This window comes from Talpa europaea, assembly GCF_964194135.1.
Source record: "Talpa europaea genome assembly, chromosome: 16".
Classification (NCBI taxonomy): domain Eukaryota; kingdom Metazoa; phylum Chordata; class Mammalia; order Eulipotyphla; family Talpidae; genus Talpa; species Talpa europaea.
Window position 1 is genome coordinate 50,112,549 of NC_140084.1, and position 136,825 is coordinate 50,249,373.

Below are 136,825 nucleotides of genomic sequence, written 5' to 3' on the forward strand. Positions count from 1 at the left end.
AATACTTGTCTCTGCAAGTTGGAGATGTGAGTCCCAACTCAGCCCCATCCCAGCTGACCAATCTGCCACCTTCTCCATCTGGGTAATAATCTGTGCTTCCTGCCAAATGTTGCTAGAATCTCTTAAGTAATGGGAGACAGGTAAATGGAGGCACAGCAAGGCCTTCTCAAAGACAAAGGAGAGGCAGGAGCAGGAATTGGACCTGGGCTCTGTCTCAAAAGCCCATTCCTGGGGCCTCCCTGGTGGCACAGGGGTTAAGTTTCAGCTCTGTCAAGCTATCACCAGCCACTGTGGCCTGAGTTTGATCCCTGGCCAGGAAGCTGGCCCACATGGTACAGCAAACCATTCCTGTCTCCCCGCTGCTACCCTCAGCAGTGTGTTTCAGTAGATCTGCCTGTTTTGCTCCCCACTCTCTCTCTGGTGGATCCTCTCACCCCCGCACCTCCGGCCTACATTCCAGATCTTGTATGCATAAATAAATAAAATAAATCTTGAAAAAAGAAGGGCCCATTCCCAGAAAATCACCTGAAGCCCTGCCCCCCTCCCCACCCCTGGCCCACAGAGGTGAGGTGTTTCCTGGAGTCAGGCATCATTCTGTGGAAGGAGGCACAAGTCTGAGTGGTTCTGCTGATGATCTGTTGCTGTGAAAATGATATCACACAAACCCAGGATGCAGGTGACACATTTATCACCTCCTAGTCAGAGTGGGCCGGGACCACACACAATCTGACAGGGTGCTCAGGGCTGCAAGCAAGGTGCTCCAGGTTCGGGGTCTAATTCAAAAGCTCAAGTGGTGGTGGCAGCGGGTGGGGGAGCCACTTCTGAGCCGCATCACAATTCCCACAGTAACTGGAGTCAGCGCGGGTTTCAGAGGCTAAGGGCTCTGTGTCCACAAGCCCGCCCCGACTTTGGACATCGGCTGTCAGCTCAGGTGTTCCCGGGTCTCCTGTCCTTCTGACCAACTGCCTAGAAAACTGGAGGTTCCGACTACTACCTCAGCTTCATTCATTTGCCAGGATCACACAATTTTAGAAAATGTGGGATTTTATTGTAAAGGGTACAAATCAGGGCCAACTCAAATGAAGTGACACATACAGTGAGGACTGGGGCTCCCAAGAGTGAAGCGTCCTGTGTTCTCAGGATGAATCACTCTCCCCGGACATCAGCGTCTGCCACCAACCAGGAAGCTCCCCGAGCCTGTGTCCAGAGTGTGCATGAGTGACTCCATCTCTCGCCTCCCACCAGTCCCCAGAGCTCAGGCTGATACAACCTGAGCCAGAGCCCTTAGCTGCTGATCCCATGGTTGGTCTGCAGATGGCCCAGCCCTCCCCCACCAGCTCGCTCACTGGCTTATTGCTCACTGTGAACGACACCTCTCACTTAAACATTCATATGTTTTGAGAAGATTTGAGGAACGGGATCCCTATTACCATAAGCCCCCCCATGAGACCTCTGCCCCATACTCCTTCTCTGGTCAGAAGTTCTTCCTTCCGGGGTCCAGATCTTCCCCTGGCTATGTTTTAAGGGCTGAGTAGACACAGGTTTCCAGAGACGGGTTCATCTGGCTGGAAGGGCACTCCCTTAGGGCTTTGGTGTCCAGCTCAGCGTAAGTCACTCCACAGGGTTCTTCAGCTCGTGACACCTGAGCTCCTTCATCCTGATAGTAAACAGGGAGAAAGGGGTCAAGTGTTCCCAGGAGGAAAATTTGACTGTGCCGTGTTAGCAGCCATAGCAGTGTGGTAGACAGCTCTCTAAGGTATCTTCCATGAGCCTCCTCCTCGTCATGTCTTTGTGACGCCCCCTCCCCTCTTGAGTATTGACTGGACTTGTTTTACCCAATGAATACAGACAAAAAGGGGGTGTCATATCTAAGACTAGGCTATGAAAGGCTATGGCCTTTCCCATCACTTTCTCATACTTCTCTATTTCCTCTTATCTGCTCAAGCTGAGGAAACCAGCTGCCTTGGTAGAATCTACACTCTGGAGAGGCCCATGTGGCTGGCATGGTCTGTGGCTGGTGTGATCACCAGCCGGCAGTCAGCAAGCCGCTGAATCCTACCAACAACCACCTTGAGTGGATGTGGAAGCAAATATTTTAACCAAGCCCTAATCAGCCCTGACAATACCTTGTCACAGCTCTGTGAGACCCCCAGGGGACCCAGCTGAGGCCTGCCCTGCAGGTGCTGTGAGATCGTAAGTGTTGCATGAAGTTCCTACTTTGGGAATGATTTGTTATGCAGAGATGGGTAATTCATCCATCCAGCTATTATTGGGGAGGAAGCTGCTCTTTCTCTACCCTACCCAGTCCATAGACTACAACATAATTTAAAGATTAAATAAAAATAATTGACATAAGAAGTATTAACAAGAGAAAAGACAAACTTTTATCACATGCACATGGAAGTCCCTAGAATGGGAGCCCATTTACTGGTCATTCCAGTAAAGAATTGTGGTCTCTAGGCTGTAAATTTAGGAGAAATTTACAAAGAACTTTGCAATTAAGAGAAAAGGGAATTTTGCAGAATTTATCCACACAGGCGTTGGAAATAGGCTTCGCAAGTGCTAGCCTGGGAGAGGCAGCAACAGTGTCTCCCAACTCCATCAAAGGATGTTGGATGGAAGACGTGTTATATCCACTCCGTGGAATATTATACAGCCACAAGAAAGGATGAAGGCAGCCATTTTCAATAAAATAGAGGGGGTTTAAGAGAACTGTGTGTAGTAAAGCAAGTCAGAATGATCAAAACAAATACTGATCATTTGCATAGCAGACAATTTGACAACGTAAAACACTTCCAAGAATTGTGCACATTAAAAAACATCCTTGCGCCTCCCTGATGGTGCAAGTTTTAAGACATAACCTATGAAGCTGTCCACAGCCACTGCAGCACGAGTTCCATCCCCGGCCAGGGAGCTACCCACATGGTGCAGCAGACCTCTCCTGACTCCCCTGCTGCTCCCCGCAGCAGTGTACTTCAGTCAATCTGCCTGTTCTGCTCCCCACTTCAGGATTCTAGTGAATCCTCTCACCTCCCCATACCTCTGGCCTACACCCCACTTCGTGTATGCATAAATACATAAATCTTTAAAAAAATAAAAATAAAAAACCTCCTGAGGGCTTTGAGTTAAGAGGGAAAGGAACAAAGGGACACAAAGGATGGGGGGGGGTGTTTCTTGTAACAGGAGGACTCTGGTTCATATGCAGACTGAAGTTAGTGGGGAAGATTGGAGGCAGGGAAGTCAACTGCTGGATTTCAGCTGAAATGTTTAAAACCACCTCAGTGAGGGTAGGCTGAGAAGGAGAGAACTTGAAAGAGAAATGTGTTTCGGAACCACATCCAGGCATCTAGAATGACTTTTTGAATAGTTGCGTTACCGAGAGAGGACTAGAGGAGGGATGTGGAAATCAGTCTTGTTTTTTAAAAAAAGTTTCTCGCACCTCCCTCACCAGAGGCTTCCTGTTTTTGACGACATAGATGATTAGGAAATAAATTCATTCTTGAATGTCTCCCAACTTCTTATTCAAAATTATCAACTTGCCACTTAAGCCCCCCGCTACCCTACCCCTCGGGGTCCTGTCTTTGGTCCTGACTCTGGTGTTAATATGTAGTGTCCAGAATAGGCAAATCTGGTGGCATAGAAAGCAGGTTCCTGATGGAGGGGAGTGATGGCTGAAAGGGTGTGAGGGCTCCTCTTGGCTGATGGAGTGTTCTGGAACGAGGTCATTGTTCCAGGGCACGGGGGAGGTCGCAAACGTCACTGAATTGTAAACGTGAAAATGGTGAATCTGTGTTAGGTGTGTCTTGCCAGAATTAAAAAAAAAAAATTGAACTGTAAAGGAAAGACGATTAAGGGTTGCTGTTCATAATAACGGCCGCTCTGCTGGGTCTGGGGTCACTGTTGTCCAGACGAAGAAACTGAGGCTCAGGGTGGGAAACCTCTCGATACCAGTGGTTATAATAATAATAATAATAGTAATATCGTCTCAAGGTACTGAATGCACACACCACATGAGGGATCCTAGAGCTCGCTCTGTGGCTGTCAGCTGCATCTCACCTAGGAGGAAGGGGGTCATCCCCTCTACAACGGGACATGTCCTCAGAAGGACAAGGCCTGGGATGAAGGTCCCACCGCCTGGGAAGGCACAGAAGAACTCAGACCGGGCTGTCCTGAAATGTTGAGGCGCGGCTGGTGTGGGATGAAAACGGGGGTTCACATCATTGACAAAACAAGGTGGGAGATGGAGAATCTGGAAGGAGGAAGGGGCTGCGGGGAAATCCCCACAGTGGAAACTCACCAAGGCCGGAGAGCGACTCTGCCCAGGTATAACTGCATCTGGGAGGGGAGAGAGTGTGTGTGGCTTCACCCCGGGCTCCAGGGGTCAGGTCTACACACGTATACACATACTCAGGCAGGCACACACATGCACATGCGTGCCCACACATTCACACCCATGTGGGCACACGGGAGCACACTAATGCATGCATGCAGCATCCACACGCCCACACATATACACAGATTTGCATGTGAACATGCAAACTGCACACCCTCACACACTCGCCATGCACATGCAAGCACACACCACATGCTCACATTATCACACACACACTGCTATATGCATGCACACGTGTTCACATGCATGCATACAGTCCTGCACACCCACCACACTCAAATACAGACTCGCATGCACACAAACACCTATTTGTGCGTCATATACATGCACAGATCCATGCACACACACGCAGCCACTTTCTTCCCCCGTGATTACTTGTCTCCATTTCTTCAGGTTCCTTCAAAGAGCGGGAGCTGAGGGAGAAGCAGAATGGAGCATTAGGGAAAAAGGAAACCGGAGACAAATCCAAACTGTGTGGATAAGTGGGTGGTGATGGGGCACAAAACAAGGTCCCCTGCAACTAGTCTCTGCCCACTTTCAGCCCATACTCCCCACTCAAGGGGTTCTGTGTTGGAAAAGTCTTGAGAAATGAGGGGGAAGGAAGGGGCGGGGCCATGCGGTGCATGAGGAAAGACTCCAGGGGAAGGACACTGAACTTCTGAGAAGTGAGGATGATGGAGAGAAGTTGGGCTGGTGACTGGAGCTGGTGGGGGACCCCTGAAGGTGGAGGTAAGGAAGATGGAGAAGTAGTGCAGTCAAGGACGGGGGACCAGCTAAGTGTCGGCTGGTGGGATTCTTGTGACTGGGCCTACCTTGTGGTCACCTTGTCAGCTGCCCCTGGGGATGAAAAAGAAGGGAGATGAAATGACCCTGGTGTTAGCATCCGCACCCTATTCCTCCCGTCGCCCCCAAAGACTTAGACCTCGGCTTCCTGAACTCACCACATCGGGTGTGTTTGTAGATGAGGAAGGATGCAAGGAACACGAGGAGCAAAGTGCAGATGGCAATGACGATGAATCCTGTGGGCCCTGGTGGGGAGAGAGCAGGGAAGAGGGACAGACAGGCATGTTCTGATGCCTATAAATCCTACCGCTCATCGCCCTCCTGTGGCACGCTGCAAGTGTCACTACATTTCCCTCCCCCTTACATGTGTCCCGGAAGGGGGATGGCGCAATGCCTGTTAGGGGTGCAGAAGGTGGGGGTGGGGGACAGTAAATGTCTGATGTCCAGTCACACCGTGAATAAGTAGGGGGAGCTGAGACTCTAGTCCTGCCCGCCTTGAAAGATCAAACCAGGCATCTTTTGGTCGTATAGAAGTACAGATAGACACCCCAAGAAGCCACCTGGTGACAGCTCTTGCTGCCTCCCCAGGAAACCTTACCCCATGTTTGAACAACTGGGTGTCCCCAGAAGGTCTGTTCTCTTACCTTGAAAAAAGTTTGGAGGCTCTCCTCCTGTATGTAGAAAGTGCAATTTCTGAGTTAAAAAAATGGAGAACATCTATTGCCCTATAGTTTTGGTTTTTTTTTAAATTGATCACTTTTAATTTTTTTGTTCTTTAAGATTTATTTATTTATTTATACAAGCACTGGGTACAGTCAGAAGTGCGGGAGGGTGAGAGAATTCCCCAGAGCCAGAGCGGGGAGCAGAGCAGGCAGAAGGACCAAAGTACACTGCTGAGGGGAGCAGCGGGCGGCAGGAGGGGTCTGCGCACCATGTGGGACCCTCGCCCAGCGGCTGGGGATCAAACCAGCGTTGCCGAGGCTGCAGGCAGCGTCGCAGCCCAGCGCTCAACCACTGCGCCACCAGGGGAGGCCCTGCCCTATAGTTTTTCAGCACTATTATTTCCCAAGCGAATCTACATAGTGAACAACATGCCCAGATATGCAGACACCAGCCTCAGGGTAGACGTTTCTACTGGGGAGAGGCAGAAAAAAATGCAAATGGGTTTGGCAGAAAAGAGGAACTTCTTTTTATCTTTACTTGTGCAAAAAAGACAACTTGGAGCAAATATGACTAAATGGGAACAAGTAAAATTCTGGGTAGTGGATGCTGTTATTTCTATGAGATGGTCTTTTTCAGGTTTCTCAAAAGAGTGGGAATTCTTATCAGTTTTCTTACTGGCATGTGGAAGGAACGTTTTCTGAGTTTTAGCTCTATCGAGGCAGCAGAATGAAATAAAATGGGGCAGAGAGAAAGAAGACAGTACTCTAAAATGTCCCCAAGTGCCCCAGGACTCTGGAGTTGGCTGGTGGGATGGTTGCTCTTACCTGTCAGCTTGGCTGTGCTCTGGTACCCAGTTGTTGAGTCAGACAGGTTGCTGCTATTTTGCATTTGACTAGTGCTGGAGGCAGTGGACTCTGGGGGAGGCAGGTTACCTTCCTCTGTGGGTCTCATGCAATCAGGTGAAGACCCTAAGCATAAAGAACGGTGTCTGTCTCCACCATGCGGATCAACTCTTGCCTGGGTTTCCAGCCTGCCCTGCAGTTCTCAGGCTCATCGACCCCACATTCATCAGTCAGTACTTGATACCTCTTTCTCAGTGTCTCTCGTGTCTCTAGGCATATGTGATAAGGGTAGAAACACAGACAGACAGCTGTAGATGCATCTGGCAAGGAGATTTTATATGTGTGTGTGCATATATGTATAACTTATTTTTTCCTATTAGTGTTTTTCAAATTTCTCAAAAGAAAGGGAATCTTACATGTAGGGTATAATATTTATTATATACACATATATGGGATATATTTTATATAATTTATATAGTAAAGTCAAGTACATGTGATATATATGTTACATGTAACTTATATATGTATAATTTATATATACACATTCTTGTGCATATATAGATAGAGATCTACATCTAAGCATGTATATTGTATATTATCTGTATGTGTGTGGGTGCAGATATGTGCTTAGATAGACATATATCTCCATCCTACGGGTTATGGTTTTCTGGAGAACCCTGGCTAGTACAACCTGTTGGGAGAATTCTTCTAGAGGAAATATCACTGTGGTTTCCAGGACAAGACAAGTGGAGCCTCTTGGCCATCTTCTCTAGTGCTCGCTGGGACCCACACTAACAGGACACCTAGCCTAACTTGCAGTCACCTGACTAACACAGCACCTACCCTGACCTGCAGTCACCTACACTAACGTGGCTGGAGGGTCTGCTCTTGAACCTGATCTATCATCGTCCCTCGTAGCCACAGACCTGTGTATAACCCTTCTGGTGCAGGGAGGTCAAGAGAGAGCAAAGACAAGGTTGCCTTTACAGATGAACAAACTAAACCTCAAAGGGCTGACACAGGTTGCTCCGATCACCAGGCTCGTGGCAGAGCCGAGGTGGGACCACTGTCAGTTCTGATTTGATGCCCACCACCTCACTCTTCCTTCTGAAGACCCCCTCTCTTCTTGAGCCCGTGCTTCAGAGAAGGTGGCAGTTCAGAGAAGTTCAGAGAAGCGCTTCAGAGAAGTTCTCAGTTCACTCCCCATCACTTCCTTCTTAAAAACATTAGAAAGAGAGCACTACCATATGACCCCTCAATTCTACTTCTGGGTCTGTAACCATTAGGCAAAGTGAAATAAGGCAGTCACAAAAAAGCAGATACTATAATCAAGAGCTGGAAACAACCTAAGTGCCCAGTGACAGATGAGAAGATCAAGAAGATGTGGTTTGGGCCTCCCCGGTGGCGCAGTGGTTGAGCGCTGGCTTGCAAAGCTGCCCCCAGCCTCTGTGGCGCCGGTTTGATCCCTGGCTGCTCCCCGGCCACCGGAGGAGGGTCCCACATGGCGCGCAGACCTCTCCTGCCGCCCGCTGCTCCCCTCAGCAGTGTCCTTCGGTCCTTCTGCCTGCTCTGCTCCCCGCTCTGGCTCTGGTGAATTCTCTCACCCTCCCGCGCTTCTGACTGCACCCAGTGCTTGTATATATAAATAAATAAATAAATCTTAAAAAAAAATATTTGGAAAAAAAGAAGTCACATAAGAATATAAACTAATGGCCAATTAAAAAAAAAAAAAGAAAAGAAAAGGGAACACAGATCTTTCTGGAAGTCACTGCGTCTGTCTGGGAGAGGCATTCCCTGGGAGCATTGTCATTCTCCCTCCTCCTCTGCCTTCTTGCCGGAACCTCCTTTTGTATTCCTAGGAAGTGTCCTTCACACTTTAGCCTAAATGAGTGGCGCCCTGCCTAGGAGATGAGCAACAACTGTGTGGCTACATCTGATCTAACTCGCGGGCATGACACCGCCATCCTGGTACCTCAAAGCACACCTGGTCACTGTGCTGGAAGCCCTCGGCCCAGCTCCTGTGGAGTCTCCACTTCCTGTTCTTTCTTAGTGAAGATCCTCTCTACTATTCCACAGGATCCTGGTCCTAACTTGTTTCTACCAAATGATTTCTTCAGGATCCAGAGCTTTGTGGGAACACAGGGACCCCCCCCCCCGACCCCGGTGCCTCCACTCCCTTGCTCACTGCCCCACAGCTGGAAGTTGTCCACTATATTCTCAAATGATGCAGAGCCTTACCTGTCACCTGGATGGAGACGGACTCACTGGGGCGCGAAGCCCAGAATGGAGCCCTGGTCTGGTGGTACACACAGCTGTAGTTCCCGCTGTCACTGGCTGTCACCTTCGGAAGGAAGAAGTCGGTTCCCCTCTCGTGTGAAGTGGAGACCTGGGTGGGTGGTGCTGACTCTCCTGCCTTCAGTATAACAAAGTGTGTCATCTCAGTCATGTGGCGGGGCCACTGGCACTGCAGGGTCACGTTCTCTCCTGTGGTCACCTCTCTGCTTGGGTGGGCTTGGAGGGAAGGTTTGGGGTAAGAACCTGAAAGACAAGAAGGCTCCAGGGTCACCCCGTGCTCCTGGTGGGGTCTCAGGGAGGAGGAGGTACAGACGCCTGGCCCCAGCCTCGTCCACTCCAGCTCCAGGAAGCACTTCTGCCTCCTGCAGGCCCTGGGTACACGGCGCCAGCAGCTGGGCCCTTGTCTCTCCCCAGCCCCCCAACTGCGCTGCAGGGGCGCCCTTGCCTCCCTCTCTGTCTCTGGTTCCTCCCTCACCCCAACCCCTGAGAAGACCCGGCGTCCTCACCTGTCACCAGGAGTAGAAGGGCCTCACTGAGCGGTGATGTTTCTCGGGGCCTCTCTCTTCTCTGGTAGTCACAGGTGTACTCTCCGGCTTGACTGACTTGTAGACCAGCGAGGTGAAACTTGGCCAGGCCCTCTGTCCAGTCAGTTGGGGGCACTTCCACCACTGTGATTCCTCCCCTTCTGAGATGAAACTTTCCCAGGCCCCTGATGGGCGCGCGGCATGTCAGCGTCACATCAGCATTCTCAGGCACCACCGCGCTGGGCCAGGCTGTGAGGGAGGGCCTGGAAAGGGGCTCTGGAGGAAGCAGAGTTCAGGGCTGGCTTCCAGGCCTCACCTGCTCCCCAGAGGCCCAGTGAGGGAGGGAGGGAAGGCCTGGAGCAGGGTCTGGTAGAGGAAACACTCACCATGGCCTCCTGTGTCTCCTTGGCCCACGCGCAGCCCTGCAGAGGAATTATAGTCCATGAGTCGTGGCCCGCTGGATCCGCCCAGCTCCGCCCTGATGTCAAGTGACCGGGCCAGGGCCTCCCTGAGGACAGGGCCTGGAACTCATGCCTGTCCCCTGGGGTCCTCCTGTCCCCACACTGGACTCTCCCCGCTCAGCGTCTCCCTCCTGGCTCACGGAAAGGCTGCGGCTCCCTCTCCCAAGGCCCCAGCGCCTTTCTGGGTTCCACAAAATCCCACAAACTCTCCTTTTCTCATCTTCTGTCCTGAGCCACCTCAGCCTCACATTCCTAGTAGGTCTGTGTCGGATTGTCTGGATTCCCACAGCCCCACCTGGGGAGGAGGCAAGAACCGTGAGAGAGATTGGGGCGGCGTCAGACACGAGGGTCCCTGGCTCCAAACAGACCTGAGGGTCTCCTCACAGTCTCCATGATAGAAGAGGCCCCACAAGAAGGTCTCCTGTGTCTGGGTGACAGTGTGGAGATAGAGCCGCCAGGGCGTGGAGCCCGCAGTGGGCTTGCCGTTGCTCATGCCCCTCCTGCCACGGCAGACACGGGCCACCACTGGAGCGCCCGGAGGCAGGGGTCTCGGTGCTGCTGGCCTCAGCACCCCGGCGTCCACACAGTTGCGGCACAGTGTAGGACCTCAGCAAGCCACGCTGCTGAGGGCCAAGGTGCCCCACTGGAACATGGTGGAGGATTCGGGGGCACTGGTGATGGGCAGGGGGTGAAAACATGCATTTGCAGAGGTTTGATCCTGTAACCCCCAGAGATACAACCGTGGAAACCATGTTTCCTCCGTAAGCATAATTGGAAAAAATGATTAACAGATGCCCCAGCACCAGCCGGGCTGAGGAGCGGCAGCCTCCTCTCCCCCATCTTCTCTCCATGTCTCCTCCCTTCTAGACCTCTCCATCGCCACCACCAATACTGGGTGAGGAAGGCTGACTCCTGGAGGGGTGAGCCCCGTCCCTGGGAAGCACTGGTTGAGGCCACCTTAGTCTGTAGTTTGAAGGTTCTGCTCCAGCATTTGCAGTTGTCTCTTGTCAGCCTTTCATACTCCCGACAGAACAGAGTCCCTGCGTGTCCTGACACAAGCCTCAGAAAATCCAAGTGGCGATTCCAGGAAAGGGAGCACCTAGAGCCATCCCCTCTCCACATGCAGCTGCCTTTAGCTTTCTCTGACTCGGTTGTTCTCTTTTGTTTTTTGTTTTTTTTTAAAGATTTATTCACTTATGCACATAATAACTTGGGTAAGGCCGGAGGTGTAGGGGGTGAGAGATTCACCAGAGACAGAGTGGGGAATACAACAGGCAGATTGACTGAGTACACTGCTGAGGGGAGCAGGGGTGAGTCAGGAGAGGTCTGCTGCACCATGTGGGTAGCTCCCTGTCCGACCGTGAATCGAACTCATGCTGCAGAGGCTGCGGATTGTTTCATAGTGCTGTGCTTAACCCCTTGCACCACCAGGGAGGCCCTGACTGAGTTGTTCTTAATCATATCTCCACATTGGCTTCCTTTGGGAGGGACTAAATCGCAAAATCATTTAATGACAATCGTTTGGGGTAAGACTCAGGCGCCAAAGTTCCATGCTTCCCAGTGATGCAAATCTACACTGGGTGAGAGAACCTTGTCTCAGTGAATCTGGCAAAACATCCCTGAAACCCACAACACACACACTCCACATCCGTGTGCTGAAAAAGACCCTTCCAAGGGAAAGTGATCTGAACAACACCAATAGTCCCGCCATTAATGCCCCAGTGTGCTAGATGCATTTTGTGTGAGCGCCGAGGTCTCTGTAAAATTACCATCCCCAATTCCGTCCACGCTGGAGGGGATGAAGCTGAGTGAAATAAGTCAGGAGAGAGACAAGTACTGCGTGATTTCACTCAGGTGGGATGTAGAGAAAGAAAACAAGGGAACAAGCTGAACAAAAACAAGTCCTAGAAACTGGCTGTGGAACTGAGGCTTTGAGGGGTCGGGGGAGGTAGGGAGCAAAGGGGAGATGGGACCCCCATGGACTGTAGTGGAGGATTTTGGGGGGTTTTGTGAAAGATGTGGTCTGGCAACTTACATCTGAGGAGCAGTGAACCTGCACTCCTCAGTCATACACAGTGTTATAAACCATGTTACCTCGATAGACAGTGACACAATGTTTAAAATAAAATTCTCATTGTTGGGAAAAATTAAATGAAATGAGCATCATGCCTGTTTATGAACGTGGATGTGAGAGAGACATGGATGTAACTCAAGCGCTGTTGATTAGGTCTTTTTTCAAGGAGATTTCCTCTTTCTCCCCCTCACGGAGCAGGCGGTTTTGTGTTTCAGTGAAAAGGAGACGTTCTCAGGCCTTTGGGCTACAATTGCATGGGCCGGTGAAAAATATGACAGTTTGTGTTTTGAAATATAAAATTCTTAAATGGCCAGAAGGTGAAGAGAAGGTGTGATGAAGAGGATAAACGGATCGACAAAATGTGGTCTAGCCAGAGAGAGGATGTATTCGGCACAAGGAGTGGAATTGTGCTGTGGGCTACGACAGGAAAGGACCTTGACAACATAGTGAGGGAAATTAGCCATCCCGCAAGGACAGAGAGTGCGCCCTCCCACTTAGACCAAGTAACTCGGACAGGCAGGGTCACAGAAGCAGAGTAGAGGTTCCCAGGGTGTGGAGAAAAGAAGCGGGGATAGAGTTTATGTTGGGGTTGATGAGATTTTGGATCATGGTCACACAGCAATACAAATGTAGTTAAGGCTGCTGAACTGAATGTGCATTGACAAATGGTTAAAAGTATAAACACGGCCAGGGGTTGGGGCCTCCATCCCCCAGGCAGTGGAAAACCATGTATATCTCTTTTGACTACTAAAAAACTTTACTCATAGCCTGTGGCTGATCAGAAGCCTGACCAGTAACATGGTCAATTAACACAAATTTTGTGTTTTTGTGCATTATGTGGTGTCGTCTTAGAATAAAGTAAGCTGGAGCCCGTAAACCAGACCTTCTTCACTCTATCCCGACAGCTCCCTCTAAAAACATTACTGGAAACGTCTTCCTAGCACACAGCTCACTGCAGGGATTGCTCCGTGGAATAGCGTAAAGGCTCGGAGTCCGGAAATTATGTTGAGAGGGAAAACCAAGTGCAAAGGACCAAACCAAGGCAAGATCTCCTCTCCTTGTGGATCTCAAGCTTTCCTGGTTTCTGGAAAGACTCATTTCTATTGTGCCGTAGTCCCCCAGCTGGGGAGAGTCTGAACCACTCATCTTTGCTTTCCTGGCTTATTCAGACACACCCAGGATGCTTCCATGTCAAGACCCCATGCGTGTGTCCCATTTCATCTAACATCATGGGTGAGCGGAAGCAACGTTTGTGGAGGGAGGCAGTTCTGGTGAGAGCTTGAAGACCTGTGCAACATGGTCGCCTCATGTCGCAAGCTCAGATCCTAACCTCTAAGAGTGCATCTTATTCTGGCAGTTGTTGTTGTTGTCATTGTTTTGGGAAGGATCAAAGAGTTCGTTCCCAAATGTGGGACACACCCCACTGGTCTTACGTGTGGTGATGTTAGGTGGACGGAAGGTGGTTAAGCTTTGCGTGATGGGTGCACTCTGCACTCTTACGGTGCTGTTGGTTATATCAACCAGAGAGCTGTTTGCAGTGAGTCTTTGATGCCTCTCCCTCCCAGTGACTCACCTTCAGCAGGCTTCAGACTCACGGCTTGAAAGGAGCAGGATATAGTTAAAATATCCTAACATTCACTTTCCTTGCCTTTACGTTACAGTTACCTTCCATTTGACACACCTCACACCATTTTCTGCCACCCTAGGTGCCGTCCCGCGAGACTTGCTGAAAAGAGGAGGAAGAGTAGCTTCAAGATCATAGTGGCTGATCAGCCTGTCTGGGGTGTTTCTTCAGGTTGGGATCCCCAGCAGCGAGGGAAGCTGGGATGGTCACAGGCGCAGCCTCATTTGAGGCTAGAGTGTTGGAACAAATGGCTTTGCTGTGACCTTTCAGGTCCTCCCTTCCGAAGCCAATTTCCGTAACTGTGCTGATTTTGGGATTGCAGCATGTCCTCCGTGCCGATCTGAAATCATTAGACTCGGAAAATCCTTGTCTGTCTCAGTCAAATGTTAGGGATTAGGGAACTAACACACACACACACACACTCTCACACACACACACACACACACACACACACACACCCCACCCCCCTACACCCCCACCTAACGCTTGACCTGACGGATTCCTACTGAGGAGATACTTGGCTGTGGAGGGCCCGGCGGTCATCCCGGTTGCTCCATGTTGTCCATTGGACAAGAACTAGGGACTGTTGCCAGATCGTTCCCTCACTAACTGTGGCAGTCAGTTCCATTATCAAAGAAGACCCATAGGGCCTCCCCGGTGGCGCAGTGGTTGAGCGCTGGGTTGCGAAGCTGCCCGCGGCCTCTGCGGCGCTGGTTCGATCCCCGGCTGCTCCCCGGCCACCAGAGGAGAGTCCCACATGGCGCGCAGACCTCTCCTGCCGCCCGCTGCTCCCCTCAGCAGTGTCCTTCGGTCCTTCTGCCTGCTCTGCTCCCCGCTCTGGCTCTGGTGAATTCTCTCACCCTCCCGCGCTTCTGACTGTACCCAGTGCTTGTATAAACAAAAACAAACAAACAAACAAATAAATAAACATGCCTCTATAAAAAACAAAACAAAACAAAAACAAAGAAGACCCATAGGCCCCCAGAGGGCAATGCTGAGCATCTGCTGAGTGTAGAACAGAGACAGTGGAGTAGTGAGAGCTTGAAGATGAGCAGAAGCATCCCTGGCAAGAAGGATCAGGGGCTCCTCTTTTGAGGGCTGCACGGGTGCGTTTTCCATCTTGGGAGCAAGGAAAGCCCGAATGAATTATTGTTGGGGTTCCTTATTCCTTCAGACCCTGGACTGGTGCACGTGTCGCGGGGGCTGCAGGGTCCCGTGTCGGAGCCTGCTGGTGGCTCAGCTGCAGCAGCCCCTGCGTGTCCTCACCCCCACTTTCCCAAATCAATGCTGACAGGTTGATAGAAGCCCTCCCCCACCAACTTCTGGGGCCCTGGTTCCAAAGCAGTACAGTTCATCAGGGTGTCCGCTTCCCTGACCAGCGGGCCCATTTGTCCCCCCACAAAATAGCTCAGACCAGTTCCCACCAGATCAGCCGTCGATCGTGGTCCTCCAGGAGCTGCCTGGTCTGGGGGCAGCACCAAGTTCTTTGAGTTTTACAGAGTTTTGTGAAGCTGTGGTCTTTACAATCATTTTCAACTCCTGCAAAGTGTGTGTGGGCTCATAGCCCTTACTTGGCCAGCGGGTCCCCCAAAGAAATTATCAGCGTGTCTGAAACTCCAAGTTTCTGTGTCTCTTCATCTACATCCATGTACTGAACCACCCCTGCTGATGTTGCTTTTGTTCAGAAAATATTAGTCTCTGCAGGTTAGAAATGTGAGTCCCAAGTCAGCCCCATCCCAGCTGACCACTCTGCCACCTTCTCCATCTGGGTAATAATCTGTGCTTCCTGCCAGATGTTGCTAGAATCTCTTAAGTAATGGGAGACACGTCAATGGAGGCACAGCCAGGCCTCCTCAAAGACAAAGGAGAGGCAGGAGCAGGAATTGGACCTGGGCTGTGTCTCAAAAGCCCATTCCTGGGGCTTCCCTGGTGGCACAGGGGTTAAGTTTCAGCTCTGTCAAGCTATCACCAGCCACTGTGGCCTGAGTTTGATCCCTGGCCAGGGAGCCGGCCCACATGGTGCAGCAGACCATTCCTGTCTCCCCACTGCTCCCCTCAGGAGTGCATTTCAGTCGATCTGCATGTTTCGCACCCCACTGTCTCTGGGGGATCCTCTCATCCCCACACCTCTCGCCTGTACCCCAGTTCTTGTAGGCATAAATAAATAAATCTTTAAAAAAAAAAAAAACCAAAAGGACAAGGGAGTGGAAATGAAGCAAGATGTTGCAAAGAGAGGACAGCGCAAGTGACGGAGAAAGGAGAATCAGGGTGGCAGAGCAGACACGCTCCTGTCACATCAAAGAAACATCCCCCAAGCGATGCAGAGCCTTACCTGTCACCTGGATGGAGACGGACTCACTGGGGAGTGAGGCCCAGAATGGAGCCCTGGTCACGTGGCTCACACAGCTGTAGTTCCCGCTGTCACTGGCTGTCACCTTCGGAAGGAAGAGGTCAGTTCCCCTCTTGTGTGATGTGGAGACCTGGGTGGGTGGTGCTGACTCTCCTGCCTTCAGTATAACAAAGTGTGTCGGCTCAGTCACGTGGCGGGGCCACTGGCACTGCAGGGTCACATTCTCTCCTGCGGTCACCTCTCCACTTGGGTGGGCTTGGAGGGAAGGTTCATAGAAATAACCTAAAAGACAAGAAGGCTCTGGGGTCACCCTGTGCTCCTGGCGGGGTCTCAGGGAGGAGGAGGTGCAGACCCCTGGCCCCAGCCTCGTCCACTCCAGCTCCAGGAAGCACTTCTGCCTCCTGCAGGTCCTCGGTACACGGTGCCAGCAGCTCTGGCACTGTCTCTCCCCAGCCCCCCAGCTGCGCTGCAGGGGCGCCCTTGCCTCCCTCTCTGTCTCTGGTTCCTCCCTCACCCCCACCCCTGAGAAGACCTGGTGTCCTCACCTGTCACCAGGAGTAGAAGGGTCTCACTGGGCGGTGATTTTTCTCCAGGCCTCTCTCTTATCTGGTAGTCACAGGTGTATTCTCCAGCTTGACTGGCTTTTAGCTGAGTGAGGCTGAACTCGGCCGGGCCCTCTGTCCAGTCAGGTGGGGGCACATCCACCACTGTGTATCCTCCCCTTCTGAGATGAAACTTTCCCAGGCCCCCGATGGGCGCGCGGCATGTCAGCGTCACATCACCACCCTCAGGCACCACCGTGCTGGGCCAGGCCGTGAGGGAGGGCCTGGGAAGGGGCCCTGGAGGAAGCAGAGTTCAGGGCTGGCTTCCAGGTCCTCACCTGCTCCCCGGAGGCCCAGTGAGGGAGGGAGGGGAGGGCTGGAGCAGGGTCTGGTAGAGAAAACACTCACCGTCTTCTCCTGTGTCTCCTTGGCCCACGCGCAACCCTGCAGAGGAATCATCAGCCGTGAGGCAGGGCCCTGCTGGAGTCTGTCACCTGCATCACGTTCTCCTGCCATCCCAGCTCCGCCCCGAACCCACATGACAGCAGAATCTATTGTGCTGTGACCAGTGGCCACAACATGGTGGCTTATCCCAACAGGCTCCCGCTAGTGCGCAGCGCCATAGCTTGAGTTCAGTGACACTGGACTAAAATCCAGCTGCTGGCAGATGCCTTCCTCTGGGCGCTCCAGGGGATGTTTCCTTTTCCTGCCTTTTCCAGCTTCTAGAGACACCCCATTCCTTACCTGGTGGCTCTTCTATCTTCAAAGCCAGCCCTGGTGGGTGAGTTTGACCCCCACCCCTCTGTACTGCTCTGAAGACCTATAGGGTCACCCTGGGACCACCCAGGTAACCCAGGACTGATAGGCCACCGCGGTGCCAACTGACCCGCAGCTGGAATTCCATCTTCCACCTCAGTTCCCTGCTGCCACGGGAAGGAACAGACCCCAGCTCCAGGGAGTCAGGGCGTGGACGTCTGGCGGCCAGCCGCAGTCTCTCATTTCTCACGTTGTCCCCCGTCACCACCCCACATTCCTCTCCCCTCAGCGTCCCCAGGATTCTGTCATTGTGCCCCAGAACCTACCTATTGCTCCCACCATCCATCCTTTATCCATCTTAGTCTTCTAGTGTATCTGGGTTTTATTTAATTGCAGTGCATGTTATTGAGGGGTATCGGCAGTCTCGGTGAAAGGAACTGCAAGTCAGTGAGACGTGCGTTGCCTTTGAACAAGGGAACCTCAGCCCCTGCTGAGTTGCCCACGGCCCTGTTTAAATGGGGAGATGAAATCTGGGACTAAGCTCCCAAGATTCCTGGTGGGCAGGTGGTCTAAATCACTGACCGGTAGCCCCTGCTCTATGTATGTCCAAACATCTTGGCCCACGAGACTGGCCAAAGGCACCAGGCATGGTGTTAAGTTCTGATTAATAATTGTCTTGCGGGCATGGCTGAGATCCACGTATTCCCAGCTGGGCAGTAAGCAGCCTGGGCATGGCCGGGCACAGCCCACCAGAACAAGCTATGGCACCTCTCTCTCCTGCCCACCTCGTGGACCTAACCTTTAAACATCTGTCCTCCCCGCTCCTCTTGCTCTGCTCTTCTAGAACAGCCAAAACACGTCCTCCTTTCCCTGCACCGGCTCCCCCGTGCATATATGCCACCTGCCTTCCTGCTCTAGGGCTAGCGAAAAGGCACCTCTGGCATTGCAGTCACCAGCATGTTTTCCTTGGCGCCCGGAGTAAATGTCAAATGTCAAACATCTAAAATTGGTATCACTTGGAAGGAGGGAGCACACATCCCCCACCTGGGATGGATCAAAATGACGCTGCGAGGTGCGTCGCCAGCCATCCGCGCGGGTGTTCGGGCGCACCTGGCTTATCACAGCCGCTCTGCTGGGAAAGGTTGTCATCCCGAGGGTAATCGGTGGTTTTGTTTTTTTTTTTTTTAAAGCAACTTTCAAGTACATGATATGCTAGTTACCATGCTGTCCGCTAGCCCCCCAGATCTTACTCATCTCATAGCTGGAAGTCTGTGTCTGACCAACATTTCCTCATTCCCACAGCCTCTTCTGCTGAGAAACCACCGCTCTGCTCTGTTTCTATGAGATCCACTGTTAAAGATTCCACACGTAAGCAAAGTCGCACACTATCTGTCTTCCTCCGACTTATCTCACTTGACACAATGCCCACGGAGTTCATCCATGTTGTCGTCAATGGTAGAATTTCATTCTTTCTTGTGGCTGAATAATTCTCTATTGTGCCTCGATGCCGCGTTTTCTTTATCCGTTTACCTGTTGGTGCACTTACATTGTTTCCATTGCTTGGCTGCTGTGAATAATGCTGCATGTGAACATGTGTGTAGGTATTTCTTCCAGAGACTGATTTGTCCTACAGATAATCACCCAGAGCTGGGATGGATGGCTCCTATGGTGGTTCTGTTTTTAAATTTTTGAGAAACCTCCGTGCTGCTTTCTGTAGTGGCTGCACCAATTTACATTCCCACCAACAGTCTATGAGGGTGTCCATCTCTCCACATCCTGGCCCACACTCACTATCTCCTCTTCTTGATGACGGGTAGTCCTACAGATGTTGAGCAGTTGCAGCAGGGACAGCGTGGTCACACAGCCTGCTACCTGGTCTTTACGTAGAAAAACTTTCCGGCCTCTCCTATTGTTGGATTCACCGTTTACACCCCTTCTTGGGGTTTTTCACAGCCATGAATCCATGTATTCATCCTCCCAACATTTCCACCCTAATGACCCCAAATTATGACCTCAGTGTTTGGCTCAGTGGAAAACCTATGGTCTTCGGAACTGTGCAGCCCAGAATCTGCATTCAGCACAGAGTGAGAGGCCTTGTGTCCCCTGGGTCCCGCTTCTCTTAAACTCTGTTTTGTGTCTGTCATTTCCTTATTCCTTGGTTCTTTTGGATTCCTCTCTCAACCCTGTTCACTGGAGCTGGACTCCGGCATACAGGAAATTGAAGTTTCTAGTCTTTGCTTACCCGTCCTCCCCCTTACCTACAATTCTCACCAACTCGGCTGCCTCCACAGCCCAACCACCACCACTTGCAATGACCCTCCTTCCCCCCAAGTCTTACCAGTGAAGAGCAGAGTCAGGAATAGGGGGAGCATGGCAGCCCTCTAACTTCCCCCAAGGATCTCCCTCCTCTTTTACTGTCTCTTGACTCCAGGATATGCAGGAACGGCTTCGCTTTGGCTTTTGACCTTCCGCTCTCACATTTCCACACTTGTCTCCTAGTCACAACCAGGAAGTGATGAGCAGCTATTGCAACAGGCTCGCAACCACATTGCGCAGGCTTACATTAACACAGAGTTCAGACCGGTGGCTTCGAAGGCCTCTTTGAGAGTGTGCCAAGTACTTGAGAAGTCTCTAGGTGAATCTTAACATCTACTGCCTCTTCTACACAGTGACAGAATGTGGCTGGACTCAGGCACTCCAGAATAAAGAGATGTTCCTCTTCCACAGAGAACTGCTATTCTTCTCTGTAGACCAGATGTGAGTGGAAATGACACTCCAGTTATGCCCAGAGAACGGACGTTTGTGGGTTGGAGCAATGACAGAGCTGACTCGAAAAGATGAGATATTGCAGAGATATGGGGAAGTGAGAGTCGAAGAGAGTGAAACAACAGGTTCTTAAAGAACGTAAGAGAAAAGGAATCCTCACTTGGCAGAAGAGACATGTTTGTGAGGGGTTTGTAAGTTGCTGACAGTAATGTGTCTCCTCACCATCTTCCACAAAATCTTCAGTAAAATCAACCTCTTCATCCAGATGTTGGTGGGGAGGGGCTCTTCGGGGGGGCCCAGGAGCCACATTTCACATGTGGCGAGGTGTAGAAGGAATGTAGGCACAATGTAAATGGTGGGTCCCACAGATGGGGAAAGACTGACATGCACATGGAAAAATCTAGAAGGTTCGGTCATCAAGCCCACTTAGAGAGAACAATAAGTATGTAATGCATATCAAAGAAGGCACACCTGCAAAGACAATGTCATCTAGGACTTCACCAGGAAACCCTTTGTAGAGCTCTAGTCTCCATGAGGACCAGGACTGTATGTGTCAAGTTTCCCTCCAAATAACACATGCCCTGCACGGGTCTTGCTATTATTTAGCAAAGTTCAGTATAGCGGAGCCTTCCTCTAATTCATTTTCTCTCATCATTATACCCTGTTTCAGTCTTTCAGTGCCTCTCCACAGTCACCTTGCTTCATCTGCCACAGGTCCTCTGCACATGCTGTTCCCTTTGCCTCTGTACATGCTGTTCCTTTTGCCTGGCCTCCCTTCATCCATGGAGCAGTTAACATCTGCTCCACATTCTGATCTCACATCACTTCTTCAGCCACAGTTTGCTCTGTGGTTAGAACAAACCTTCCTGTTATAGACTTTCAAAGCTCCCCCCTCCTTCTTTTGCTATATTTGTAATGGTGGAGATGATTAATAGTGTCTCAGTACCCCCAAGTTCCCTTCTTCCTTTAAGTAATGTACCCCTCCCCCCATTTTTAGAAGGGGACACACCATAGACCACTTTTTTCCCCAGTCACTTTTACAGCTCGACCTGGCTGGGTGACTAAGTTCTGGGTAACAGAATGTGAACCGAAGAGATGGGTTCAAATTCTCGGTCCTGCTTTGAAAAATTATTGTGTGACCTCAACTCCCCGCCTCTTTTCGTGCTGGCTCAGACCCAGGTGTGATTCTGACCTGCATGTTGGTAAAAGCAACACCGTCTCCCGCTCAACTGTGTACTGGTAAGTGGGAGAAAGAAATGTTTATGTGGATGTTTTCCCATAGGGTAGAGGAGCTCTTTGTCACAACAGCTTAAAGTGCGCCCTCATCGTACAGTGAGTTGTGCTTTGGTTCATGCATTTCTCTGTGAGCTTCACAGCGGCAGACTTTATGGTTTCTGTTACTCCCCGTAGTATCCCCAGCTCCTGGCAGAGTGCCTCGCATCTGGTGGCATTAAATGGCATGTGATACTGGTGCAGCCATTTTGGAGCGCAATCTGGATTCACCTTTAAAAAGGACAAATGGAAACACCCTGTGACCCAGCAATCACTTTTGGGAAACTCCCCAAAAAACACGAAGCCATCAACGCAAAAATTATGTGCTCCACATGTTTATTGCCGCACTATTTACAATAGCTAGGACATGGGAGGGATCTGAGCGCCCACTGTAGAGGCCTGGATGGAAAGATGGGGTCTGTGCATACAGCGAGCTGCCATGCAGCTGTTGCTCACAGCAAAGTGGAAGGAGTTGGAGGGAATTATGCGCAGTAAAGCAGGTCAGAATGACAAAGACAATGAATTTTACACAGGGGACGATAAGACAGCGCAAAGTATTTACAAAACTAATGGACACTAATAAAGAGGTGAGTCTTCTGAGGTTAAGAGAAAGCAGAAGGGAAAAAGGGTCAAAGAGATTTAAGCAGTGGCGGGGCGGAGGGGGGAAATAATATGAGTCAAAGAGAAAAAACAAAAACGATTGTGTGATAAGTGGATGGATGGGGACTCCGGGAGCAGGTACGGGGGCCTAGGGGGAGTCCTAGGGATGCAGATCCTGCACGCAGCTCCTGCGAGGTTGCTGTGGACCGCTGCTCTGTCGTGGCTAACATTTATTGAGCATTCACTATGTTTTAAACTTTCACGTGCATTGTCCACTAACGACAGCAATTCTGAAAAGTGGGTATTCTCAGTGCACCCATTTTTCAGGTCGGGCAAGCAAGTTTTGGGGAGGTCTGTCTCCTAGTAGGCCACAGTGAGTAGAGCAGCACAACGGGATTTGAACTCAGGTCTTCTGTCTAGAAAGACGTAACTGATGACCCAGAAGGAAGATGCACCCATGCACAGCCAGCAGGGTCCATGTGGTTCTTGCTCAGGACGCTGGAGTCTCAGGGCTGCGGAGCCCCTGGCGGTCGGTGCTCCTGGCTGCCACTCTGGGAAATCTCCCCCTGCAGGTGTCTAGATCCAGTCCTGTGGGGCTTCGGGCCGGCTGCGCCAGTCAGCAAGCACCAGGGTGACCAGGGCGATGAGCACCAGGCCGGCCAGCCCCAGGCGCACGAGGTTCCCCCGGGTGTAGTCCAAGGAGTCTGGGGTCCAGCAGGGGAGAGAGACGGTCACTGCAGGGCACCCATCTGCGGCACCCAGTATTCTGGGCCTCTAACCTCCAGAGCAGAGCTGGGGGCCCAACTCCTAGTCTCAAAGCTGAGGGGACGGCTGGAAGGGGGCCTGGGCTCCGGGGGTCTGAGGGAGGAGGCCAGGGGAGGGGGGGGCCTGGACCCCGGGTCTGGGGGGGAAGCCGGCGGCGCGCAGGGCCCTCACCCTCGGAGCGGACGACCAGCGGCGGGCTGCGGGCCGACAGCACGTAGGGCGCGGCCGGCGTGTGGTAGTAGCAGCTGTAGGTGCCGGGCGCCTGGGCCGCGGGCAGCGGGAAGTCGGCCCAGGGCAGCGCCGAGCGGCGGTAGAGCAGCGGCGCCCGCGTGCCCTCGCGGTACAGCGCGAAGCTCATGCCGCCCAGGCGCCCCGCGCAGCGCAGGCTCACGTTGGCCCCCCGCGCCACCACCGGCCCGGGCTGCGCCTCCAGCGACGGGCGCGGCAGCTCGTCTGGGGAGGACGACAGGACGCTGGCCACCCCGGCCTGCCGGCGCCCGCCCCTGCCCGGCCCTCCGTCCGCCCCTCCCCGCCTGCCGGTGCCCCTCGCCCCACTTCACACCCCTTCCCCAAACCGCGCCTAACCTCCCTCTGGGTGTCTTTGATTTGGGCTCCCGTGCATGGGTGTCCCGCGCCCTGGGTCTTTGATTTTCTCTCCTTGTGTTCCTACGTCCCCCCCCAGGGCGTCTGGGGCGGGGAGCGGGGAGCTGAACTGTGTGCTGCAGGTTGCTGGGCAGCATGTCCGGTCTCTACGCACGGGATGCCAGCTCCACCACCCGGTGCCCATTGTGACAAGCAAACATGCCTCCAGATTTACTGCCAAAGAGCCCCTGGGGGACAGCGTCAGTTATGCTGAAGAATCAGTCCTGTTTCTCTGGTTCTCTCTCCCTTCCTGTATCTCTCTGACCCTCCTCTCCGGCCCACATACCACCCCTGTGTGCCTTCTCGTCCCCCACCCCAGGACCTCACCTGTCACCAGCAGCTCCAGGGTATCGCTGGGCTGGGACCAGAGACCATGCCCCCAGCCTGGCCTCTGGTAGCAGCAGTGGTAACGGCCCCCCTGGGCCGGGGTCACCTCCTCCAGGAAGAACTCTGCCACCGTCTGGGACACGTTCTGGTGCACTGTGGTATCTCCAGACTTGAAGAGCGCAAACCTCCAGGCAGGTTGGGGTGCCTGGCACCTCAAGGTCACATTCACCCCTGGGGTCACAACTGCAGCTGGCTGAACCCCCAGCCATGGCTTGGGGTATGAATCTGGGAGGACTGAATAAATGGGTGCTCTGGATTCTCTGACTGCCTGGAGCACCAGGAAATGGAGGGGAAGTTGAGGGAGGAGGTACAGCACCTGGCACAGTCACTGCCCCTTTCTCACCCTCAGGTCCTGGACTGTAAAATAGGGGAGGTGCGGGGCCCCAATTGTGGCTTGACAAAACTAGCCGCAAATCAAGTAGGGCACTAATTCCTGAGCCCTACTCTGCAGTTTTTAAGCATAGTTACAAGAGGTTGGGCCCCAGAAATCCGCAATTTTCAGTGTCTTTCTACGCTGACTTACTTGCCATCTTTCAACATTTGCCAAAACTTGGTACCTGTTGTTGGAGCCATAGATCACACCAGTCCCCCAGCAAAGTCCATATTAATTAAAGACCTACAGGTGCTTTTTCAACAACTGAAGTATTAGCAAGAAATATATTGAAGAGGAAAATATGTCTTGGGGATAGGGCTGGTTGTCTTAAAATAGAAAATGAAAACTTCAGAAGGTTCTAGGTTAATATTTTTGACCACTTCAAAATTTTTAAGTTGTGTATGATAAAAGACCCAAGAAATTAAGCTGAGAAGACAGTACTGATGGACATGACTTATAAATCTCATACATGAAGAGTACAGAACAAAATCCAAGTGAAAGCTGGGCAAGGTAATTCACAGATGGAAGCCAGCTGACCAAAACACATTGGTGGTGGGGACTGCCCAACTTTAGTAGTAATCTTTAAAAACATCCATGATACTTTAGTAGTTTAAAATGCTTACATACTCCTACTTTATATTAATATGTCTTCTAAAATATAGCTTACACGTATTTAGTTATTTTTAAAATATTAAAACAACTGAAGGATATTTTCACCTACCATTTTTAAAAAAATGAAAACAATTGTTAGTGCACATTTGGGGTGAAGAGACAATGAAAAAAGGTACTTTGGTGCACTTGAGTGCGTGTTTAGAAGGCATTTTGTCCATTTCTCGCAGGATATACAAAGCACATGACCCATGGTCTAATGACTCCCCCGCTCCACTCCACACAAAGACACATGGGTATGAAAACTTCATACAGGGGCACTGGCTGCAGCAGCGATTGTGTGTGTGTGGATTGGAAACCACCTAAAGCTACAGAAAAACCAGATAAACTAGAATCCAGCCAAATATTGGCAAATGCTGGACAGCAGTTTTTTAAAAAAGAAAAACAGGTAGCTATCATGACATGGGAGTATCTTCAAGAGAGATTGTGGGCTGAAAAATGTAAGCGGTAAAACGGTATGAGTCAGAAAATAGAGAAGTACAATTGCATGTTTAAATGCCTGGCAATTCTCGGTAAGGACTTAGAGCTTATTTACGAAAGATGAGGAAGGAAAAGTCTGTGATTTCTTAATTTTCAAACAGTGAATACACATCAGCTTTATCATTCGAAATGATCATTTAACATAAATTGATAGCTAAGGTAATCGATTGTTCTCTAGAAGATTCTTATCTGAAGTTGTAGTGTGTGGGGGGTGAGGTTTGAGAGAAAGGAGCAGTCTCAGCCATCAGAAAACCTAGAAAGAAACCCAGGCGGAGGGCCCGACACTCGTGGAAAGGGAGGTCCTCTGTCTTGTGCCCTGCAGTATGTGAAGTTCTGAGTGAAAGCTTTCATACCTGTGATTTTATCAGATCCTCACAACAGCCCATCTCACAGAGAAGGACGCTGAGTCTTAGCTTGCAGAGGTTTGTTAAAGTGATTAAGGCAGTGAAAAAGGGGTTCCAGGTTAAGTCTATAGCTCCAAAGTGGATGGTCTTCAGTCCTCACCCCCAGAGGACACTAACCGGAGTGAGGTGAAAAAGAAAGAGGGGAGGGGAAGAGAAGGGAGGGAAGATGAAAGAAAAGAGAAACCGGGGTGGGGGTTGGGGGGGGTAGGAAACAACCAAAGGAAGAAAGGAAAACTAGGAAGGGAGGAGGAAGCGAGGTAGATAAGGAAATCTGGGGTGAGGTTGGCACCAAAATAAAATCTGAGTCGTTGGAAAGGGGATGTCAGCGAAGCACAAGAGACCCGATGGGGGATTTTACTCACCAGTCGGAGTGATGTCTGCATGACACAGAGGCCCTAGAGAAGGTTGAGGGGCTAGGTTTCCTCAAAGCCCTGGGCAGCTCCCAGCACCACTTCTTTGGAAACCCAGGAATCTAAGTCCCCAGACTCTCTTTGCTGTGGGAAACAGGGATCTTACCCACCCTTGTCCTCGCCTGGGTGTTTTAAATCCAGACTTCCAGCCCCCACCTACTTAAGAAGCCAGAAGTTTGGACCCAGCCCCCTCTTGTCTCTGTACCTGAGGTCAGGCCCTTGGAAAAGGCCAGACCTTTTCCAGGAGACAATAATCTGAGCTCACAGTTTCTTCTCCGTGGGGTTCAGGAGTGTGGGCCCCAGTTCCTTCCTTCACCTGGAACTCTGGTGTCCTGACTTCCATCCCCGCCCACATCAGAGTGTAGGACTCTGCACTCCCATCCTCTGGAAGAAGGGGTGGCTCACAGCAGGTCAGCAGCTGAAGAATCAGCAGGAGGGCCATGATGGGCAGGTATTGGCTGGAGCAGGAGCAGGAGCAGGAGCCAGGGCTGAGCCAACCTTCCCCTCTTCCAGGAAATGAGAACTCATCAAAGTCAGAGGCCTGCTTAGGAAGGGAACCGTGCTGGGGAGGGGACGGGCTGGGTGGCTGTGTCACAGCCCCATGGTACTGTGGGAAAATATCAGGAGGCAAGGGTAGTCATAACTGGTGGTGTTAATTCATTATAGTTTCCCCCCTTTTCTTTTTTTTTTTTAAAGATTTATTTATTCATGCATACAGGATCCGGGATACAGGTCAAGCTGTGCGGAAGGTGAGAGGATTCACCAGAGAAAGAGCAAGGAGCAGAAACAGGCAGACTGACTGAAATACACTGCTGAGGGGAGCAGCGGGCGAGACAGGAGAGGTCTGCTGCACCATGTGGGTAGCTCCAGCCGCTGGGCTGGAACCCATGCTAACGAGGCTGCGGACAGCTTCACAGCGCTGCTGTCAACCACATGCGCCACCAGAGTCCTCCCCCTTTTTTTCCAACCGGCACCTATATGCCAGACCTGCTGCGCAATTCTGGGAGCAGAGATGAATCAGATGCCATTATTGCCCTCAAGCAGCTCCCCATCTGATGGAGACATAGATGGGACCTAGACAGATTGTTATAGGCAGCCCCTATATTGAACGGGTTGCCTGGCTGTGGGTCCTCACCTGCGTGCTTAAAAGGGATTTATGAATACTCCACTGCAGGCACACACAAAAGGTTAATAAAGGGTTTATTTACAAGGGAAAAGGAAATAAGGAAAATGTACAACTCAGGGAGAAAATAGGGAAATAAAGTCTTTAATGCGTCCTACCCGATCCGCTGGCCTGGAAACCCAAAGGCACTCTCAGAGCTGGCCGGACGCTGCGAGCTGGCCGAGAGCCAAAATGGGGGAAACCCCCCCCCCCCCCCCCCCCCCCCCCCGCCAAAGCCCAGTGTCTGGCTTTATACCAACCTGGCTGCTAAACCCCACCCTCAGGTCCCAGCCACCTTCCCTTTGGTGGGGATGGGATTTGGAGTTCCCAGTGTCTTTGGCTTTGGCCTGGGGTGGGGGTGGAGTCCACAAAGCCTGTATGGGATTAGCTTTAGGACAGCCTTTTCCCCCTAACAAGATGAGTTTGTTTTTTTTTTTAAGTGACGCGAGCTGTAATTGTTATAGGACAGGGAGAGGGGCAGCCCAAACCCCGCAAACCTGCCTATTCTAAATGGGTTCTGCCATCCGCCGCATCAACACAAAACATAGGAGACTTTAATGGGAAGGAACTTTAATAAAACTAGGAAACAATACAGGTAAGGCAAAGAGTCTAGTTTCTAAGTGAAGCACCCAGAGTTACCCGTCCCCTCGTGGGTAAAAGTCCATCCAAATGGGATTGGCCCAGAGCAAGGCCCCAAAGCCTGCCTCAAGTCTAAAGCATCTTCCAGTGGGGACCCACAGAAAAGGGTCACAAACAACTGGACAAGCCCAGAAGGAAAAGAGCAAAATCAACATCAAGATAAAAGCTGCCATTGTCACCTCCCCACGGGTCTCACCCACATCTGTGTCACCCCGTCCACGACCAAAAGACAAGCGCAGTTTCTTCATGTGTCTCTAGGCTCCATGCCCCTCCTCCAGGTCTCCTTGCTCCATCCTGCTTCCTTCCTCAGTCTCTTCTGCAGCTTCTCCTCTCCCTGCTCAGCTCCACCCTCGCTTGGGTGGGGCAGGGAACCTCCCCCTTTCCTTGGGACCACCCTGTTACATAATGAGGGTCGCATAGGGCGTTGTCGAGATGCACAGAAGTACCCCCATCCTCGGGGACAGAGCCCGTGTTGAGCTGCCACCTCAAATGACAGGTCAGCCATTCGCCCTCTCCCAGCCTCCGTTTCTCCTTCTGCAAAATGGGCTTCCATGGCCTCCCCGGTCGCACAGCGGTTGAGCGCTGGGTTGCGAAGCTGCCCGCAGCCTCTGCGGCGCCGGTTCAATCCCCTGCTGCTCCCCGGCCACCGGAGGAGGGTCCCACATGGCGCGCAGACCTCGCCTGCCGCCCGCTGCTCCCCTCAGCAGTGTACTTCATCTGTCTGCCTGCTCTGCTCCCCGCTCTGGCTCTGGTGAATTCTCTCACCCTCCCCTGCTTCTGACTGTACCCAGTGCTTGTTTAAACAAAACAAACAAACAAATAAATAAAACATGCCTCTATAAAAAAAAATTAAAAAAAAAATGGGCTTCCACAGTCAACTGTGACACGCCACCCTTGCATCCTGTTTCAGGAGGGTCGCGGCAGAAGTACTGGGAGTGTGTCCTCCGGAGCGGCTTCTCGGCTGAGAGAGCGCGGCGGTAGGTGGGCCGAGGCAGGTGAGCACTGGACCCGCCCTGGGGCGCCGCCATCTTTCCGCCCTCCGCCTAGGCCGCTGGTCTGCGCCCTGCGCACGCGCGGGGTCAGGCGGCGGCGGCAGCGCCTCACCGGCCGGGACCACCACTCCCAGGTTGCGCCGCGGTCTGGTCACCGCGTGGGACTACGGTTCTGCGCGAGTACTCACGCGCCTACTCTGCGGGGCCTGACGCGCAGGGACCACAACTCCCAGGGTGCCCCGCGCTCTGTGCTAGTGCGCACACGCGGACCCGGACGGCAGCGCCTGGCTCGCAGGGACCACAACTCCCAGGGTGCTCCGCGCCTCGCCGCCGCCGCCGCCGAGACCAAGATGGCTGGGAGTAAGTGTGAGCGCCGGCGGCGAGGGGTGGCTGCCGGAACCCCGAGCTGTGGCGGGTGCAGGTTGTGGCGGAGACATTGTGAGGATGGTGGGGTCCGGCCGGAGGGGGGCGCAGAGGTCACTAGAGGCCTCCCCCAGGGCGGGAATGGAGGGGAGGGTTAGAGGTCACCGGGGCACGCTGCGCAGGGGTGACCCTCCCTCCCCGCCTCCCCAGGACTGGCCGCCTTCCTCAAGAACGCCTGGGCCAAGGAGCCGGTGCTGGTCGCGTCCTTCACCATTGCGGGCCTCGGTGCGTGAGTGCTCCAGGCGCCAATGTGCGCCGCCCCCGCTGGCGTCCTGGCTTCACCTTCCGCCCCCCCGAAGGTTCCTCCCCTTGGCATTCCAGCCTGTACCCGCCAGGCCCCCTCGCCGCCCTCAACGCGGTGCCCTCACCCGGTGCCAACACCTCACGACGTCCCCTGGCTTCCCTCACCCCTAGTGCGACGGCCCCTCCCCACCCCATAAACCGGAGCCGTCCATCATCCCTCTCAGGAGGCCGAGCTTGAAAAACAATCTTTTAAATTCAAAGATTATATCCGGATCCAGCCCTTCTACAACAGAGCTGCTCATACTTGGTGTTCCTTTGGGTCCTGTTGAGGGCTCTTGTTAATATCCAGTAGGTCTTGGGTGGGGCCTGGGACTCTGCATTTCCAGCAAGTTCCCAGGTGCTGTCAACACTGCCAGTGCACAGGCCCCACACAGAGAGGGGGTTCTGTTCTAGAACACAGCTGTCTCTTTTGCAACAGGCATTTGAAATGGGGCTGGTGTGAATTGAGATGGTGCAGTGCTATGCTCGTGTAAAGTGTACACTGGATTTCAAAGATTTGTGGTTTAAAGTATATGTAAATATCAAAGTTTTAGTGTTGAAATGTTTCTGGACATTTCAGTTATAAATATACTTTAATTTTGTGTCTTTTAGATGTTTTTAATGTGGCCAGTAGAAAATGTAAAATTATATATGTGGCGCTCTATTTCTATGAGACAGCACTGGCTTAGAACATACCTTTTGTACACCCTACCCCACCCCCCAAAACTCCTAGCTCCTACTCTGGTTGGAGTGTTATTTCTCAGCAACTATTCTTTGTGCAATCCTCTCTCCCTCAGTTTGTAAGTTCATGATTTCTCTGGAACTTTCTCAAGACACTGCCCATCCATGTGCCATGGCCCTCTGCACTTACTCCCTGCTCACCCCCACATACCTGCTTTGTGTCTCACTATCCATGAGTACTTGGGTCCCTCCTCCAATAAGAGGTTTCAACCCTTCTTATGGCGGGGAGGGGGGAGTCCCACGGTGCCAAGGGGCCTCCTGGGGGTGCTGAACCTCCCTGCTGCCCTCCTCCCATGCATCTGACCCCAACTTTGCCAAGGTTCAATTTTTCCCCTTTCCCCCCAGCCTCACCCGTGTCTCTCCACGGCTGTAATTCTGCCCCCCACCCCCACCGATCCCCTATACCAAGTATGCTGTCACGATCAACCAGGTCATGCCCTACTGCCCTCCTCCCCGTGCATTTGACCCCAACTTTGCCAAGGTTCAACTTTTCCCCTTCCCCCACCCGCCTCACGCCTGTGTCTCTCCACAGCTGTAATTCTGCCCTCTCTGAGCCCCTATACCAAGTATTCCATCATGATCAACCAGGTCACACCCTACACCTACCCAGGTAAGTGGGGACCAGTGTAGGCCCCACCGGGACCTCGCTGGGTGTGGGGGGTCACTCTTGGCAGGGCTTTTCTCAGCTAGGCCCTGAGATCTGCAGTGCAGTCTGGACTTCCTTTTTTTCTTTTCTTTGTCCTGAGATGGAATTCACATGCCATGAAACTCACTTCCTGTCCAATTTTGCACTTCAGTTTCCTGCTGTCCTTGGGTTGCCATCTGTGCTACTTCCTGGGTCTCGCCAGGTCTTTGTCTTCTATTTCCTTAGCTCTGTTAGATGTCTTTCTGTATCCACCTCCCTCTTTCCTCCATGTCTCTGCATCTGCATGTCTCACTCTGGCCCTCACACTCTTATCTCTACCCCAGGGTCCTGTTTTCCTCTTTGACTATAAACTGAACAGATCGGTCCCTCTTTGTGGGCCCCCAGAGATCTGCTGTTCTCAGTGGCCCAACCTTCTGTCCCCAGTGCCCGTCCGGGATGATGGGAACATGCCCGATGTGCCCAGCCACCCCCAGGATCCCCAGGGCCGCAGCTTGGAGTGGCTGAAGAAACTGTGAGCAACCTCCATTGACAGGGAGAGACCCCTCTCCTTGGATCCCCAATAAAAATGTGAAAGCCAACTGCAGAACCTGGGAGTATGTGTAATTACAGGTGGGAACAGTAGACAGTAGCCAAGGTGCACGGAAGGGTGAGTTTATTGGGGGATCAGTCAAAGGGGGAGCTGGCTAGTGTTGGGTAGGGCAGCAGTTTGTCTGGCCCCCGAGAAACCCAACTGGAATCCAGGGCCTCATCTGCTTCGAAGCCAAAGTCTTCCTCGACCTTAATCTGGGAGAAATCAGGGTCAGGTGAGTGGGCAGGAAGCTGGTGGCTTCCTCCTGGCCTGGGCCCGGTGCTCTGCAGTCCTGCCCCCAGCCCCTTCCCCGTCATGGCCTCTGGTCCGTCCTATCCTCCCAAGCTCTCCTCCTGTTTTTCCCACTTCCTCCTTGCCCGCTTTCCCCTCCCCATTCCAGTCCCTCCTGCTTCACCTCCACTCCCCAGACCAGCCTATGGGCCCCCAAGCCTACCTGTACTGGGGCCAGTTCTGGGGTCAGTATGGCCTCTGCTCGGCGTCCATCCCGGGGAGCCCGCCGCCTCTTTCGCCCACTGGGCCCCTCACCTGGAGCTGGGCTGCTGGCTTCAGGGGGTGCCGGTGTCCTTCTGGGCGGTGACAGCCCCTCTTTCTCTGGAGGCTCGTTCTCAGTGTTGCCTGGGGTGAGGGCATCAGTGCCCTGGCTGCCCTCATCCTGGCAGGAAGACAGCAGGTAAGGCTGTGTCCTGAGCCTGCCTGTCCACAACCCGCCCAGAACTCCCGCCAGGAGTCCCCCTCACCTCCAGCACAATGGTGAGCTGGCCAGCCCGGTAGTCATCACCATAGGAGTCCAGCACCCTCATGAGGAACCTGCGCCCGAGAGAAGCCCCAGTAGGATCACTGTCTCCCAGAGGTGGGGAAGGACAGACAGACACTACAGCTCAGCTCTACTCCCTTTGAAGCCAAGGTGTCCTCAGCCAGGTTTGAGGCTGAGAGCACTTGACACGCCAGGGGAGCTTTGGGCAAAACAGGGTGACCTGAGCCTCCGTCCCACCCTGTAACCGGGTGCTGTCTCTGGCACCCCACAGGCAGTGGCTTAGGAAATGCTGGAATGTACGTAATTCTAAGAGCGAGGATCAGTGCCGGTCATAGCTCCCCGGCTGGTGACCTCCAGTCTCTGGTGACCCTGCTACTCTGCCTTCTTCCCAGCCCTGCTTCAAAAAGCCCTTGGAGATTTTCTCCCAAGCTCTGAGGAACTGCTCCCTGTGTGACATCGCCTGAGGCGAGCATTTTACCTCCAGTCTCATTTACCAGTGCAGACTGGGTACCTGCTGTGTGCCCATCAGTGTGCTGGGGCTGGGGCGATCCCCAGGGACACACAGCCATTCCTGTGTTGGCAGAACTGGAGTCAGCAGGGGCAGCCAGCCATCAGCACTGCAAGAGGTCAGAAGGGAGCAAAGGGGAGGGTGATACTCATGGGCACCTCAAAAGGACAGTGGGGCAGGTCGCCTGAGAAGGGTAGGGAGCAGCACAACATTTCTGGCCTAAGAAATAGCAAGTGCCAGGACCCAGAGGTGCAAGCGTGCCGGGAGTGTTGATGGAGGGCCCACTGGCTGCCAAGATGTCACCCTGAGCCAGTGGGATCCCTGCTGCAGAGCTTGGGGCAGGAGTGACTTGGTCTGCCTTACAATTTAACTTTCGAAAAAATCAATTTTCTTTTTAAAAACTGGGGTAAAAGATGTGATAAAATGTACCAGTTTAACCATTTTGAAAAGTACACAGCAGTGGCACTAGGTTTTCAAGCTGAGTAATGTTCCAGGAGAGCCCTCGTGTTGATTAACCTGCAGAGGCCCTCGGGCCTTCCGCCTCTGGTTGCGTGAGTCACGGTGCTGTGACCGTGTGACCGAGGATGTGCATTATCTGTCCATGTCCCTGCTTCATTCTTTGCTTATGTGCCCAGAAATGGGATCCCTGGACCCAATGGTGGTTTTATTTTTAAATTTTGGGGAACTGCAATAGTGTGTTCCAGAGCACCTGACCACTGAGACCCGCTGGGCGGGGCTCCAGGTGCTGGCTCAGAAAGTGGGTCCAAGTCAGCCACCAGAATCTTTCATAAAGTAAAAGCTTTGCTAGTGGGACACATGAAAAAGGGGGTTCCCGCAGGCAGCTGTGAGGACACTGAGGGGGGAGGTGCAGGGAGATTAGGTGGAGGCCACAATCATGTGAGTGGCCTCAGAGACCAGATGAGACCAGGGGCCTGAATGGATTTTGGGGGTAGAGTCAACGATCCAGCAGGTCAGCTGTGTGGTAACAGTAAGCAGCAAAGGGGAGTTGGATCTCTAGGCAGAGGGTTTGTTTTGGGTGCATGTGAGTGGCGTCACTCTCCAGCAGCAGCTCACAAGGGACTGGAGTCCCGTGGAGAAAGTAGCTGAAGTGGGAGGCTGGCAGCATCCAAGTGGCACTGAGGCCTTCCAGAGGCACCAATCCACAGATCAGGAGGACGAATGTCCTGCATCTGTGCTGTCCGCTGCGATGACCACTGCCAACTGCTGCTCTTAGCAAGCCCTTGGCCTGTGGGGGCATGGCTGAGGACTGGACCAGCTACGTGGCCCATTTATGCACCTGGGGCCACTGAGGAATTGAGATTTGTCATTAGATTTCAGTTCATGAAAGCACCAACTGTGCCACTGAAAAGGGGTAGGTGGCCAGTGCCAGCAAGGAAGTGAAGTTCTGCATTCTCTTGAATAATTAGGCGTGGCTGCTGGGCGCTGTTGTAGCAAAAGCTGCAGAGGAACTGATTTTCAATATCATGTTAAAGTTTATTTTAATGAACTTACATTTTGTTTTCATTAAATGTCACCATCTGTGGCCACTATACCACACACTGCGGGGGTGGGGGGAGAAGAGGATGCAGGTACAGCCCTGGGCCCACTAGGTTAAGGTTTGGGCAACAGAGGATGAGCCAGGCAAGAAGGAATTGGGGTGGGGGGGGGCTCTAGACAGGTGGGTAACCTGGCCACCAAGAAAGGGCTTCAAAAAAGAGGGTGCGCCCCCCAGGATCAGCAAGGTGGGGGGACTGAGGCCAGCACTGTTGTGCCCTTCATTCCTGGGTGGCAGAGATGGGGACACAGTGCATGGCAGGCTAGCCCCAGAGTTCCTGCCTCCTGGGTCATAGTGACGTGAGGAGGGACATGCTGCGCTCACTCACAGCTGCCTTGTGATTCTGGGTCATTTGGGTAGCACCCTTAGCTGACAGTAAACTGAGAAGGACTGTCGCTAACGGGAAGTCACACAGTAAAAAATGCTTTCGACCAGGTGTGAACCTCTAGGGCCATGCTCCCTGGTGGTGTACACACTCCAGTCGGAGCCCAGGGCAGCCCTCCCAGGCCCAACTCCACTCCTGGGCTCTTTGGTCTCACCCACCTACTCCCCCAGCCACATCCCAGCCCTTGATACTGGGCAGATGGGGAAGAAGGTGGTGTAAACATTAGGTAACAGAGGCAGGCAGGTGGAGGGCACACCCGGTTCCCTCCAGGTTACCTCCGCTCCTGCTGCAACCTCCGAGTGATCCTCTGGACCTGGTGGAGCCGGTTCAAGACCCGCTCGTTCACCTGTGGGAGGTGGAGACAGCATGCTGTCATCTGACTCTCTGCCGTGACTGTGGCTAAAAAGCTTCCTGCACCCACCCCTTCCCCACCTGTGCCCTCCCTTGCTGCCTCCAAGGTGATGTAGGGTCCATGCCTCATAGCTCTACCCCTCAGATCTCAGCTCAATGTAACCAACTCTGGGTCCTCCCAGACTGCTCACCCACCTGCACCCCATCCCCACTTCTCTGTTCCCTTGTTCTGAAGCTTCATTAGTGCCCAAGAGCCCTTCTCTCTAGTCTCCCCTTCCAGGATGGAGTTTGTGGCTGGGTCCCTAGTACCTCTGGCAGAACCTGGGAATGGGGCGCTGTATGAGACAAGGACCAAGTTCCTTCAGGCAGCCGCTCATCTGTAAGACTAGCTTGGGAAAGGAGGAGAGAGAGTCGGAAGAGCCGTGAAGGCCCATTTCTGCAGATGCAGGTACTCTGGGGAGTCTTGAAAAACCGGAGAGGACAGGGGTAGTTGTGGAGGGAGGAACCATTTTTCCCTGAGCTGAAGGTTGTAGCAGAGGCCAAAACTGCCTGGTAAGATACACAGTATCCAGTTTCTATGCCTGGCCCATCTCTACAGTGTCACTGCACATCTACACGTGTATATTCACGCCTTACAAAGACACTGAACAGGCAGGTGGCTGTCGCTGTCCCAGGTGCTGAGCAGCAGCACGGCTGCCACAGGGTGTGTGAGCCCTTGGCTCTGGTGTAGCTTCAGGGACTTATGTTCAATACCAGAGCAGACCTGCTCCTGGTGCTCCCACGGCCCCTTCTACCCTTGGCCTGGCATGCAGGTCATTTCCCTTCTGGGCCGAACTCTTCTCCAGTCCTGGGTGAGTTTAGTGTTCCCCAAAGTCCTCAGTGTGCTCCCCAGGATACTGGGTGCACTTTTCCCCTCCAGTCAGCCCCAAACATTCCTATTTGGCCTATGACTATGCTCCAACAGAGCTTCCTTATTTGTTCTTGGCTACATCCCCTCCTGTTTCTTTGACTCCCACCCCGGCTCAGCCCCTCCTATTCCACCTGAATTCCCAAACCAGCCTTCTGCCTAGTCTTCTGGCCTCTAGGCCCCCCTTCCAGAACTCCTCCAGCACCACTGTGGTGGACTGAATGGTGTTCCCCTAAAAAGGTGTACTGTGTCCTCAACCAAGACCTCAAGATGTGACCTTATTTGGACACAGGGGTTTTTCACAGAGGTGATCGAGTTAAGGGGGTCACGAGAATGTGCCTTAACCCAATATAAAGGTGTCCCTATCAAAAGGGAAAGCTGGGGGACATACATATAGTGAGATTACCACATGAAGTGAAGACAGGTCAAAATGCCAGCTAGCACCCTGCAAAACACCTGGAGCTGCAGGGCTACCTGGCACCAGTGCTCAGGAGCAACCCTGAGCTTCCAGTCTGCAGAACTATGATACCTGTCTGGAATCTGGCCACTCAATCACCCAGTTTGTGAACTGGTTGTTCACAAATACCATCAATTCAGAGTCTCAGACACGCAGCCCCAGCATTAGCCCTCTGTCTGAAACACTTCAGCAGTAGTCTCCCTCTCCAGAAAAGAAAGGAAATCCAAGCTTCTGGCACCAATGTTGGGGGGGTCTTTCAGGGTGGGGTCCTGCCCACTGCTCCACATCATTCTCACCAGAAAGACTAATAACAGTGATTCAGACCAAAGACCTAGGTCCAGGGCAGGGGCCATGGGGATGAAGGGGCAGAGACACAAGAAGACCCAAAAGCGGGATGGATGGGAGTGACAGGCATTGGGAATTGGGGAGATCTGAAGACCTCTATCAGTGGGGAGCAGAAGTGTCATCTCCCCCCAATTCTGATGCCAGGGGTCCTGGAGAGCTCTCCCGGTGACTGGCCCATAATCCACGCAGAGTAAAGGAGCAATGAGTGCCGTGCTATTCAGCTAAGTGAGTAAGGCTGGGCAGGCGCACAGGCTGAGAACGGGAGGGGGTGGTAATTTAGGCCACGGGATCTCAAAACTGGGGGGTCCGCACTCACCTACCTGTTCGATCTCCCGGCAGCGCCGACCCAGGGCCTGGTACTTCCTGCGATTTAGTTCCCGCTGGCGCCGCCGCCGGCCTCGGGCAGCCTCTTCCTCTTCCTCTCGCTCCCGGAGCCCCGAACCGCCCAAACCCCCAGCCACAAACTCTACTTCAGTCTCCAGCTCGCTCTCTAGGATGTGACCGCCGAACAGCGGAGGCAGCGCCAACTCGGAGCCCGGCGGCGCCGAGAACTCTTCAAAGCCCACGGCTGCCATGGTCCTGGGAGGATGCGGGGAGGGGGAGCTGGGTTCAGAGACCCTAACACCCTGCTCGAGCGCCCTCCTCCCCAGACGTGGGTTTCCACTGCCCAAACCGGCCTCCCTCAGAGCAGGCGTCCGGGCCCCCAGCCCCCCTCCCTCAGGCCCGGGAGTCCAAACCCCCGCCCGCTTCTTCCCAGGGCGCACAAGCGTTCGAACCCCGAACGCTTCTCGGATGCAGGAATGCGGACTCCGGAATCTTGCTCCCCAAGGGCTCGAGGAGTTCAAGGCCCCGACTCTTCACTCAGACCCGAGAGCCCAGGCCTCGAACCTCCTCTTCGCTCAGATCCCGTGGTCCAGACCCCCGGCGCCGGCCCGGGGATGCTCGGCACAGGCGACCCCGTCCTGAGGAGGGCTAAGCGGGAGCCGCGCATGAACTGCAAGCCCAGCAGCCCTCGGAATGAACGCGCACGGCCTTTTGGGGCTCGCCGCTCACCCCCACACCACTTACCCCTCTCTCTGCTCCAGTTCCATCTCCGTCCCGCTCCGGGCGCCCTCGGCCTCAGAACGTTCAACCTCGCAACCTAACCTCTAGGTGAAGGGCCCGAGAAACTCTCTGTCCCATCAGGCCTCGCGGCCGCCGCTACGCCTTCTGGGAGTCGTAGTTTCCTGCTTCCGGCTCCGCTTCCCAGCTCCGCTTCCCAGCCCCTCCACCCCCACCCCGAGTTCCCGCTGAAGGCCTCGCTCTGTCGTGGGACGCCCCCACCGTCGTGTGAGTGGCCTCAGTCTTTATGCTTGACTCGACGCCCTGTCGTCCGACGCCGGCGATCCTCCGCTTGGCAGGCTCCGTCCTCGGCGGGCCGTGCGCCGACTGCGCCTCCACGCCCCTGCTCTCCCTTCTCCGCCTCGCGCCAGGTGCCAATAAAGTTGTTGTTGCAAAGGCGGCCGTGACGCGGACCAATCAGCGCGCAGCTTTGTCTCGCTCGCGGCGCGGGATGAGACGTCATCAGTGAGCGCCGACCGGTGTCTGGACGCGGTTTTCCTAGAAACAGTCGGGCGAGCGGGCGAGAGGTGAGTGTGAGGTACACGAGGGCGGCAGGGGAGCCGTCTCCCCGGGCCGGGGCTGGACGTGTGTCAGGAAGGCGGGCCTTCCTCCCTCGGGTGACGGCTCGGGCGTCTTACGTGCTCAGACGGTGTGAGAGCCCTGGAGCAAACGTCGCCTGACCTCGTAGAGCTTTGCTTGGTGCCTGGGGGTGGAGAGAGGCTTCGGCTTACAATTATTTAAATAACCACTCGGGGGCGGGGGAGCGCCTTAGGGCTCCCACAGGGCGTGCGGGTGTCTCACCGAGAACCTGTCTCGTCTGCACTGGGGTTCTTGAGTCAGGGAGCTGGAATGTAAGACGAGAGCTAACGAGGTGTTGGGCCAGTAAAAGGTGAGGGGGAAGAAGTTGGTGAGCTCAGGGAATGTGAGTCGGACCCATGGACCAGGGGCATAGTGGTAGAGGTGCGGCTGGAGCGGTTAGCTGGAATCAAGCAAGGTCGTTCTACCTACTCGGTGACAAGCAGTTGGGGTAGTGAGCGTGAATTTCTTGCAGAAATTTGGCCTTCTTGGGAAAGACAGGCATTAAACAAAATGTTAGTAATTTAGAGTCTCTGGGAAGCCTTCAGGCAACCTAAAGAATTAAGAAGATGTATCACAGTCCAAGAGTATCTAGTCTGGGGTCAGAGGACTCAAACTCAAGAAATAATGTCTAGTTAGCATTATTTCCAGCAGCCAGGCTATAGAGGCAACCTAAGAGCCCACTGATAGGACTGGATCCAGTAGACGTGATTTGTCCACATAATGAAATACTATTCAGCTATAGGGAAAGATGAAATGCTGTCATTTACAGCAAAATGAAATAAGGGGAGTATTCAGAGTGAAGTTAGCAAGAAAGAGAAATATCTAGCAATGTCACATCTATGAGTGACATAAGAAGATAAAGCAGGTTAGCTGATGAAACAAGTAATCTGTAAACTAATGGATACTGATAACCTACCTAATTGAGGTTTCTAAGAAAGAGGGAAAGAGAAAGAGGGAAGAGAGAGGGGCAAGTGGATGTAAGGGAGAAAAAGTAGGAAAGATATTAGATATAGAAAAATATGTAGAATGGCAAATTAAAAAAAAGAATAAAAGAGCAAGATTCATGGTGTGTGGATTTTAGCTGTGCATCCCTGTTTTTATACTGGTTAGGAAGCTGGCCACAGAAGGGGAGGGAACAAAGAAGGGGTTGGTCTTATGGAGAGGAGAGGAGAGGCCCCAGGAGAGGAAGAGTTCTTTAAGAAAAACAAAAAGTGGGCTTCCCCTGGTGGCGCAGCGGTTGAGCGCTGGCCTGCGAGGCTGCCCGCAGCCTCTGCAGCGGCCCGTTCGTTCCCCTGCCGCTGGCGAGGGTCCCACAAAAAAAAAAAAAGAAAAACTAAAAGCAGTGGGGAAGATAAGGTGGTGGGGTACCCCTTGTGAAGGAGTGCTGCCAACCTTTCAGACTTCACAGGACTTGTGGAAAATATATTTGTACAGCACTGGGGTTAGAAGGGGAGGCATCTTGTGGTTAGTGGTGGCCTCCTGGGGGCGTTAGACTATGAGACCCTGCCTAGTTGCCCTGATGGCTAAGGAGGTCAGTATTTTAGCATATCTGTCACCCATTTAGGGTCAAACGGGGGGGGGGGTTAAGTTTATAGGGGGGAAAAAGATATGAGCAGAGGTCACCTCTCATAAACGGAGGTCTCTCTGATGTCTCAGAGAGGCGGGGTCTGTAGGGCATAATGAGTCTTGTCAAGGGAAGTGGGTGTGACTGGGGACCATACAGGTTTCAGGAGGCGTGTAGGTGGATGCATCCAGCAGGTATCTGCTGAGCGCCTGTTATGTACCAGGCACAGCTGGGAGCTGGAGACCAAAGCCAATGGAGTTACATGTTCCTGTGGTGCCTGCTTGCTAGTGGGGTTGATGGAAGACGACCAGGGCCTCCTGAGGGAGAAGCCCCTACTGTGAATGAGGAGGGGCGTGGTGGGGAGTGAAGTTTCAGGGAACCCTACTCTCCCACTACAGGCTGCAGGATGTCTTTGGCAGATGAGCTCCTGGCTGACCTGGAGGAGGCGGCTGATGAGGAGGAAGGAGGAAGTTATGGGGAGGAGGAAGAGGAGCCAACTATTGAGGATGTGCAGGAAGAAACACAGCTGGATCTCTCTGGGGACTCGGTCAAGAGCATTGCCAAGTTGTGGGACAGCAAGATGGTGAGCAGACCAGAAAGAGGTGGGGATCAGGGGGGTGGGGACATGGGCCCGGCCCTGGGTTCTGACCCATCTCCTTCCTGACCAGTTTGCTGAGATCATGATGAAGATCGAGGACTACATCAGTAAGCAAGCCAAAGCTTCGGAAGGTACTTACCTCCACCTCACTCTTGTACGTTCCCCCACCCCCACCCCACCCTCGTCTCTTGGCTCTTTGGCTGCCTGTGACCTTGAAAGTTGGGTCTGTCTTCCTCTCAACCTTTTCCAGAGGCCTCTTTTTCATCTCAACCCAGCCTCTATTCCCTGAAAATATCTCGTATTATAAATCTGACACTTCTTAGTTTCTTGCTCTGTGCTGAGCAATTGTGATTGGATGTAACTTGAGGTTTCCCTGACCTTACTGATTCATTGTCCAGTCAGAGGATTTCCCTACACCTGGAAACTGCTAGTCAGATGATTTACTGAACATTTTCTTGAAGTCAATACCTTCTTTTCCTGGTGCTTACCTAAGGAGGGGGGTCACTGCTGCTGCGACTGGGGACCTGGTATTGTTTGGTACATGGATAGTGCTCGTGAGCATTTAGACTGTCAGAGCATCGCCTGGGACCTCTTCTGCCTTCCAGGCGTGACTTGTGCGGGTCACGTCTAGGGTGTTCACTTCAGCTCTCAGAGGGCAATCCTGTCCGCCCCTATTCTTCCTGTCCTTCCTGTTGAGGTTGGACTCTGGGAGAGAACTGTTGGTAACAGGGAGCCAAGGGAGGCTGTGGGGCATGGCTGTGGGGGGTTATCAGCAGTTTCCAGGTGACTCACTCTTTAAAGTTTTCCTGGGATGCCCTGGGGCTGAGCCTGCTCTGAGAAGGTACGGCGACTAGTGCAGCTAGGCCAGGCCCAGGGTGCTTGCTGAGCAGGGCTGGCTGTGAGGAGGGTGCCAAGCCTGCTTCAGGGGCAGTAAAGCCCTGGTCTCTGGGTGGGCCTTTGAAGCTGGAGTATATTGGCCAGGCTGAGTGCCACATGCATGGGAGAAAGAAGTGCATTTTGGGGGGGCGTCATCTCATCTCAGTCCAGAGAGCTGTGGGGAGGCACAAAGTGACATTTTCTGATGTCGCCTAGAACATGGAAGGGGAGGTGAGCAGGAAATGTCAAAACTGGGTAGCAGTTGAGTTGAATGGCTGTGGTGGAAATGCAGGGGGAGTGAGGAGACGCTGATCCTCCCCAGAGCTGAGGGAAGGTTCCTCATGTCCCGAGTCTTCCTGGCAGCCTGGGAAATGGACACTGCTTGTCCTCAAGGGGCTTCCAAGTTCTGGGGAGCTTGGGGAGCCAGGAGAGTGTTTAGTTTCAGGGCAAGATAGGGCTTAGTCTGCGTGTACCTAGAGGACAGAATGGAGGGAGAAATGGGGTGTTTGTGGACATGTAATATCTCCCCTGGCTGTCTCTTTAGCCCCTGCTTCCTCCCCACCCCCTGTCTCCCTGGCTGTGGACCCGGAAGGGAGTGCTTAAACTCACCCTCACACTCAGGCTTTCTTGCCCTCACAGTGATGGGACCAGTGGAAGCAGCCCCTGAATACCGCGTTATTGTGGATGCCAACAACCTGACTGTGGAGATCGAGAATGAGCTGAGTGAGTGTCGAGGAGGGCCGCAGAGCCAGCCTGCCTGCTGTCCCTCACAGCAGACTGTTGTCTCCAGGAGGGCCAGGCAGAACTCAGGTCTTTCTTGGGGTGCTGCCCCAAGCTCTCCTGTTAGCTCTGGCCCAGGTGCAACTACTGGCTTAAGTAACCGTGGCTTATGTCAGAAGGAGGTGACTAAAGTCAGAAGGAGGCTCACCTGCGCAAGTCTGGGTGAGCCTTCCAGGCACCTAAGATCAGGGCCTGTCTGTAAACCCAGGGTGGAGCCCAGTGGAAGGAGATGTCCCTGGGCCGTCACCTGTTCCTCAAACAGACATGGACACAGACACCGTCCTGGGAACAGATGCAGAATGTAGCAGGCCAGGGGGGCTGCCCTCTCACACCTCCTGTCTGGGAGGAAGCAGGTGTTTACAGAGGTACAAGGGCAGGTGCCAGGAGGGGTGTGGTGCAGGCTGATGGGGTCGCTGGGGAGTGGGGAGCTTTGCAACCTACTTTCAGCAAGACTGAGCTCCCTAGTGGAAGAACAGGCTGGCCTTAGCTTGTCACTGCTGCCCTCAGACGCCCGGCTCTGTCTTGTCGATCGGCCGTCTCTTCACATCTCACCAGCAAAATGGGAGCGAAGAGGAGAGCGCAGTTCTTTTCTCTAAGGGACTGACATGTGGCTTCAGCCCACACCTCGTGAACCTGAACTAACTGGTGTGGCTGCATTTAGCAGCAAGGGTCACCAGGACTTGGAGCCTTATGCTGGTGCCCAGTGCCCCACTAAAGTTCATGGGAAGGGGGGAGATGACAGCAGCAGAGTCGCCCTGCCCCCTCACCGGACACCTCCCATCCTGTCCTCCTTAGACATCATCCATAAGTTCATCCGGGACAAGTACTCGAAGCGATTCCCTGAACTGGAATCCCTGGTCCCCAATGCGCTGGATTACATCCGCACGGTCAAGGTGAGCGCAGAGGAGGGGAGGCTTGGGAGAACTGCAGCCTCTCTGCCAACACAAGTGTAGAGGCCAGCAGCACCAGCCAACAGACCCCTGTCTCAGCTGGGGGGAGTGGGGGAAGCTCCCTTCACTCAGCTTTTGGCCAGAATGCTCCTGGCGGGGCTAGAATGGGAGCAGGTGAAAGAGGCAGAAGGAGTGATGCTGGAGGCCCCAGATCCTCTACTGCCCACCCCCAGGCTGGGAGGGATTGGAGCCTGGAAGGAAGGTTTTCCAGCTCCACCATCCACTCTGCCTCAGCATCTCTGAGAGGATCAGAGCCCATTGAAGCAGCTTGAGAGGAGTCTCCCTCCCCCCACTGCCCCAGCCAGTGCTTCTCCCACATCGGTCAGAGCAAGTGGCGTTTGAATCAGACCCAGAGGCTGACGGGGTAGCCCTGTGGAGATAAGGGAAGGAATCCTAAGAGCCAAGGTGGCCACAGACCACCTTCAGGGAATGAGACAGCAAGGAGGCGGCAGGAAGAGACCCGATGCCTCTGACTTTGGGCCCTAGGGAGTGCTGAGGGAGGGTGGGGCCAAGTGATGGAGGCCCCTCCTGAGGCCCGTACCCTCTCTGGCTACCCCCCAGGAGCTGGGCAACAGCCTCGACAAGTGCAAGAACAACGAAAACCTGCAGCAGATCCTGACCAACGCTACCATCATGGTCGTCAGCGTCACTGCCTCCACCACCCAGGGGTGCGTACCTGGCAGGGAGAAGGTGGGCATCAGGGCCAGCCTCAGCCCCCATGACGGCAGACGATGATCTTCGAGTCCTGGTGGCACAGAGTCGATCTCAGGACAGTCTGCTTCAATGCACATATGTTTAATAGGTGCCTCCTGCAAACCAGGCGCCGTGCCGAGCTCTGGTGTCCCCAGTGAATGAGGACACCTGGAGTCTGGTCTTGAGGGTGAGGCAGAGGAGGAGCCTGTCATTAGCAGTGTTTGTGTCCTGTGCAGCTGGAACGAATGTGGTTGGGAGCGGGGAACAGAGGGACGGGAATTTGCTTTGGCTCTCTGGGTCTCTGCGCGCACCTAAGATCAGGGACTGTCTATAAACCCAGGGTGGAGCCCTGTGGAAGGAGATCTCCCTGGGCCGTCACCTGTCCCTCAAACAGACATGGACACAGGCACTGTCCTGGGAACGGGCGCAGAATGTAGCAGGCCCGGGGGGCTGCCCTCTCACACCTCCTGTCTGGAAGGAAGCAGGTGTATACAGAGGTACAAGACTGAAGGGCAGGTGCCAGGAGGGGTATGGTGCAGCCTGACGGGGTCACTGGGGAGTGGGGAGCTTTGCAACCTACCCTCAGCAAGACTGAGCTCTCTAGTGGAAGAACAGGCTGGTCTTAGCTTGCCACTGCTGGGCAGTGACCTTGAGCATTCCCATGACTCCCGTGGCCCTCCCCTGTGTGCTTTGCAGCACCTTGGGAGCTGAGGGGGCTGGGCTGGGGTTTGGGATGCAGGAGAGTGGGCTCAGCCCCTCGAAACAGCCACGTCAGCCATCAACCCTGTGCGCTTTCCCTCAAGTGCTCACCCAGCACTTTCTGAGTGCAGGCACCCCTGAGAGGTGGGCAGGCCCAGCCTTCACCTGACAGGAGGTCTGAAAAGTGGAGAGGCTCTCACTAGGCCTGACTAATGGCAGGCAATGTCAGTCTCTGAGGAACACGTTGGTGGTGGCCGTGGTGAGACTCAAAGCTGAAGCTGAAGGAGGAGGACTAGGCTGGCGAGCTTGGGGAAGGGAGGTCCAAGAAGAGGGGACCCATGCAAAGGCCTGGTACAGGGCTGCCTCCCTCCAGCAGGGACCAGAGTGGGCAGGGTAAGGCCCCACACCAGCTAGCAAGCATGGTTGCTGCCCAGGACAGCGATGCCCAGCTGCCCTCACTTCCAGGCCTCAGTCCCTGGGACTTGTAATTGTCCTGGTGCCGCACACATGTGTACCCATGTGCGTGTGCAGCACAGCAGAGTGCCTGGGACTCCCCACCACAGGCAGGCCACGGGGCTGGGGGGTATAGTCTGCTCCAGCCATTCCCCACCCGCAGGCAGCAGCTGTCCGAGGAGGAGCTGGAGCGGCTGGAGGAGGCCTGCGACATGGCCCTGGAGCTGAACGCCTCCAAGCACCGCATCTATGAGTACGTGGAGTCCCGGATGTCCTTCATCGCACCCAATCTCTCCATCATTATTGGGGCGTCCACAGCTGCCAAGATCATGGGTGAGGTACCAGGCCCCAGTCGAGGGAGGTTCCAGAATTGGTGACTCAGGAAGTCATTCACCTTTTCTGTATAACAGCAGCTTTGGCCCCAGGTCCCAGCACCACATCCCAGGCCATCTCCCTGGCGCCTCTCCTGGAGACCTCAGGGGTCAGCCAGCCTGCCTTTTATGGATGCAGGGAGGTTGCCGTCCCCATCACAGCTGGGGGCACACAGGCTATAAAGGAAGGTGACCACAAGCCTAGTGAGGAGGCCGGCAGCCCTAGGCTCTGCGCTGAACCTCGTTTTTCCTGCCTGGTGGCATGGTAGGACTAAGGGCAGGTTCCCTGCTCCTGGGGCACTGTCTGCAGTCTTCAAGTGCCCCCTTGGGCTCCTAGAGCCTTCCACCCAAAAAGACAGCTGGGGGAGTTTGGTCAAGTCATGGGATGGCTTTTGCCACCACCAGCTCTGCTACTGCCCACTCACCACGCCTGTGTTAGGGGCTGGTCTTGATTCATTTGTTTGATGAGACAGGCTTCCAGTCCTTCAAAGCACCCAGCTGGGGCCTGGCACACAGCAGATCCCATCACGGGGAAACCCACGGCTGCTCTTCCCGCAGACGGGCCCCCAGGGAGCCCTGAGCTAAATCACACCCAGTCTGTGGGTTGGGTCAATCACCCCCTGGGTAGTGAAAACATTATAACACCCATAGGACACGGCCCCAAAGCAGGGGTATGTGGGCTTCAGGACTCTGGGGCCAGGATCCTATCGGGCTGCTGACTCCCTGTTCACTCTCAGGCGCTTGCTTTCCCTCTCTGAGCCTCTCTGAGTCCCCCCTCTGAAGCGAGACACATGAGCCCTCCCTAGGGTGGTCCCAATGGGGAACCAACCAGAAACTTCAAGGGTGCAGTACTCGCTGAACCCCAGACAGATGCCCACGCGTGGTCTGATCTCCCTCCCCCACTGCAGGCGTGGCCGGTGGTCTGACCAACCTCTCCAAGATGCCTGCCTGCAACATCATGCTGCTCGGCGCCCAGCGCAAGACGCTGTCTGGCTTCTCATCCACCTCCGTGCTGCCCCATACTGGCTACATCTACCACAGCGACATCGTGCAGTCCCTGCCCCCGGTGAGGCCCGGGCTGTGGGTCCATTTGTAAGTGGGGAGAACAGCACCTGCCTTGGGTCTGTTGGGGACTGGAGTGCCCCAACACTTGTTCAGGCCTAGCGCCTACCAAGCTATGTGAACGCTAGCTTTTGAGTCCAGGGCATCCCCAACATTGCCCCAGGATTCGCGAAACTACGGTCTGTGTTAGCCAGTAGCCCCCGCCAGGGAAGCTGCAGCGCAGGGTCCAGAGCCTGGCACTTGGCTTCCCGAGACCTCTCCCCAGGAGGCACCAGCCTCTGGCCTCCACGTGCTAGTGCACAGGGAGCCCAGCAGGCCTTGGAGTTCGGTGTCCTCTGCGGGGCTCCGCGCCTGCCTGCGTGGGGCCATGGAGGGGGGCTGAACCCTTGTAACCCAAAGACCCCACCCTGAACGCCATAGTTGCCCAGGCCAGAGAAGATCAGTGCCCTTGAGCCAGAGTCAAGGGCAGACTCTTCGGGTAAGTTGAGGTTCTTCGCCATACAGCTGTGCTGGTTTTATCGTTGCTGCTGATTCTGTTGTCACCGCAGCCTGTGGCTGTGGCTCTCACATGCTCATCTTGATGTTTCCCAGCCATCTTCCTGTCATAGCTCGTGGCCCAGATGGGTAGTTGTTCCTTTAAGTACAGATTCTTGTCTCCAATCATTTTCTGTAGGAGCCCGGTTGTCTATGCCAACCAGTGTAAGTTTTTAAAATTCTGTAAAAGGTGGTTGAAAGCAAGCCTGGGTGATCTGATGTGCCCCGTTGCCACAGCAGGATGGCTGACGCGCCGACAGGCAAGGGGAGAGGCAGTGGTGGGGGTCTGGAAACCCTCACCTCTGCCTCCCTCTGCATTGCTTCAGGATCTCCGGCGGAAAGCAGCCCGACTGGTGGCAGCCAAGTGCACGCTGGCAGCCCGTGTGGACAGCTTCCATGAGAGCGCAGAGGGGAAGGTAAGGAGCGGGCGGCTGCCTGTCAGTCCATGGGGCCAGTGGTCTGTCCAGGAGACCCACAAGAGTGCTGTGCTCGTGGCCTGTCTCTGCGGCCCCCACGAGGTCAGCTTCCCCTCCCTCGGGTACACTTGTTTTCTGTAGTTGCTGCAACAAATCCCCACAGACTTTCAGCAGTCTGGTTTGTCATCTGACGGTTCCATGGCTCACATGTCAGGGCACCCACTCCTGGGGTCAGGGATTAGGACGAGGACACCTTTGGATAGAATTTAGTCAACCCTTGACTTCCACAGCGGGCATAGTTGCTCTCCTGGTGTCCAGGCGGGCATTGCTTCCAGGTGTAGTACTCACTCCCTCTGACTGTTGGTCTCCATGCCAGGACACTGCAGGGAGCCATGCAGTGGGTGCTTGGGTGTAGAAATTCCCATTCTAGTGGCACTGCCATTTTAGTTGAGGAGGCAGAAGCAACATATCTCTGGCCTGTCTGGCAAATGCCAGAGAGGAACATAGGATATTGGTGGCGTGGACAGCTAGAGGCTGACTTAGCCAGGCCATCAGGGAGGCTTTTCTGAGCAAGCAAAGTTTGGGGTGAACTGAGTGAAGTTAGCAGCTGCAACCCTTGACTCCTCGGGCAGAGAGTGACTGACCCAGGCAGAGAAAACAGTGAGTGCAAAGGCAAAGGCCCTGAGGCCGAAGAGCAGTAAGCCCAGGAGCAGCAGCTAAGGGACCTGGGGCAGATCGTCTGGAGCTCCGTGTGCCCCAGGGAGAACGCGGCTGCCGTGGAAGTGCTGAAAGGTGACTGATTTCAGGGCTCTCCTGAAGCAAGTACCGAGTGAGATTTCCGGGAGAAGATGGTGGAGGAGAAGGGGCAGTACTGCGGTTGACTGCCTGCCTGCCTGAGTGCAGGGAGCCTGGGTGGCTGGTCGTGTTGAGTACGGGCTGGTTCCTGGCCAAGGTCAAGGGAACACTTGGCTGTGGGGGCGGCATCAGAGGCGAGGTCTGCACTCGAGCCAGCGTTACGCTGCGGGCAGAGCTTAAACCCTCAGGACCGAGAGCAGACAGGCGCCTCCAGGCTCAGGTAGGGGCATGTGGGGCCACCCTTGGGAATGGCCACAGACCCCTGCGCCCCCTCCCCTCCCCAGGTGGGCTATGAGCTGAAGGACGAGATTGAGCGCAAGTTTGACAAGTGGCAGGAGCCGCCACCCGTGAAGCAGGTGAAGCCGCTGCCTGCACCCCTGGATGGGCAGCGCAAGAAGCGAGGCGGCCGCCGGTGAGTGCCCGGGGGTGGTGGGGCGGGGAGGGGCTTCCACCCACTCAGCTGACTTGGGGTGCCCCTACCCCAAGGTACCGCAAGATGAAGGAACGTCTGGGGCTGACTGAGATCCGGAAGCAGGCCAACCGCATGAGCTTTGGCGAGGTCAGTGCCCAACTCCTGCCGTGGAGCTGGGGGGGTTGGGGGGGCGCCGCTTCCTCCTTTTCCTGCCCACCTGCCTCCCCCGCTTCCTCTTCATCTTCCAGTCTAGCTCATACCGTTGCTACCACCCAACCAGCCAGCCCCAAGGGGCACTGTTCCACCCTCTGTGCTTGCCTGTCAGCCCAGGCTGCTGCAGGCCTCCATCATCCCTTTCACTCCCTTCCCCCTGCCCTGCCACGCATGTCCCTTCCCAGCGTCATGCCTGCTGGAGTCATCATCCGACATCATCGCATTGGGCCTGCAGGACTAACTTCAGTGCCTCTGTATCTGTTCCCGTTCAGACATACACGCACACGCGCACACACACACGACCCCTCATCTCTCAGCTCAGGTGGAAGAAACCGGTCCCACCTCCTCACTGGGTCCCCAGCATCACCCCGTGCTTAGGTGCCCTGGGGTGCCTCACTGGGCCTTGAGAGCGCCAGCTCATTAGGGACCTGCACTGGTGCCTGTAGGACCAGCTGGTCAGTGAGCCTGGGCCTCTGGTTGCTCGAGGGGGCAGCTAACTCCAGAATGCCTCTCCCTCCAGATTGAGGAGGACGCCTACCAGGAGGATCTGGGCTTCAGCCTGGGACACCTGGGCAAGTCGGGCAGTGGGCGTGTGCGGCAGACACAGGTGAACGAGGCCACCAAAGCCAGGATTTCCAAGACACTGCAGGTACAGGTGTGGGGCCAGGGGAGGGAGGCCTGGACATGAATGGGACAGCCCCTGACAGCACGGACCGCCCCTGTCTTCCCCCCACAGCGGACCCTGCAGAAGCAGAGTGTGGTGTACGGCGGCAAGTCCACCATCCGCGACCGCTCTTCAGGGACTGCCTCAAGTGTGGCTTTCACCCCACTCCAGGTACCTGCTCTGCTCCCTGCCACTGGTGGCCCCTCTCCTGCCCACGCTCCAGCTTGCGGGGAATGGCGATGGCTTTTGAGGGACACAGGTGGTTTCTATACACTGAGTGTCGAGATTAGCTGGGACCAGAGGCAGGAAACGGCCATGGTCATGAGCTTGGGCTGTCTGTAGGATTGGGTTGGGACCCTGCTGGGGCATCCAGGTCCTTTGTCCCCCTGAGCCGGCTGCAACCCCTTCTTGAAGCTCAGGGTCCTCGAACCTATCCAACGGCTGATGTGTTGGGGCCACCTGGGCCCACACGAGACTGTTGGGGTAGTCTAGGAAGTCCAGTCCTCACCACTGAGCACAGGATGGAGCCAGGCAGGTTGTCACACCTTTCTACCTTGGTGTGCACCTGCCAAGCAGCTAGTGTGGCCATGGCAATGTGCGTGGTAACAGCTCCTGTACTGTCAGCAGTATCTTCTGAGCACCTAGGAGGTTCCCAGATGATCAAGGTCTAAGGACAGAGAACAGACAGGAGACAGAAAGCCTCGCCCTCGTGAGTTCCCTAAATAGGAGCTTTGGGGGACTGGTCAGTGCCTTTCATGTTGCCTGAGTCTGAATCCCACCAAAAGGACCTGTGGGGCCCTGGCATTTCATAGTTCTCTTATTGGGGGGCTGGGAAGGTGTTGGCGAGGGCCAGACTGTCTGTCCTCATCGCCCCATGTCCTTCACCTGCCCAGGGTCTGGAGATTGTGAATCCACAAGCTGCTGAGAAGAAGGTGGCTGAGGCCAACCAGAAGTATTTCTCCAGCATGGCCGAGTTTCTCAAGGTCAAGGGTGAGAAGAGCGGCATCATGTCCACCTGAGGGGCCATGCCCTCGGCAGCTGCCCACTGAAGGGACTTGGGGCCCTGCCCTTCCGAAGGGGGCAAGGTTGAGTAGAGCTGGGAGGTCTGGCCCAGAGAGCCTTCTTTCCCCTCCGCCTGTGCCGGGTCTGTCCAGGGAGGCACCGGAAAGGGCCCAGCCTCCAGCACCAAGATTGCTGCCCCACTTGAGGGCAGAGCCAGTCTCATCACACTGTCTTTTTTATTTTTAGCTGGGAGAGGAGATACTTTTGGAAAAAGTACAATTAAAAGCACATTACTGGGATTTGTGCTTGGGGAATTGTTATTTATTGGAGGAGACAGGGCTTGGTTCCTGACCTAGGTGGAGTCTGGGCCAAGCCCCGCCTGTCACTTCCTTGTTGGGTGATCCAAGGAAAAGTTCCCTCTGTCTGTAGACCCTTAGGCCAACATCCACCTTTTTTTTTTTTAATTTATTTATTTATGCATACAAGAGCTGGGGTGCAGGCCAGAGATGCAGGGGTGAGGCGACATACCAGAGACAGAGTGGGGAGCAGAACAGGCAAACTGACTGAGATACAGTGCTGAGGGGAGCAGCAGCGAGACAGGAGAGGTCTGCTGCATCATGTGGGTCACCTCCCTGGCCAGGGATCGAACTCATCTGCAGTAGCTGCAGATCGCTTCATAATGCTGAAGCTTAACTTACCCTTGCACCACCAGGGAGTTCCCAACATCCACCATTTTGATGCCCAAGCAGTGTGGTTGCTAAAAGTCCCAGCTTTTGACACAGGCTGACAGGTGGGTCAGGGCCTCCCCGTTCTATGTGTAGGATGTCCCCTCACCATCAGTACACTCTGCTCTCTTTTCTAATCAATGTTTGCTCCCACCGTGGGGTGCCAAATTCGGACTAGGGTGGTACAGATAGGATCCCTTCACTATCAGTGCTCCTGCCGGGGAAGCCAGAGAAGACCCCAGTCTGTCTTGGGGAAGCAGGCTCCTCCACTTTGGCAGAAAGGTTAGACTGAGGGGCCAGGTGGCAGGGAACAGCTCAAGCAGTCCCAGTGCCTGGCGCAAGACCACCTGCCACCTGCGCTGGGCCCGGAGACCCTGTGGTCTGAGCTGCGCTCACAGAGCTCTAAAGAGGGAGCCCTGGGCACTTCCCTTACCCAGGAGGTGGCTGCACTGGGAGTAATCCACCCAGTGGGAGGTGATGCCTGTATCTCTGCCCATCTCCTACTCTCCAGCTCATACTTTCTCCCTGGGGGTCTCCGGATTGCTGGCTTGCCTGTCTGAGCTCTTGCTCTTCCTGTTCCTCTCTGGGCTCTTGCCCTCACCATTTTGGGCTCTATTTCTCAACCCCAGTCCTTCCCTCAGCTCATATCTCTGGGCATCAGCTACTCTGAGTCTCCCACCCCCAGGTCAAAGTGTCTACACAGCTGAGAAGTTCCTCTTACTGGCCAGGTGACCCAGGTCACATAACTTTTCCCACATTTATCACAGCCTTTAGATCAACCCTGTTTAGAGGGTGACAACCTCTGCTTATGGCCCCCCCGGGCCCATCCAATGGGGCGGTAGGGAGACCTCAGGGAAGAATCTGAGTCACCTGGCGCTACTACCCCATCTATGCTCTGGACAGCACCTCAAAATTGATTATGCAGCATAATTGTTTGGAAAGCTTGTTAAAGCGGGTTGCCAGGCCCAGAATTTGTGATTCAGTTTCTCTGTGGGGGGACTCAAAAGCATTTCCAATAGGCTTCCAGGTACCACACTTTGAGAACCACTGCTCTAGAAAATTCTCTATCAGTGGTTCTCAGATCAGCAGCATGATGTATTCTTAGGATTTTAAGAAATTGCCATTTCCCATCCCCAGAAGTTGATTTCATTGTTCCAAAGTAAGACAGTTCCTCCCCCTCCAAGGAGGAGTCAAGTTTGGGAACCATTACTCCGGATCCCTGTTATTCCAAGTGTGGTCAATCATCACCTAGGAAGATGCCAGAAAAGCACTCCCTGGAGCCCCCTGAATCGATCAATATTTCAGTAAATCCCCGAGATCCCCAAGGAGGCGCCCTGCTCCAGGGACCACAGTTTGAACAGTGAATCTCTAGGTCAGTAATTGAAATGCCAGCGAGCACAGGGTACACTGGACACCTTGTGGAAACTCAGATCAGGGAGTCACTTCTTTGAGTCTGTGGAAGTGGCAGTGTCAGAGCATGGCATGGTTACCGCAGTCTTTCTCCCTTGCCACAGGGGTGCGGTTCTTGTTCCAGTTTCCCTGTTTTCCCTCCAGCTGGAGATGGGCACACCTGGTGTCCCATCTTGACTGGGACGGTAGGCGATTGCCTCCATGGTTCATGAAAGCAGTGCCTCACAATAGCTACACACTAGCCATGCCTCGAATGTGTGCATTCATTCATTCATTCATTCATTCAGCAGGCGGTCAATGAACCTGCCTTCTTGCTGAGCATTGGGGATGCAGCATCCAGAGACGCTGACAATTAGAACGATGGCATATGTGCAGACATCATTCCGAGCGAACCGGTGTCTCTTGGGTACTCAGCAATTTCGTCAAGAAGTTTCTCCCCCTCAAAAAAGTCACGGAGCTGAGATCTGCAGGATTAGGAGGCGGGAACCGGGTAGTTCCTGTACCTTCTGCAGCGTCCTCACAACCCGGGGAAATGGGGTGGGAGGGAGGAGAGGGACGGGGCAGGCAGAGGGGAATTACCGCCCCATGGCCCTTCGCCGCTAGCCGCGAACAGCACCGAAACGCCTCCCAGCGATGTGGCTAGCGGGAGGTGCCAGCGCCCTGGGACGCCGTCTCGGGCTTCCTTCCTCCCGCAGGTACTGAACCGCAGGTGCGCCAAACGGGCGCTTGGAGGAAGACGGTGCCTTTGCGAGGCCGGAACGGACCTGCCTACCCTGCCTACCCAGAGATGAGGGATGAGCCCCCGTCCCGCGCCTCCGGCTACGCCCCGTTTCACACGCTTTGGCCGCCCGCGCGCCACGCCATTGGGCGAAGCGGGAAGGGTGACAGTCAGAGCCGACGACAGGAAGAGGGCGGGCCCTCCTGCTCGGCCCCGCCCCCGGGGCCCGCTTTGATTGGCAGGCGGCTTCAGCTCCGCCCCCGCGTTTAAGGCACCTGTCTGGCAGCCATTAGGTACGCGGCCTTTGACGCCCACTCTCCATGCCTTCCTCCGCTTTCTCCACCCACTTCCAAGATCAGCCAATGGCTCGGGACAGGGCAGACCGCCCCCGCGCGCAGGGCCAATTACAAACGGCCCTTCACTTGACGGGCGACTGCCCGCCCCTGATCAGTTTAACTCCTCCCCCCCGCCAATTGGTGCAGGACAGGGGGGCGGGTGCATCCAATCAGCACGACACGGGCCCCTTGACTGACGTGTTGGTCCTCGCGCTGGCGTGTTGTGCCCTGAGGCGGGAGGAGGAGGAGGAGGAGCGGAGACGAAAACCTGAACCAATCCTAGCAGCCTGCGCGGGAGGCCAATCGAACGCCGCGCCTTGGAGCGACTGCCCAATCCGGCAGAGAGGGCCGGCCGCATCCTTGACAAGAACCAATGGGGCACGCCCGAAGGGCTAGAGCGACGTGCGGCAGGAGCAATGAGAGGCCTATTTTCGGAGCTGGGGGGCGGGCCGGCGCCAGAGGCGAGAAGAGAGGAGGGGAGGCCTCCTCCGCCGCCGCCATCTTGGACCGGGCCCGGTCAGCTTCCGCGGAGCCATCGGCAGACGCCGCGGCCTCCCTTGAGCCCCGACCCCGTCTTCAGAACCACCCGGGCCCATTTACCCCCACCCCACTTCCGCTCCGCGCCGCTATCGCGATAGCACCCGGGCCTGGGGCGCGAGAAAAAGGCGGCGGGTGCTCGCCTCCCCCGCCTGTCGCGATACGCTCCTCAGCGGCGGCGCCAGCTCCTGTGGTGAGAGCGTCGGGCTCGACTGGGCCGGGCCCCTTCCCCTCCCCTGGCGCCCCGCCGCCGCCCCCGCGCCCCGCCGCCGCCTGTCGCGATATGGCCGCCCGCCGGCCGGCTCCTCCACGCCCCTCGGCCCCCGCGGCCCCGGCGACCCCCGCCCCGCGCGGCGGCCCGTGGGGTGTGCGCGGCGCCGCCCCTCTCCGCGGCGGGCTCGGCTCCCGGGCTGGAGGCGCCCCGGGCCCGAGGGCTGCATCCCCTTCCGCGGGGGGCGGCCGGGGCGGGGGCGGCGGGGCCGGGACCTGGCGGGCGGCGGGCCGGGTTCCCGGTCCCGGGGCGTCTCTGGTCCTTGGCGACGGGCCGGGGGCTGAGCTCCCCGGATGCGGGAACCCGCTCCACCGGGAGCCGGCGCAAAGTTTCCACTTCTTGGGCGTGCAGCTCGCCCCTCTCCGGGAGGAGCCCCCGGGCGGCGGCTGGCCCGGCCCCCGCCGCGGGACCCGGCACCCGGCACCGTCCTCCCCGCCGCCCGCCTTCTGATTCTGACCCGGCGTTTGGTCTCCGCCGCGCTTTCTGAGCAGAGCCCACCCGGGAGAGCCCTTGTCTGCCTGCCGGGTGCCGGCCCCCGGCTCCGGCCGGCCCAGGCCACTCGGGGGACGGGGGCCTGGGCAGCAACACCCCTGGGGTCAGGCGCCTGGGGAGGCTCAGCGTCCCCAGCGCCCGCTTTCTCTGTGCCGGTCTCGCTCTCGTGCGCCATACGAGCGCCCCTTTTCCTGAGCACCAGTCTCCCCTGCAGGGGCTGTCACACTCCCGCTCCCCAAGATTACTGCCGCGACCCTTTTGGGACAGGTGTTTTGACACCTTGTCCGCCGCACTCACCAGGAGGCTGTCACTTCTCTGTGGCTTCTACCCCCATTCACATCCTCCACTGCGGGTGACAGTCTTTTGTGGGGGCCAGTTCCTACGCCCCCCCCCCCCGCTGTCCTTCCCTCACTGGATGTGTGGTGGACACTAAGCACCTCTTGGTGTAAGGAGTAGTAGAGCTGGAGATCAGCCCTAGCCACACCCACTCTGCTGGAACCCCCTAGAATTGTCCCACTTCCTAGACCTGAGTTTCCTGGCCTTTCTGGCGCAGATTGTGGTTTTTCTCCAGGGTAAGGAAACTTTCTTGTGTTGCCTTCCCTCGGGTAAGGTTTCTGCCAGCCTTGGTAATGGAGTTGTGTGTTGTCTTCTCCAGCCTTCCTCTGTGGGGCAAAGGACCATCTCAGGAGTGGGTGTCAAGGACTAAAGTGCCAACAACCCTCCTGTGGTCTCCGTGTATGGGACTGAAGCTTCTGCCCGCTCTGGGGAGGCAGAGCTTCCTAGCTGTGGGTGCTGTGAGGTGTCCCTGACTTGAAAAGATCCCCCCACACACACTGTCGTCTTTCCTAGGACGATCCCTCCAGTGTAACTTTCCAAGGTGGGGTTCCCAGCCCTTGGTGTTGAACACCGCAGAGGGGTGGTAACTGTCCTCTTCCAGGGTTTCAGATTGTCTCTGTGGTGGGGCAGCACCCCTAGTTAAGGATTGCCCCTGGCCTCCCAGCAGCCCAGGTCTCCTCACTCCCATGGCGTAAGACTTCTCTAGGGACATGACAGCCCCCTGGATTGGACAGGGGTGGGGAGTAGCTGCGCTTCAGCCCTGCTTCTCTTTTTGGCTGCTTTGTGTGATGATGTCATCACCCCTCGGTGAGGTTTTGGGTGCTTTTTTATTGGTGGTGTCCCATCATTCCCTTCCTTTTAGGATTGTTGACTCCTGTGGGTCTGGCGCATGCTCCTCCCCCACCCTGGAACTTCTGGTTGCTTGCCTAGGCCAAGATTCCCAGCTTCCTTGGTGCTGTCTGAGCAGGTTGCCTGTCTCAGAGCAGGACTGCCTCGGTTCCTTATCCTGGGGACCTTGGTGGGTCCTTCTAGATCAGTGGGCTGCCAGCCCTGTACGCATGGATCTTGTCTGTGGTGGCCTCTCCAGCCCCAGCTTCCTTTCTCTCCGGCTCTTTGCTGGGGGGCCCTCGATGTGGAGTTTTTTTCTCAAGGGGCTGTGGCCTCTGTGACTGCAGCTCCTGCCCACGCTAGGCTACCTGTCTAGGGGTGAGGGCTCCGGGCCACGGCCCTTGCCCTGCTCCAGGGAGAAGTGGTCTCCCCCACGTCAGGTTGGTACTTTGAGGTTCTGTTGGAACCACCATCCCCCAAGCTCAGACTGCTCTCCCCTGAAATCTGCGTCCCGTGCTCCAGGACTGCCAGCTGCCCGGCTGTTCCCCTCTCGGGAGTGGGGCAGGAACTGCCTATGGGCTGGGTGTCCTGCCCACCCCCCTTAAGGAGAGCAGTGCGCTAGTAGGGGTAGGAACTGGGTGTTTGCTCTCTCCGGACTGAGCCCCTGTGATGGGCGCTTGGAGGTCAGTGAGAACAAGCTCTTGTTTAAGGTTCTTGTTCCCCTCCTTCCCCCCAGGGGTAGGGGCCTCTCTGTATTGGGGCTAAGACAGTTTGGGTCTATGTGCCTGCAGGACGTAGCATTGGGGCCAGGCCCCTAAGTGCCCACACGGCGCCTCCCATGAATCTCCTCTGTCAAGCTCTGTCCAGGCCCCCGAGGCTAGCATGTGGCTCTCGCCCTGACTGAGTGTGGCCGTTTCCCCAGCTGGTCTCTGGAGGACTGAGGGGTCACACCTACCTGCCGTGTAACAAATGGGCCCCTGTGGAGATCAGGGACAGCCTCCTGAGGGTGCAGGACCTGCCCTGGTCTCTGGGTCTCTTGTGCCCAGGTGTGCTGGATGTAGCCACCAGCCACGTGTGATTTTAAACTGAAAGTGGAAATTCTGTCCTTCTGTTTTGTGGCCACACTGCAAATGTCCAGTGGTCGATAGCAAACTCTCCACCCTCTTAGACTGCTGCTCTCAAGCTGTTGCCTTGCCTGTGGGTGAGACCCTGTGGGTATGCCTCACCTGGGGTTGGCATGCTGTCCTGGGATGGCCTTGCGCTGGGTCTGTAGGGTGGCAGCTCCTCCAGTGTCAGAGCGTCATGTTTGCAGTATAGGCCCCCTCTGTGGGATGGCCTCTGCTGGCACCACAGGCGTTCTCTTGGCATAACTGTCTCTCTCCATAGTACCCGTATGTCCCCTGGTCTCAGTGTCAGGCCTTCACGTATGTGACAGCGCCCTGGGTTGGACAGGGGTGGGGAGTAGCTGCGCCTCAGCCCTGCTTCTCTTTGGCCTCTGTGTGATGATGTCATCGCCCCTTGGGTGAAGTTTTGGGGGCTTTTTTTCTTTTTATCCATACCTGGCTTCTACCCTAGGCTAACGCTCCTGTTACCTCCCCTTTTAGCTTAGTCCCCTGTAGGTTGCCAATACCTTCCTTTAGGGTGAAGTTGCTGCTCTGAGTATCGAGTATTTGCTGGGTTACGTTTCCCAAGCCTAAATCATCAGTCTTCTGATGCGTAATTCCTTCCGGTTGCAGGTCAGCTCACTCACAGCTAAGGCCCCCTTTTCACTCTCTTGTCTTTGTAAGAGTCGTCTTCTCCCGGCCTTCTCTTGGGTGTGATCTTCTGCCCCCAGACCTCTATAACCCTTCTGGGTAAGGTTCTTTAGGTTAAGGATGTTCTTTTAAGATTCTGTCCCAGAATAAACTCGTTGCGGGCTGAGGCCCTCTTCTGCTTGAGATCCAGCCCGACCTCCCTCCGGCCTCCTCTACAGCCCATATACATATGCATGTGTGTGTGCGCAGCCGTGCGCTGTGGGTTCTCTTTGTCCCTTGGGGTGTCTGAGAGGATAATCTCCACTGATATGTCTAGGGATAGCCTTTCCCCTGGTGTATCTGAGGGGATAACCTTACCCCTGATGTGCCTGAGAGGACAGCCTTACCCCTGATGTGTCTGAGGGGATACCTCTGCCAGAATTCTGGTCACCTGTGTCCCTGATTCCTATAGGCAGTGTGGTTCCTAATACTTTCATCCCCAGCAGTCGGCTGTGGGCAGTGATGGGTTCCTGCTCGAAACTGCATTTGAGTGTCCTCTGGGGAAAAGGTACTCCGTGCTCTAGGAGTTGTCCGCTTTGTGGGTCAGAGGCACACAAAAAGTATCTTTTCAGCAGATTTCTGGGGTTCTTCTGTGGGTACTTGAGGCAGTATAGGGAGAACTGGGCCTCGTCTTTGTCATTAGATAGAAAATACATCTTTACGATTCCACATGGCCCACTGTCCCCAGCCTAGTCCATGTCTGGGTTCGGACTAGGGACTAACTGTACTCCTTCCTGATTCTTGCAGCAGCGTCTGTCTTCAAGGGAGTATGAAGAGAGGGCGTCTGTAGGGCAGGGAAGATGGCGGACAAGCGCAAACTCCAGGGTATGATGAGGTGGACTGCCCACTGCCCTCAGATCTCCTCTTGGATGCCTGCTTCCCAGACAGGCCTCTAATAGCCTGCCTTCCTCCCTGGCCAGGTGAGATTGATCGCTGCCTCAAGAAAGTGTCCGAGGGTGTGGAGCAGTTTGAAGATATCTGGCAGAAGGTAAGTGCCCGGGCACCCCCAAAACACTGGGTCTCTAGGAGGAGAGCATAGCAAATGCCTCCCCTCTGGGTGTCAGCCAGAATGGGGTACTGTGTGTCCAGGTACTGAGGACCTAGGAGGAGCAGTTCGGGTGGGTTTGGGGGAGAGAGCCTGGAGCTTGACCTCTGGAGTGTGTGCGGGGCAGCCAGCCCCAGCCTGATGCCGGGATTCTCTCCCCCCAGCTCCACAATGCAGCCAATGCGAACCAGAAAGAAAAGTATGAGGCTGACCTGAAGAAGGAGATTAAGAAGCTTCAAGTGAGGGGGCTGGAGCCTGGATTCCTGTGTCCTGAGGGTGGAGGGAGCAGGGAGAAGAAGGGTTGGAGGCCTCAGTTCCGAGTCTTAAGGAAGTCTGTCCCATCTGCAGCGGCTGAGGGACCAGATCAAGACATGGGTGGCATCCAACGAGATCAAGGACAAGAGGCAGCTCATAGATAACCGCAAGCTCATTGAGACGGTAGGCGCCCAGGGCCTGGTGGTCAGATTCCTGGGTCCCCAGAGGGCAGAGGTAGGACAGCCAGACTTCAGAGGTCCTGAGAAGAGCAAGGTCCCTGCGCCAAGGGAAGGGGAGAGGTGACGGGCTTGGCGCCGAGTGGGATCAGGTTTGCACGTCCACTGGCCCTTGGCCAGCTCCTCTCCTGCCCGCGGGAGCCCCCTGCCAACTGCACTCTCCACAGCAAATGGAACGGTTCAAAGTTGTGGAACGAGAGACCAAAACCAAAGCCTATAGCAAGGAGGGCCTGGGCCTGGCCCAGAAGGTGGACCCCGCCCAGAAGGAGAAGGAAGAGGTCGGCCAGTGGCTCACGGTGTGTTGGGGTGGAGGAGAGAAGGTGGGTGCGGTCCCTGAGCCAGGATGTGAAGGCACTCTGGCTAACCTCTTCTCCCCACCCCCTCCCTGCCCACCCCCAGAATACCATCGACACACTGAACATGCAGGTGGACCAGTTTGAGAGTGAAGTGGAGTCACTGTCAGTGCAGACACGCAAGAAGAAGGGTGACAAGGATGTGAGTGGGGGGACCCAGCACTCAGACGACGTAGACAGGCTGGCAAGCAGGAGGGGCTAGCTCTTTGGGCCTGTGGGAGTTGGGGGTCTGAGCTCCTGAGGAAGCCAGGCTTGCACTGGGGTAAGGGATTCAAGAGGCAGGATGGAGGGGTGTGGTGCAGGGAGGAGGCGGGCCCCCTCAGTGCTCCACCTTGGTGTCTGGGCACAGAGTGGGACCATCGGGAAGAGGAGGGCTTGGAGGGGGTTGCTGAGTGGAAGGGTGAGCACCATGGGCAGACAGGTCAGGGTTTGAAGCTGTGGCCCCACAGTCCTAGATGGGAGGCCCCAGGACTTCGGGAGGGCTTAATAAGGGTACACGGGCCATGTGGAGAAGTGTTTTCATTGGCCTAAGGAGTTCAGTAGTCCGGACGTGCCGGAGGCTGCGTGCTGTAACCTGGACTCCCAGAGACCTAGAGCTATAGGCTGTGGGTCTGGAGGGGTGCAGACTGTTTACCTGTTGGCACGGGAAATACAGGGAGCAAGAGCGGGCAGGGGCTGCCTCAAGATGTAGGAGGTGGACCAGAGTGTGGGGGTCTCAGACTGAGGGTTGGGGGACCATGAGCTTGGGGAGGAAATAAAATAGGTCCTCACAGAGAGGGAGGATTTGATATTGGAGCTGAAATGTCAGACCTTAAAGGGACTGGGCTAGGGATGGGAGTCAGGCACCTGGAGTGCCTCAGAGCTTGACTTCTGAATGTGGGCTCCCTTAGGGCCCATAGGTGGGGAACCACAGGGATGACAAAGATTACAAGCCTCCCGGACCCCCACGGGGGAGCCCTCTTTGTCACTGCTAGGGCAGACCAGGAGTGGTGTGTGCATCTACCAGAAGGCGGTCAGACCTGGTGGGTGGCTCAGCAGTTAGGTGGAGACTGCATGGAGAGTTGGGGGCAGTCAGGTGTTGTAGGGTGGCGCTGGGGCATCTCAGGAGGGGTGCCTGAGGGCTGGGCAGACACCACACTGCTCAGGGCCGGAGGGGTTGGAGTGGGCCCCTGGGCCTCACAGGGTCAGGGACTGAGGACGGGTTCTGTGGGGCAGGCGGGGTTGGGCAGGTGTCCTGCGGCCCCTGAGCCTGGCCCTGGGCTCGCCAGCAGAAGCAGGACCGGATTGAGGGCTTGAAGCGGCACATCGAGAAGCACCGCTACCACGTGCGCATGCTGGAGACCATCCTGCGCATGCTGGACAACGACTCCATCCTGGTGGACGCCATCCGCAAGATCAAGGACGATGTCGAGTACTATGTCGACTCATCCCAGGATCCTGACTTTGAGGAGAATGAGTTCCTCTATGACGACCTGGACCTCGAGGACATTCGTGAGGCCGGGGACTGACCTGGAGCACACAGGGCGGGGTGGGCTTGGGGGCGGGCGCCAGCCCGGCTAAGCACGCCCCCCTGCCCCCACAGCACAGGCGCTGGTCGCCACCTCCCCCCCCAGCCATAGTCACATGGAGGATGAGATCTTCAACCAGTCCAGCAGCACACCCACCTCGACCACCTCCAGCTCCCCCATCCCACCCAGTCCAGCCAACTGCACCACGGTGAGGAGGCGCAGGCCACAGCGGTGTGCTTGGGCCAGGGCCTCAGACGGCCGAAAAGCAGGGTGGGCACGTGTCTCATCATCAGGATTCTCCACCCAAGTGCTGGAGAGATTGGGGATCCCAGCGAGCCAGAGCCACGTGTGGGTCCTGGGTTTGGTGGCGGAGGGAATGGTGAAGGGACCCGAGGAAGCAGGGGTCAGGTTGGGCTCCCTGAGGACAGCAGGTTCCTAGACTCTGCGGGGCCTGGCAGTGACGCCGGCTCCTGGGCTGCAGGATTTAGGCTTCCGTAGAGATCAGAGCCTAGGTATTTGCGTCACTTTGGGGCCCACGGCCTGTCAGCCAGGTCCAGCTGATGCAGGTCACGTGGTGCCTGACAGTGCCTCCTTCCCACCTTAGGAGAACTCTGAGGATGACAAGAAGAGGGGACGCTCGACGGATAGTGAAGTCAGCCAGGTGGGTCCAGTGGTGCAGACAGGATGGTCACTCATTCATCGGTTCCCTGAAGCCTGTCTGGGCACGAGTGTGGGGCTTTGGGGACAGATGTGTCAGGAGGCAGTGCTGCCCTGGGGGCCTGCCGAGTTACAGGGGCAGGCATGGCCCACAGGTGCTGTGGTGGGGAGGCACGGGTGCCTCAGACCTTGGTGGGCGCTCAGGGGGTGCTGCCCCCGAGGGGTCGTAAGCAAGTGGAGTCTGCGCACAGGAGAAGGGGCCGCTCCTGGCCTAGGCAGTGGATGCTTGCTTGCTGGCTTCCTGAGTGAGAGCTTAGAAGTGAGCAGGGGTGCAGACTGAGGGGCCCAGACCTGGGGATCAACTCCGAAAGGGTCCAACTCGCCTGAGTGGTTACAGGTCAAAAATCAGACAGGTTTTTAAATTACTTTGCTAGTTTAACTGAAGTAATGTTGATTCTAGTGTTACGTGGGTCTCAGGCACGCGTGGTAAGTCGGTCTCTGTCTGGACCACCTTGGGATCACGTCCTGTCCATCCTCAACACATTGAGCCTTTGACCCGATTTAACCCAGTCCTTCCCCCTCTGGGTACCCCTAGTTAGGTCTCATCGCCTAACAGTTCATTGTTTTCTGTGGTTCGGGGTCAAGCAGGTGTCCTGGGGTGGGGGCTTGTCAAGGCCTGGGCTTCACTGAGTGTCAGAGAGGAAGCGTTCTGCGGAGTGTCTTTCTCCGAATCCCTTGGGTCCTCTTGACAGCTCCCGCCTCAGGGAACTGCTGCATGAGAACCATGTGCTTAGGTGGGCCCTCTGAGGCCCCTGAGGCTGGGGTGGGATCTGTGAGCAGGCAGGTCTGGTGCCAGGAAGGAGTCAGCTGTGAATCCCACTTGGTGCCCATGAGTCAGGGGGACCATCGGGAAGCAGTGAGGACAGCAGCCCGAGGGGGTCCGCAGCAGCGGGGTGCCGTGCGCATATGCTGCGGCCTCTGCCTGCTGGTGTTGATGGGTGGCTGGCGGCCCCAGGAACTGGCTTCGTGGCCCTCAAGTGTCGTTCACAATGACCAAAAGGTTTTCTGCTGTCTCCCTCCTGCACGCTGGCCGACAGCTCACCGCGTCCCTGGGATGTAGAGGCTGTGGCTGTGGTTGGAGTGGGTGGTTTCTTGTGCCTACAGCGGGCTGTGTGTCACGGCCTGGAGAGACAGCATGGGGACACGTGGGGCAGGCGTGGGGACCGGTGTGAGCTAGAGTGCACCTGAGGGGTGTGCACCTGGACTCAGGAGGGGGAGGAGACCACCCAGGCCTCAGAGGGGAGGCAGCCTGGGCAGCCAGGTGGAGCGGTGAGGAGTGTATGCCGGAGGCCCTCACTGTCGTCTCTCCCCACCAGTCTCCAGCCAAAAACGGCTCCAAGCCAGTCCACAGCAGCCAGCACCCTCAGTCCCCAGCCGTGCCGCCCAGCTACTCCTCTGGTCCCTCGCCTGCTGCTCCCCTGAGCACCAACTCTGGCAACAATGGGGCCCCCACCCCCACAGCACCCCCAAGTGCTCTGGGCCCGAAGGCCAGTCCAGCCCCCAGCCACAACTCAGGCACCCCTGCCCCTTACGCCCAAGCTGTGGCCCCACCTGCTCCCAGTGGGCCCAGCACTGCCCAGCCCCGGCCCCCCAGCGTCCAGCCCGGTGGGGGCGGCGGCAGTGGAGGCGGCAGTGGCAGCAGCAGTAGCAGCAGTGGCGGTGGAGGCACCGGCAAGCAGAATGGCGCCACCAGTAAGTAGGGAGGCTGGCGGGGAGGCACCCAGGGTGCTCGTGATGGCCTCCTTCATGCTGTCTCTCTCGCAGGTTACAGCTCAGTGGTGGCAGACATCCCGGCAGAGGTGGTGCTTAGCAGCAGTGGGGGCAACAACACTGGCAGCCAGGCTCTGGGCCCCCCAACGGGCCCCCACAACACACCTTCCAGCACCTCGTGAGTGTCTGACCTCGGCAGAGTCGGAGGCGGGGATTTGGCACAGACTGGGGTTGCCCTGATGGAGGCCACATCTCCAGGATACAGGCCCTGCCCTTGCCAGTTGGGCCTTCCCCCCCCGGTCAGGTGCTCCATTCCCACTTCTTTCTGGCTGGGACATTTGCTCTTGGGAATGTTAGAGACACCCCTTGTCCAGTGGGCTTGCTGTCAGGGCCCGTGTCCTTGGTGCTGGATGGCACAGCTTTTCTTTCTGGAGGAGCCCTAGTCTTCCACCGCCTCCCCGTGTCTGCTCCCTTCCCCAGGCTCACCTGCTCCGTTGGTGGGCTCAGTGTCCACTTCTCCCAATAGACGATCCCAAGTTCCCTTCCTCCCAGATAGCCTCAAACCTGCGTCCAGCCATTCCATCAGGAGAGCCCGACCTCCTGTGTGGCGTGTAGGGAGGACCTGGGCCACCTCACCCAGGCTCTCGGGGAGCCACCCCAAGAGGCATCTGCCTGCAGCTCTCTAGCCAAGGTGGATGATTTCACGATTGGAACGTTCACTTCTCACACCTCTGCGGATCACTCCAGAAGGCCTGTCCCCTAGTGAACCTCTCAGGAGCCATCCCCTCCTTTGTCCTTGGGCCCTGTGTGCGCTCTGGAGCGTCCTGAGACCCCTCTCTGCCTGCCACCTCCCAGCACCACTTGACTTGACGGGCTCTGGGGAAGGTCTCAAAGGCTGGTTCCACCTTTGCTCAGAACCCCGCTCTCCATCTGTGTCCCTCATACTGCCCCCGGCAGGGCCTGTCTCTGCATTCTTCTGTGTGACCCTGCCCCTGACCTCCCAGGCCTTTCCACCCTGCTCTCAGCGACCCTCCTCTGAAGACGACTCCCCTTCTCCCCAGGAAGGAACCCAGTGCGGCAGCCCCAACGGGGGCTGGGGGCGTTGCCCCAGGCTCAGGGAACAACTCTGGGGGACCCAGCCTCCTAGTGCCACTTCCCGTGAACCCTCCCAGTTCCCCAACACCCAGCTTCAGTGAGGCCAAGACGGCCGGCGCCCTGCTCAACGGCCCTCCGCAGTTCAGCACCGCCCCGGAGATCAAGGTGGGCCTCCTGTGTCCTGGACTGCAGCTTTGCACTGAATGTTCCTGTCCCTCCAGGCCGCTACCTGCCCTCTCCACCCCTGGCACTGTCCCTCTGGCCTGTCTCCACACACTTGCTCTTCCTTTGGGTCTTCCTTTGCCCGCCATCCCCTCCCTCTGCTCTCTGGGGGGCCTCCCCCACTCCGCTGGACTGTCGCCCTGCTCCTTTGCTCTCTGGGTTTGCACCGTCATCTCCCTTCTCCTAAGACGTAACCGTGCTTCTTGCTGCACCTGGGCCACTCTCCAGCTCATCTTCCCTTTTCCTTGACGTACCTAAGTCCCGAGTCAAGGTGACCTCCGGGGCCCCTCCTGGTTATGTGCTGTGCTGGGAAGGAGGCAGTGGGGGCATGGTGGTCCCGCGGGCACATCTGGCCCAACTTGGGAGATGGCCCTGCAAGGCTTGGGGCGGTGGGGCCCAGGGCAGCTGGGGTCAGTGTCAGAGGAAGTAGCGCTGCCCACCTGGCAGTAAGACAGGAGGGAGGAGGTGCAGGGCTGCAGGCCGTGGTGGGGGTCCTGAGGCCCAGGATGTGTTGGGGGGCTGTTTCCAGGCCAGTGTGCTGTGACCCGGGTTCACGGGAGGCAGGGCGAGTGCGCCCAGCTGCCCAGCTCTCGAGTGCTGCCTTCGTCTAGAGCACGCACACACACCCCCCTCACACACGGTGTCTTTGGAAGCTAAGTGGCCCTTGAAGGCTCTTAGAACAGTTTCCACCCCACAGTGAAGACATTCTCAGAGTACGGTGCACAGGAAATTTGCGGTGTGTGCATTTTTCTGGAGAAGGGGGTCCGTAGCTTTGAGAGTCTCAGAAGTGGTGCAGCCATCGGAAGAGTGACCTAAAGGCTGGGCCACGGGCCTGGAACACGTCTGACAGAAAGGACACGATCAGATGTTGGCACAGTCCCTAGGGCTTTGAGTATGGGGCGGTGGGGCATGAACACTTGGGCTGTTGGGACTTGGGGAAGACAGGAAGGGACCCCTCCAGAGTGGGGAAACTGTTTAGACCTGGTGGGTCCCTGGTACCTGAGGCGGGTGGCCCAGCCTGTTCTACCAAGCAGGGGAGTGGGGGTGGAGGTGGAGGGAGCCTGCCTGAGACAGAGAGGAGAGCGCAGCCCCTGGGTCTTGGCAGTGTCGCAGCTGGCCAGTGTGTTGGTGTTCCCTGGGGTGCACTCAGGAGCGGGTACCACAGGATCTGGAGACACACAGCAGCAGCTTTTTCTGCGCGTTGTAATGTGCTGGATGTGTTTAGCATCATCCAGCAAGACCACACACGGCGTGCACCACTATTGGGGGTGTTGGTGCCTGGCTTCCCTTGCTGTTGCAGTGCTTTGGTGAACATCCTTATTTGCAGACGGCTACACGTTCTCTGGGCCTGAGGCCAGGCATTGCTTCCCTCTACAGGCCCCCGAACCTCTGAGCTCTTTGAAGTCCATGGCAGAGCGGGCGGCCATCAGCTCTGGCATCGAGGACCCTGTGCCAACACTGCACCTGACTGAGCGAGGTGAGGGTCCGGGCACGGTGGGTGTGGACCAGCAAGGAGGGCTTGGTCCTGAGCTGGCCTCACCTGAGGGGCCTGGCCCCACCCCTCCCTGCAGACATCATATTGAGCAGCACGTCGGCCCCTCCAGCCTCGGCCCAGCCACCCCTCCAGCTGTCAGAGGTGAACATACCGCTCTCGTTGGGGGTGTGTCCACTGGGACCTGTGCCCCTCACTAAGGAGCAGCTCTACCAGCAGGCCATGGAAGAGGCCGCCTGGCACCACATGCCCCATCCCTCAGACTCCGAGCGTATCCGGTAAGGGAACATAGGAGGGGCAGGACCGGGAACCTGAGGGAGGAGTCTGGACTGGGGGTCTGGCTGCCGGGCAATGTTTCAGGAGTGCGTGCTGGGCTCAGAGAACAATGGGCATCAGCATGGGTCTCTACACAGCAGTGGGGACTGAGCAGACCGAGTGGAGGTAATCAGGTGCTCCCAGCCTACAGGCTGTGCTGGGACATGGGACGGGTGGCTAGTGGGCACACGCGCCAATGCTGCTATTCCCCTGCAGGCAGTACCTCCCCCGGAATCCCTGTCCGACGCCCCCCTACCACCACCAGATGCCACCCCCGCATTCGGACACTGTGGAGTTCTACCAGCGCCTGTCAACCGAGACGCTCTTCTTCATCTTCTACTATCTGGAGGTACAGCAGGGCCCCCGGGGCAGCCTCGGCACCCCCGGCTTCGCCGCCACCGCCGCCGTTCCCCCTCGGGCTAGAGGGGTGAGGTGGGTGTCCCACTGCGGCCACCGGGACCAAACCCCTACCCTGTCCCCCAGACCTGGACCCGACCAAACCAAACCTGCCCCAGGCCCCACTTCAGTGAGCTAGGTCAGTCCACCAGGGCCTGCAGCCCCCACCCTGCTAGGTCCCAGCTGTCCCTGCAGGTGCTCAGTGCACATTCTTAGGCCTCTGTGGAACCCCCCCAGGGAGCTGTCTAAACCGGCTCCCTTAGCTCCCCTCACACAGTAGTTTCTTTTTGCAAGTCTCTGAAAGCCATTCCCTCTTCAGTCTCATGTTTCTTCTGGCCAGCATCGGTATGTTTTGTGCCCCAGGCCCATCCAGCCTAACCTCCATCTGTGGTGGGGCCCAGGTTCAGCCCTGGTGCCCTGGCCCCCTCCCCATTCAGGGGCCTGCTAATCCCTGCTCTGCCCTTCCTTCCCCAGGGCACTAAGGCACAGTACCTGGCAGCCAAGGCCCTGAAGAAGCAGTCGTGGCGATTCCACACCAAGTACATGATGTGGTTCCAGAGGCATGAGGAGCCCAAGACCATCACTGATGAGTTTGAGCAGGTGAGGGCCCCTTCCCATACCCCACACCCCTGACCTCAGGGGGTAGTCAGGGGAAGAGTTCCCCCTGCACCCCAGCTCATTCTCTCAGGCCCACCGCTCTGCCTGGGACATGGTCTCGTCCTTGTGCACCTGGCTGGTTCCTTGTCCCGTCAGCCCCAACCCAGCCCCCCTCGGCCTACACCTCCGTTAGCACGAGCAGGTGTGGTGTCTCCTGCCCGAGCCTCGGCTCCCTTGCACAGTGCCTGAGACTGGCTCTTGTCCCACAAGTCCCCAGCAGAGCGGGGGCTTGGCAGACACAAAAGGGAAAGCTGGTTCATTGATTGAACCTCCCGTTGGCACAACACTCTGGGGCCAGGCCACCTGGGTTTGAACCCAGATCTCACTGGTAACCTTGGGCGTTACTTGCAGCTGTCTGTTTCCTTCTCTGTAAATATGGGGTGATAGGACTGGGTACCTGCAGTCATGAGGATTAAACGAGTTAATAACATGTGAGTGCTCAGTGCTGCCTGCTACCTAGTGAGCGTCACGGACGTTACGTCTCGTTTCAGATTACTGTTAGTTGGTGCGTCCACGGTGGATTTTTCCACCAGCTACTCACCTGCCAAGTACCAGACAGTCCTATCCTCAGGGCTCAGTCCCTTCCCCTTGCCTCATTCAAGTTCTTGGAGCGTTTCAGACTAACCCTCATGGCGAGGCCAGCTCTGCTCCCACTTACGTCCTGACACTAAATGCAGCCTCCTGTCCCACCCTGGTTTGGTCCGAGTCATCCTCCACTTTAGTACATTTCAAAGTCCCACACCGCACTACACCCTCACCAAGAAAACCCCCATCCCCAGAGTTTTCTCCTGAGCCCCTTCCACTCTAGGGTGGTGTCATGTCTCAACGTTTCTCGAAGACTAAATGCTAGGACATGTCAAATGCTCGGTAGCCCAAAAAGCCGCAGGAGTCTTGATCATCCGTGGAAGACTCAGTACATGTATCCAGGTCAAGGCCTCGCTCTCAGCCTTGGGACCTTGGGCACGACCTCTGCAGCTTCTCCAGCAGGCTGGTCACATCTCCCACCCAAGAAGAGCACTGCAGGGAGAAGCTGGCCCAGCCAGGCCTTAGGAACTGTCCCTTGTCTCAGTTGGCCCAGATCCCCGGCCACCTCTTCGTCCACTCACTGACCGCCTTCTCCCCTGGCCAGGGCACCTACATCTACTTTGACTACGAGAAGTGGGGCCAGCGGAAGAAGGAAGGCTTCACCTTTGAGTACCGCTACCTGGAGGACCGGGACCTCCAGTGACACCGGCCCCTCCCACTGCCCTCCCCTCTCCCCCGCATGCTGATCCCCCTGCCCAGGTGAGGGCCCTGCCCTGGAAGACAGGGGTGGCCCTAGGCCTTGGGGCAGTCCCCTCCCCCAGGAAGCAGGGAGGGGGCTGGGAGGCTTTCTCCTCTCAGCCCCATCCTGGGGGGGCGAGGGCTGCCCCCTCCTCCCCTCCCCAGTGAGGGACATTTTTTGGTAAACCTATTTTCATTTTGGAAAATATTTATGAATAAATAGTTTTATATGAAGGCTGGCGGCAGCGGCCTCTCCTGTACCCACCCCAGAACTCAGTGAGCAAGCGGGGCTTCCTGTCGGCGGGGCCGCCGGGCCAGCTGGGGATTGAACTGGGAATTGTATCGCCTGCGACGATCATCTGTCTCCTCTTCTGGCTGGTCTTCCTGGGGCACTCTGCCTCTGACCCCAGCCAGCAGGGCCTCAGCCCGAGCCCTCTCGGCTGCTTCCCGCCGAAGACGTTCAGCTCGGAGCTGCTCTAGGGAAGGGGATCTAGGGGGAAGAGAAGCCAGGTCAGAAATAGGTCCTCCAGACCCCCTGCCTGCCTCTTAGTTGATGAAACTTGCAGGTGAGACCCCTCACCCATGTACAAGGATCAGGGCCTCCCTTTCTGCAATCCTGTGTTCACCCGTCTTTTCAATTGGGTGTCCCTCCCTAACCCAGCTGTAGGATACCAAGCACCATCTGGGCCTCAGTCTCTCATATAGGAAACAACAGTCCACTCTGGTACACAAGCCCTTTTACTCTAACCCTGTTCTCAAACTCTGGTCTAAAAGTAGAGGATCCCAAAGAGCTGTCTCGGTTTTATCTGCCATGTTTGGCGTATTAGGAAACTTGAGAAATCTTAAAAACACAAGTACATGCTCCCCTGGCTGCTCTGACAAGCAGGAACAAACCCCTCTGCGCTTAACAAATCTGAGAAGGTTGGATGGTGTTATGGAAACAGGCTTGAACGCCTCTGCAGGGAAGTCGGGCACAGTGGGGGTCAACAGGCCACATTCTTAGAACCACTCACCCAGTCAGCTCCTGGCCTAGTGCCTTCAGCTCACAGTCTTCCCTCGGGGCCTATAAAACCACCCCCCAGGCCTGGAACCCAGCTTCCTGCTTACGCTTTAGGCTGCTGTTTCTCAGGTGCCCACTTTTCTTTCCTGCTGCGACTCCCATTGTCACTGCTGGGCCTTCTTTTCTTCCCCAAATGTTTCTGCATCTCCCGCAGAGGGTCTAGGTGGTTCTTGATTTTGTCATCTCGACTCGGGCCAGATGGGACACCCCCTCGCTCTGGAGGAAGCTGGTACCAAGGGGGCTGGGTCTGGGCTTCCGCTGCACTCTGTCCCAGGTACGTCAGGATGCCCAGAGCTTTCTCTTGCTTCTCCTAAGAGAATTAGAAAATAGAAGTGAGTGTAAAGTTCAAGTGTATCTTCCTTGGGAGCCCTGGATGGGGATACTCAAGGCTGCTGGAGAGGCCAAAGCAGTCACTGAGCCAACTGCCAGGAATGGGGACACAACAGATCAGCATAGATGGGGTCCTGCCCTGTGGGCATGGCAGGTTCTATAACAGCCCAGAAAAGGGAGGACAGGGCAGGAGATGCAACTTGGGAGACACTTGGAGAAAACCTGAAAAGCAAAGCAGAGGAGTGACTGATGTGAGAAGGCCAGTGCCGAGTTCGATGGGAAATAAATCCCTGTGAGCCAGGGAGTGGCAGGGCCTAATTTAAATTCTGACAAGTTCTTACCACCTCCCAACCAAATCGCTGTGGGGGTTGCCACCAGAGTGGAGACCTCTGGGGGCTCCAGCATCTACTGAGCCCGGTGCAGGCCTGGATGGCAGTAACAGAAGCTTCCTGACTACAGTTCACGTTCTCCACAATCTCTGTCAGCCTGCTTGCTCCCCACATGCATGGTGTCACAACCTGAGGTACTCTCCCTGCTGATGAAGTGGGCTCAGCCAGCTTACTTTTTCCTGGCGCTTTTCTTCCTCATACTCTTTATTGCCTCTGGTCACCCCCTTGCCATCTTCCAGCAGCTCCCGGAAGAGGTCCACGGGGCCAAAACTTGAGCCTCCCGCCTCTGCTGCTGCAAGCTCAGGTACCGGGTTCTGATGCCTGGCTTTCTTCCGAAGGAATTCTGTGCGAGCCTGGAGGGAAAAGAAATGAGGCAGTACACTGAGAGCCAAGATGGGATTCAACTTAACTGCAAATCTAGTGCAAACCACAGGAAATCTCAGTCCATGATGCTGGGGGCTACAGGAAGCAGAGGTACTGTGAGCCCAGAAGGATCCATGTCCCCAGTTGGTGAGAGTGGAGTAAGGGAATGCCTGGGTTTGTAAGCTGCAGATCAAACAAACAGTAAGCCAGAGGGGTTCCCAGCCCCTGTAACACAGTAAGAACAGCTGTGAAGGCAGCCAAAATACATTTCAGGTCAAGCGATTTCTATTCCAGACAGTTCTAAGTCAGCCCGGAAAAATCTGAGCTGCTACGGATATATTAATTTTTAAAATCCGTACCACCACACAGACAGCGTCGAGGATCACGTTACCTGAAAGGACGGAGAGCTAAGTGTAAACGGAACACGTTAGGCGCTATAAAGAAAGTCTCTGGCAATGGTGGTGGTGGGGGGGGGGGTCAGGGAACAGTCTCCCCAGATGGGGCGGGGCTGGCTGTCCCACTGTGGTCCCTGCAAAGTGGCTTCCTCTCTCTGGCACCATCTCATGTCTCTGCCTAATGACCCCCGCGCCTTTACAGGAACGAACGGCGCTTGAGAGAATCCGCCAAGTCAAGCACTTTGCACGGGGTGAGCGCACAGTACAGGGGCTCAACAAACGGGGGTGCAAACCAAAAAAACCGGTCTCAGTTTCCTCGAACTGCCCGAGGGTTCACGTACACTCGCAACGAGTCCCTTATCAAGCTCCTACTCTGTGCCACGTGCTGCTCTGGCGACGGGAAGCACACGCGTGAAGGAAACCGAGGCGCGAGGCGGTCGAGGGGGTGTCGGCGCAGGTGGTCGCAGGTCCCCGGCCCCGACATCCGCACCGGGCGCCCCGCGCTTGCGCGCACCCCCACTTCCGGCCCCCACGACGCGCCTGCGCGCTCCGCCCGGGCGCCCCGCCGCCGCGCCGCCGCGCCTACCTCCTGCTGAGCGAGCAGCACCCTGCGTTCGCGCTCCTTCTCCTCCTCCCGGGCCTGGGCCTCGTCACGCCGCACGCGGGCCACATTGTCCTTGTTCCGGACGTGCCAGCTCTTCTTGGGCAAGATATTCATGGCGCCGGAGGAGTCCGCGGCCTGGCAGGACCGCCTCCCGGCACTTCCGATTGGTGAGGCGCGGCCCCGTCCCGCCGCTCCCCCCTCGCCCGGGATTGGCCCGGGCCCGCTGGCACGCCCCCTGCGGGTGCGGGGCGGGTTGATTGGCTGAGAAGCCCCCTCCCTTCGCCAGGATCTCGCGTGGCTCTGATGTTGCCTAGCGACGGCCTCCTCCCGCGGGTCTGAGTCAATCACTAGTGGCCCTGCCCCCGACGCTAGCGGGCTCGGCTGCCGATTGGCTGGCTCGCCTGCCGGTCTCCCTGCCCACCATCTCATTGGCCTGTGCCCCTCGGACTTCCGTGCGCAAGTTTGAGAGCCCGCTCGGACGCCTCAGCGCTGTTTATTGACGCTGGGAGGACAGACACTGGACAGGGACTTGGGGGCCCTGGAACTCTCCGAATCGCAGGGTTGGAAGGGCGCGGGCCTTCTCCGGTTGTGCCGTGTTGTAGAGGACGTCGCCTGGGGCATCTCAGAGTGGGACGTCACCCCAGCCGGTCTGGGAGGTCAAAGAGTCGCCCGGGCCGAGCTCAGCGCCACGGCGCGCTGTGCCAGGAAGACTTTATTCTGGGCTTCCTGGGGTGAAAGATAAAGAGGTGGCGGTGAGACGCATCCCTCTCCCCCAAGCCCCTTCCCATCCATATTCCCGGGGAGCCCTTCTCAGGCACCCCACTTGGCTCACCATCTCCATCTGACGTTTGAGTGCAGAGATGACACGTCCGTATGAGTTAGCCAGAGCCAGGGTATATGCCATCAGGATGCTAGAGGAGACCGGAATGACAGCCGCTCGCGAAACGCTCTTGCCAGTGTCACTGACTTACGATGCCTTTGAAACCGCGGGCCTGGATCTCTAACTTCAGACCCAGGAAGGCCAATTTCCATCCGACTCCTCCCTCTGACCAGGAGTCCAGGCCCCCAGCCTCCTCCCTCAGACCTAAGAGTCCAGGCCCCCGTTCTCCCTCCCAGGAGTTTGGGTCCCCAGTTCCCTCCTTTCTTAGACACACATGCAGCAGGGTCCCCAGATCCCACACATTCAAACTCAGACCTAAAAGTCTGAACCTCCTCACCTGGAGATCAGCAGAAGGGGCACAGCAAAAGCCTGGGTGCCCAGGAAGAAGAGAAAATTCTGGGCCGTCTCAGGGAGGTCACAAATAGATTTGGGGATCTGGTCCCAGATGGATGACTGTCCCCGGAATGGACCACACAGCTTAGAAGGTGGGATCCTGAAGTCAGAGGCAGGCAGAGCTCAACATAGTCAAGAGTCAGCGTCTTGGATGAGGGTGAGGGAAGGGAGAGAGGCAGGCACCTCCCACACTTACAGGAAGATGCTGTAAAGAACAGGAACAGCAGACATGGCCAGACCCAGGAGGAGGACCAAAGGGAAGAAGAAATTTGCAGTGGAAGCTCGAAAGGTGCGCGAGGCCGGGGAGCAGGCGGAAAAAAGTATGAACTGGAGGGGAGAGGAGGGGAAAGCAGTGTGAGCTCCAGCCTCTCCTTTTTCACCATCCAGTAACCCTGGCCCCCAGCCCTGTCTCAGTCAGGACCCAGGAGTCCTCATTTTTTTCCCACCATCAGACCCAGGAGTCAGGACCCCCGCTCTTCCCTCAAACCTAAAAGTCAGGATGACCTACACACCTTCTCTCACACCCAGCGCCCTCCCCTCTCAGGACTCAGTAGTCTGGGGGCCCAGCATCCTCATCCTGTAGGACCTTGAAGTCACACCCCTCAGTCCCCACCTCACCCAGCACCCAGACCCTCCTGCTTCGCACCCAAGGATCCTCCCACCCCCTCACCTTCTTTAAATAGAAAAGCAGCAGGAACTTGGCCGCATTGAGTAGGGGCAGGAGAGGACAGAAAAAACTGCCCACCCAGACCACCGTCTGTGCATAGATGAGCCCCAGCACCTCGTCGGGCACCTGGAACTCCCGTGATCCCAACATGCGTCCCAGAGCTCCGGGACAGAGGCCACCGCACAGCCTGAGGGGCAGGACCAGCTGAGTCAGGGGCGCGCCACCCGTGATTTCCAAGCTGCCCCCCTCCCGCCCTATGGGAAGTGCGGTTCTGGAGGGGGTGTGCCCAAGGGACGGCGCCTGCTTGCCAGGTAGGAGTGTGGTCAGAGAGAAGATCACCTAACACTAAAAGGGGCAGAGGCTGAGGACCTGGCCTAAAGAAACTGAGCAGTCAGAGGCCGGGATGGAAAGGGGCGGGGCAAAGGGAGTGGATGAAGGGCAGGGATCTCACTTCAGGGGAAGCTGGATGAGGAACGTGACAGCGAATCCAGTCAGCAGATCAAAGAGCATAAGTTTGTACATCTCTTGCCCCAGTCGAGTCTCCCAGCACTGAGAAAAGAAGAAACCAGGCAGAAAGACCTCAGGACCCAGGCACCTAAAGGCCTGAGCCCTTGAGTCTCCAAATTGCTAGCACATGGGCATAGTATCAGCACTTTGTCTGGATAGGTCCATACCCCCGTCCCCAAGGGGAGGACATTCTAGCACCTCAAGCTCCTCTTTCCTCCCCGAACCAGGAGTCTAGACCCCAGCTTCCCATTTCCTTCCAGGACCTAGGAGTCCTAGCGCCCCTCCACCCCAATCCTTCCTACCGGAAACTCTTTGGAATTATAGCCACAGAGTTTGCACAGCTCTTTCTCAGGATTGCCGCTGCAAGTGATCTGATCCCAGAGAGAGAAGAGCAAGACCATCAGGGAGGCCAGGCGGAGAAACACCGTCCTGGCAAGGGCAAGCAAGAGGAAGGGAAATCAGCACGGACCAAGCATCCACCGCGTGCCGGGACCTTCCTGCTGGGAAACACTCACAATTCTCCCATTTCACAGATGAAGACATTGAGGCTCAATGACGGAGCATGAGAATTTGCATCCAGATCTCACATCTCACTGGATCCCATGTCCCCCAGATGTCTTATCTGCTAATCTGTGTCTTTTGACCAGCCTCGCCAGCATTCCCGCCCACCCCAGAAGGCTGGAACCTTAGCAGGACAAGAGCAATCTGGCGGCTCCTGGTGTAGCCCTCTATCGGGGCGAGGAGCTTGAACACGGGTGGCAGCACGAAGTTGAACCCGGAAATGAAGGCGGACGGAAGGTAATCCACCCCCAGCGCTACCAGTGGTGTCTTCTGGACAAAGGCCATTTTCTGTGAGGGAAGGAGGGTGGGCCAAGAGATGACGCTGTTGGGTCTTGCAGGAGCCAGTCTAAGGTGCTCCCCCAGCCTCTTCTTCCTTGAGGACCCGGAAGCCTTGGGTCCTAATATGCCTCCCCAACCCCTCCTCTGTAAGAGCCCGGGAATCATAAAGTTAATCCCCTTCACCCTTGGAAATGTAGGTTTCAAGATTGTGTCCCCTCTTTCCCCTCAAGAGCCTGCCGCACCTTTAGCTCCACGATGTACTCCGTAACCCAGTAGATACCATAGAAGGCGGCGCACAGAAGCGCCATCACTACCAGGTTGAGCAGCACCCTCACTGACCACAGCCTGACTTGCTGCCCCAGGGTCCGCACTGAAGCCTTTTGCCGCACCTTCGCTTCCTCCAGTTCCACCTGAGAGGAGAGATGTCTAATCACGCCCCATTCCCCTAGGTCCAGTGGTCCAGCATCCCGCCTTGACTTGAAGGGAAGCCACACTGCCCCTCTAGACTTCTGTGATCCTTGTCATACCCCTCCCGGTGATGATCTAGCTCTCCCGGCCCCTTCCTTCCACGGCCCTGCCTGGCTCCCTAGCTGCACCCCTTCATCGTCCTGCTCAGCACCCCAGCCACACCCCTGCATGGCTCCATACAACACTGGAGCCTGGTGAGAATTACAGGTCTACTTTATCAAGCCCTTCCTGGCCATACCCATCTCTTTACACCAAGGGGCTTTGGGCCCCATCTCCTTCCTGCAGCTGGTTTTCCTGTACCTTTTGACCTTAGGCAAGCCTACCCTGGTCTCCACCCAGCCCACACGTTCCCCCAAGGCCCACCTCCTGAGGAGAAAGCTCCGCTCAACATCTCCCTGGAGCTCCGACTCTGGTCTAGGCCCCACTCCCACTCTGGCGGTAGACCCTGCCCCCTAGGCCCACCTGCAACTCAAAGCGGATGTTGCGCTGTCGCAGCTGCACATAGACATCTCCACAGAGGCCAAAGTCCCAGGCGGAGAACACCCGGTGACTGTAGCTGGTCAGAGCCCCCGACTCAGCCAACAATGTCTGCTTCAGCCCACGCACGGAGCTAAGAGAGAGGAGACGGGGTGTGGCAGGAGCCTGAGGGAGAGCCGTTGGGCCAGGGCCAACGGAAGGGTTCAGAGATACCCCGAGGAAGGCATACCGGAACTCAGGGACAACTCCAGAGGGAAGGGCCAGGGGTGGATGGAGAGGGACAAAGATACTAGGGAGAGACAGACTTCGAGGGGACATTGAGACTCCAATGGGGACAGACTAAAGAACAGGAGACAAAGACTCAGAAGGAGGAAAAGAGACCTAGAAAGCAGGAGTACAGGAAATAAGAGAGAGGGCCTCCCTGGTGGCGCAAGGGGTTAAGCACAGCTCTGTGAAGATGTCCGCAGCCTCTGCAGCATGGGTTCCATCCCCAGCCAGGGAGCTACCCACAGGGCCCAGCAGACCTCTCCTGTCTCCCCACTGTTCCCCTCAGCAGTGGATTTCAGTAAATCTGCCCATTCTGCTCCCCACTGTGTCTCTGGTGAATCCTCTCACCACCACCGCCACCCCCACCTCCGGCCTGTACTCCAGTTCTTGTCTGCATAAATAAATAAGTCTTTTACATTTTTTTTAAATTGATTTCAATTCACAGAGAAAGGGGTAACAGAGAAGGGCTCCGGATTCTTGGGGAGAGGGCCTCCTCCACCATGACTCCCCTTCCACCCACCAGAGAAGGGGGTCTGGGATCCCACGTGTCACTGACCGATGCAGGATGAGCAGCAGGCAGAGGAGGCCAATGGCGAAGACAGAGCACAGGTAGGTGACCGCCAGGGGGTTGCGGCTCGGGTAGAACCCGTAGAAGAGAGGTGACCATTCTAGATAGCCCTAGGGAGGGGAGGACAGAGAGGGGTCACCGTGGAGTAAGGCGGCTGGAGGGTACCGGGAGCAGGAGATGGAAGGGCCACCAGGGTACTGGGGGTTTCAGAGGTCGGCTCCCAGGGACCAGGGCACTCACCTGTCCCGAGAGCAAGTTGAAGAGTTGGCTGGAGAAGGAGACCAGGCCCTGTTGTGTGGGGTTGTAGGTTCCACACGTCGTGGAGTTGCCACCTGGGGGCCCTGGGGGAGCTTGTCCCACCCAGGTGGGCAGCAGCGTCAAGCACACCTTGAGCACGGAGGCCAGCACATTGAGAAGCAGCAGGAAGCGCAGCAGCGAGAAGTAGGACTCGGTGCCAGCGCCATATTGGCCTGCGGTGGGGGTGCAGCAGAAAGGCCTGGGGTCCTAACCCCTCCCCTCCCAGCCTCCAGGGTCCAGATCCCCAGCCCCTCCTCACACGTAGCCAGGAGTCTGGCCACAGCCCAAGATGCCACCCGCAGCCCCACCGCACCCCCTATCTTCTTCAGCGTCCACGACCAGGGTTTCAAGGTGTGCAGGCCTTTCCGAAGCTTCTCCTTGGATCTCCGAAGCTGTCGGGCCCAGTGGGTGGCTCTGGACCCCGAGACTTGAGCCTCTTGGTCCCTGGTGTATCTCTGCCTGGGCAGGAAACAGAGTCAGACAGAAAGTGAAGGCCCCAGCAGTCCCCACGTGGAAGCCACTCAAGTGGAGAAACATCGTGCCATTGATGGGGTGGTCCTGGGGCCCAGGTAAGCCGCAGCCGGGAGACTCCCACCTGGGGTGGAGGGGAAGCAGGCTGCAACTGGCTACTAATCGACAGGGCAGAAGCTCTGCTCTTTAAGGAGCAAGCATGGGGGTGAAACGGGAAAGAAAAGCAAGTTTGGGAAGAGGTTCTGGGAGGTGCAGAGCGGGACACAGAGAGGCAGTGCATGCTCCCCGCTGCAACCTTGCTCCTCTTTCTCCCTCCCACACCCCCCAGCATATTTGCTTTCTCAGTACTTAACGCCTATGTCAAGGCTTCTGCGTTTCTCTATAGGCTAATTGCAAGAAAAACAATGCAAAAAAAAAAAAAAAACAGGAGGAAAAAGTGATACTGTGATTTATAACAAGAAATATTTATATTTGGCATTTGCCCCCATTCCAGGCACACAGCTCCTAAAAACCTTGGCATATCCTCAGTGATACTGAGAGCGGTCCAGGTGTCTGCCCGTTGACAACGCTTTCAACGGCACCCGAGTTTACACCGAGGCCTTGGCTTTGGCGGCAGGGAGGATGCGTACTGGCTGTCTGGGAACTGAGCTGAGCGTAAAGGGCGGGGCCTGCGCGGGAAGGAACACCGCGGGAGATGGGATCTGCCCCCAGTGAGGTAATCCTGCACACCCAGGTAATAAAGCCTTCACTAAACCTCAAAGGACGGGTTCGGAGAGCTTCTGGGTTGGTGGACACATGGAGATTCGAGGGTGGTGCCCTGGAGCTGGCATGGGAGCTCCGTGCCCTTTTCCCATATCCCGCTCTCTACATCTCTTTCATGTGGCTGTTCTGAGTTATCCCCTTTTATAACAAACCGGTGGTCTAGTGAGTGCAGGTTTCCCCGATTCCTGTGAGCTGCTCTGGCAAGCTAACTGCCGCCTATAGCCAGTTAGAAGCGCAGGCTACAGCCTGGACGTGGGCTGGCATCTGAGGTGGGGAGGCAGCGGGTTGGCCAAGCCCTTATCCAGCGAAAGCCTGGGAGCTCCACTGTTGGCCCTCCTCCTCCTCCGGGGCTCCCCAGGGCAGCACCCCGGGACTTCACACTGTCTCCCAGTAAATCATGGGAGAATTTCAATAGTCAGACACGCTGCTGGTATTAGGAAATAGCTTGGTGGTTTGGAAAAGCTGCCCCCCACCCCGCTCCCCCCAGGGATTGATCCCAGAATTGTAGAACAAAAGGATGATTACTTCCAGGCCTCTCAGAGAGGCGCACAGCACTCCATTCTCAGAAGGGCCATAGTTGTTCAACAACAGGTCCAGCGTTTCCCTTGACACTGTGCCTGGCAAATCATGTAGCGTCGAGAGGAAGAAGTGAAGGGCAACAGGCTGTGAGGGGGAGGCCAAGACGGACACAAAGGGGAGAGGAAAGATAGAGACAATAGATGCAGCGGGAAACTGAGGCAAAGGTGGGCTTGGAGGCAGAGAAGAGCGTCCCTGAGACATGGAAAGTGGGAGGCAGAGAAGCAGACTCGGACGGGAGAAAAGGAACCCACCCGGGCAGAGGGAAACAGGGCAGACTGATGGACAGGGACCCAACAAGGGGGAGGTGGCACGCGCCCCAGAGCGGGGATATCGGGGGGAGGGCCTCACCTGTGTGCTCGCCTGGCCTCCATGGGCCAGGGCAGTTCCCGGGAAGGGTGGTCCTGCAGTTCATTTTGGGCAGCTTCAGCGAAGGCCTGGGCGCTCCACTGCTGGTCCCCGTCCTCCTCCTGGAGGGCTCCCCAGGGCAGCACCCCGGGGCCTCGATACCGAAGTGTAGCAGCACTGGGGAGCTCATTCAGCACAGAGGACAGTGCCCGGCCTGGAGCAAGAGGCGGGGTGCTGGGAAGACCCAGGAGTCCAGATCCCCAGCCTCCTCTGTCAGACCTAGGAGACCAGATCCCCAGCCCCTCCCCAAGTGCCCACGTGTGGCACCCCCAGAACCCTGCTACCCCAGCAATGAATCCTTCAACTTTCCCCCCCTGTATTCTGGATTTGAGGACCTTGGCTCCTCTTGTTCCTCAGATATCTGTGTCACAGTCCCTAGCTCTTCTCCTTCCCTCCCACAAAGCTCAGATCTGGATCTCAGTACCCCTCCTCCCCCAGCTAGGCGTCCCAACCTTCTCCCCAGAAACCCAGCAATCGAAACCCCTCCCCCTCCGCCCTCTGGACCCAAAGCCCAGGCCTTGGTGGCTCTCCTCCCTGGGGACTTCTACCTAATTTGGGGGGCTAGACCTGACCTCCCCCCTGCTCCCCGACCTGCTCGGGCTTCCCGGGGTGCAGGCCACCTCCCAGAGGAGCCCCGGGGCTCAGGGTCCCAGGCTGGGCTCTCGTCCATGGCCCCAGGCACTGCTGCGCTTCCGTCTCCTGGAGCCACTGGGGCGGGGACTGCCCCAGGTGAGGGAGGAACGGGGCGGGTCTGCACCTGGCCGCCAGGTGGCCCAAGGACTGCCGAGCACTTCCTGTTCTCTAGTTCTGGGCAGGCAAGCCCGCAGGTGCCCGCCCCGCTTCTGGGAGCCTGGCTGGCAGCTGGCACCCCCACGATCGGAATCGGGCTGGCAGCCGGCACCCCCACAGACACTCGGACACAGCGTCTTTGTGTGACACTTTATTGGGGGAGACTGTTGAATTCCGAGCCTGTCTTAGGCCAGAGGATGACAAGGGGTGGCAGGAGCGGTGGGACCCCGTGGTAGCTGATGCAACCCGTAGGATCAGAGGGCCCAAGGCCTGCTCATCAGCGCCTGCGCTTCCCCCACGTGGAAGGGACGCTTAGACCCCTCCCAGCTCTGAAATACTGGTTGGATGAGGAGGAGCAAGAGCTGCGAGAAAGGCACTTCCCACTCCCAGAACGTGTCCTGAAGCTACGTTCCCACACCATGGCCCAAAGGGAATTGGTCCCTGAAACCACGTGGGAAGGGCAGCACGCTCTGAAAATCTGGACCCAGGCACAGGGACCCAGGCACACTCCTGTCTGGACAGCTTCACTTTACGGGCGGGAAACTGCCCTTCTGGAGACCGGGCCAGAGGTGAGGTAGCAGGGGGTTGTCCCCCCACCCAGACCTGTGCTTTATGGGAGGCCAGGGTTGTGCTGGGGAAGTGGGAATCCTCTCCAGGCCCCAAGTCAAATGAGGGTTCTTTCTGGCAAAGGAGGCGGCAGCCTGGTTCACAGAATTCCCAGGCAAAAGCTTGGTGGCTGGGCCGCAGGCAGAAGGGGCAGGATGGCAGCTTATTCCTCCCGGAGCTTTTCCGGCGCGAGGCCAGCAGCGGCCTGGGAGGCCGGCTTCCGACGGCTGGGGCTTCCTCCACCCAGAGCCAGCCCCAGCCCCAGCGCAGCCAGGGCCAGGAAGTGGATGCAGAAGTAGATGGAGGCCCAGTACCGCAGCGTGTCGCGCAGCGAGAGCAGCACGAAGCCCATGCACATGTAGTCGTAGGCCCGCATCTTCAGGAACCAGTGCGCCCAGTCCCAAGCCTTCTGGCCCCCGGGGCTAAGCCGCCCCCGCAGGGCCGACTCCAACCTGCCCTCGGCGGCCAGGCACAGCGGGATGGTCAGGAAGCTTAGGTAGTAGCCAGGGTGGAGGCCGTGCCAGTAGGCGCTCAGCAGCATGGTCCAGGCACTCCTGGGGAGGGGCTGGGAGTTAGGACCAGGATAGTCCCTGCCCTCCACCCTTAGACCAGGAGTCCAGGCCCCCGGCCCCTCCTCCCTCCGAATAGGGAATGCAGACCCCCAGCCACCTCCTCCATCAGACCCAGAGACTCTCTTCTGGAGCCCAATAACTCTCCCCAGCATCCATTTGTCTCAGGATGGAGGAACCCTAGTTTCTAGCTGCTTCCTCCTTGAGGGATGCAGGGTATATTCCTGACCCGTGAAGATACAGAAATGTTTGGCCACAATCTCTTCTGAGGTCCCCAGCGCGGGGGCCCAGCGTCCATGAAAAGGCTGAACCGGCCTGTTGCTGTCAGGGAGAACTTTCCTTCCCTCCCTTCTTAGACAATTTCCCTGAAATTGTCCTTGGGACGATTTCTGTGAACTTGGGAGATAAATGTAAATCTTCAGGGAAAAAAAGTCTAACAAGCCTCCAGAAGCACTGCCATCCAGGAATCGCCCCCGGCAGCCTGGAAGTCATCTCTTGGAACCAGACAAGACAAGGGAGACAGGGCGCACATCTCCCCGCCCCTGTTGGGGTTCATCCTAAGCTTGGCCCCAGCTGTGACCACTTGCTTATCCTAGAGACAGGAGTTTTATTCTTCCTTCAGATAGACACTTGGCTGCCCACAGTACCCGGCGAACCGGGGATGAAAGGCGCAGCAAGCAGACTGGGAAGTCCTCCAATTTGGGGCCAAAGCATCCTTGCGCTCTAGAAATTCTAGATTCTATCTCAAACATAGACAGAATGTTGCAATCTGGCTGACTGCTTATTCACTACGAAACTGGCTCCTCTCTTTCCTACTCATGGTGGAGAGAAGATTCTGTGGGATTTAAAAATTCCCCCTAAGGCAGGGAACAGGACAGCAGCTTGGCTCTCCCCTGTGCAGTGAATGTGCCCCTCGCTTCTCCTCTGCTGCTCCTCTTGAGCCCACACAGTTCCAGCGTTCCCTTCCACTCTCCAAAGGCGCCCATCAGGGTTGCCAAGGTAACCAGAGCCCACAGCCTCTCATCCCACTGCCCCAGAGCTTATACCTGCAGCACAGCTGATCCCTCCTTCCTTGAGCCTCTGGCGCCCTGGGCTTCCCTCAGGAATCAGCTCTTCCCTAATCTCTCCTTCCCTCTTGCTGGCTGCGTCTCCGCTGGCTCCTTCTCTAGGTCCCTAGTCTCCACCAGGAGTCTCAATCTCAGAGTTACTGCTCTTTGGAGCTGATCACTTGGGGAGGAGGGTGGTGGCACCCACCAGGTGCCAGCACAACCTCTCTGTGAAGACCAAAAAACTCTCAGATACTACCCAATGCCCCCTAGGGGTATGGCTCTCACCCGCACTTGGTAGTCCCCTGTCTTAACACCTGAAGCACCCCATGCTTTGACCTTATCCTGAGACGGGAGCTGCAAGTATCACCTCTACCTGAGAGTGCTCAAGTGTCTGCTTCTCACACCACCCTCCCTGTACACACCAGAATCACATAACTAATTGCTATCTAATGGCCTCCTTGCACAACCCCCACCCCAGAAATCCAAGAGTTGCCTCAAAGTTAGTGGGACTCAGCCCAAGTCTCACTTCCGCATCTTCCCCACTCCAGAAACTTCTTCCTGCCCAGGCTGTCCCCCTTCCAGGCAAATGGCCCACCTGGCTCTCCATCAGGCACCAGGCCCCACGTCCAGTTTGTGCCATGTCCGACCCATCCACTCATTTCCAGCCACTGTCCACTCCTGTGCAGGGACATCCTCTCCCACCTGGCCAGCCCCACAGGCCTCTGAATTTGTCTCCCCGCTTTACCTCCTGCCCCTCCCCCCCATTCCATTCCCCACACCAAGCCGAGCAGACTTTAAACCATACACCCGGGGTCACGTGCCCAGGTAGTGGAGCTCCCAAGTAGCCATCATCAATGGCTTTATTTTGAGAATGTGCGTTCTGAGCTCATCTGGTGGCACTCGGCAGGTAGCCTAACCCCTGATCCTCGGTCTCCTCATCTGTAACTGGGGGATGACTTGTCTCAGCTGTTTACATGGGGACTGAAGCCAAGGGAGTAAAATATGGAGTCACGCGGGTCTCTACCCATGGGTGACGGACGTAGACGTGTTTGACTTTTTGTCTTAAAAAATAATACTCTGGGGGTGATAAGGGTCCCTACTGCCTAAGGTTGTAAAAATAACCATGTCCCACATAAACTGACCACCCAGGAAATACCGGCAGGGTGAAGTGGTGAAAGCGAACATGAAGCGAGCGCGCGGCTGTCAGCACCTCGGCAAGCGCGCGTCGCACTGGACCTGACGGTCCTCCCATCAGCCTAGGAAATGGTAACAGCATTAACCCCCTCGAAGGGTCGAGGCCAACATCTGGGAAAGTCTGGCTACTGAGTCCACAGGGTTGAATCTCTGGAATGAGGCTGCATTTACAGAAATAGAAACCGGGGGTCACAGAAGGGGAACAATTGATGCCAGAGTAACACCAACCTGATGGCTCAACCCCAGGCCTAAGGCGCTGCGTCTCCGACTCCCATGCGCCTTGGGGAGAGGCTGGCTGAAGAGGCAGAGGCTGCCCAGGGTGCTCCCGGGAGATGTAGTTCTGCCGCGACCTCCCGGGCAGGAAGGACTCACCTGAAGACGTAAGAGCGAGCAGGCGCGCTCTTGTAGATGTACTGTGCCAGCCACCACTGCACCGTCATGTTCCAGTACCGCATGCCATCCCGCACCCGCACGCAGAAGTCCGTGCCGTAGCAGTCGATGTTGCGGATGGTCTCATAGTCGTACTCCAAGGAGGCCGCCTTCTCCGGACTGGGGGGTGGAGGATGAGGGTGGGGGACAGACATGCAGCTCAGCCAGGCCTCCTCCCACTGCTGGCTACTGTCCCAGCCCCGCTGCTAAGGAGGGGGTCATGGGCTGACATATTTGCTAGGGCAACAGGGGAGGGTAGCCCAGAGGGAGCCTTTGGGGGGAGTCCTGGGGGCACAATTCAACAGCAATGGGTTTCTCTTAAACGGGGCCTGCGACAGCCACGAAAACCGTGGAAAGGCTACAGTTGCGAAGCTACGAGTCCTTAGCAGCCTCACCCTTCACTAGTCTCAGATGCTAGGGAAGGGCCATTCCTTGGCACCTGAGCTCAGGGTATTTAGAGATACCTGTAAGTGTGCGCCCTTCTAGGTGGTCAGACACTGTGGTTGCTAATGAAAGGGCATCCCTAACAACGAGGGGGTTCGTGGATTGCTAGGGAGATGTGCCGAGCCCAAGGACAGCAGGATGATCTCTGTTGCTAGGGAAAGGGCATTCCTTAGCAACCAGGTCTAGCTGGTTTTAGAAAAGCTTCTACAAGGACCTTTCCTTGATCAGAACCCTGCTACCCTCCCCCACCCACAAAGCCGGCACTCTCCAACCAACAGAAAGGAGAAAAAAACAAAAAACATAAAAGGGCCTTTCCTGCTATTGGTCTTTGTGATTGTTCGAGTAGTGGGGAATATGCTTGGCCCCGTGAACTCTGCTTCTGATCACAGGAGGGACGCCATCAGGGTTGGCTTCATCAGGTTGCTTCCTCTTTTTCTGGGGTACACTCTAGCCACAGGAGCAGTGACGATAAATTTGTGTTGAATGGCATTTCACTATGGGCATGGCCCTAGCAAGGAGTCGTCCTCAGAACTACAGAGGGCTGCTCCCCTAGTCCCCCCCCCAGCCCTGGGTGGTAGAGACTATGGCTGTTAAGAGCGGAGAGCACAGTCCATTCCCAGTTGCTAGGGGGAGCCAGTTCCCTGTCAACACAGGAGGGATACTTCCTTAGCAACAAGAGGGCCTGTGGTTATCAGCAGTCTGCCTTACCTAGCAATGAAGGTGCTGGGGGTGGCAATACTAGAATCAAGGACAACCCAGAGTTACCAGGGGGCTTCCTGAGCAATGGTTGCTAGGAATGGTATCTTCCCCTCCAACACACTAGAGGACAGCACGGTTAGGGATGCCATTTCCATAGAAACGGGGCAACGATAGGCTGTGAGGACATCCCAGGGGGAGGATGCTGGCTTGTAACAACTAAGGGGATGCTATTTCTATAGCAACAAAGAACATGCCTTTTGTGAGGAAAGGGTGGACCCTGGTTGCTAAGAAACCTGCTTCCCTAGCAAACTGGGATGGTCCAGTTGCTAGGGAACCACTTCCTTAGCAACAAAGGGCTACCCATCCTGGGCAACCAGGAATCATGTGGTTATTGGGGTAATCCTTTAGGGCGGCACAGGTGCTAAAGATCCCACTTTCCTTTTTCAAGTCACAGAGACCGAGTCCCCATCCCAAGGGGATGACAAGCTAGCAACAGGGGCAGTCTGTGGGTGTCAGGAGGACTGTCTCCCTAAGACAGGGGAAAGCGGGCTGTGGTGGCGAGAAGTGACACTGCCAACCACTCGTGGTGGGCCCGCCCCCTTCTCCCCACTCTCCTCCCGGCTAGGGGCAGGGCCAGCCCCCGCTGAGGGGGCCAGCCTGGTCTTGGGCAGCCTCCCTCCCGCCGCCTGACCTGCTGGGGGGTGGGCATTGGAGGGTGGGGCCGCCCCCGGCCCGGGCTTTGGCGGCCACGGGGTAGGCCCCGAAGCCGGCGGCAATGCAGCCGCACTCGGCGGCAATCCAGGCCACGTAGAAGCGCATGCGGAAGGCGAAGAAGACGGGTATCATGTAGAAGAGGCGGGCGGGCAGCGGGCGGGCGTAGAAGGCGTCCTCACGCACGGCCTCCAGTGGGAAGAGGTGGGAGGACAGCAGGAAGAGCAGGCCAAAGAGCGGGGCCGGCCAGGCACGGCGCAGCAGAGGCCGCAGGCTGGGCACGGCCCCGGGGAAGGGCTGCTCCAGCCAGTCCAGGTAGGTGCGGTAGCGGAAGAACGGGCCTGTGGCAGGAGGGAGGCCGGGGTCAGAGTCTGAACCCATGGGGAAGTGGGCAGAGCTCCAGTCTGCAGGCGGGCCTGGGGTGTGGGAGGTGAGGGGGTTCAGAGCAAGAGGAAGAGGACAATGGGGTAGAGACAGAGAGAGGCAGCAGAGACCGGGGGTGGAGGCATGACGTCCAGAGGGAGGGGCCGGACACCCAGAGAGAAAGGCACAAAGAACTGGAGGGGCGGGGAGGAATACAGGGAGACAGATAGACAATTACAGAGAGGGACACAGACTCCCAAGAATGAGCGGTACTGGGGTGCTGAGACAAGTGGAGACAGACCCCAAGAGACAGGGGTGGTCTGGGTCTAAAGGACAGCAGGAAGTGAGCAGTGTGAAAAGTCAGGGGGTGCTGGGCAGACTCACGGGGGATCTCCAGCAGGGAAGTGTTGGGACCCCAGTCTCCTTTTCTTAAGACTCCTCTGGCTGCTGCGCAGAGCGGGACACTAACAGGAACGGGACAGGCAGCGATGGTAAGAAGAGGGCCTGGCCGAGGAGGCAGCCATGGGAATTAAGACAAGTGACGGGCATTGAAAGCCAGAGAGGTCACAAAGCCACACCAATAGTGTGTGGCACCACAGATAAAAGCTCAGACAAGAGAAAGTGAGTGGTTGTCAGGACTGGGGGAAGAGGGAGGTTTGGGGGCTGATGGCTAAGGGTGCGAGGTTTCATTCTGGGGCGACGACACTCCTCCGCAGTGGTGAAAGTTACCCTACTCTGTGGCTAGTCTAACACCAAGCAACACAGCAGGGAGAACTCGAAAAGTTGTTAAAAAAAACTGAAAACCTATATGGTCAACATGGGAAAATATAATAGTTTCTGAATTGAACATGGGATAGTAACAGCAAACCAAAGGGTGCCCAGTGGGCCTCCTTGGTGGCGCAGGGGTTAAAGTCTCAGCACTATCAAGCTATGCGCAGCCACTGTGGCCGAGTTCAATCCCTGGCCAGGGAGCTGACCCACAGGGTGCAGCAGACCTCTCCTGTCTCCCCGCTGCTCCCCTCAGCAGTGTGTTTCAGTCAGTCTGCCTGTTCTGCTCCCCACTCTGTCTCTGGTGAATCCTCTCGCCCCCCGCACCTCTGGCCTACACCCCTGTTCTTGTATGCATAAATAAATTAAATCTAAAAAAAATATAAAAACAAAGCGTGCCCCAGTGGCCAAAAGCTACAAATGTGGTGGCCAGCCCCCGAGATAGCACTCACAAAGTAGGAGCAACTTAATCACTTCAAGAGATTAAGTGGTAAAATGTCTCTGCTCTTCTGAAAATTAAGATTGAAAAATTAAGACATGTTTTTAAAGATCAAACACATCTACAGAGTCTCTACAGTGAGCCAGACAGGATGGTTCAGACCTAGTTAATTATGTGATGATGGTCAAACTGTGATTTTCATGGTCACAAAATGAGTAAAAAATCTCAGAAAAAAGAAAAAATGGGATCCTAAACTAAGATTATGTTGCCAGGGTGGTAAAAACACCAAGCTCACATTGATCTCTCTGCTTTATCTGTTTGCTCCCCATCAGCTACAAGGAATCACTTAGCAGAACAGTCTGTCCCCACTCTGGAGAAGCCGTGGGACAGTGCGGGAGTCAGACCCAGACCTGGGAGCAGAGGCTCATCCCCAGAGCTGGAGATGCTGAACAGAGGGTGGGAACCCACAACAGGGACTCTGGCAGGAGATGGGGTACAGGAGACAGCCCTGGGGACGGGAGGAGCCAGCGCTCACCAGTCATGATTCCCACGTAGCAGTAGCTGTAGCTGAGCGTCTCCATCAGAGAGGGCACGTCCGGCAGCAGCCCCAGGCTGGGCCCCTTGCTGAAGCCAGTGGCCAGCTCCTTCCGCTGGGCCAGATGCAGGTCCTGGACTTCACTGGCCAGGCTCACCAGCTGGGGGAAAGGGGTGTGGGTGGGGACAGGTCAGACCGGGGTCCTTCCTCACACCCACCTCCCCAGCTGCAAAAGGGAGCTGAGCGTCTGCACTGAGGGCAGCTGGGAGAATCTCGAGTGGTGAGTAAGGGTTTTAGTCCGATAAGCTGGGGGGCTTTCCCCTGGGATCATTCCTGTTGCTCTGGGTTTTCCCTGAAGTCTGAGCCTTTAGATACTACCCAGATCCTCACGGACTACCTCTAATTCTGTCCCGTCCAGACTTCTTCCCCCACCTCAAACTTATTCATCAACGTGCCTTTTGTCATCAATACTCTGATGTCTTCTGGGCACCTGTCAAATTTCCCACCTCTACTGTGGAATGTGGTTTCACCTACTCTTTGAAGCGCAAATTGATCCTCTTTCTGGTCTCCCCTCCTAAATGTCACCACCATCCTCTCTGGACCCCTGATCTGTAAGTCCTCAAGTCTCTGAGTGTGGACTGGGTATGCTGTACTGCCCCTCCCAGACCCCAGGCTGCTATGCGCGAACAGGCCTTGGTCTTCAGGCCTCTTTTGCTTTGTCTGGTGGGAGGCCCATGTGGAAATGGAGGAAGGCAGGATGAGGGCAGCACTGGGGCTCCCTTGTAAGAACATCTTGGGTTGACAGACCTTTATGGACTGTCTCCAGGTGGTGGATCTATGGCCTCCCCAAGCCTTTCCTTCCAGGTTCCACCACTGGCCCCTTCTCTCGGCCCCTTGGGCCCAGGCTCCCGCATTGACCCTCCTGGCTCCTCTACATCCTGCCCCACTGGTGTAAAGAGGAACACTTCAAATTGCCCTAAATGCAGCGGGCTACAAGTTTGCCTGACTGTGCTGGACTGGGATAAGGACCCTTTCTCATCCCAGCCTGTGCGAAATTCTCAGCCTCAAGTGAGCGATTTTAAATGTGTATATCTGCCTGCATGACCTCTCGTGCCAAAAAGGTGACAACAAACCAGAAAACCTCTTCCGGTGCCTCCTGGATCCACAGGAAGGTGTCTAGACTCCTCACGTTGGCCAACGAGGCCCTATGGACGCTCTCTTTCCTTCTCCTGAGGCAAAGTCGGCAAGGCTGGCGTGGATGCAAGGCAGGCTGGCTGAGCAACCTTGCAGACACGCTGCTCCCTGCATCCCAAAGACTCTTCCTCCAAGCCTCCCCTGAGCCTACCAAGCCTGGCCTTGAACCCCCCCCATAGGGCACTGGAATCCAAAGACACCCACTGCACCACCTGTCACACAGTTCTGGCCACTGATAGGTCCTTGAGGCCCGGCACTGAGTAGGGAGGCATGACTTTTCAGTCTGGCCGAGGCCTGGGACTCTGTTTTCACCCATTTTCCCAGGTGGTTTCAAGTCAGACTTGGGTGTTCCGGTTTGAAGTCCTATTAAGCCTTTCCTCCCCAGTGTGGGTCTTTTCTCCCTAGCAAGATGGCTTGCTACAGAGATGCAAGGAGCACATGGGTAGGACCCTTAGCTCTGGCTCCTACTGTTACGTTACTTGGGGATACATCTTTACCCCAGGGAAGAGAGAGCGGCAATGTCCCACCTGGCCCCAGGGTTTGGGAGATAAAATTTCACACCCCCCCATGTATCCTCCCCACAGTGGCTTCCAGGAGGGGGTGAAGTTGGGGAGGATGGAGGGCAGGATGGAGTCTGACCTTCAGTGTCAGCAGCAGCTGGACGGCATTGGTGAAGGGCGTGGGAGTGGGCAGGCCCAGCAGACTGAGCGCGCGGAAGAACAGGAGGTAGGAGAAGGTCCAGGCCAGGGCCAGGGCATGGCAGGAGCTGGGCAAAGGCAGGAGGCTGCTGTGCTGGGCACAGGGATCTGGCCTTGGCCTCCCCCAGATTCTAGCTACAAAGTCTCCCCACCTCCCCAGACCAGAAATGGGGGCGGGGAAGATGGAATGTGAGCATGACGGAAACAGAATAAAAGGCACAGCCACTTAGAATGTGCGGTAACAAAGAAGAGCATGAAGAGGGATTAAGGGGAGCATCAGGGTGAAGCATCAGGGAGCATCAACCCTCCATTTTTTTCTGGAAGAAGGGGAAAAAAAGAGAGGAGGGAGGAGAGACAGAGAGGAGAGAGACAGGAAGAGGAATAAAGAGATGGAGAGAGGGAGGAAAAGGAGGAGAGAGGGGGAAGGAAGAGGAATATGAATGACGGCAGAGCCAGCAGACAAGTAAGGTCCCCCCTCTCTTCCTAGTCCACGACATGGAGGCACAGGATGGGGACAAACACACCGGGCAAGACCCAGACAAGGCAGGAGATGAAGGAAAGTTGAAGACACAACGACCCGGCAATTGCAGAGATAAACAAGACACCCAGAGAACCAGCCAGAAATGAAGGAAGCCCCCAAGGGGAAACAGGTTGCTTCTTGCTTCCTCCTCCCCCTCCAGTCTCCCTCCTCCCACCCCCAAATCTCACCAGGGCTGGGCCTGGATGAGTGCCCAGGTCCCAAGGATGGTGATCAGAGAATGTAAGGTGTGGGGGCCACAGGTGAATAAGGTGAGCCCCAGGCCCACAGCTGCTGCCCCCCATCTCTTCAAGCCGGGTCCTGCAGGGAGAAAGGACAGCATAAGACTAGAACCTTCCAAAGGGTCCCCCGCCTGGGTCCTCCCCCCTTATTTTCCACTGGAGAAGGAACCTGACTCACCAGCTTTCTTAAAGAGGAAGCCGATGGGGATGGAGATAAGAAGAACCACCAGATATGTCCATTCTTCAGGCGACATGGTCTGGGGGAGGGGCAGGTGATAAGAACCCAGGACTGAGGGGGGGGTCCCCTTCTCCTTCAGGAAATTCATGAATCCGCACCCCCCCCCATTGTTGAAGTTCATGGAGCCTGTCTCGGCTCTTTGACAACACTGGAATCGGACCCTTTCCAGGTACTTCCTCCTTGGAGGATGGAGTCGTCCACCTCCGGGCCCCCCTGGTTTGACATCCCAGGCCTCCAGTTCTCTTCTCCTTTGAGAACCCAGGATTCCAGGCCCCCAGCATCCTCGTTCGAGGATCCAGGAACCGCCGCTCCAGCCAGATCCCCCCCCCGCCCCTCCCTCTTCGAGAACCCTCCACTCCAGACCCCCCAGACCTTCTTCCAGAGGACCAGGAGTCCAGGCCTCCAGCCGCCCCCTCTCTGGGAGCTGAGGCCCCGGCTCCCTAAGGGCCGGCAGCGGCCCCCCAGCCCAGCCGGGTCGCGTGCACCCCGCGCGGGTCAGATCCTCCCGGGCAAAGCCACAGGCAGTTACGCCACCTCCAGCCGGCCGCGCGCCCGGCGCCGCCCCCGCACCCGGCCGCCCGCCGCCCCGCAGCGACCCCGCCCCGCCCCGCCCCGCCCCGCCCCGCCGCGCCGCGGGGGCGCCCCGGGCCCGCAGCCCACCTGGGCCCGCGGCTCCGCGCCGCGCGCGGGCAGGAGGCGGCCGAGCAGAGCCCGCCGGCCCCGCCACGCCTCCCCCGCCCCGCCCGGCCCGCGCGCCCGCTCCCGTCGGGGCCTGTCGGGAACGCGGCCGGGGCCCGGGCCCGGCCCCGTCAGGCTGCGGCGGCCCCGGAGGCGCTCGGACCCGACCGAGGAACACGCGCCCGCGGCCGGCCCCGATCGCATCCGCCGAGCGGCAGCCCGGAAAGGGGCGGGCCGGGCCGGGACCGGGGGGGCTGGGGGAGGCGTCGGAGCCCGGGAAGGAGGCGGGGCCTCCGCTTCGGGCTCCTTCGGGGACGGGCGAGCGCGGAAGCGCGCGGCTCGGACGCAGGCGGGGCCGAGGGCGTCGGCTCGATGGGGGGGGCCGTGGCCGCCCGGCGCCCGGGTTTGCTGGAGGCGGAGCCGCGTGTTCGGGAGGGGGCGGGGCCACAGGCTGGACGCCACCAGGAGGGGGCGGGGCTAGGGCCGGCGGCCCGGGGGAGGGGGCGGGGCTCCGGCCAGGCGGGCTCGGAGGGCGGGACCCGGGCAACCCGCCGAATTCTGGGGCGGAGGGGGCGCGCCTCAAGGGGGCGGGCCCAGGGCGCCCCTTCAGGGGGAGGCGGGGCGACGGCGCCGCGGGGCGGGTCCCGGCTGTCCCTTTTCGCTGAGGTGGCTGCGTGACGAGGCTGACGCAGGGGTCGGCATGGGGGGTGGAGGCAGCGGCGCGCGGCGCGCTGCGTAGCCGGTGGCTCCGCCGGTGGCTCGGCCGGGACCGCGCGCCGACTCGCTGGGTCCGTCGGAGGACGGCGCGACATTCCGCAGGGGGGCCGGCGGGGACCGAGAGCTCCGAGTGGGGTGAGCCCGCCCGGGCGGAGGCCAGCGGGCGCCGGGGGCGGGGCCGCGCGCGCGGCGAGGCGGGGGCCGAGGGCGCCGCGCAGGCCGTGACGTAGGGGGCGGGGCGTCGCGCGCCGGCTCCGGGCCCGGCGGCGGCGGGGCGGTTCTCGGGGGTCCTGCTCGGAGGGAGACGCCCTGAGCGCAACCCGGCGGCCCGGCCAGGGGAGGGGCCGAGCTCCGAGCCCCGGGGGGCGGGGCCGACACCTGCCGGGAGCTCCGGCGAGGAGACGCCCGCGGCGCGAGGGGGCGGCGCCAACATGGACGCTGCGCGGGGGCGTGACCTTGTGCTGCGCGCGGGGCCGGCCCGAGTGCGACTGGCGGCCCAGGGCCGGGCGGGACCCGGGCCGCTCCACGAGGGGCGGGGCCCGGCCTCCGGGCGGGGCGGGCGGCGAACCGCGGCCCGGCCGGGGCTCCGCCCCTGGCGTCTGGGCGGGGCCTCGCCGGGGCCCGGGAGGCGGTGGGGTGCTCCGGCGGCGCGGCGGGTGGGGTGACCGCTGTGCCCCGGCTCCTGCAGGAGGATGTTGGTGGTGGAGGTGGCGAACGGCCGCTCCCTGGTGTGGGGGGCCGAGGCGGTCCAGGCGCTGCGGGAGCGCCTGGGAGTTGGGGGCCGCACGGTGGGCGCCCTGCCCCGTGGGCCCCGCCAGAACTCGCGCCTGGGCCTGCCGCTGCTGCTAATGCCCGAAGAGGCGCGGCTCTTGGCGGAGATCGGCGCCGTGACCCTGGTCAGCGCCCCGCGCCCGGATCCCCGGCAACACAGTTTGGTAAGGGGGCGGGCTGGGTGCGGGAACTCCCTGGGCTTGCGGGAGAGAGACTGGACGCCCGGAATCCAGGTCTCTGGGTGGGGAGGGTCTTGAATTCTGGAATAATGTGCGAGTTGGACACTGGGATCCCCTGGTTCGGGCTCTTAGGTTGGGAGGGGCCAGGGAGTCAGGATCACTGGAGCATGCCTGGATCCTGGGATTCCAGCTAAGTTCCTTTCTCAGGCTCTGGCATCCTTCAAGAGCCAGCAAGAGCAGGGCTTCCAGGAGCAAAGCGCCCTGGCAGCTGAGGCCCGTGAGACCCGGCGGCAGGAGCTCCTAGAGAAGATTGCAGAGGGCCAGGCTTCGAAGAAGCAGAAGCTAGAACAGGATTCAGGGACTAACGAGAGCCAGAAGGTCGGTGGGAACCCACCTGTGGGAGAGAATGAGGCCAGTGCCAGCCGGACTTCTGGAGAGACCGAGGAAGCAGGTGAGGGTGGGAGCTGGGGTTGAGGGACCAAGGGACGGAGGGAATTTGAGGATTTGGGCTGCAGGGCTTGGGACTCCCTGGGGATGGGGAGTTCTTGGTCCCTAGAGTTACCGAAGCCTTGAATTCACTTTCCCCAGGTTCCTCCTCTCCGCAGCCAGGGCCTTCAAATGGGGTAACCCCCTTGCCCAGATCTGCTCTGCTGGTCCAGCTGGCCACTGCTAGGCCTCGTCCCATCAAGGCTAGGCCCCTGGACTGGCGTGTCCAGTCCAAAGATTGGCCCCATGCTGGCCGTCCTGCCCACGAGCTGCGCTACAGCATCTACAGAGACCTGTGGGAACGAGGCTTCTTCCTCAGTGCTGCTGGCAAGTTTGGGGGTGACTTCCTGGTCTATCCTGGTGAGTTTGGGTTGGGACCTCTAGTTGCTGTCTCTCTTTTCACAAATGCCACTCTATTCTACATTTTTCCTTTTTTTTATTTCATATTCTGGTAACCTCTGAAACCAAGGATGGACAAGAAACCCTTGGGAATCCAAGATCACATGGAGGGCAGTTTAGTGATTCTTATTAAACCCTTGGTTTGACTCAGAAGTTTCATTTAAAATACTTAGATATGTGTACAGAATATACGAAAAAAGTACACTACAGGATTCTTTGCTTTGCTGAAAAGTTAGAAAACAACCAGAGTCATTATCAGAAGGGCAGCGATTAAACATTCTCGTTAGTTGTCAGAGAAACTGCAGTACTGTTGCCAGAAATTGATGCGGGTCCACATACGTTTATGAAAAAACGACTGTAGGGAGAAAAAAAAGAGTAGTTTGTAGAAAACATGTATGGTAAAATGCAGATCATGTTTTTGTTGTTTGGTAGTTATATAGGCATTAAGTAGCTTGTAAATCATGCTTCCTGTGAAAGCCTGTGAGAAGGACTTAAAATTGAGTGCTAAGTAGATTAAGAGAGTCCTATCAAGCAAGCTAGAAGGCGTGTCAAAGGATGAACTCCAGGGCCTACCCGCTGGCACAGCGGGTTGAGTGCTGCTCTGTGAAGCTGTCTGCAGCCTCTTCAGCACGGGTTCAATTCCCGGCCGGCCTGGGAGAAACCCACATGGTGCGGCAGACCTCTCCTACCTCGCCTGCTGCTCCCCTCAACAGTGTCTTTGGTTCTTCTGCCTGTTCTGCTCCCTGCTCTGTCTCTGGTGAATTCTCTCACCCTCCTGCACCTCTGACCTGTACCCCAGTTCTTGTATAAATAAATAGATCTTTAAAAAAAACAAAGGATGAACTCCATCCCAACAATAGTGCTTACCTCTGGGAGGGAATTTGTATCAGATATAGGTTAGTTAACTTACAAATTTGTAGTCAAAAAAAAAAAAAAAAACATTTGAAGTCAGAGTGCCTTTATTGTGGAAAAAGAGGCTAAAAAGATAACCTGCAAAAATCACCCTTTTTGTTCCCCTACGAACCAAGGAAATACAGAAATATAGAATCTGATAAGTGGTTGGAACTTGCCCACTAAGTCTTCTACCCATGAAATCTTCATGGGTGAAAAGTATAATAAAGTGACTGATTTAGGAGCTAAGACGGGTTACCTCGGCTTAATTACTTCAGTACTATTTCTTGGGACTCTTGTATGTAAAAGACTTTGGTTTGGAACGTGAACATTGAGTTTACTAAACATAGTGCTAATGCCTAGTTCTCTTCTAAGCTTCAGTTCGACCTTCTAATCTTTTCTAATCTAGCAGATTTTAAGGGATCATAAATTCATGTTTCATCCCATTTGCAAAAGGAGTTTAATAGTTTTAAGTATTATAAACTGCTGCAATTTAAAGTTGAGGATAGTTTCCTTTTCAAGTCCTGCAGTTTTCATATTTTAGAACTTGCAAATAACTTAAATCTAGTCAATTATAAATGGGGTGAATTTTTCTTTTTTGTTAACCCATTTATTATATAGGCTGGCAGTGTTTCCAATTGTGGAACTTCTAATGGTCTTTTAATTCCCTCAGTCTTCTGGTGACAGACTTGACTGTGATGGCAGAAGCGATTTTGTAGGTCCGTGCACCCCCAGCCACCATTTTCATTCAGGAACCAGAGTGCCAGGTTCCCAAAGCACAACTCCTCATCTTGGTTTTGACACAGGAGGAACGTGTGTATTTGGCATGTTGGCTGATTTCAATTTCCTTCACCCATTTTCCTGAGGGAGGCACTATAATGAGTCCCGTAGTTACCAGTGATACCCACCTTCTTGGTGTTTGTGGTCATGTCTGCAAACTAGGTGAGCGCTCAGAGAGTAAATGGGGTGAATCTCTAAGCGTGTATGTACTAACACTGTTAACAGACTTATAAAAACTTTCAGTTTAAAATGGCAAGATTAAGTTAGTCAGTTACTCAGTCATTCATTTGAAACTGAACCACACGCTGGCCTAATAGTTCAACATTTCTAAAACAATACTCATGATATAAGATGTACATACAATCTTGTTTTCCAAGGATTAGTGTTCATGCTCTGAATCTCTTAAATATTTTTAAATCTAAATTTTCCAAAGGTAAAATATGCTAAGCCTCAAGAAAATAATTTTGACCTAACTTCTCAAATATGTTGTTTTGCGTAGAATGGGTATAGGCCAGAGGTGTGGGGAGGTGAGAGGATTCATCAGAGACAGAGTGGGGAGCGGGACAGGCAGATTGACTGAAATACACTCCTAAGGGGAGCAGTGGGCAGACGAGAGGTCTGCGGCGCCATGTGGGTCACCTCCCTTGCCGGGGATCACACTCAGGCCATAGAGGTGAATAGTGCTAAGACTCAAACCTCCAGGTCACCAGGGAGGCCTCTTTCTCAAGCATTTGATGCTCCCTTCTCTGCTGACTAAGGTGTCCTGACAGCCCCTGGTTCTTGCTGGAAACGCCTTTGTAGGTTGCTAAGGCAGTGCTCAGTGGGCTATCTCATTGGCTTGCTCTTTGAGATTTATATGACCTGTTTCTTAATCTTCTGTATGATGCCCAGGCTCAGGTTCCTGTTGCACTTGCTGAGATTCCTCTAATCCAAACTATAGCCCTCGGTCACATTTGGCCCACTGACTTTTTTTAAATACAGTTTTTTGGAATGCCAGCTTGTCCACTTGTGTATGGTCCATGGCTACTGTGGCAGAGTTGAGTATTTGCAGTGTGACTCACAAAACTGAAAACATTTACTCTCTGGCCCTTTTCTGGAAAATTTTGTTGATTCTCTGTCCCATCTATTTATTTTTCCATCCTACTTTTCTTCTTTCAAATCTGTTCAAGTCACTTCTCATTGGATAGTCACACTGTACTTTTGAGTTCCTCGTGGCTTGCATGGACGTTGTGGTCCTAGTTCTCAGGTCATGACAGTGGTATTTTTCTCTGTGTGTGTGTTGTTTTTTGTGCTTTATCTCAATTATTGTTTTTTAAGTAAGGTTATGTTATGTATGCGTGAAAACTTGTCTCCTCTCCCCTTTCTCCCCATCCAGGGTATCATGGACTGTTGTTGAAGGTGGTACATTCTTTTAACCTTAGCAGTCTTATGGACACACCATGCATTTAACCCATCTCTGGTTTGTTTGTTTCCATTGCTTAGCATTGTAAATGATAACAGTGACCATCTTTATAGGTATATTTTAGTGCTGCTATTCTTTTCTTTTTTTTAAAGATTTATTTATTTATGCATACAAGTTCTGGAGTACAGGCCAGAGATGCTCGGGGGAGGGGGGGGGTTGACAGGATTCACCAGAGATAGAGTAGGGAACAGAACAGGCAGATTGACTGAAATTCACTGGTGAGGGGTGCTGCGGGCAAGGCAGGAGAGGTGTGTTGCGCCCTGTGGGTTGCTCCCTGGCTGGCTGGGGATCAAACTCGTGCTGCAGAGGCTGCGGATTGCTTCATAGTGCAGTGCTTAACTCCTTGCGCCACCAGGGAGGCCCAGTGCTGCTATTCTTGTAAGAAAAAAAAATTCGTAGAGGTAGAATTGATGTGTCCAAGGCTCTCTGTTTTAGGACACTCATAGCAGTTGCTAAGACATGTTCCAGTGTCGTCCAGGCCTGTGCCATTGGAAATGGCTGCATGCCTCTCTTCTCACCCAGGTGACCCACTCCGCTTCCATGCCCACTACATTGCTCAGTGCTGGGCTCCCGGGGACCCCATCCCACTCCAGGACCTGGTTTCTGCCGGCCGCCTGGGAACCAGTGTGCGGAAGACACTGCTCCTGTGTTCGCCACAGCCGGATGGTAAGGTGGTGTACACCTCCCTGCAGTGGGCCAGCCTGCAGTGAGCTCCAGAGACCTGTGGGATGTGGCTGTGGCGGGGGCGAGAGCAGCCTTTCTGGATGGTCATACTCATCTCTGCTGGGGAGGCTTGAGCACCCTCCTGCCTCTTCCTGTGGTTAGGTTTGATTCCAGACTTACGAACACGAACACTACGTGCTCCTTAAGTCCCTCCTGTTACAAAGCACATGCCAGCTGTGCTGTTTTTTTTTTAGTTACCTATTTCCAAACTGTGAGCTTCTTGAACATCTTGACGGGGTTTGGTACATCTCTGTTTTCTACCCGGCATAGGTCCCAAGAGGTCTCAATAAACTTGTTGAATAAATGTGGAGATTGTGATTTGAATTCTTAGGACAATCCTGGGAAGTGTGGTTATTGGCAGCTTATACAGAGAATGAAAGGCTGGGGTGGGGAATGACGATACCAGGTCACACAGCTGCTAGGTGGCAGGGCTGGAATTTGGGGTTTCAAATCTGGTCTTTCTGATTCTGAAGTCTAGGCTGTTCCTGCCTCACTAAACTTCCTCTAGGAAGGAGTCTTGAAAAAAATATTTCAAATGCACACATCAAAATATCATGAAGAAAAGCTGGGAGGGAATGTTGTAATTTTATTTTATTTATTTATTTTTAACTTTTTTTTTTTTTTTTTAGATTTATTTATTTATTTATTTATGCAAGCACTGGGTACAGTCAGAAACGCGGGAGGGTGAGAGAATTCATCAGAGCCAGAGCGGGGAACAGAACAGGCAGAGTGATGAAATACACTGCTGAGGGGAGCAGCGGGCACAGCAGGAGAGGTCTGTTGCGCCATGCGGGACCCTCGCCCGGCGGCTGGGGACCGAACCGGTGCTGCAGAGGCTGCGGGCAGCTTCACAGCCCAGCACTCAACCGCTGCGCCACCAGGGGAGGCCCAATTTTATTTTATTTTTTAAGATTTATTTATACAAGAACCGGGGTACAGGCCAGATGTGTGGGAGGTGAGAGGATTCACCAGAGACAGAGTGGAGAACAGAACAGGCAGACTGACTGAAATACACTGCTGAGGGGAGCAGCAGGTAAGGCAGGAGAGGTAGAATTATGGAGACAGTAGATGTAAGTGGTTGCCAGAGTTGGAGGAGGAATGAAGAGGTGGAGACCAGGGGATTTTTAGGGAGATGAAAATACTCTGTGATGGAATACATGTCACACATTTGTCTAGACCCATAGAATGTCACCACCAAGTGTGAACCCTACTGTAAACGATGGACTTCGTGTGATGATGATATGTCAGTGGAGGTTCAGCTGTGACAGTGGTACTCTGGTGGGAAGATACTGACAGGGGAAGCTATGTGTATGTTTGGGGGCGGGGGTGGGGGAGGATGGTTGGACTTGTAGGAAATCCCTGTACCGTCCTCTCAATTTTTGCTGTATATCTAAAAACTGCTGTTGAAAGTCCAAAAAAAAAACCCACCTTTTGTGACTGATGTCCCCCCATCCAGTCAGCCACTAAATCCTGTGGGTACTACCTTTTCAATGCAGTAGATCTAGGATTTGACCTCTTCGTCCCATCTTCACTCCAACAAGTTGGCTAAAGCCAGAACATCACTCATATGAGTGATGGCTTCCTACCTCATCTCTTTGACTTATTTCCTTCCCCTTCTTATAGCCGCTTTCAACACAGCAGCTGGCATAATGGGGATTAAAAGCTAAATTAGTCCATGTCACTCCACCATTTAAAACTCCCCTGTATTCCCCATCTGGAAATAAAAGCAAAGATTACAAAACCAGTCTCTGGTCATACCTTACCTGGAATGTCTTCCCCTGCAGGTCACCTGGTCTTGTCCCTCGCTGCTGGCTGATCATTCCTTCACTGTCACTTCTCAGGTCTCAGGCAGTCACCCTTCCTTAAAATTTAACACCCCTCCCAAATGCTCCCCTCCTTCTTGATTATTTGCTGTCCTACTTGCACTAATGTGATTTTGTGATTGCTAATACAAAATACATGTTTGGGTTCTGGCCTCATTCTTGACACAGCTCCTATATTTCTTGGACTTCCTAAGTGGTAAGTAAGAGATAAAGGTGTCCTCCCATTCACATCAGACCTCTATCAACTACATCTCAGTTTATGTTAATGAGGCGACTTGTAAAGCACTTGAGAAGGGACAGGTGGTCAGGGTAACCAAGCACCACCCTGCGGGTCAGGGGTCAGGGTCAGAGGACCGGCATTCAGCCTCCACCAACCCCCAACCCCCAGGCCAGGGGCTGGAGGTTTAACTCATAGCCAATGAGTTAATCGTACCTAAATAATCAAAGACCCAAAAGAATGGAGTTTGGGGAGCTCTGGGGCTGGTGAACACATGGTAACTTGGGAAGAACAACGTGTGTAGAGAGAGCCCTGACACTGCAACTGCGCATCCCGTCCTCCATCCCTGCTCTGTGCATCTCGTCTGGCTGGCTGCTCCTAAGTAACATCCTTGTAGACTAAATCAGTGATCTCACCAAGTCAACTATTTCCCTGAATTCTGGGAGCTACTCTAGGAAATTAATCAAACTCAAGTTGGGGGTCATGGGAACCTCTGATCTATAGATGATACATGTAGTTAATCATATAGTTAACAATTTGTTGACTGTCACCAAATGACATATGTTGGGCCTATGCTAAGACATTGACAAGTAGGGAATGTGAGGTCCCTGCCCTCTAACTTTTTTTGTCTGGGAGATAATCTGTAAACAAGGAAAAAAAAGTGAACAGGTAGTTTGAAAGATGCAGAAATAATGGTGATGATACTACTTAATGCTGAGTGCCCTCTTACTGGCAGACACCATCCTGAGCACTCTGCCCAGACTGGTCCTTTAGCCCTCCAGTAGCCCTAAAGGCAGCACTGCTACCATCTCCATTTTATAGCTGAGGAAGCCGAGATTCATAGAGATACTTGTCCAAGGTTTTGCAGCTGGCCAGTGGTGATTGTTGGTTTGAACCCACACATCTGGAGAGAACAGGCTGGTGTGACAGGACAAAGGAGTGCATGGAGGTGACACTGACTGCTGAGGGTAGAGGGCACCAGCTATGATAGGAATGGGAAGGAGCCTGATGGCCCCGCCTCTAGTTATTGAGAAACTGGATCTACAAATGGACAATGACCAGATCATATATAAAAATAGAACTCTGACCCACAACCTGCAGCACCTGCCTAGGAAACCAGCCCCCCTGTGTTTAAGAAACAGCCCAGGAAGCCAGCACACTTGTCTATAACAGTCATCCAGGAAGGCAGCCAAATGTTAGGGAGGCTTTAGGAAGTCAGACTGTCAACATGCGCAACCATGTAGGAAGCCAAGGTGGTGACATTGAGCTGGCCATTCAGGGCCATGGACTTTCCATTCCAGAACCATGGCCCAATCTGTCTGTAACCTCACGGAGAAGGCCTTGGTGCTGGTAAATGCTGTGGTGACTTTCTCCAGGCTTCGACGGGCCACATGTTGGTACTATGCCAGGCTTGAGCTGGATCCTCCAGCCCTTGCTCAGGTGCTGGCAGCTATTCAGCTGTTCATAGCGCACACTCTGAAATGCTGGACCTCGTTTATCTAACATTATGTTCCCTCTTCTCTGTTCTCTGAGGAGAGAGGCTGGCATTCGGGCAGAGTACTACCTTGTGCATAGAAGAAGGACTGTCACATAATGAAACACTTGTCCAGGTTGCGGACAAGCGGCTTCCCTAGACGGTGGCCAAGGGCCCTGGGTGAGCAGCACCCCGATGTGACCGGTTTCCACCCAGGTCGTTCCCCTCACCCCTTCTCTACAAAAACCGGGCTGACGTGGAAGCCCATGAGGACGGAAAGCCGGTTTGCACGAATCCTGGCAGGCAGGGCTCAGGAGCTGACAGGTTTTGGGGGGTGCTAGGGGTTGGCGTCCCTTTGACAGGAAAGATGACATTCCCTCGTCACGGATTCACGGGGCTTCCCGGCCCGGCGCTCCGAGTTCCCAAGGCTCCAGGCCTCTGGTCGCCTTTTCACAGAGCGGGAGGCGTCTGCAGCCTGGGGAGGCCACCTCTCGGGCACTCAGGCGCGGCTTGGAGGCAGGCGGGCGGGGCTCGTGAGGCCACCCTCAAGGCTGGAGGAGGGTCCCCATTTTTGTAGCCCCGCCCCGGGCGGGGGAAATGACGGTCCTCCCAGCTCCCTCCGCCGCTCTGGCCCAACTACTCGCCTCTTCCACGTTTCCGCCCGCCTACGCTGCTTCTGATTGGTGAAGGAGTGCGCCGTGCGTGATGACGTAACGAACAGGCAGCATATAAAAACGCGCCAGGGCCGGGCGCGCGCCTCTTTCTCAGTTGTCTTGGGGTCCCGCTCAGGTGAGGTGCTCATGGTTTCTAGTCAGGGGGTGGGTTACGAAGTCATGCGGTTTTGTGAACTTTAGTGAGCACGGTACAGAAGTTGGGGGTGAGGCGAGAGTGTTTGGCCCGCGGATTAAAGAGTTTATTCGATTCTTCAGTGGCGGTTCTCGCGAGATCTTAGCTGCGCGCCGCGAGGTTCTCGCGTAGCTGAGACTGCGCAGGCGCCGCAGCGTTCATCCCTTTCTCCTGTGCAGGCGCGGACGGGCGAGCGGAGCCAACATGCCGGTTGCCCGGAGCTGGGTTTGTCGCAAAACCTATGTGACCCCGCGGAGACCCTTCGAGAAATCCCGCCTCGACCAAGAGCTGAAGCTGATCGGTAAGTAACAAACGCGGGTTTCGGCCTCCCGGGTCCGGGCAGTGCCAACACGTGGGGAGGCCGCCCACGTGCTCCTCCTGCTGGAGTCCTTAGGTGTCGCCCCGTTCCCGTCGACCCGGTCAGAGCCCGTCGTTCTTCAGAAAGTTTCTCGTTTCCGAAGTCACCAGTCCAACTCTGGTACCAGTCAAGGGACAGTGTGATCTCCCGTCAACCACCCGCTCTCGTTTCAGGCGAGTATGGACTAAGGAACAAACGTGAAGTCTGGAGGGTCAAATTTACCCTGGCCAAGATCCGCAAAGCTGCTCGGGAGCTGCTGACCCTGGACGAGAAAGATCCACGGCGTCTGTTTGAAGGTGCGTGAGAGGAAAGGGATGAAGTGCAGGGCCACGGTGGTCTCCCAGACTTACTTTTCAGTGGTCAGAGATACATAGAATAAGTGGCGTTTCACAGACTGGGGTAGGACAAGAGGCTTAGTCCGTCGCTGCCCCTTACCTTATGTGCTTACACCTGTATTTTATTGTATTTATTTTATTACACCTGTATTTTATTACACCATAATTTATTGTTGACAAGAACTAACAATGCCAAAAAGCTTGGGGAAAGCAATTATGCTTCTTGTGTGTCTTGTTAATGGTAGGAATAGATACTGGGATTTCTGGAATGTTGGATGAAAATAACAGGGTGAAGGAGTTTGGGTGTGTGTATTTGCCTGCTCTCATAATGTGGGACATTTGGGTGACATTTAACAAGACCTGAACAGAACATTCAGGTGAAGACTTTGGGAGGGAATACAGATCTTATATAGGAGCTTAAGTTCTTTTTCTAACTTGGTTTTTTATATATATGTGTGTTTATAGACATAGAAAATTTATAGTCTTTTTAGACTTCTTTGCTGACAGTCTTCTCTCCTGCTTTGAGATGGGGAATCAGTGCATGACTTACCAGAACAAAAATTGACATTAAAAAGAACAGGGAAGTTTCCAGAGTCTACAGGGAGCAGAGCATAACTATGAGGAAAGACTTTGAAGATTGAGCTATTCACAATGAAACGTACTCAAGTATGTCTATGGCTTCATAGTTAGCCCCATGGCAGAGGTGATGCAGGGCAAGTGTCAAAGGATTTGTGGTTTCCAGGGTAGAAGTGGAAGTTGCAAGGGAGAAGGCGGCACCCTCAGGTATACTAGTCTTTTTTAGGAAATGAAGCCATTAGCCTGGAACAGAAAGGATGAGCCTGCAAGCTCTGTCTGCTCACTGGTGCATCCTTGAATCCAGCGTTTCCCACTAATGTGTATTACTTAGGAAAGAAGAAGTTTCCCGGCGTCTCATATTTCTTTTAAGATGAGCTAACAGCATTTGTCCTGTTGAGCACGCTTGACACGTATGAAGTTTATTCTTCCAGTTTTGGGACAGGTGTATCTCTCTGTCTCAGGTTCAGCGTTCAATAGTGTGAAAAAGTGAAGCCATGTTATGACTTGACATTGGGAAAGAGTTCGTTTTGGTTTGATCTCCCATTAACTCTGCTGTCTGTCTTCACAGTCAGGTTTCCTTCACATTCAAGTGCCCAGTAAATGTGGGTCCTTTTTCATGGAGTTTGCTTAGATGTTCTTTTTGCTATAACTGAAGGTGATATATAAATTAAAGAGAAGTTTTTCTTTTTTTTTTTTTTTTAAAGATTGATTTATTTTTATACAAGAGCTGGGGTACAGGCCAGAGGTGTGGGAGTGTGAGAGGATTCACCAGAGACAGAGCGGGGAGCAGAACAGGCAGACGACCGAAATACACTGCTGAGGGGAGCAACAGGGACAAAGGAGAGGTCTGCTGCGCCATGTGGGATTCTCGCCGGCCAGCTGGGATCAAACCCGTGCTGCAGAGGCTGCGGACAGCTTCACAGCGCTGTGCTCAACCCGTTGCGCCACCGGGGAGGCCCCAGAAGCTCTTCCTTTCTAAGGAGAAAATAGTTTTTGATATTTGTTGTATTATGAAGGTGTTAATTAGCATTAGCTTGTGGTGATGAGAAACCCAGTGATGAGAGTCTGGGGGTGGAGGGTTTGCCCCTGGGGTTTTGGGGCAGTCCAGACTCCAGTGGTCAGGAGCTATCGGCTGTGGATGACATTGGGCAAATAAATAGCATGGCCTTCTGATCCCGAGGTGGTTGGAAGAAAGGTTGCTGCATCTGCTGTAAGGTTATCTACTCCAGACTACGACCTGTAAACCACTCTGCTTTGTCATGGAAGTGATAGTTTAATATCAGTAGCACTTAGATTTAAGATTGTCTCCTTTACTCTCCTAATGACTGGAGAAGGTTCTTGTTTCAGATGAGACACGGGTGTGTGTGGTTACCTGACCTGGATAAGCTGGAAGTAGCCGTCCCAGCCTGCTTTAAGTTGTGTGAGGTTTTTGGTCACAGTGACCAGTGCCTCAAGTCCCATATTATGAGTGTTAGCTCTTACCTATTTCCCCCACTCTGCTGTGATGAAAGGCGGAGGATTTGAACCTAAAAAGTGAGATCAGCTTAGGTGTATGCTTTTCTCCCCAGGCAATGCCCTGCTGCGGCGACTTGTCAGGATTGGGGTGCTGGATGAGGGTAAGATGAAGTTGGATTACATCCTGGGCCTGAAGATCGAGGACTTCCTGGAGAGGCGCCTGCAAACCCAGGTCTTCAAATTGGGCTTGGCGAAGTCCATCCACCATGCCCGTGTGCTGATCCGCCAGCGCCATATCAGGTACCACCGCTGGTGGGCTCCCTGAGTCCTTCCCCTCCCCTCATGCCTGCCTTTGCTAAGCCTGTTCTCTGTCTCCTGTGCAGCCCTTGGAGGTGACAAAGGCATGAGCTCACCTTGAGGGTACAGATTGACTCCCACAGACAGCTTGTGGGGGGGTGTGGGAGCAGACTTTCCCCACTCCCCCCATGGCCCAGCGCAAGGGTCAATGCGGCTTAAGTCGTACACCTTGCGAAGGCTTCCGCCTGCCAGGCTTCTGGGCAATCAGCAAGACAGGTAATAGCCCTTGGAGTTGCTGAGCCTCAGGTGACTTGGGGTTCAGTTAGCTCTTGGGCTCACTTGATGAAGTCACCTGTCAAAGCCTGAAGTTAAAATGCCAGGGACCGGGAGCTTGCAGGCTTGGGCAGGGTAGTTGGTTCCAGGGGGCCAGTCAGGCCAAATGGCTTGCTCTTTGCCGAGTTTGCCCTGTTGGTAAAATGGGCACCAGTAGTGGGAGGTGAAGCATGTGGGCAGTTGCATACTGGATTTCTGCCTCAGTCCTCGCCTTGCCACCTGCAGGCAGGAGCCTGACGAGCTGCTTTCATAGAATCTAGTCTTGGGTTGTTGCTCCAAGGAGAGCGGAACTGCACCTAATGATGGCACCATTCAGAATATTGGAAAATCACATTGGGGGTATACGCTGCCACCTCGCCTCTTCTGTGGGTTGTGTCTAAACTTCTTTGCCCCTCTGGAAATGAACGAGAAGCTTTATGAAGCATTCCAGTTGTATGCTGTCAGGAGCCCTTTCTGGTATTGCTTCAGGGTCCGTGCCGCTGTGTAAGCAGCAGCCTTACTGTCGCAGCACAACTGAAGAAGAGGGGTCTCAGTAGCAGGGTCCTACCTCCTGTCCCTTCACCTGCCGTCTCCCCTCCAGGGTCCGCAAGCAGGTGGTGAACATCCCGTCCTTCATTGTCCGCCTGGACTCCCAGAAGCACATCGACTTCTCCCTCCGCTCACCTTATGGGGGTGGCCGCCCGGGCCGCGTGAAGAGGAAGAATGCCAAGAAGGGCCAGGGTGGGGCTGGCGCCGGTGACGATGAGGAGGAGGATTAAGGGTCTCACGCCCTTCTGGGCTGGCGGCATGTCTCAGTTTGCAGTCAGACAGTAAACATGTTGTCAGTGTTTTGGAATCGGTGTTTCTTGTGTGTCTCCTTCCTTGATTCTGCTCCCCCAGACTTTGAACTTCAGCCCCGGGGGTGGGAAGGCCACTCGCTACCTCCTTGACCAGTTACTTGAGCTAATTCTGGCCTGAGTGTTGTTATTACAGCAAAGAGCAGCTGTGTTCTGTGGAAGTTCTTAGAGCCAAAACCACAAATCAGTTCTCAAAGGCCACTCTATTTCCAGCAGAGGAAGTAGAGTTCAGCGTCAACTCTAACCCTAGGGGAGGGCGTGCTTGGGGTGGGGGCTGACAGCTGTTACGGAGACAACTCACCTGTAGTTGCCGGTGGAATGAACTTTTAATAGTATTATTGGTGGGGAGTATGGCACAGAATACAGCCAGGTAGCAAAGCCCACTGTGGTGTGGTTGATGTCACACTTCCTGTTTTCATCTTGGGATTTGGGTTCTGTTGGTGGGAGGCAGGTAAGCCCTCCCCCTCAGTCACCTATGGTAGGGACTTTTACAGCGCCTTGGGGCCCTGCCTTTGGGGTTGACGATGCTGGGTCTGGAGGGAAGTGGGCTGCCTTTCTACCTCAGAAGCTGTAACTGGCAAGGGAGGAAGCAGCTTGGTTTCAGGAAATGAGAAACCCTTGTAACCCGTAGCAACTGTAGCTGCCCTCTGGCCTGGCCTTGGGCTTTGAGGTCAACTCAGCCCAGCTTCACAGATGTTGCCCTCTGCCAAGTCCACTGCTTCGGTTGGCACTGCTGCCTCTCCCCTCACCCCCAGGCTTCCATGTGTAATTAGAGTCTTGAGGCAGCCTCCTATGGTAGGCCCTGGAAGCAGCATCTCGCAGTCCAAAGGCTCCTGGTGATCATGTCCATGGGGGCTAGTGGGCATCCAGGGCAGCATACACGGACCCATGCCCGGGCAGCTCTGAGGGGGAGGATAGGGATGATGTTTCCTGTGTGAGTATCAAGTAGTTCAGCTGAGCGTAGGTTATCTCCTGGGGGCCTTCAGGTGCAGCATCCTAGATCAAGGGGAGAGTGGGGGTCTAGGTATGGGGTGGGGTAAGCCAGAGAGGAAGAGATGTAGTCCTAGGGGGTTTTGTCGAAGGGGCTGGGGCGGCCTCGGGGGGGCGGGAGAGGGGAGTCTGGTTTCCTTGGTTCTATTGTGGCAGCTGGCACTGGTGGTCGGCTCTCTGAGTCTGCTGGCTGGCAAGAGCATCTGACCTACTGGCGAGTGTGGGCAGAGTGAATGCCCTGGTGGATGGGCCCATCCTCACCCACTGGACAGAAGGAAAGAGGCCGGGCAGGTGGGGCTGAGCTGCTTAGGGACCTCTGTGCGGGTCAGTTGCAGAAGGCACACTGCCTGTCCCACCATAACCTCCAGCCCCGCCACTGGGCCTGAGCATGCAGCAGCTTGAGGCTGGGGAGACCAGCAGAGGGAGTGGGGTGCAACCACCCAGAGAGCATTCCTCCAGAAGGGCGGATCCCGTGCCCCAGCTTGCTGTGAGGGGTGAGGGTGGAGGAGTGGTTGCTGTGTGCGGTGGCTGGACAAGAAGGGGCGGGGTGCTGGTTGGGCCGAGGGAGCTCACCTGTGGGTCCAGCTGCCTGGTCTCCGGCGGTGGGTCTTGTACGACAGCATCTGGCAAGGACAGAGCAAAGGGTCCCACCTTAGCTGAGGTTCCTGAGAGCTCAGCAGAAGCCCAGAGAGGATTAGTGACGTGGCCAGGGCCACACAGGGTTGGTTATTGCCTTGTCACCTCCAAGCCCAATCCTATGTCTCCCGCAGTCTCTGGTTCCCTGGCTCCTCCCCAGGACAGTCTCCTCATCTACTTACACAAGTTCTCCTCCTGGATGCCAGCAGCTGGGCCTGAACTGGGGAGTAGAGGGGGCATTAATGGCCTGCGGGGTGGGTGTTTGGGAATGGGGGGGGTCACTGGCAGAGGTCTCACCTGTCCTGCAGGCCCCTGTCCTTGGGTGTGGACGCGGCAGCCTCTGTGGGAAGTTGGAAATCGGAATCTGACTGCGTGGAGACTGCAGAGGATAAAAAATACAAACCCCTTCCTCCCGCCATGGCCTTGCAGAAGTCACAACAGAACTTTCAAACAGTAAACAAAACCGGTGGTTACATTTTAAAGGAGTCAAAAGAATCCTCTAAACTGCTTAGTGTGCACTACATTTAGTCTCTCCAGATTTTCTCATGGGGAAATATTAGAAAATTTTCTAGCCGATATTCTCATCTTTTTTCTCTGCCTGGTTCCCGGCCCACCCTCCTCACGTGACTGGGAGAGCCACGCCCCCTCACGTACCTGGGTCACCCCATCCTCTACTCACCCCACTGACCTGACTTCCTGTGTTCACCCTGACGCTGCTGTGGGAGAAGCAGGAGGAGGGAGAGCAGCAGGAGGGAGGCCACCACCAACACCCCAGTCAGAACTTTCAGGTACCACCAGTTTAGACCCTGAGCACCTGTGAGGTGATGAGAGAGCCAGGACCCCTTGAATTGAGTGTGCAGGCACTTGCTGGATCTGCTTCCTCTTGCCCTCCTCCGCTCCCCCCCTCCCCCCCAAGTATACATGAGGAGACTGAGCTCAGAGAGCTCATGGGCCTAGGGGTTGGTGGCCTGAGTTTGATCCCCGGCCAGGGAGCTGAGCCACGTGGTGCAGCAGACCTCGCCTTTCTCCCTGCTGCTCCCCTCAGCAGTGTATTTCAGTCGATCTGCCTGTTCTGTTCCCCCCTCTGTCTCTGGTGAATCCTCTCACTCCTGGCACCTCAGTCCTGTATCCCAGTTTTATGCCAAAAAAAAAAAAAAGCCACCAAAACCTGCCCAGGTCACCAACCTGTATGCGGCAGGTCTGGGACTGGACCCGGGACTGAGGGTTCACTTTTTTTTTTTAAGATTTATTTATGCATACAAGAGCCGGGGGCACAAGTCAGAGGTGCAGGGGGTGAGAGGATCCACCAGAGACAGAGTGGGGAGCAGAACAGGCAGACTGAAACATACTGCTGAGGGGAGCAGTGGACGTGACAGGCGAGGTCTGCTGCGCCATGTGGGTTGCTCCCGGACCGGCTGGGGATCAAACTCAGGCTGCAGAGGCTGCAATTGCTTCATAGTGCGGTGCTTAACCCCTGCGCCACTAGGGAGGCCCCTGAGGGTTCACTTTTTCAATAATGATTGTATGCCGTCCCCTTGTCCTTCAGACAGAGCAGTTCAAAGACATTCCTGAATCTCGGTCCTCACTCCCAGTTCCCCAGGTATTATCTTCCTCTGCAGAGGCCTGTACCTGCCATGGACTGAGGAGCCCATGTGGGCGTGTGGCCCGTGTCTGGGGAAGGCAGGTAGGAGGCTGTGGAGACTAGGCCCCAGGCTAAGGGCTGTCACCTGGGGAGATGGCAGGAGGCTACCGGCCCTGGAGAGGGACACGCCCCTCAGATCCCACGTCAGGTAGGGAGCTGGGGTTGGAACCAGGGTGGAACTCCAGCCTGTTTCTTCCTAACTGCCCTCTTCTCCGTGGAAGGCTGACCCCTTGAGCTTATAGAAGGGTCAGACACCCCCAGGCCCCAGAACACCCTTCCACATTGTCCAAGCAGCCTTCGGGATCTATGTGCCTGAGAAATGGGTTCCAGTGAGAGGCAGTTTCTTGGGCCTTTATCTCAGGAAGTGGTTAAGCCAACTCCAGAACTGCGCTCCTCCACAACAGACCCTCACGCATCTGCACCCGCCTCATCACGGAACCCTGGGGATCACGTAGGGAGCGAAGAGGGGCTGCCTTTTCCACAATCCAGCCTGCTGCTGCTGCGTGGTGGGGGGGCGGGCACCATCTTCCTCTGCCCCACCAGGCACCCGCCAGCCCTGAGCCCCTGGAGCTCTATGTCCCCTCGTCTATGCCAGTCCCAGCCCCCGGGAATAGGCCATCCAGAGCAGGTGGTCTTGGTGCCTGTGGGCTGGAGGCCACAGCTGGTCACCTCTAGGCTGGTCTCTGTGTTGGGGGGAGGGGTGTCAGGCTTTCTCCATCCCATAGGTGGTAATTCCCTCACATTCAGGTTGATTCCCCTCTCCTGCCTTTACTTCCCTCCCAGCCCACGCTCTCTGGGACAGGACCCTGCAGAGACAACAAAGACACAGGCGGGTGGGGGCTCTTCACCTGAGACCTGGAGCCGCAGGGGGTCACTGGGGTGTGACAGCAGGAAGGGGGAGGCGCTGTGTGAGCTGTAGCACCTGTAGGTGCCCCCGTGGGCTGAGGTCACAGCCCTGAAGGTGAAGAGGGCCTGAGAGGGGGCAGCTGTGTCCTGCAGACGCAGGCGCTGGGGGGACGCAGGCGACCCCTCCTTGGAGAGGTAGAAGGTGTCCGAGCGGGCGTCAGAGCGACACTGCAGGGTCACGTTCTCCCCCGGGGACACGGTGGGCCCGGGCTGGGCCGAGAGGGAGGGTTTCGGGTCCATTCCTGGGGGAGGTTTGGCGTTAGAGACCCCCCCAACCCCACACCCCTGACCCTGCGCCGAGGGCCCCTGTCCTGCTCCGGGGCCTCTGGGAGGCCCGGTCCTCCACTCCTGTGCGGGTCTCTCTATGTCTGTGCCCCTCACCCCCTTTCTCGCTCGCGCTCCCTCGACCACTGTCCATCTCGGCCTCTGCCAGGACCCTCCCCCTGGACACATCACCCCCAAGGTGACCTGGGCCCGGGCCTCAACAGCCCATCAGGACCCAGGGCGGCTCCTCACCTGCGATCAGGATGTCCAGGGGGGCGCTGGGGGCCGACCACGCGTGGGAGAGGTTGTGTCCCCCGTAGCACCTGTACCGGCCCCCGTCGGTGCGGGCGACAGGGCCCAGGGGGAAGTCGGGGCTGTGCTGCCCGTCCAGACGCTGGGGGCCCGTGCGCCCCTCGTCCTTGGTCAGAGCGAAGCTGCCAAAGCCGGCCCCCGAGCCGCACCGCAGGGTCAGGTTGTGTCCAGACGGCACCAGGGGGCCCGGCTGCGCCGACAGGGAGGGCTCCCCGTACGCTCCTGGGGACACGGGGACAGTGGCCCCGAGGGTCACCCCGCATTGCCCACTGGGCTGCGGTGAGTTCTCACCGTCCCTCCCACGCCCCTGCGCTGTGTTCTGGACCCAGGAGTCCACGTCACTGGCCCCACATCACCCCCGGCTCCCCGGGACACGGGCTTAGCCAGTCCCTGGGGCGCAGCCTCACCTGTGACCTGGAGATGCAGAGGGGCGCTGGACGCGGACCACAGGTCGGGGTAGGAGTAGGAATTATGGTAACATCTGTAGGTGCCCCCATGGGAAGGGCTCAAGGGGCGCAAGGGGAAGAGGGCCTGGTATCTCCCCTGAAGGTACCAAGACCCCCTCTTGGGTTGGGGCGGGTCAGCGCCTCCCTCCTTCAGCAGATAGAAAGTGCCGGATGTGCCCTGTGAGCTGCAGGCGAGGGTCACGGTCCCTCCTGCGGCCACCACAGGGCTGGGCTGGGCTGAGAGGGAGGGTGCAGGGTACGCTCCTGAAGAAGAAGGAGGAAGCTGTGGAAAGGGGCCCAGCACCCCGATGTCTCGGGTGTAGACACTGAGGGGGGAGGTCCCCTGAGGCCACACTCCTTCCCTTCTGCTGGTGAAGGGGCCCGAGAAGGGAAGACACCCGGCTCCTTCTTACCTGTCACTTTCAGGACCAGGTAATTGCTCCCCATTGACCTGTCATGGCGGCTTTGATAATGACACCAGTATGATCCCTCCCAGCCGGCATGCATGGATTCGATGAGGAAACCGTTCTGAAGTGTCTTAATCTCCTCGGGTACAGAGCCCACCTTTCTGTGCAGATGGTAGACCTGCGCCTGCTGAGACCCCTGACACCAGATGGTCACAGGGCTCCCCTCTGGGACCACGGGGCCTGGGTCAGCCCAGATGGCGGGTTTGGGGAGGGTCCCTGCAAAGAAGTCCGGTGAGTGTCAGGCTGCCTCTTCCTGTTTCCCCAGCTGTCACTCAGCCCCTCCAGGCAGGTCCCATCGCCCACACCACTGTGCTCCCCCCACTGTCCAGGGGCCCTGGGCTGAGGCAGGAGGTGTGGGGAGCACTCACCTGCCTGGACCTGGTCCCGTGGGCCCCGACACAGCCCTGGAAGAGAGACCTGTGAGACGTGTCCCCCCACAGGGGAGCTCTAGGCCTGACTGGGCCCTGAGGGCTGCTCAGATCCAGAGTTGAGCACATCTCCCCTCCCCAGCGTCCTGCCCCCATGGAGCCCCTGAGTCCTGGAGACTCTCAGGCCAGATATGGGAGGAAGAAGCCACCCCTCCTCATGCCCTGAAGCTCACCCAGGCAGAGAAGGGCCATGAGGGTCAGGGTGGGGGTGCTGCCTCCCATGGTCTCCAGCGGTGAAGACGATGTGAGTCCACAGACCCCGGCAGGGCAGACCGAGCCTGGCAGCACAAACAGATGCAGAGGATGTGACCAGTTCTATGTCCATGTGGCAAGTAGGAGTTCCTCATCTGTGGTTGCACAGGGTGGGGAACAGCCCCTCTGGTCTCCCTGAAGAACCTGCCCAGGAGACAGGGGCTGTGGGACCTCCCAGAGCAGGTGTGAGTTTCAGACCCCATAGGCTCTGCTTCCCCCTCATGACCAACCCTCATCCGAGAAGGACCCGGGCCCAGACCAGGGGCCGAGGATGCAGGAGGCCAGCCCTGAGGCTGTCAAGTGTGCCTTAGCCTCTTTTGGAAGCTGTGTGACCCGGCAGCCACTTCCCTTTCCTGAGTTTCTGTAAATGCAAATTTTCTTCCCTTCTTTCATCAGCTACCCTGTGAGTCTGTTGAGCAGTTAGCACGTCCCTCTGTGGTGACAGAGGCTTTCCCTGGACCCCGGGCTCAGGTGGAGGGGAACACGCGTGGCATGTTCAGTGCGAGTGTTCTGTCATCGTCTTGCTATGAGTCTGCCAGCTGTAAGAAAGACGAAAATGGGACCATGGGATTGAGTAACCATCTGTGGGCATCGTGCTCTGTGGTCCTGGTTGGGGGTCCTTCTGGATTGAGCGGCCCTGGCCTGGGCAGGGCTTAGCTTAGAGGTGGGGTTGAGCCCTGACCAGAGCGGCCCTGCCTGCGCTGAGGCTGGAGAGCGGCCAGTGGGCTGGGCCTGATCCCAGGGTCCTGAGCGCAGGCGCTGTCTGGAGTCTGAGGCAGAGGGGAGATGGTGAGCAGCAGCCTCCTCGTGTGGAGACGGTGAGGAGGGCTCTGGATGGCGTGTGGATCAGCAGTGCGAGTGGTTTACGGGGTTTCTCTTCGAATCCCTACAGACACCCATAACAAAGTCACAGTTGGGTGGGGTGAGAGAGGAGGTGTCTGCTCAGATTGGAAGGGAGTTGGTTGATCAGGGTGGCTGAGGGCACAGCTGACAGAGGCAGAGCTCTCTGTGGGGTGGTGGCTGTCGCTGGGCGCTGATGTTTGGGCGGGGCTGTATTCGCCAGGCTGCAGTTTTCGCCAAAGCCTAATGGTTCTCAGCCTTGAATGTGAGGTCTGCTCGAGGGGGGACCCCAGGGAAGATGTGGGCAGCACAGGCTCAGAGCAGAGTGAGTCGTGTGAACAGTGTTTGGGAGGAGGTGAGAGGCCTGAGATAGAGTGAAGGGTGCCGGAAGTGAGGTCCAGGCAGGAAGCTGATGTGAGGACGCAGACCTGAGTCCAGTGATGGACAGGAGGTGTGATGAAGGGCTCGGGCACTGTGGCGTGACTGGTGGTGGACGTGAGCACAGGAGAGGAGCCGCTGAGGCCAGTCCAGTGTGCCTGAGCCCGGAGTGGCCAGGGAGGCTCACAGGAGGAGGACTCTAGGGATAGATGGCGTGGGCAGAGACTGAGAGGGCTGGGCCCCACTTCTCAGAAGGAAGAACACCCCCCTCCTGACCTGGGACTGGGTTTTCTTTCCACAAACCTCCTTGCTCCTGTGGCTGCACTGTGTTTCTCTGCACTGTCCTCCGTCACACCTGAGCCACCTCTGTTGCGCAGAGCTCTCCCTCTGGCCTGTGAGTCCTTACCAGGCCTGCAGCAGGGCATTTTACTCAAAATCAGAGCAAAGCGTTTTCTTACAGTCAAATTGAGCAGGTGCTTCCCCTGTGAGCCTTCACACGGAGGTGACAATGACCTTTTCTCTGGGAAATCTCAAGCAAGGCGAGAGTGACGACAAAAAAGTGATTTGAAAGTAAGCATGCTCGAATCCTCAGGCAGTTACAGGAAAAGATGGCAGCCTCGATGCAGGAAGAGGCGTTTAGGGGGAAAGTGCTGTGAAATTTCATAGATCAAATTTCATCAAATGAAAGGACGCCTAAGAGCTGTTTCATAATAGGCATCCGAGAACGGAACCTGAAGATTGGCGAGCTGGGAAACGAAACTCAGGAAATACTTCAAATGCAGTTGGATATCTCAAAAACAGAAAGCAAAAGATGAATCTCTGCGACTCAAAGAATTGGGCCTCTGTAATGGTGCAAGGGGTTGAGCACAGCACCGTGAAGTTGTGTGCAGATTCTGCAGCACGAATTCAATCCTCGGCCGGGGACCTACCCACATGGTGCAGCAGACCTCACCTGTTTCCATGTGGCTCCCCTCAAAGAATAGAATAACTCAGTCCCCAAGCACAGCTGTCACCCATCCCAACTAAATGCAGTACAAGAAACTCACTTTGATACAATCCTGTGAATAGGTTAAGAGTAGAAGGACTGGGCCTCCCGGTGGCGCAGCGGTTGAGTGCTGGGTTGCGAGGCTGCCCGCGGCCTCTGCAGCGCCGGTTCGATCCCCGGCTGCTCCCCGGCCCCCGGAGGAGGGTCCCACATGGCGCGCAGACCTCTCCTGCCGCCCGCTGCTCCCCTCAGCAGTGTCCTTCGGTCCTTCTGCCTGCTCTGCTCCCTGCTCTGGCTCTGGTGAATTCTCTCACCCTCCCGCGCTTCTGACTGTACCCAGTGCATGTATATACAAAAAACCAACCAAACAAACAAACAAATAAATAAATAAATAAAACATGCCTCTAAAAAAAAAAAAAGAGTAGAAGGACAAAGCTGCACTGTGAGATTATCCAGGAGCGCCGGCATGGCCATGCTGGTCTCCCATGGCTGCCGCAGCTAACACAACTCCTCCGTGACTGCAGCCAGCACAGATGCAATCTTTCACTGTCCTGCAGGTCAGAACCACAACCAGCTCCGTGGCTGACGCTGAGGATCGGCAGGGCTGCTTGCTTTTGTTACTCCGTGGCAAGAAAGAATGTCCTTCTCCTTTTCTGCTTCTGGGGACTATCTGTCCTGCTGAGCTCCTGGCTGCTTCCTTCTGCCCCTCAGCCTCGTGATGCTGGCATCGCATTGCCTATCACGCACACTGACCCATCTGTCTCCCTCTTATCACAAACTAATTGACACAGAGAAGACACAGCCACAGCAAACGGCACATTTGTTTCAAGAGCATGTGGATTGCTGGCCAAGATAGTTCATATCCTTGGCAACGTTTACCACACCTAAAGGAATATCACACGTATTTTCTCACTCTAATGGAATTTAAGCTAAAATATATTAACTAGAAAGGTATTCTTAGGCATTTTTAATTTTTTTGGAAATTAAACAACACACTTCCAAATAACCCACGGGGCAAAGAGGAACCCTGGAAAATTAGAAAGTTATTTTTAACTGAATGAAAATGAAAATACATCACACTAAACTCTGTGGGATGCTGTACAGCCAGGTTTAGAAGGAAAGTGAGAGCAGCAAATGCTCATCTTTTAAAAAGGATGGTTTCAAATGACTAATCTAAGCTTCTACCTTGCGACACACACAAAAAAAGGAGAGCAAACTCACCTGAAAATAAGCTAAAGAGCAGAAATCAATGAAACTGAAAACAGAAAAAGAAAAATCAGCGAAATCCAAAGTTGAGTCTTTAAAAAGACTCAGTTGACAAAGCTCTGGCCAGACTCCTCATAGAATAGAGAAGACACATTTGCCAAGCCTGGAACAAGTGATGGGCTATCGCCACAACCCCACTGACATCAAGAGGGTGAGGAAAGAATGCTAGAAGCAACTCTGTGTCGGCAAATTTGAGATCTGAAACAGAATGGACTAATTCTTGCAAGACACAAACTATAAAAACTCACTCCAGGTGGAATGATCTGAATATTCTGAAAACAATAAATTGAATTTGCAGTTAAAACAACTTTCAAGCAAAGACACTCCCTGCCATGATGGTCTCACCGGCATAGACTAGTAAACATTTGGGAGGAAATAACACAGTCTCTTCAAGGAAATACAGAAGGGAACATGCAGCGAGATTTGTATGAACAAGCATTACTCCAGACTCAGACAGACACCTCACCACTCAGACAAGGAGTGGAAGACCAATGTCTCTCAACAGCATTGATGCAAAATCCTCACCAAAATAGCAGCAAAGGAAAGCCAGCCGTACCAACAATGGACAATCTTAATATGCCAGCATTAAAATCAGGTCTAATTAGCAATAAGACATCAATATGCCATTACAGGCAAGTGGGATTGATCCTGAGATGTGGAAGTCCACAAAAGTAACCTCCATGTTAGCAGAATAAGAAAAGAAAGTAGGAAAGAAAACCCACGTCAGTCTATAAATATATGCACACAGACGCCACTCAACAAAAGGCTCAGCTACGCAGGATCAGAAGGGAACTTCATGAGCCAGACAGAGAGCATTTATAACCTGTTTGGCTAACGTCAGACTGAATACATCCCCCTGCGGCTGGGAACAGGCAATGATGCTCTCGTGACACCTGGTGCAGTCGATGAGAAAGGAACAAAGGCGTCCCAGTACAGAGAGAAGGAACAGAACTGTCTTACTCCCAGTCCACACACTCGCGAGTGGCAGAAATCCTGAGGACTCTATAAAGGAGCTTCCACATGTAGGAATCCGATCTCTGTTAGCTTCGTTGTGGGTGTGGGGAGAGCAGATTGAGTGAAAGGTCACCGTGGACGCGTCAGGAATGATGGCTACGCTTACATGTTGGTGTTGGTGATAGTGCCACGAATTTCCACCTTGGCCAAAGCTGATAAAAGGCACGGGCACACACACCTACTGGCTAGGATCCGTTACACCCAGCCCACCAGGAACATCAGCCCGCAAACACACGTCTGGTCCCTCCCATTGAGAAGGGTAGGGTGTTCAGGACACAGCGCTGACCGCTGCGCAGCAATGGAGAGCCTCTGTTTCTGCAGCCAATCATTCTTGGTGAGAGGCCGTTGGGACCCACCTCTCTAGGCACCTGCATCTGTGCCTCACGGGTCAATGCTAGGCAGCACGGGCCAGAGACTGCTGAGCCCGCTGGCCCAGCCACCTGCTGGTGTCCAGGTCCTCTCCACAGTGGGCTCTCTGGGGCGCCTCAGTGGCTGACTAAAAAGGTGTCAGGCCCACCCCTGTACATCTGCCCATGGCACCTCCTTCCTGGGTGTCCTGGTCTTCTGTCCAGTTTGGTCCCTCCAGCCCCCTGACAGTGCAGGCCAGCCATTGCTACTAGCCCGAGTCTGTCCATTTTAACACCTTGCTGGCTCCTTTGCCACCACAGTTGTACTATCCTGCCGATCCTCCACAGGTCTGCTCACTGTGGGCATCTCTCTCAGATTTCTCTTAGGCTCCCTGAGTAGGGTTGTGAACAGCACACCGCATAAATCACGTTGTGCCCATGTGACCAGGCCCTGAGGCAGTGGGTGATGGTTGTCCAGGAGGCATCGGGGACAGGGTGGGTGGATGGGGAACACGCGTGTCTAAACCACATCTCTGTGGGACTCACCGCCACCCTCGGTCTGCCCGTGGGCCCAGTCTCACCCCTCGCCCAGCAGTGATCGAAATTCAGGGCAGCGGTGCCCAACCCCCAGGGACGCTGGGAGTGATGGAAGCCGGGGCCCCTTGAGTGGCCCCCTCTGTGGTAAGGCACCTTTCTGCTCACGCAGCCCTAAATCTGACTTGTGTTAGTAGGTTATGATGCATCTGGCGTGGGTTACTGGGGCTTTTCCTGTCTTGGGGTCACTTGTTTTATGAAGATAGACGTTTGGGGAAATTTGAGCCATTATGTCTTGAATAGCTTCTGGTCTGGTCCTCTTTCTCCTCTGCTTCTAGAAGCAGGTGGTAGATTGTGCAATGGTCCATCATTTGCTAGAGTTCACAGATCCAGTGAGATCTGACACATCCTTTCAAATGAGAATGACAGATTTTTATACATTATTTTAGATTTTCCATGTGCACACTTTTGTAACCTGTGAGTAACAGTTTATTCCACCCATCAGAGCGTAACACTGAGTGCCCTCCCGACTAGAAGCAGACATTCTCTTTGCTCATTTTGCTATCCTAGGCCGCCTGTATACATGCAGAGAAACTGCTTGATTCCAAAATTCACCTTCCCTGTTCCTTCTTTGGAAATTCACAGGTTACCCACCCCTTCCACCTTCTGGCTTCGTACTGAGCGCTGCTGGCGCCTGGGATGTCGCTGTATCCACACCTTCACCTTGCTTCTCACTCTGGCTAAGCAAGGAAACGCCATCAGCTTGGGCTCTTTACCTCATTGTGCTTCTCTTCCGAGTCTTTGGGTTCATCTGCAGACCTTTCCCTGCCTCAGCCACTGGCATATAAATGTGCTCTCCTGAACGCTGTAACAAAAATTTCCTATTGACAGACCCAGGGATTTTTGCATGCTCAGGAACCCCATCTCTACCAGCAATGAAGGTAACGTCTTTGGAATCCAACAGGTGTTTAAGTTCCTTGTAAGCGACATCTCTAGAAACAGCAACAGCGGTGGCAGCTCCTTTTCTTGACTTTATTTATTTTTTATTTTTTTTAATAGAAGCATGTTTTATTTATTTATTTGTTTGTTTGTTTGTTTTGTTTATACAAGCACTGGGTACAGTCAGAAGCGCGGGAGGGTGAGCGAATTCACCAGAGCCAGAGCGGGGAGCAGAGCAGGCAGAAGGACCAAAGTACATTGCTGATGGGAGCAGCAGGCAGCAGGAGAGGTCTGCGCGCCATGTGGGACCCTCCTCTGGTGGCTGGGGAGCAGCTGGGGATCGAACCGGCGCCGCAGAGGCCATGGGCAGCTTCGCAACCCAGCACTCAACCGCTGCGCCACCGGGGAGGCCCTCCTTTTCTTGACTTTAGACCACAGAGTGCAGCCTTCAGGGCTGAGGGCTACCCAGCGCGCTCCCCAGCAGCTGCTGTGGCTGCAGCCTCACAACAGGCACACGCCTAGGAGCCAACGGTCCAGGGCAGCCTATGTCACAGGCAGGGAAATTTCTGGTTTTTACTTTAAGAATTTAGTTCTGTGAGAGATTTTTAAAAGGTGCCTTGGTAAATGACCAGAAATCGCCTCATTTCTGAGTTTGTTTTCCATTATAAATTGGTGTCTGTGTTATCGAAAGCTTCGCATGTATTGATAGGATCATTTCTTCTATTTTTTATTTTAGTGTTTAATTCTTTTAATAAATTTTTAATTATGATATTAACAATGTATTCCTGAAAAAAAAAAAGCGTGCCAGCACAGTCCTGGTATATTATTCATTTACTGTATTGTAGACTCTTATTTGCAAGTAATTGTTTAGGACTCTACTCCTGAGTCCACAAGGGAGAGCTTCCTGTGATGTTCCCATTGCAGTTTCTTTTTGTTTTCAGAATTTGTTTTTATTTATTTATGCATACCAGGATTGGGGTGCAGGCCAGAGGTGCCAGGGGTATGGGGTGATGAAAGGATTCACTAGAGACAGAGTGGGGAGCAGAACAGGTGGATCTACTGAATCTACTGCTGAGGGGAGCAGCGGGGAGACAGGAGAGGTCTGCTGCGTCCTGTGGGTCAGCTGGCCGGGGATCATATCGTGCTGCAGTGGCTGCCAATAACTTGATAGCTCTGAAACTTCACCCCTGTGCCACCAGGGAGGCCCACCCCATTGTAGCTTCTTTGTCAGTTTTGGCAGCATTTTATTCCTGAACAGCACGATGTCCTGGGGAAAATATCCCTTCACCATTCTCAGGAGAGGCTGTGTCAGCTTGATATGCGCATTGTGCGTGTGTGTGAGTGCGTGTGTTTCTTAGGTGCACACCTGTCTGGCAGAGTTCATGAGTGAATCTTTTCAGACGCAGTGTTTTACTTTGCAGGAAAATTTTAAGTTGTAGTCAATATACTTACTATACGTGGCGTCTCAGATGTCCTATGTACCCTTCTGTTTTTGAGGTTTTTGGTACTACATTGCTAATATTGGGCTGTCGGAAAAATCGCCATGCATTTTTGCATAGAAAACAGAAAAAATAAGTCATGACTTTTCTGACATAAAAGTGTACTCTGTGTTCTGTTCTCTGGTCACAGTCTGTGAGCATCCTGATAAGGGTAACATCTGCCTTTCTTTTGCATTCGGCCATGGTGGTGAGGATTTGTTAGTGTGGTTAATGGTTTAAGAACTATTTTTTTTTTGCTTTATTTTTTCTACTTTTGTTTGTCCTCATTAGTAGCTATTGTTATCATTATTATTTCTTTCCTTTCACCTTCATTTGGAATAGTCTGCTGTTCTTTAAAAACTCTGGATATAATATTTAGGCTTTTATTTTCTAATGTAATATTTCTGCTCTTCAGCTTACAACATTCTCTCACCTCTGCTTGGAGGTCATCACACGCATCAATTAATGGCAAGCCATTGCTTTATCTCCAAAATGTGAGGATGTTATTTACCTTTGCTGTCGGAGTCAGGCCACTGCTACAGGGTTCCAGGAGCCCCTGGGGGTCTGTCTTAGGAGTCAGGCTGCCTGGGGTCAGTAGGGTGCGTCGGTGGGGGCAGCTCCTGGGCCTTCCGGGGCCCCTGTGTCTTGCCCCTGTAGTGTGGGGTCCAGTCCTTCCCGGGCTAGTGAATGACCAGGGCAGCGTACACGCTAGGCTCTGCTGGGGACTCCTTTGATGGGGAGAAAATGGGTGCTGTCCCCTGTCTGTGGGTCAAACACTTCAGCTGGGCATAGGTCACCTCCTCCTGGGGAACGTCAGATGTGGCAGCCTGTAGGGGGGAGAGTGAGAGGAAGGAGTATGGTTGGGGTGGGTGACACCTGGGGGCCTGAGAGGATGGAACCCACTAACTGCCCATCTGCCTGACCTCTTCGGCTTGTCTGTCCTTCATGTCTAGCAGTTTCTCCGTCAGGGGGTAAGGAGAGGCCGTCACTCCCTGCTGGCGTCTTCTACAGTTCACCTGGGCATACATCACCCCCTGGGAATCTTCACTGTTCATGCTCTGCTGGAGAGACAGCAAGAGAGAAACGGTGTCTTTGATTTCAGTGTGGATTTTCTCCAGTTGCCAATGTGAGCCTTGAAAAATTCAGTCATCTCAAAGAATCAATTCTTGTTTTCGCTGATCTATTTAGACTCACTCAGCAAACAAGAGAAAGCAAAAAAAGAGGAAGAAACAAAAGAGGAAAAGTTATAACAGATAACACAGAAATACAAAGAACCTTACAAGATTAGTGTGGATATCTATATGCCAGCAATCTGGATAATCCAGAAGAAATGGAAAATTCTTAGAAACATAACAATTTTCTTTTTTTCACTTTTGTTTCCCACTGTATTCTTTATTTTTAGATTTTCTTTAGATGTAGGGGGGTCTTTATTTTTTATTTATTTATTTTAACATTTATCATTTTTTAAATTTTTTAGACAATATTTGCTTCCCCCCACATAACAATTTTCTAAGACTGAGTCAGCAAGAGAAATCTATACAGCCTGATCTTGTGTGAGGACATTGAAACAATCAAAGGCCTGCCTCCCTGCAAAAAACATCCAGCACTAGATGACTCTTCAGTGAATGACACAAACTTTCAAAGAAGATCTAACGTGAAATACAAATATATGAAAACACAAATTTGTGTCTTTTAGTTTTTTTTTAAACGTTTTTTGTTTTTTTTAAAGATTTATTTTATTTATTTATACAAGCACTGGGTACAGTCAGAAGCGCGGGAGGGTGAGAGAATTCACCAGAGCCAGAGCGAGGGGCAGAGCAGGCAGAAGGACTGAAGTGCACTGCTGAGGGGAGCAGTGGGGGGCAGGAGAGGTCTGCGCGCCATGTGGGACCCTCCTCCGGTGGCCGGGGAGCAGCCGGGGATCGAACCGGCGCTGCAGAGGCTGTGGGCAGCTTCGCAACCCAGCACTCAACCGCTGTGCCACCGGGAAGGCCCTATTTCTTTTAGTTTTTATTGAAGTAACATTTCATTATAACCTGTAAGTTTCATTCACTACGTATTATTATTATTTTTTAAAGATTTATTTATGCATACAAGAACTGGGGTACAGGCCAGAGGTATGGGGGGTGAGAGGATTCCCCAGAAACAGAATGGGGAGAAACAGAGACAGCCAGAATCCGAGGTGGATCAACTGAAATACATTGCTGAGGGGAGCAGTGGGGAGACAGGAGAGGTCTGCTGCGCCCTGTGGGTGGGCTCCCTGACTGGGGATCAAATCGTGCTGCAGTGGCTGCAGATAGTTTCATAGTGCTGAGGCTTAACCCTTGCACCACCAGGGAGGCCCAAGAGAAGTATTATTATAAACCAATGTGTACATCTACCTTAGCTCACTGCCGAAAGTCCAGGCCTTTCTTTCACCATACATTGGCCCCCTTTACTGGTACACACCCCCCAACTCCCTTCTGGTAACCACTGATTTGGTCTTATAGTTTAAAAGATTACTTTTATTTAATTTGTTTGTTTGTTGGGTCTTTTATATCCCACACGTGAGTGAGATCATATGGGGTTTGTCTTTACCTGGCTCCTTTGGCTAAGCATACTACTTACTGGTTAGGTCCACTTGTGTTGCAAATGGCAGGATTTCGTCTTTAAAAAAAACACCTGCGTATTATTTCATTGTCTTCTTTACATGATCAGGAAGCATGTAGGTTGTTTCTAGGGGGTGCATATATGACTTTGAATTTAAGGGTTTGTATTTTTTGGGGAAATACCCAGAAGTGACATAACTAGATGACATGGAATTTCTGTTTTTAGTTTTTGAGAAATCTCCATGCTGCCTTTAAATACTAATTTGAAATATTTATGTGCCCTATGTTCATTGCAGCATCGTTTTCAAGAGTCAGGTTTGCAAACCACTTAAATCAGCTTAAATTGAATGTTGAGTGGATAAAGAAGACATGGTCTATATACACAAGGGAATACTGGTCAGCTATTAAAAAAGAATTCTGCCACTTGCAACAACATGGATAGATCTTTAGGGTATTATGCAAAAAAGGCAAATACCATATTATATTACTTCTGTGTGTAAGATAAAGAAACAAAACAAGTAAGAAAAACAAAACAAAACATTCAGACTACCAGAACACAATGGTGGTTAACAGAGGGCAAATATGGTTAAGGGGTCAATTATTTGGTGAGGATGGAAACCTGACTTTGGGTGGTGAAGATAACATAGCAGATACAGGTGTCAAATTACAATGTACATCTGAAGCCGACACAACGTTATAAACTACTATGTTACTTCATAAAACTTCATAATATTTTAAAAAATGGCTTTCTGTGCTGGAGTCCTCAGGGACTTCCTAAGCCTTGTGGCATTTGGATGTGTCTGAGGTCCTGGTTCTATCTAAGGCGCCATCTCTGCTCATTCGGCTCCATCCCACTGACCCTCTCCCTGAAGCACATCCTGCCTCAGGGCCTTTGCACTTGCTGTTTCCTGTCCCCACCCCCTGCTCCTGCATAATTCCCTTGGTGTATGCTGTTCTCTGGGAGGTTCTCCACTCATTTGCACATTGTTTCACCCCTAGGAGTGCTCAGGAGAGTGGACAGTGTGTCCACTGCTGACCCTGCAGCACCCAGTGGAGCAGGGTGAACAGTGAGGTCCTTGTGCATATGTGCTAGGGATGGCGGGTGATTCACTTTCTCATGCATCCCCTTGAGCCCTAGGGCTGCTCCCCAACAACCATAATGTCAGAGGATGAGGTGGCAAGAAGGGGACCCTGAGGAGGGACATGAGGTCACGGAAAGCAGGAGGGTGAAACCCCAGCAGGACCCAGTTGCCAGAGGAGAGTGTGTGGGCGCTGCTTAGAGCAGGTGACAAAGGGACAGAGTGTCCATTGATGACATGCAGGGACAAGAAGGGCCTGGTGTCTGGACAGGAGCAGGGGTCTCACCTGAGGGTCCAGCTGCACCCCCTCCTCAGGCTGTGTGTCTGTCTGGGCAGCATCTGCTGGGACAGAACAGGGAGTGTCTCTTGGGGCTTCCTGAGCTCTCAGGGGTACAGCTGCCCTGTCCCAGACGGGCACTGAGATCCAGGGGAAGGGGTGACTGAGGTCCTGTGTATGGGTTCAGTGCTCACCCCTGGGCCCTCATCCTCCTAGCTTACATGTCTCAATATTTCATGATACTGAAAAAAATGAAAAAAGACTTAAATTGTACACAGGGACTGTATTATTTTCTTTTTAGATTCTCTGAGTTGAGATGCTAGAGAAGTTTTCTAAGCTGACCTACCTGTTTGTTTCCCTCTGTCCACCCTCATCACTTGGGGAGCCCACTGCCTTTGGGGACCCGGTCACCCTGTCCCCTACTCACCCCACTTCCTGCGTTTACTCTGATGCCGCTGTCGGAGGAGCAAGAGGAGGAGGAGGAGGAGGGAGAGCAGCAGGATGAAGCCCACTGAGACCCCGGTCAGGACTCTTACATACCCAGCATCCCAGGCATCTGTGAACGTCACGGAGGAGACAGGACACCCTTGAATTGAGCACCTACTGTGTGCAGGCACATGCAGGTCTGTGCTCTCCCCGCCTCCCCGCCTCGCCCCCCACATACAGATGAGGAAACTGAGCTCAGATAGGTTAACAACTGGCCCAGGTCACCAGCCTGTACACGGCAGGACTGGGACTGGACGCAGGCGTGGGCCTCCACTTCGTCCCCATCATAATTGTTGTCCTGCTGTCCCCTCACTCTCTGGGCAGAACCCCAGTGCAGAGACCTGTTCCCACCACCTCCCAGCCCCCAGCCCCTCTCCCCCTCTGCAGAGGCGTGCACCCGCCCACCCTTGGGGCTTGTGCCTTGGGTCAGGCAGGAGGGAAAGCTGTGGGCGGGAGCAGGCTCCATGCTGAGGCCTGTCTCCCGGGGAGGGGTGGGAAGCTGGTTATGGAGACGGTGACCCCGCACGGGGGAGGGACACGACCCTCAGACCCCACGTGGGGTAGAGAGCAGGATTGGAAAATCCAGGGGTCTTTCCTAACTGTACTCTGCTCCTCAAAAGGCTGAGCCCCTGTGCCTACGGGAGAGGGGTCAGATTCCCTATGCCCCCCACCCGGGGCCCCACGTGCAGTGTCCAAGCGGCCTTTGCATCCGGTGCAGGAGGAATCAGACCCAGAGAGAAGAAGGAAGTTTCTCAGCCCTTATCTCAGGAAGGGGTTGAGCCCAGTCCAGACTGAGCTCCTCTGCTCCCCACACGGCCCTTCACAGCCATCACACAGCTTCCCAGGAGCAGAGCGGGGTGCTGTTCCCGCTTTGGCCAGCTGTTCCTCCCTGGGTGAGGGGGGCAACAGCTCCCTTGCCCCAGGTCACAGTCCTGAGTCCCTGGAGCCTGTGCCCCAGGTCACCACCACTCCAGCCCCTGGTCGCCAGGGTCCTGGTGCCTGTGGGATGGGGGCTCTGTGCGTCACCCGGGTGGCTGTAGCATTGGGGGCCAGGGAGCGAGTTGCTCAGGCTTCTCTTTCCACTGGAGGTGATTCCCTCCCCTCCTGGCTGATCCCCTCCTTCCCCTAACCTTACTCCCACCCCAGCCCAGGTCACAAGGATGCAGGGGCTCCTCACCTGAGACCTGGAGCCGCAGGGGGTCACTGGGGTGTGACAGCAGGAACGGGGAGGTGCTGTGTGAGCTGTAGCACCTGTAGGTGCCCCCGTGGGCTGAGGTCACAGCCCTGAAGGTGAAGAGGGCCTGAGAGGGGGCAGCTGTGTCCTGCAGACGCAGGCGCTGGGGGGACGCAGGCGACTCCTCTTTGGAGAGGTAGAAGGTGTCCGAGCGGGCGTCAGAGCGACACTGCAGGGTCACGTTCTCCCCCGGGGACACGGTGGGCCCGGGCTGGGCTGAGAGGGAGGGTTTCGGGTCCATTCCTGGGGGAGGTTTGGCGTTAGAGACCCCCCCAACCCCACACCCCTGACCCTGCGCCGAGGGCCCCTGTCCTGCTCCGGGGCCTCTGGGACGCCCGGTCCTCCACTCCTGTGTGGGTCTCTCTATGTCTGTGCCCCTCACCCCCTTTCTCGCTCGCTCTCCCTCGACCACTGTCCATCTCGGCCTCTGCCAGGACCCTCCCCCTGGACACGTCACCCCCAAAGTGACCTGGGCCCGGGCCCTCAACAGCACACCGGGACCCAGGGCGGCTCCTCACCTGCGATCAGGATGTCCAGGGGGGCGCTGGGGGCCGACCACGCGTGGGAGAGGTTGTGTCCCCCGTAGCACCTGTATTGGCCCCCGTGGGTGCGGGCGACAGGGCCCAGGGGGAAGTCGGGGCTGTGCTGCCCGTCCAGACGCTGGGGGCCCGTGCGCCCCTCGTCCTTGGTCAGAGCGAAGCTGCCAAAGCCGGCCCCCGAGCCGCACCGCAGGGTCAGGTTGTGTCCAGACGGCACCAGGGGGCCCGGCTGCGCCGACAGGGAGGGCTCCCCGTACGCTCCTGGGGACACGGGGACAGTGGCCCCGAGGGTCACCCCGCATTGCCCACTGGGCTGCGGTGAGTTCTCACCGTCCCTCCCACGCCCCTGCGCTGGGATCTGGACCCAGGAGTCCACGTCACTGGCCCCACGTCACCCCCTGGACACGGGCTTAGCCAGTCCCTGGGCCCGGAGGGACGTGACAAGAGGTGCAGCCTCACCTGTGACCTGGAGACGCAGAGGGGCGCTGGGCGCGGACCACATGAGGGGGTAGGAGTAGGAATTATGGTAACATCTGTAGGTGCCCCCGTGGGAGGGGCTCGAGGGGCCCACGGGGAAGAGGGCCTGGTGTCTCCCCTGGAGAAAACTTGAGTTTCTTTGTCGGGGCGGGTCTGAGTCTCCCTCCTTCAGCAGATGGAAAGTGCCGGATACGTTCTGTGAGCTGCAGGCGAGGGTCACGTTCCCTCCTGCGGCCACCACAGGGCTGGGCTGGGCTGAGAGGGAGGGTGGGGTCCCCGCTCCTGAGGGAGGAGAGAGTGTGTTACAGGGGGACCATCACCCCAATACCCAGTGAGGACAGTGAGGTCTCCTGAGCCCGCTCTTCTTCCCTCTGCCCGTGAGGGGGAGCCCCAGCCGGAGGGGACCCAGTTTCCCCACTTACCGGTCACCACCAGGGCCAGGGGGTCACTCCTCTCGGAGGAGGCGCTGGTGCTGTTTTCGGAGGAGGCGCTGGTGCTGTTTTCGGAGGAGGCGCTGGTGCTGTTTTCGGAGGAGGCGCTGGAGCTGTTATAGGCGCACTGGTATCGTCCCGCATCGTGCGCACTTGTGTGTTCCCTGTGGAAGCCGACCCTGTCGCTGGAGCTGTGTGGTCGCTCCGTCTCCACGGCTCCAGAGACCCTCTCTTTGTACAGATGGTAGACCTGCGCCTGCTGAGACCCCTGACACCAGAGGGTCACAGGGCTCCCCACGGGGACCACGGGGCCTGGGTCGGCCCAGATGGCGGGTTTGGGGAGGGTCCCTGCAAAGAAGTCCGGTGAGTGTTGGGCTGCTTCTCCCTCAGTTTCCCCAGCCGTCACTCAGCCCCTCCAGGCAGGTCCCATCACCCACACCACTGTGCTCCCCCCACTGTCCGGGGGCCCTGGGCTGAGGCAGGAGGCGTGGGGAGCACTCACCTGCCTGGACCTTGTCCCATGGGCCCCAACACAGCCCTGGAAGAGAGGCCTGTGAGACTTGTCCCCCCACAGGGGAGCTCGGACCTGGCTGGCCCCGAGGACTGCTCAGATCAGGGCTGAGCACATCTCCCCTCCCGGAAGTGCTGTCCCCACAGAGCTCCTGAGTCTTGGGGACTCTCAGGCCAGACATGGAAGGAAGAAGCCACCCCTCCTCATCCCCTGAAGCTCACCCAGGCAGAGAAGGACCATGAGGGTCGGGGTGCTGCCTCCCATGTCCCCTGTGGTGCAGACGATGTGAGTCCACAGAGCCTGGCAGGACAGACAGAATCTGGCAGCACAAACAGATGCAGAGGATGTGACCAGTTCTATGTCCATGTGGCAAGCAGGGGTTCCTCATCTGCGGTTGCACAGGATGGGGAACAGCCCCTCTAAGGGGCCTCACTCTGCTCTTCCTGAAGGACCTGACCAGGAGACGGGGGCTCTGGGACCTCCCAGAGCAGATGTGAGTCTCAGACCCCCATAGGCTCTGCCTCCCCCTCGTGACAAACCCTCATCCAGAGAGGGACCTGGGCCCAGACCAGGGGCTGAGGATGCAGGAGGCCAGCCCTGAGGCTGCTCAAGTCTGCCTTAGCCACTTCCCTTTTCTGAGTTTCTGTAAATGCAAATTTTCTTCCCTTCTTTCATCAGCTACCCTGTGAGTCAGTGTTTATTGAGTAGTTAGCATGTCCCTCTGTGGTGAGGGTGACAGAGGTTTTCCCTGGTCCCCGGGCTCAGGTGGAGGGAGACACATAATGGTGTGCTCAATGCGAATGTTGTGTCATCATCTTGCTGTGAGACTGCCAGTTGGAAGAAAGACGAAAATGGGACCGTGGGATTGAGTAACCATCCGTGGACATTGCACTCTGTGGTCCTGGTTGGGGGTCCTTCTGGGGTGAGCGGCCCTGGCCTGGGCAGGGCTTAGCTTAGAGGTGGGGTTGAGCCCTGACCAGAGCGGCCCTGCCTGCGCTGAGGCTGGAGAGCGGCCACTGGGCTGGGCCTGGTCCCAGGGTCCTGAGCGCAGGCGCTGTCTGGAGTGTCTGAGGCAGAGGGGAGATGGTGAGCAGCAGCCTCCTCATGTGGAGACGGTGAGGAGGGCTCTGGATGGCGTGTGGATCAGCAGTGCGAGTGGTTTACGGGGTTTCTCCTCGAACCCCTACACAGAACTATAAAAACATGTATTTGCAGTTTGTGGACTGGGGCCAGAGTCACGTGCTCCTCAGATTGGAAGGGAGTCAGCTGGTTAGTGTGGCCAAGGGCAAGCCGAGGAAGGCAGAGCTCTGCGGAATCACGGGGTGTTTACTGGGATGAGATGGTTGTAGGGGGTGGTTTCTGTTCATGCAGATCATAATCATAATCAGACTAGTGAAAACAAGATAAGAAATATTAAAAGTATTGGGTGAATAATACCAGGTACATACCAGGTATATGCAGAAGCAAAACAACTTGAATGATCACAGATTTCACATAGAATCCATCACATTCAGAAGATTTAAAAGTTCTGGGTGACAAGAACAGTCAACTGTAATTCTTCTGAACATATGCCTATGAATATTCTATGAACATACTTCTAGAATGAAAGCAAAATGAAGTCTTTCTTAGAGGAGGAGCTCCGAATCTGTAGCCAACTTACCTGAAAGGAAGTGACAAGGTAAATTCTTCAGGCAGGAAGGCAATAAACCGGAGGGAAACTTGGACTCCCAAGCCATGAGTTAAAAATGGGTAAATATCTAGTAGATGTAATAGCATATTTTTCTCTTTTTAATTTCTTTAAAATCTGTATGGCTGCTGAAAGCAAAGATACTGAAACTGTACAATTAGGTTGTATATATTGTAACAACTATAACACCCACTTTAAAAAACATGGAAATTTATAATTAAAATGCCAATAGCTAAATTAAAATGAATGCTAATAATATTCTGAAGGCTGAAAGAAAGCAGGAAAAGGAATACTGAAGAGCCAACTATAGGGGTGGCAAAGAGAAAATGAACAAAATCATCCTTCTCAATAATTACGTTAGATATAAATGGAGAAAGCACAGTTAAATGGCAAAGATCGTGGGACTGTGTTAATGAGTAGTAAGACCCAACTGTGTGCAGTGTACAAAAAATTCATTTTAAAAATTAGTGTTATCTATAGACATGTTGATTTTGAGTTATGCACACCTGAAAAACTTGTATAATGCTATATTTTAAAAATAGTTAATACAACGATGTAAATAGATCAAAAAGAAAAAGGCTCAGAGTGCGTCATGCGCACATCAACCACAAGAGAAACTGTCAGTTTTCCGTGGCCGCTGTAGTTAACCACAAACTTTGTGACTGCAGTCAGCGCAGATCTAATATCTTACTGTACTGAAAATCAGAACCACAGTCAGCTCTGTGGGCTGATGATGAGGATCAGCAGGACTGGTTGCTTTTGTTACCCTGTGGTAAGAATGTGTGTCCTTGTCCTTTTCCTCTTCCAGGGACAGTCTGCCGTGCTGGGCTCCTGGCCCTTCCTTCCATCCCTCAGTCTCATGATTCTGAAATCATGTTTCCTACCATTGACACTGACCCTTTTATCTGCCTCTTTTGAACAAGAAAATTATCAGGGGTAAAGAGCTACATTACACGATAAAAAGTCCATTTGGTAAGAAGACATAATAATCCTAAATGAGTTTGCACAAAACCCAGCACTTCAACATCCATAAAAATGGACAGAAATGAAAGGAAAATTGGTAAACCCACAATTATTAAAGTCAGGGATTTTTCCTCTCTTGGTAACTGATAGTTCAAATAGATGGCAAATCAGGGGCCCCCACGGTGGCACAGCAGTTGGGCACTAGGTTGCGAGGCTGCCCGCAGCCTCTGCAGCGCCGGTTCGATCCCCGGCCGCTGGGCGAGGGTCCCACATGGCGCGCAGACCTCTCCTGCCACCCGCTACTCCCCTCAGCAGTGTCCTTCGGTCCTTCTGCCTGCTCTGCTCCCCGCTCTGGCTCTGGTGAATTCTCTCACCCTCCCGCGCTTCTGACTGTACCCAGTGCTTGCATGTATAAATAAATAAATCTTTAAAAAAAAAATGACAACACAACCAATAGCAAAAATATACACTCCTTTTGTTACAGGGCAGGGAGAGGGGTACCCCAGAACCCCCAAACCTGCCTGATCTAAATAGGTTCTGCCATCTGCGGCATCAACACAAAATGTTATAGGACAGGGAGAGGGGCAGCCCAGACCCCTCAAACCTGCTGGCTCTGCCATCTGCCGCGTCAACACAAAACATATGAGACTTCAATGGGAAGGAACTTTAACACAATTAGGAAACAAGACAGGAAAGGCAAAGAATCTAGTTTCTAAATCAAGCACCCAAAGTGACCCGTCCCCTCGTGGGTAAATGGGATTGGCCCAGAGCAAGGCCCCAAAGCCTGCCACAAGTCCAAAGCATCTTCTAGGGGGACCCACAGAAAAGGATCTGAAACAACCAGACAAGTCTGGAGGGAAAAGAGCAAAATGAAAATCAAGACAAAACCCGCCATTGTCACCTCCCCACAAGTCTCTCACCCACATCTGTGTCACCCCATCCACGACCAAAAGGCAGGCGCAGTTTCTTCACGTGTCTCTCGGCTCCACGCGCCTCCTCCAGGTCTCCTTCTGGCTGCATCCTGCTTCCTTCCATCCTCAGTCTCCTCTGTAGCTGATTCTCTCCCTGCTTTGTTCCACCCTCCTTCTGGGTCGGGCAGGGAACCTGGAACCTCCTCCTTTCCTGGGGACCCCCCTGTTACACTTTGAAGTGGACACGGGGTATCGACCACGGCAGTGCGTATCCTTGGTGTAAAGCAACGTTTGACACATTTAATCAGAGAATTAATATCACACGCCTCTTCTTCTCTGGCCCTAATGGAGTTTAAGTTAAAGTTTGCCGGTGGAATGCTCACCGAAAAATCTTCCACTATTTGGAAATCAAACAACACACTTCTAAATAATCCGCGTGGGAAAGAGCAACTGAAGAAAAATGGGAAAATGTTGAAAATGAAGTCACAGCACACTCTCCATCCGCTTTCCAGGGCCGAGAGTGAGGCGCTACGCACGGAGGTGACTGGGTCTCGTTGCCTCCGCCTCCTTCAGGAATGGGGGGACGGCACTGACCGCCGGGATTCTGCCTGGGTGCGGGACGGGGCGGTCTGTGCCCGGCAGTGAGCGGGCAGTGCTTTTGGGTGTACGGTCTCTGCTTCTGTGGACTTAGAAATAATCACCGCTGTGTGGAGAAAAGGAAAACTCTATTTTCACAGCCAAAGCTAAGGACCAACCGAGAAGAAGAGGAGTCTGGAGGGAAAATGGCCCCAGCCAGCTATTTTCTTCATGTTCCCCACCCATCTTCCCTGCCCCCTGCCCACAGGTTTCAGATTATATAGGAGGGTTTCTCACTGAACAAACAAAAAAGCCTCACTGAGGCAAGCATTCTGGAAATGGTCCCGGGAAGTGATTTGGGGGTTCGCGTGATCGAGGAGGAGAGTGGCGTTTGGGGAAGGAGCAGGTGTGTCAGCAGCAGATCCCGCACTCACAGTGCAGAGGCCGACCTGGGAGTGGTGCTGTCTGAAGCCACACGGTGTAGCGAAAGAGACATTAACCAAAACGAAGAGACCCCACTGATTGGGAGAAAAAATTTGCACACAATACTAATGATAAGGGACTGATCACAAAGATCTACAAAGAGGTGCTAAGACTCAACAAAAACAAAGATAACAACCCAGTCAAAAAAAAAAAAATGGGTAGAAGAGAGGAAGCCCAGCCTAGCCCTGCGGCCCCCTCAGCAGGGAGGCCAGCTGGAGATTTGGGCAGAGAGTCCTGCACAGGCCTTGTGTCCAGGGAAGTCCTGGGCCCTAACCAGCCAGGTGGGAGCAGGGGCTGTAGGTTCTTACCTTCTACTTAGGGGCAGTCCCAAAAATTCGGGGTTGCCTTGGCCAACCCACACCAGCCCAGTTTCTCTTTAGATGTATAATAACATGGCAAGACTCCAGAGGTGTCCATCCTGACGTTGGGGTGTTTTCTGTTAGAGCACCATGGTCTGGTCATTCTGCCAGAAACAGGTGCCTTTGAGCTTCAGTGGCAGAACCGGAGTCAGTCAGATAACGTCCTGCATTCGGGGAACAGTGCTGTGGAGAAGCCCGACTTGGGTTGCTGCCTGACCCTGCCAGTTGTTGATGCTGAGGTAGCGTATTATGAAAAGAAAAGACTATGGCCGGGCTGGAGAAGGTGAGGTGATAGGACAGTTCCTGGGAACCCTCCGAGTTCTATTTGGGGTCCACAGAGCCTTGATTCATGCGCTTCAGTCAAAGCTCAACTCCTGTGTTCACCTTTCCTTCCCTCTGGGGAAGCTTCTGGGCTGCTCGTGGAGGGCAGGTCGGCTTAGAGCAACCTCTCTTTCCCCCTCACCTGAAAGTGTCCATTGCCCCCTCCTCCCGCAGGCTGATCTCACCACCGCAAGGATTCGGCATGGCCTGTGGTCACTTGAGAGGGCCCCTCTGTGGTGAGGCACCTTTCTTCACTGCCATGCCGAATCTGAGTTGTGTTTTCCTTGCTTGATTATGACATGCCTGGCGTGGATTTCTTTGGGCCTGGTGTGTTTGGGGGTCACCTGTGCCAAGAACATATAGGTTTGTGACTTCTGCCAAATGGGGACATTTCAGCCATTGTGTCTTGAGCAGTTTCTTGTCTGGTCCTCTTGTTATAGGACAGGGAGAGGGGCAGCCCAAACCCCGCAAACCTGTCTATTCTAAGTGGGTTCTGCCATCCGCCGCATCAACACAAAACATAGGAGACTTTAATGAAAAGGAACTTTAATAAAACTAGGAAACAATACAGGTAAGGCGAAGAATCTAGTTTCTAAATCAAGCACCCAAAGTTACCCATCCCCTCGTGGGTAAAAGTCCATCCAAATGGGATCGGCCCAGAGCAAGGCCCCAAAGCCTGCCACAAGTCTAAAGCATCTTCCAGTGGGGACCCACAGAAAAGAGTCAGAAACAACCAGACAAGCCCGGAAGGAAAAGAGCAAAATCAACATCAAGATAAAAGCTGCCATGGTCACCTCCCCACGGGTCTCACCCACATCTGTGTCACCCCGTCCACGACCAAAAGACAAGCGCAGTTTCTTCACGTGTCTCTAGGCTCCACGCGCCTCCTCCAGGTCTCCTGGCTCCATCCTGCTCCTTCCTCAGTCTCTTCTGCAGCTTCTCCTCTTCCTGCTCAGCTCCACCCTCCCTTGGGTGGGGCAGGGAACCTCCCCCTTTCCTGGGGACCACCCTGTTACACGACAAGCTGAGAGAGAGTTTAACAGGGTGGTCCCCAGGAAAGGGGGAGGTTCCCTGCCCCACCCAAGGGAGGGTGGAGCTGAGCAGGAAGAGGAGAAGCTGAAGAAGAGACTGAGGAAGGAGCAGGATGGAGCCAGGAGACCTGGAGGAGGCGCATGGAGCCTAGAGACACGTGAAGAAACTGCGCTTGTCTTTTGGTCGTGGACGGGGTGACACAGATGTGGGTGAGACCCGTGGGGAGGTGACCATGGCAGCTTTTATCTTGATGTTGATTTTGCTCTTTTCCTTCTGGGCTTGTCTGGTTGTTTGTGACCCTTTTCTGTGGGTCCCCACTGGAAGATGCTTTAGACTTGTGGCAGGCTTTGGGGCCTTGCTCTGGGCCAATCCCATTTGGATGGACTTTTACCCACGAGGGGATGGGTAACTTTGGGTGCTTCACTTAGAAACTAGACTCTTTGCCTTACCTGTATTGTTTCCTAGTTTTATTAAAGTTCCTTCCCATTAAAGTCTCCTATGTTTTGTGTTGATGCGGCGGATGGCAGAACCCATTTAAAATAGGCAGGTTTGCGGGGCTTGGGCTGCCCCTCTCCCTGTCCTATAACAGTCGGATGGGGTCACGCATGGCTTGGCTTGCACAGGCCCTGGGCCTCTGCTCTCCTTCTTTTCCAGCTTATCTGCTCCCTGCTGTGTAGACAGAGTAATTTCTGTCGTTCTTTCTTCAAGTTGGCGTCTCCTCTGGCCGCGCATTCTGTGGTTGAGCCTGTCCACCCAGGGGGATTTTAGGTCGCTGAGTGACTATTTAGGCCTACGGTTTCTGTATGGTTCTTTGTATCTTTGTTTCTCTGCTGCAACTTTCAGGATCTTCGGGTTTATTTTCCGTGCGTGTGCTCGCCCCTCAGGGCATTTGTTACAGCTCCTTACGCCCTTGGCAGTTAATCCAGCCCCCACATCGTCTCAGCGTCTGTGAGCCGCTGTGTGTCCCTTCTCTCCCTGCCTGCGCCTGTCATGACCCGTGACACTTTTATGGGAACCGGGACATTGTGCATATGGTGCTGACAATGTGGATGTGACTTTGAGCCTTTGATACCTGAGCGCTGAACCCGCCTGTGGGTGGAGGGACAGTCCAGGTGCCCATGGCATCCCCTCTGCCTCCCGCTGCACCCCTGGGGTGCTAACAGGCTCAGTCTTCCTGCTGCCTCCTGTGTGGTCCTCAGAGAGTCCTTGTCGTGTTGTCTGCAGGGTGGGGGATCCCCTGTGCTTTGTGGGACTGGGGACACACTATTCCCTCTTTGTCCAAAATTCTAAGAAACGCAACCGAGGGCATCCCCTGGTGCCGCAGGCGGTTGGGCGCCGCACTGTGAAGCTGTCTGCAGCGCCGGTTCCATCCGGGCTGGCCGGCGAGGGTCCCACATGGCGCAGCAGGCCTCTCCTGTCTCGCCCGCTGCTCCCCTCAGCAGTGGATTTTGGTCCGTCTGCCTGTTCTGTTCCCGGCTCTGTCTCTGGTGACTCCTCTCACCCTCCCTCGAATCTGGCCTGTACCCCGGTTCTTGTGTAAATAAATAAATAAAAATCTTTCAA

General features: G+C 55.2%; 11 protein-coding genes across 16 annotated transcripts; 5 read left to right on the forward strand and 6 right to left on the reverse strand.

Moving 5' to 3' along the window:
• Positions 1–22,521: 22,521 nt before the first annotated feature.
• On the reverse strand, positions 22,522–26,517 carry OSCAR (osteoclast associated Ig-like receptor; the record flags this gene model as incomplete). The annotated part of the gene is made up of 5 exons (XM_084257037.1): positions 22,522–22,649; positions 22,882–23,163; positions 23,680–23,973; positions 26,028–26,060; positions 26,481–26,517. 5 exons carry the CDS (start codon positions 26,515–26,517, stop codon positions 22,522–22,524), a joined length of 774 nt encoding a protein of 257 aa, XP_084113163.1.
• Positions 26,518–28,431: 1,914 nt separating this feature from the next.
• Positions 28,432–31,532, forward strand: NDUFA3 (NADH:ubiquinone oxidoreductase subunit A3). Its single transcript, XM_084256816.1, has 5 exons — positions 28,432–28,853; positions 29,086–29,228; positions 29,442–29,516; positions 30,847–30,924; positions 31,384–31,532. Exons 1-5 carry the CDS (start codon positions 28,540–28,542, stop codon positions 31,473–31,475), a joined length of 702 nt encoding a protein of 233 aa, XP_084112942.1. The 5' UTR covers positions 28,432–28,539; the 3' UTR covers positions 31,476–31,532.
• Positions 31,533–31,623: 91 nt separating this feature from the next.
• Positions 31,624–37,902, reverse strand: TFPT (TCF3 fusion partner; the record flags this gene model as incomplete). The annotated part of the gene is made up of 6 exons (XM_084257490.1): positions 31,624–31,743; positions 31,983–32,201; positions 32,287–32,356; positions 35,027–35,097; positions 37,132–37,390; positions 37,880–37,902. 6 exons carry the CDS (start codon positions 37,900–37,902, stop codon positions 31,624–31,626), a joined length of 762 nt encoding a protein of 253 aa, XP_084113616.1.
• A 2,559-nt stretch (positions 37,903–40,461) lies between these two features.
• Positions 40,462–50,781, forward strand: PRPF31 (pre-mRNA processing factor 31; the record flags this gene model as incomplete). 2 transcript variants are annotated; one of them, XM_084257176.1, is made up of 13 exons in its annotated part: positions 40,462–40,638; positions 40,724–40,784; positions 42,169–42,252; positions 43,105–43,202; positions 43,821–43,927; positions 45,268–45,437; positions 46,384–46,541; positions 47,398–47,487; positions 48,627–48,754; positions 48,829–48,901; positions 49,488–49,616; positions 49,704–49,802; positions 50,525–50,781. In XM_084257176.1, the coding sequence occupies 13 exons, from the start codon at positions 40,462–40,464 to the stop codon at positions 50,648–50,650; spliced, it is 1,500 nt and encodes a 499-aa protein (XP_084113302.1). In that variant the 3' UTR covers positions 50,651–50,781. The 2 variants fall into 2 exon arrangements, with proteins under 2 accessions (XP_084113302.1, XP_084113303.1); XM_084257177.1 differs by having other exon boundaries at positions 48,645–48,754.
• Positions 50,782–58,878: 8,097 nt separating this feature from the next.
• CNOT3 (CCR4-NOT transcription complex subunit 3) lies at positions 58,879–69,594 on the forward strand (the record flags this gene model as incomplete). Its single annotated transcript, XM_084257136.1, has 17 exons — positions 58,879–58,903; positions 58,999–59,066; positions 59,288–59,362; positions 59,472–59,561; positions 59,782–59,910; positions 60,014–60,109; positions 61,239–61,458; positions 61,550–61,683; positions 62,080–62,136; positions 63,509–63,884; positions 63,957–64,080; positions 64,964–65,162; positions 66,597–66,696; positions 66,791–66,989; positions 67,243–67,375; positions 67,897–68,022; positions 69,209–69,594. The coding sequence occupies 17 exons, from the start codon at positions 58,879–58,881 to the stop codon at positions 69,305–69,307; spliced, it is 2,250 nt and encodes a 749-aa protein (XP_084113262.1). The 3' UTR covers positions 69,308–69,594.
• Positions 69,595–69,615: 21 nt separating this feature from the next.
• On the reverse strand, positions 69,616–72,597 carry LENG1 (leukocyte receptor cluster member 1; the record flags this gene model as incomplete). Its single annotated transcript, XM_084257137.1, has 4 exons — positions 69,616–69,832; positions 70,450–70,712; positions 71,295–71,474; positions 72,466–72,597. 4 exons carry the CDS (start codon positions 72,595–72,597, stop codon positions 69,616–69,618), a joined length of 792 nt encoding a protein of 263 aa, XP_084113263.1.
• A 543-nt stretch (positions 72,598–73,140) lies between these two features.
• Positions 73,141–80,734, reverse strand: TMC4 (transmembrane channel like 4; the record flags this gene model as incomplete). Its single annotated transcript, XM_084257403.1, has 15 exons — positions 73,141–73,209; positions 73,316–73,394; positions 73,701–73,856; positions 73,953–74,083; positions 74,427–74,610; positions 74,875–74,972; positions 75,233–75,359; positions 75,616–75,779; positions 76,013–76,180; positions 76,701–76,848; positions 77,539–77,660; positions 77,791–78,020; positions 78,161–78,306; positions 80,008–80,218; positions 80,656–80,734. 15 exons carry the CDS (start codon positions 80,732–80,734, stop codon positions 73,141–73,143), a joined length of 2,112 nt encoding a protein of 703 aa, XP_084113529.1.
• Positions 80,735–81,016: 282 nt separating this feature from the next.
• Positions 81,017–91,564, reverse strand: MBOAT7 (membrane bound acylglycerophosphatidylinositol O-acyltransferase MBOAT7; the record flags this gene model as incomplete). Of its 2 annotated transcripts, XM_084257491.1 has the most annotated exons (7): positions 81,017–82,013; positions 84,644–84,820; positions 86,535–86,895; positions 88,660–88,819; positions 90,493–90,619; positions 91,260–91,389; positions 91,489–91,564. In XM_084257491.1, the coding sequence occupies 7 exons, from the start codon at positions 91,562–91,564 to the stop codon at positions 81,623–81,625; spliced, it is 1,422 nt and encodes a 473-aa protein (XP_084113617.1). In that variant the 3' UTR covers positions 81,017–81,622. The 2 variants fall into 2 exon arrangements, with proteins under 2 accessions (XP_084113617.1, XP_084113618.1); XM_084257492.1 differs by lacking the exons at positions 90,493–90,619; positions 91,489–91,564 and having other exon boundaries at positions 91,260–91,373.
• Positions 91,565–93,635: 2,071 nt separating this feature from the next.
• TSEN34 (tRNA splicing endonuclease subunit 34) lies at positions 93,636–98,621 on the forward strand (the record flags this gene model as incomplete). Of its 4 annotated transcripts, none has more annotated exons than XM_084257548.1 (4): positions 93,636–93,878; positions 94,101–94,350; positions 94,452–94,739; positions 98,434–98,621. In XM_084257548.1, 4 exons carry the CDS (start codon positions 93,636–93,638, stop codon positions 98,619–98,621), a joined length of 969 nt encoding a protein of 322 aa, XP_084113674.1. The 4 variants fall into 4 exon arrangements, with proteins under 4 accessions (XP_084113674.1, XP_084113677.1, XP_084113675.1 ...); XM_084257551.1 differs by having other exon boundaries at positions 98,521–98,621; XM_084257549.1 differs by having other exon boundaries at positions 94,101–94,344; positions 94,482–94,739.
• Positions 98,622–102,926: 4,305 nt separating this feature from the next.
• On the forward strand, positions 102,927–107,187 carry RPS9 (ribosomal protein S9). Its single transcript, XM_084256773.1, has 5 exons — positions 102,927–102,937; positions 103,174–103,295; positions 103,526–103,648; positions 105,832–106,018; positions 106,929–107,187. The coding sequence occupies exons 2-5, from the start codon at positions 103,199–103,201 to the stop codon at positions 107,104–107,106; spliced, it is 585 nt and encodes a 194-aa protein (XP_084112899.1). The 5' UTR covers positions 102,927–102,937; positions 103,174–103,198; the 3' UTR covers positions 107,107–107,187.
• Positions 107,188–108,039: 852 nt separating this feature from the next.
• Positions 108,040–134,434, reverse strand: LOC311186152 (leukocyte immunoglobulin-like receptor subfamily A member 6; the record flags this gene model as incomplete). Its single annotated transcript, XM_084257038.1, is given in 15 exon segments — positions 108,040–108,180; positions 108,748–108,797; positions 108,993–109,030; positions 109,108–109,189; positions 109,499–109,624; positions 111,225–111,283; positions 111,285–111,600; positions 111,875–112,156; positions 126,916–127,215; positions 127,491–127,772; positions 127,971–128,270; positions 128,411–128,767; positions 128,922–128,957; positions 129,152–129,249; positions 134,373–134,434. Coding segments are annotated over 15 exon segments (2,529 nt in total).
• Between the last annotated feature and the right edge of the window lie 2,391 nt (positions 134,435–136,825).

Coding starts and splice junctions, on each gene's coding strand:
- NDUFA3 (XM_084256816.1), top strand. CDS start 28,540: ATGGCGCGCAGACCTCGCCTGCCGCCCGCTGCTCCCCTCAGCAGTGTA. Junction 29,517..30,846: donor CTTCACCATTGCGGGCCTCG/GTGCGTGAGTGC, acceptor GTCTCTCCACAG/CTGTAATTCTGCCCTCTCTG. Junction 30,925..31,383: donor CACACCCTACACCTACCCAG/GTAAGTGGGGAC, acceptor TTCTGTCCCCAG/TGCCCGTCCGGGATGATGGG.
- RPS9 (XM_084256773.1), top strand. CDS start 103,199: ATGCCGGTTGCCCGGAGCTGGGTTTGTCGCAAAACCTATGTGACCCCG. Junction 103,296..103,525: donor CCAAGAGCTGAAGCTGATCG/GTAAGTAACAAA, acceptor CTCTCGTTTCAG/GCGAGTATGGACTAAGGAAC. Junction 106,019..106,928: donor ATCCGCCAGCGCCATATCAG/GTACCACCGCTG, acceptor TCTCCCCTCCAG/GGTCCGCAAGCAGGTGGTGA.